This window comes from Tiliqua scincoides, chromosome 2 (genome assembly GCF_035046505.1).
Source record: "Tiliqua scincoides isolate rTilSci1 chromosome 2, rTilSci1.hap2, whole genome shotgun sequence".
Lineage (NCBI taxonomy): Eukaryota > Metazoa > Chordata > Lepidosauria > Squamata > Scincidae > Tiliqua > Tiliqua scincoides.
Genome location: NC_089822.1, coordinates 113,794,527 through 113,915,797, shown reverse-complemented (window position 1 = coordinate 113,915,797; position 121,271 = coordinate 113,794,527). Strand labels below are relative to the sequence as shown.

Here is a 121,271-nt window from a genome sequence, read left to right as displayed (position 1 = left end):
CAGTGCGGGTGAGGCAGAACCACCCCATCGTGGTGCATGGAAAAGCACCACAGCTGCCCTGCCTGCTTACACTTGAGGAGGCTCTCCCTACACCCAAGGAGGTTCTCCTTACACCAGCTTTCTCATGTGTAATGAGTGAGCAGGCAGGGCAGCTGCGGTGCTTTTCCATGGACTATGATGGGGTGGTTCGGTCTCACCTGCCCCACCCGCACTGCACATCCCTCCATCATTGCATAGGCGCACGTGAAGAACAGCGTACCCTTGGCATCCATGGACTCTGCATCCGTGGTTTCCACAACCAACAGGTGCCAAGCCTATGCCTCAGAGGGCCTCCAGGATGCAATCAGAAGCCACTGCAGCGGTGGTACCCACACATACCCCGTGCCCACACACATCCCACACACTGGGACCTGGCAGCATGGCTGCCTGTATGCTGTCCTTCCTCTCCTCCGCAATTGTCTGGTGTGCACCATGGCAGCAAAGAATTGGGGCTCATGATCATAGAGGAGTCATAGAGTGAGGATGCTCCTCCACCCACAAAGACCCACCCTGAGGCCAGCTGAGGTAAGAAGCAATTAGGGTGGGGTTACGGGATCCCTATTTCCTAACGAAGAGACACCAGGTGTGATCAAGTCAATGTTTTTACTGAAGTGTATTAGTGATAGAGTCACATCTGAAAGAGAAACACATAAGTAGTGTTGCCAACCATCTCCCAGCAGAGCTATTGTGCCCTTGCAAGTTATCCAACAGAGAGCCAAATAAAATATGCCAGCAAGGTCTGGTTGCATCATCTGGTTCATTGTCATGGAGTTTGCAAATGACAGGAGACCTGACTGCAACAAGTAGGTCAGCAAACTTGCAGAGCAGCAGTTAGGCTCACACTGGTCACTGTAGGCAGGTTGCGGGCTTCCCTTCTGTGTCTTCACCTGTGGGACAGCTGCCTGTTGGGAACAAGGAGAAAACAGTGAAGAAACAAGGAGAAACAACACAGGAGAAACAAGCATCAGTCACATCTATTCTTTGGACTGAGATGCATACAGTACTTGGTGTTTCCAAGGGAGAGTGGCATCCTACCACCAAAACGAGCATGCAGTTCTGCCCTGTTGAGGGCAAGAGCATGGACTTGGAACATTAACTTTTTCTCTCCTAGGCAACACGGCTTGTAGCAAAGGCACATTTGTCAATCCTGAAGGGTTCGTATCAATGGGTGGGGGGGAAACATGGAACAAACATGCAGCATCAATACATTGTGACATAGGGGTTCGTCCCTTCCCTTGCTTACCTGTGTAGTGTGCATTTTCCTTGCATCCCCTGTTGGGGTGGTCAAGCAGAGGTTCCACTTTTAGTGCTGGTCTGGGGTCCTCCTGGGATAGAATACCTGCAATGAGAATTCTGAGAAGCCAACATCATAACTTATCATACATGTTGTGAGGAAGGTTGTTTGTGCAAAGTGCTCCCTTTGTACACGAAGGGCCACTTCAGAATAGTTGTCATCACCAAAGTTCCCCTTGAGAAACCAGAGAGGTACAGCCCCATGCTGCATGGCTTATCATCTGAGCTGCAGTCTCCCTGGGAAGGGCTTATATACAGGGGTTGGCACACTGTGGTTGCTGCCTAGTCAGTACCCTATGCTCCATTGTGGGAAAGTGGGCAGGGTAGAGGGATAGTGGGAGCTATTATTTTCTAGTGTTTTTCCCTGCTCCATTGTTCCATATGGGTTTGTTCCTACCTATGCCAGTCCTGTCTTTTGTGTAGCATTTTTCTGGCTTTGGGGGTGCAGAATGTTTGTTGTCTGAAGGGGGTTAGGATATGGCATACATTGCAGCCTCCTCATCCCAATGATGTCCTTCCCATGTTACACCTCAATCTCCTCCCAACTTACACTGGCATAGCATTTTTCCAGTGTTGCACCAATGTCTGTGGGTGATTCATCAATGCATGGACTTTTGCGCCATGGGCACCATTGTTGTGCAGGTGTATCTCGAGGATAAGATTGGTCTGCTGATGACTATGCTACACCAGATCCCCAGGAGCCAGCATAGGGAAGGAACTGTGCCCTCCGCGCCTGTTCGTGTTTGCCTGCTTCCTTATTCAGTGAGGAATATGCTGTGAAAACACATGGACAGAACATGAAGCTGGAGTGGGGCAAGGATCTGCAAATGCTGAAAAGTATCCAGATGCCTGGGTTTCTGTGCCTAGTCAAGGATCTCAACAATTAGGAACCATTCTGCTGGAATTAAGAAAGTAAATAAACTGAGCAAATGTGGATCAATTATAGATTTGCACACTTTATTTTGAAGGCAGAATGTTTTCTTGTCAAAGAATTAAATAATGTTTATTGAAAAAGCAAAGAAACAAAGTACGTGGGGGCTATACAGAATAAATATATTCATTTATGGAGTTGCATAATTTATTTAGGATTTGATTTTCTTTAGAACATAATTTTTATTGGAAGGGGGAGCCAGGGTACAGAATATGAACAGCATCAACCATAGAAAGCTCTAGTCAAGGTTATCACCATAAACACCCTTTCAAAAGTCAACCCTGAACATGTGGCTGGTACAGTATATCTGCAAATGAGCCAGCTGCTGACACCAGTAGACACACCCAGTTGCCTCTGTTGAGTTGGCTTAATGGGAGCATGCAAAACCCCACCCTGAAAGAAAGGCTTCTGCCTGTGAAAAGAATGACACGGAGTCATCTCCTTGAGTGTGTCCAAATTAGGACAGGTTGTCAGGGACTGCATGTTTGTAGCATGTACAGAGCCCCAAATATTGCAATGATACCATTTCAGCAGGTAGAATGATTTCCAGTATCTTCTGCTGCTCTAAGGTCTCAGAACTGGTGTGAAGCTGGACAATTGCTCAAGAAGGGAATTCCCCTCCCTACCAGGTTTGCCACAGCAGCTCTGATCATCACTGGTATCTTTAAAAGTAGAAAGCCTTGCTGCAGTGCTGTTTTCTGCCACAGCATGTCGCAGTCCAGTCAGGAGTAACCACTTCCACTATGTGCCTGTCTGTGTGTGTTGGTCGGGGAGAGCACAGATATACCTTAAACCAGGAGCTAATGTGATTTTTTTTTTTTGTCCCACATTGTGAACCAAACCTTCCCCCCTTTTGCACCACAAATGACACATATACCTGTGTCCATACTAAATGTTGATTTCCACTAACCCCTTCCCCATGTTTCAGGTAGACTGGCCACCTCATTTTAAAAAAACTTTTATTGTTTAAGGCACTACTTGTACTTTTATGTGTAAAAGGTCATTGGGTACCTTAAAAAACAACCACCAATCAATGGTTTTAAGTCAGAAAAGTCCTCTGGTTGACTGCACAAGTTCCGACCCATCCTTGCAATACAGAGTCAGTTTCTACCACCGACTGGCAGAATCAGCTTCCTTTGAGGTCAATCTTGGTGAGAACTTTGTGTTTAATGGCAACACGATAAGTGCGCTTTCAGAACTTAGTGATGCCTGTTTTTAAGTACGTGGATGCTCTCCCTTGATGTGTGCCTGTTCATGCTTCCAGGAAAGGAAATTAGGTGCCTGGTTTGGGCCGAATCATCATTGCCACTTTGCGAAGTGAATAAGCACCACCACGATACTCTGCCCAATAGACTCCATCCTGATAGCGGCTACGGTAGTGTCCACCCTTGTACCAGACACCGTTGAGGTTGGAGTGGGCGCACATGTTGTACCACCAGCCACCCTTCTGGTAGTGGGCACAGTTTCCTGTGGAAAGAGAAAAAGGGAGGGAACCAGAGAACTGATTACTAAAAGACGCTTCAAGATTCAGCTTGATATTGCAAGGAAATTTAAAGGCTACCACCATGGTGGTATTCACGTTTTGGTTTTCTCATGCTGTATATCATTTTTGAGTGAGACTCCCAGAGCATTTCTGCATAACAATCTTAACAATCACAGACCTGGAAGGGACCCACAAGGCAATCCAGTCCAAACCCTGCAGGAAACCCTCCTAGATTAGCACATCTCCTGCAGGTGCCTATTGAAGGGGAAGATCTCCAGTGAGGGAGAATTTTCTTTTGCCAAACCAGCTATACTATGAAGAATTTCTTCCTGACAGTAAACAAACTACTTTGATCTAACAAACTACCACACTGTCTCTCTACATGGAACCTGAGGACAATCAGAGGCAACAACTGGGAGCAAAGGAGTGGGGCAGAAAGGGGTAAGGACCAACCAGGGCTACAAAAGGAGTCAGAAGGCTGCCGATGAGGGGACCAGTAAGAAGGTGGCAGCATTGCCCATCAGGTCAGCCCTATACACCTCACCTAATGGAAAACTCCCCACAAGGCAGTGGAGAATGAAGGATGGTGCAAACCCCCCCCCCCACCACTATAGGACTCTGATGCCTTAAACAACAACTTGAAACCCAGTAGAATTTCACGGCCACCCACATGGGCTGGGGGACTCCTGCATGGCAGTGCTTCCCTCCCATGGCAAGGAGTTAAGAGACATAAACAAACCAAGAGGATGTTTATTTATTATTAGTTCTGTTTATATCCAATGTGCTGAGAGTGGCAGGCAATATTTTTTTCTATATGTTAGTAGTCCTATCCCCAAGGGGTTCGTACTCCTGAAGAAAAAAAATGGTTTTGGGGAGTTAAAAGAGGCCAAACGAACTAAAAATAATATTATAAACATGCAAAAAAAAAACTTGGTTAGGAGTGCCCTCCTCACTCAGCAGTAGCACTCCCAGAGGCAACCACTGGAAAAGGCTAACCAATGTCCCAAATACCATTTTTAGTGGGCAGAGTGTTGGGCTCAGAGCAGGGAGACTTTGGGTTCAGATGCCTGTGGAATTGCAGAGCTTACTCAATATACTTGAGCCACGAAACTATCTCAGTTTCTGATGTTCTGTTATGAGCATAAAGAAAGGAAGAACACAGCACACCCACCTGAGCCATTTGAAGGAAAAAGCAGGGCAATTTATATATTTATATGAAAACAAATCATTCCTTCTGCCCATTCCTTGGTGCCCTCTTACCTGAGTAAGCATCATGGTCACGGTCAAAAGTGCTGAACTGTCGGCCATTGTGCCAGGAGAGGGAGTCGCCAGCACTGCCTTGGTAGCGCCCCAGCCGCAGCCGATAGAAATCGCTCTCAGCCTCCAGGGTAAAGGTGTCGTATTCAGCCTGTGCTTGTCGTCCATTCCAGTCTTCCAGCAACACCCGCAGCACGTAGGAGCCCTGTGAAGTAAGCCAGTGGATGGGCTCCAGGCCCAGCCAGTGCTCTCCTTCCAGGTTCCCAAAGCCATGCTGGGGAGACAGCAAGCAAAATGTTAGCAAGTTGACATTGGCTCCAAGGCATCCATGGATGGGTTTCAGGGAGTCTGTGAACTGGATGTGAAATTGTTTTGCGGGTCTTTTGTGCATTTTTTGGGAGAAGGGCTCCAGATTCTCAAAGGGGTCTAAAAAAGGTTAGGAACTGCTGCTCTAAGGGAACAGCAGGAACTAACCCTGGGGGAGAAGAGCAGGAAATTGGTCCTCCCCTTTCCCTGATTGGTTAGGGGCCTGCAGGGCAGCTAAATCTCTTAGGGGGTACGGTGCCCTGCCAGGGCCACTGCGAAGTGAGGTTGGCCAGGACAGCGCTTCAGTGAACAAGTGCTCCGTGATGACACCAGTGCTCAGGAACCAGAAGCACCAGTCGCTCAGCCACTGTAGGCAACATTGTCAGGAAGGAGGGCACAGGGGAAAGCGGAGGGAATATAAAGGGAAGAGCAGCATGGGAGCTGGGAGAGGGGAGGACAAGCGAGAAAGTGAGGGGGTGAAAGGGAGACAGCTAGGAACCAGATTGGGAGGAGGATGAGAAAGAAAGCCAAGAGAAACAAAGGCAAAAGAGCCAGGACTGAGACACACAGAGATGTGAGGAAAAGCTGAGACAAGCAAGAGAGAGGGAGAAAGCCAAGAGCAAGAAGCAGAATGTGATGTGAGAAGAAACCAAGGGAAGCAGGAGCAATGCAAGGAGAAGGCAGCAAAAGGAAGCAAGAGAAAGGGAGCCAGAGGCACAGAGAGAGATGGGAGTGGAAGTAACAGGAGAAGAGAGAAGGAGACCCAAGTAGGGGGCACAAGAAGAAGCCAGGGCTGGGGTTGCCCCCCAAACCCAAAAAGGGACAAAAGAAGGGGCAAAGACAGGAGTGGCACAGGGAAGGGCAAGACAGCAAGCAGAGGCATGGGAAGAACAGGGCTTGTGGGAGGCAGCCATGGGAATAGAGCTTAGGGCCATGAACAAAGGTGGAGGAGGATCTCCCTGTAGAAAGACCATTAAGTACAAGATACCAGGGCTGGATTAACACAGTAGCAAAAGTAGCAAATGCTACAGGCCGAACATTTTTGAGGCATCACTAGCAGAGGGCTTTGCCATTAAAGGGAAGCTTCTGCACCCACAAAATGTCCAAATTCTGCACAAGTTAATGATGAGATGCACCTTCTTTAGTCAGTTTTCCGTGCTTTACCCTTAGTGTGTGTGTGGGGACGGACGGACGACAAATCCACTGAAATCCTCTTCATGCCTGCCCAGAATAAGCATTTGGTGGTGTTTTGCATGTCTCTCCAGCCTTGCTTCCTTCTACATCCGTTAACCTTAGTCTAAACCAGGGGTCTCCAAACCCTGGCCTAGGGGCCAGTTGCGGCCCACAGTGAACCTCTATTTAACCCGCGGCCAGCCTCTTGTCCCCTGAAAGCCTTTTGACCCACTTGACTCTGGCCCACTTGACTGAACATGACCAGAGCTGTGCTCTGATTGCATCTGGAGGGTGTTCTGAGGGCCGGAGAGGCTGAGTGAATGAGCCCACTCACTCATTTATTAATTCATCTAAGTTCCACCTCTAACTTATTAGCCAGTTGTTTGAAGATAGAGGATTGTAGTTCTTGAGCAAAGGAAGTGTATTTTTTAAATTTAGGGCGCCTTTATATGCTACCGGTCCTGCACTAGCTTAATCCGGTCCTGCAAGATACCCATATGTTGTGGGGCTACTGTAGGGAGATATATGGAGTCCTTTTGCAATGGAAACTCTGAAAAGTATATACACAATATGCAATCTTGACACCACTTCTTTTCCTTGCCATTACTCAACTCAAACCTTGAGAACAACCTGCCAGTCTGTGGGCACAAGCCTAAGCAGGTCTACTCAGAAGTAAGTCCTACTGTATTCAATGGGACTTACTCCCAGGAAAGTGAGGTTAGGATTGCAGCCTGTGACACTTGACTGCATGGCTCTGTTTCACCAGCTCTTCATTCCAACTTGGAACTCTATTCTTCTAGTTCCCACTTAAAAAAAAAACCCTTTTGTGTAGGAACTGTTCACTCTACAATATCATGATGTCATAGGAAGTCCATTTAGCTCAGTGTTGTCTTTGCTGGCTGGCAAAAGCACAACAGGAGTTTAGGTATGGGGATCTTTTCCAACTCTATCTGGAGATGCCAGGGATTGAACCGTGGGGGGTGGTCTTGTGGTACGCTACCACTGAGCTATAATCTCATCCTCTGATCTATACCTCAGTTTGGATTTGCCTGTATTCTATTAAACAGACAACAGAATAATGTCGGCAAGTGGGAAGTGGGTGGCTGCTTTTATTTCAAAGCAGGTCTCACATGTTTACCAAACTCTTGCTTTGGCACACCTAGACAGAGTGTTTCTGGTTAATCACCTATGGAAGAAATTTATCAGCCTGCTTCCTAGCACCTCCATTTGTGATTCTTCACCTCTCAACTCCCAGCCCAACCACACATGAATTGGCATTCCTTAGCTCTGCCCACCCCACCCCACCCCATCTCCCATGTTTGGGCTCCTTTCATCTCATAGCTCTTCCCATCATGGGGCATTTAGAGTCACATTTCCACACCTTGTAGTGCTGCCAGGTGACAAAGAAGTTGACCGACCCATCCTGTCGCCGCTGGATGATAGTCCAGCCACCTCCATCATAATCCTGGTCACACCAGGCCTGAATGATGCCCCGGGCACCAGCTGGTTGCAGCATGGTGATGCCACTGGCCTGGTCATCCTGTTGAGCTGCTTGACAGTCACGCCAGGGCCCTGTGCCAGGAAGAAAAACCTGAGTCATTATGGATTGAATGATGCATCAAAGGCCAAGTGTTGGCCTCCAAGCCTAAGTCACCATGGACCAGATTGGAAAATACTACCTGACCAACTGCCCATGAATGTGAAAAGAAGGTGCATGCCTGTCTCTCCCCAACTAGGTATGCCATTCCATTCCTGCTCATGTGGGAAGAAGACCACCGTCACAAGCACTGAGCAGCTGAAGCCGTGTGCCAGCAGCCTACAAAGGAGCTCTGGGGCTGATAAGTCAGCAAAGGGGGGCAGGTAGTGGGCAGGGGTCGGTAAAACACAGTATGGTATGGGGGAGGAACAGGGGGAAAATGGGGAGGGGTGTGTGTCAAGGCTGGGGCAGTGAGGGTGTGAGTGTTGAGACCGGGAAGGGGGAGGTATCGGCAGTAGCAGTACCACCTGCCCCTCTTCCCAGTCTTGACCCACCTTCACAGGTCCAGACTTGAATCAACAAAATTGTTGCCATGCATCTGATCAGATCCAGCAGGGCAGCAAGGGTTTACTCTCAGGCGAGGGAACAAATGTTCCCTTACCTGGAGATGATCTCTGGGACTCCCACCCCCCCCATCACATGCTCCAGTGGAGTGGCTCCACTGGGGGGGGGGAGGTGTTAGATAGGATTGGGCTGAAAGTAGATAAAAAATATTTTTATTGGCCTAATTGAAGTTGATCAAGGATGATGGAAACTTCTGAGTTTCATAGGATTCTTCCTGAATCACACTGACAACACTCTTCCAAATACTAGTGGTAAAATGAAAGCTCCCCTCATAAGAACAGCAAGAGGTGCTTATCCTTTTAAAAAACTATCTCAGCTCAGCATCACCTGCTGTGGCATTTTGTCTGATGGCAGGGATGCCTCTGAACACAGTCAATGGCTACCTCCGTGACTCTGTGCAGGAGTTCAGAGAAAGGGGACTTGTGACCCTTTCACATCAAGTCTTCTCTACATTTGGGAAGAGCTGCACTCTTGCTTTCTGTTCCTTGTCAGCCACAAAAGCATGTCGATAAATCACTGACCTTTCCCCAGCAACTGCTTTGATGTCCAGTCAAATCTCAGCAAGAGGTGGAATGGACTGGATGCTCTAGTATGGGAGGAAACAGTTGTTTGTGTGGGCAGCACTCATTTTATTTGACTCTGAACTACAGATGTCCCAGGGAAGGCGCAGGAGGCCCCCACAGCAAATGCAGGTGGGGAAGGGAGACATAATCACTATGCCACCATATTGTAGGGGCATTTTCTCTCATATTTGACAGAGGAAAACAAGTAATTGGTTTTGTCAAGATGCTGGGAAACCATTCTTTCTTAAGATGCCCAGTTAACGTTTCATCTGTGAGAGCTAATGATAGGAGATTTTCTGCTGATAGTTGGAAATCTCTCTCCAAAATGTAATACCCAGTAGTGTTTGGGAAGCTCTCCTGTTGGGGGGAGAGGTCAAGGAACAGTTTGAAGCAGTTGCTGTTTCAATTTTGGAGAGAAAGGAAGAGGCCAAAAGGCTGTGAACAAGTGTTCCACCAGTGTAAACTGCAGTTGCAAAAAGCACTCTGACAGTACAGGGAGTTGTGTGCTGCTCGAGCGCCAGCAGGGAGGCTTGAGCCACCTCACATGCGCCAGTGGAGAGAAGAAGGTCTGCTGATGGTCTAGGACGGTGGGGGAAGCGGAATGGGGCTGGGGGAGGGAGGAGGGAAGGTGCAAAGGGGATGGGGTGTGGGTGAAACAGGGAGGTAATGGGGCCAGGTGGACTGATCAGGTCTGTAAAGTGGGTAGGTTCAGCATCAGCAGCGGCAACCAAATCCTGAGCCCCTTTCTGAGCTTGATCCATCTCCGTGGGCCAATACGGACTAGTGTCAGTGATATTGCTGGTGCAGGTCCAAGTTGACCCACCAGGCCAGCAGGGGCTTCCCCTGTGGAGGCCTCCCAAGGCCAAAACTCTCCCATGGGATTCAGCAGGTGCTGTGTTGGCACCACTGTATCACTGCGTGGGAGGTTAGGTTGGATTGGGCTGTAAGCCCTATTTAAGTACAGGTTAGGCTCCAGGGGTCTGCACTCAGGTTGAAACATTCACTTCTTCCTGGCCCAGCACTATAGAGCCTGCAAGAAAGCACCACTGAAGGATGTACTGTGTCTGAGCAAAAGCGCCAGTGCAGCCGTCCACTACTCAGACATCTGTAATTCAGGCAGCCAAACAGTACTTCTTGACAGCTACTTTTCTATGTGCAGTGTGGTACAATGTGGTACTTATGAGGTTTAGCACCTCATGTGTCCTGTGTATGAGCTAAGCCCCAGCCACACAGATCCAATCATGGCAGTAGAGATTAGAAGAAAAGAGGACTGGACAAATTTCTGGAGGAAAATCCATTACGGGTTACAAGACATGATGTGTATGTGCAACCACCTGATTGTAGAAATGGGCTATGTCAGATGCAAGGGAGGGCACCAGGATGAGGTCTCTTGTTATCAGGTGAGCTCCATGGAGCATTTGGTGGGCTGCTGTGAGATACAGGAAGCTGGACTAGATGGGCCTATGGCCTGATCCAGTGGGGCTGTTCTTATGGTTATGATGTGCTGCACAACAAACAACACATCAGGTGCAGAATCACAGGCATGGGGGGGGACGAGAAGAGGCACCTTCCCTTGGTGTGCTCCCTGGAGCATGTGGTGGGCCACTGTGAGACACAGGAAGCTGGACTAGGTGGGCCTATGGCTGTTCTTATGTTCTTATGTCAGAGCCTGGTGTATGCACATGCCCAAGCCCTGTCCAACCTCCACTTGTCCGCAGATGGGTTTCCTGGCAGCCATGCCCTCGCTCACCTGTGGATCTGGTGGGCACAGCAGCAGGAGGCTGGATAGTGCCTTCTGGTAGAACTGAAGACTGGTGTGGCCAGGACTGGTCAGGCCCAGTCTGGTCTTGCTGGATGTTGTTGATGACATCCAGATGGGTCCTGCTGTCATTGGTGATGCTCACAGGGATGGGAGGTATGACTGGCACCAAGGGTGGCTGAAGGAGAAAGGAGAATTAGCCTATTCCACAATGACAAATGGTGGTCATATTTCTGCTCCAAAGAGATACGGCCCAAAGGGTCCAAAGGGAATACAGGAATATGAGATTTGGACCATGTCATTTTGGTCCCATCTTGCTTTTGCATTCCATTAAAAATGTTATCCTCAAAAAAGGATGAGTTTTGACTAAGGTGGGCCCAGCACACCCACATGGTTTAATCCAACTGGGAGAAGCAACCTGAATTTTCAGAGTTGTCAGAAGACGGTGAAGGGGGCTGAATGAGATGCCTACTGCATGATTGGGGCCTATCATCCGTCTATCTTGGGGCCTATCATCCTATTCCCATTTTTCCAGCCCAACCTGCCCCCTTCATCAGGCTTACACAAGCAAAACAGCTGGGGTGGGTCTGAGGAAACCCATTGGTGGCTAGGCAGCCTACAGGGAGGTAAACAGAAATTATTTTTACTTACCTCTTGCAGGCTGTATGATCGCTGCCATCCTCCACTGCATGCAGCGCATGGTTCAGTGCAGCTCCATGGCAGGAGATGGGGGGATAGGATTGGGTCATAAAAGAGACTCCAAGCATATACAGAATACCTTTTCTTTATCATTAAGGGTTAGTTTTCACCAAACTGTATCTGGGCTGCACCACTGTAGGCCATACAAACAGGTTTATGTGATTTAATATCCTGCCATAAAAAAAATGCCCTGCATATAGTAAACATCAGCATACCAGTGAGGGGGCTAGACTAGAATGCTTTCCCCTGACATCTAGGTTTCTATATTCAGGGAAATGTCTGAATGAAGAAATGTTTCACCATGTAGTCCCAACCTGTAGTTTGCAGTGGGGCTGGGGATGTGTTCTTTTTATAACTAGAAAATATGTAGAAGTGACATTTCTGGCATGCTGCTAGTGTGCTTCTTGCAAGGTTCTTTTAAAAATGGAAGACAAATTGTGTCCAACATACTTTAGGGTGTTTTTGCAACATTTAATCATTGCCTTTAGTCATTCCAGTTACCTTAACATTATTAACCTCTGTACACTGCTTTTAAAATTTCGATAATGGATGGCTCCTTGTGTTCAAGTTCAAAAACCCTTCCTCCACCGTCTCCCCTACTTGCCACACAGGACGGCTGTGAGCAGTTACTTCCTCAGAGCAGAGTTATTGGATAACATTACTAAATGGAGGCCTGCTATCTTTTCTAGCTCTGAGCAAGCTTTTCAAAATTCTAGTGGAGTTAGTATGCTGGAACCTAAAAATGAACGTGAACTGAGCATGCTAAAAGCTTAAAAAAAGAAAGAAGAAGAAGCTAGAAGCTAAAAAAAAGAATAAGAAGAATGCAGCCAAATACATCTGGAATGCAAGGGATGGGACTTCCTGCAGAGAGGCGAAGGCTTCCAGGAAGGCTTCTTTGGTCTTAAATATCCACTACTGACAACTGCTTTTGCCACATTGCCTGCCCATGCCACTTTTCATGCTGCTGTCCCCCCATCCAGCCCCAGTCTCCTGGTTCCCCTTGACTGGTACCTGTGGGTGCACCCTGCCGCCTGTCCCTTGCTGGCACTCCCTCTCCAAACGGCTGATAAGGGCACTCTGGTTGTTGACCAGGGCAGCCAGGGCCTGGTATTTGCCCTCCAGTTGGCGGTAGTTAGCGGCCACACGGAAGGCCTCCGCAGAGACATTGGCCACCCGCCCTTCAAGCTGGGAGGTCTGTAGAGGGCGCTCTCGTCGCTGGAGGATCTCATGAAGCAGCTGAGTGTAGAGTTGAGTGACGCGGGCATTAACATTGCGACTCTCCTTGCGTAGTGCCTTCACCTCACTCACCACTGCCCCATCCACCTCCACCAGTCGTCGTAACTCGTCCATCTGAGCCTGCTGCCGGCCCAGCTGACTGCGGAGCTCCTCTACCTCACTGCGATTGAGGCCTGGAGGCTCTGGGGGAGGGCGCATGCTGCTCCAGCAAACTGCCCCTGTGAACTTCTGCTGTGGCAAGATGAAGGTGTAGGTGCACCTTGGTCCAGTCATTGGCTCAGGCCCTGACACAACTAGCCTGACAAGGATCAGCAGTGGCGTCATGTACTGAGGCCCCATGCCCTTGAGAATGGTGTAACAGGATGGAACAGCAGCCAGGAGTCTCTCTCTCAGTCTGTAGGACCTACAGAGTACAGTATCAATAGATTCATTTGCATGATGGCCTCAGCACCAAAGAATTCACAGAATATGTCACTGTAGGATAAATAAGGTAAATGCTCAACAGAATTCTGCCGACCCGTGTGAATAAACCCAGCTATGTGGCACAACAAATGTACATCACATCTAAATTCAAGGCCAGGTAGCGTGTACACATGTACCAGAATGAGAAAGAAATGAAGTGGTAAAGTTTTGAGATGGCAGAATGGACTGTACCACTTCAGACTGCTAATGAGTCACACTTGAAACACTTCCTTATGTTTAAAATACCCTGCCCTGCCACATGGCTAGAGTAGAACCCTAATAATGGTGTTACCTAATTACCTGTCTTGGACCCCCTTCTTTCCTCTCAAAGTAACTTGTAACAGCCACCAACACAGGACAGAGGGAGGGGGTGCAGAATAAAGACAGGCCAAGTATGAACTTAGGGGAGATGCTCCAGACTAACTGCCTTGCAAATTCTATAATTAACAGACCCCCTTCCTTTTCGCTGATGAGGTAACCAAAGTGCTTAATGTCACAAAATTCCCCTGCTGACAGCTAACAAAACCTCACACACCAGACGATATGTAACCTCATAGCTGAAAATAGCCATAGCAAAACATGTTTGCACAGAAAGACTGAAACCAGGATACTTCCTTGTTGGAAGGTGGGGGGCAAAAGCCATGAGGAGGGCAGTGAAGAAGGGTGGGGGAGTGAGGACATGAGGAGGTCAGTGGAACGGAAAGTTAATACCCTTTTTGGGGGACTTTGTTTTGAATGACAACTGAAATGTGTAAAAGGAGGGTCCCACCCTTTTGACATTGCCTTCGAATCTGAGTGTGCAAACTCTCAAAGGTCACAGACATGTCTGTTGAACAATAAAAAACCTTCGTTGTCCTCCACCTTCAGTGTCTTGCTCATTGGCCTCAGCGGCACTGGACAGAATCCACCCTGTCTACCAAACTGGCGCTGCCCTTCTGGGCAGGGATACGACAATGGGTTAATTTTTAACTTGCTGGAAATGATAGGGGCATTAAAAACTGCAACCTCCACCTGCAGGCTGAAGTGGTATCATACACACTACCAACTCAGGGCCCAATCCTAAATGGTGCATGGCGGCTTACTGCTAGCGCGAACTGTTGCAAACATACCATAAGGCATGTTTGCAAGGCTTGGGGCAGGCTTTTAGAATTTTAAGCATGCCTCTCTCTCTCTCTCTCTCTCTCTCTGTGAAGGTGTAGACCTTTTTTAAACAGCTTGTTCAGCAAATTTTGGTGTAATTTTTTAGCAAGGGACCTCCAAGCTTTATATTGCTTAGGCCTTATTGAGTCTTAAGTCCAGCACTGGTAGCCAAGCCACAGTAGAGGACAATCACAGGCACAATCCAGGGATGTTTTCTTGTGCATGCCACACTGAAATGAATGAGATCTGACCATTTCCCTTTTCTAAACTCAAGTAAGTGAATATTACAATGGGCTCAGTGACACGGTGGGCCCTAAATCACTGGCTTTTTCCCCCCTCAAGGGTAGGATGGGAAAACTAGATCTGCTCTCGTCCCTCTCTGGCTAGGACAAGCAGGATCCAGACTGCAAGGGGCCTGGGGCCAAGCACTGCACTAACACCCCCCCCCAAGTAGACACAAGTCCCTTGTGGTGGCCCAGGAGTGTCGCAAAAGTGCTGTAAAGCAATTTTGCACCATTTGTTGGGGACATTCGCGTGCCGGTCTCGCCGTGCCAATGCGGGCCCCAGGGAAAGGGTGAGTTGTGTTGGCAGAGCTCAGCTGATGGGGAGGCTGGGGGAGGGCGGGGAGGAGGCAGGAGGGAGGCGTTCTGGGGCGGGAGAGGGTGGGCATTCCCAGGGGCAGCTGGGGAATGGGTGGCGGGGCCAGGATTTGGCAGTTATGCCAGATCCTGATCCTGTTTCCGGGTGGCCCAGTGCAGTCCCGGGCTGCTTGGATCTGCACCACCTCATCAGGTGGTGCAGATCCAAGTAGATCCATTGGGGCCCACTGGCCTGCCTGCTTCCAGTGCAAGTTAGGATTATGCCCTTAGATAGCATTGTGGATTACTGCTGCCACCCAGACTCTCAGCCAAGTTGGGCACTGGGCAGGACCTCAGGGCTAAATTGTGGACATTCTGTTGGTTCTAGTCCCCAGCCAGTGACCAACCCCTGCTGTCCTGCCTGAAGGCAAAACAGCAAATTGAAAGGTAAAGAAGTAAAAGATAACAATTTGGGCAGGGCATTTATCTTGGAATCTCCAGTTGTGAACAGATGAGGAAGGAAAATATCCAGGCTTCTTCTTAATCCACTCTTCCCAACTTGCTCAGTTACTAGCAAGAAAGTAGAGCTGGAGTTTCACTATTTGAGGGCTGGGGTGTTGCTCTAGATCGGTGGTCTCCAAACTTTCTGACCAGAGGGCCGCATGAAATATCTGGTGCAGTGCTGAGGGCCGAAAAAGCTTAAATATAAAATTTAAGTAAATAAATTAGAGATGGAACTTAGATGAATGAATAAATGAATGAGTGGGCTCATTCAATCAGCCTCTTCGGCCCTCAGAACACTCTCCAGATGCAATCAGAGCACAGCTCTGGTCATGTTCAGTCGAGTGGGTCAGAGGCTTTCAGGGGACAAGAGGCTGGCTGCGGGCCGGATAGAGGCTCGCTGCAGGCTGCATCTGGCCCACGGGCCGGGGTTTGGAGACCCCTGCTGTAGATCGGGGTGCCCAAATCCCAGCCCGGGGGCCACTTGTGGCCTTCGAGAACTCCCAATCTGGCCCACTGGGAGCCCCCAGTCTCCAATGAGCTCTGGCCCTCTGGAGACTTGGTGGAGCCCATGCTGGCCTGACGCAACTGCTCTCAACATGAGGACCAACTGTTCGACCTCTCATGTGAGCTGTAGGACGAGGGCTCCCTCCACTGCTTGTTGTTTCATGTCTGTGATTCAGCACTGGCAGCAAAGGAAAGGCCGACCTTGCTTTGTGCAAGGTCTTTTATAGGCCATGAGGTATTGCAAGATCTTCATTCATTCATATAAGTTCCATCTCTAATGTATTCATTTATGTAAATTTATTCAAATTTGGAATATAAATTAATTCTTTTTTTCCTTGGCCCCCAACACAGTATCAGAGTGATGATGTGGCCCTCCTGCCAAAAAGTTTGGACACTCCTGCTCTAGATTTATAGGACAGGCTCTGAAGGCCTTGTGCTTAAGTGCCAAAGAATTACCAGCAGCTCTTGCCAGCTTGTGCAGGGAATTAGATCCAATTTGGCTCAAGGAAAAACCATTAAAGTCTCCAGGACTTAGCGCATTAAATCTTCCCAGCTTCTGGGCTGCTGTCTTGTGGTTCCCATTAAAGGAGTTGGAATTCTAGAGCAGGGACACGCAGACGCTTTGTCTGGAGACAGATGATCATTTTTTAAGAATGCTGAAAGTGGTTTGGAAGCAACTTCACTTCCCATACTGTATATATCATATACACTATTTTTTTGCCACACTGCAACCTCTGGTCAAACAGGTTTGGTAAATTGCTGAAGCAATACATAAATGTGCAAAATCTGTTTACCAGAGAAGGAAGTGGGATGAGTGTATAAAATACCACAAGCAAAAATTTCTCTTTTGAACCACCTAGAATTCAGTGAGAAACCTGACATTTATCTCTAGACTTCAAGGAGCTGGAGGGATGAAGAACCTTAGATCGAGGCAACTCAGTTTGTCCTTGCCTTTGGGACCAATCTGACTTTCTTCAGCTCCACAGAGATTTATCCTCATGATTCTGAGAGAGATCTTTGTCATCCTTCCATAGCCTACATTTGTACAATTCTCCATCTCCGAGCAAATATCATCTGGGATGCTGTTCTTGCCCCATGGCCTTCTAGTACCCACTTCCTTGGTGCTCTGCAGGCATAATTCTATGGAACACTCAGCAGCTAATCTCCATATATTCAGTTTCAGCAACCTTTATTGGCATAGAAATCCCCATATATCATGTGATGTGCTGGACTCATGCCCACTTTAAAGATCCAGGGTGAAATTATAGATGATGATCCTCATCACTGACATTTGCTCAGTTCTGACACATTCTGGGAGAGATCAGGGAGTAGCCTGAACCTTTGGAGAATCACTCCAGAAATGCATTAGGATGGTGTGTGTCTGTGTATGTACTGTATAACCCAAACAGCTACTAAGAATGAAGATAGATGTAACATGTGAACAGTGACCACCATGGATGCTTCATATGTCATGTGATCCTGGCTTTGTAGATTCCTTTACATGCAGGTGTTTCGTCCAACTGCTTTGCCACTCCCCTCCTGCTTCAGGTGGGCTATCATCCTATTTAAAAACATATTCTAAAGAGACATATCTACATTTAAATATATTCGTCTCACTATATTAAACAATTTACAGAAACAACTGCAAAACTGCATTTGGAAGGGCAGGGCCTAGGAGAGGGGGTAAAGGGGGTAATTTGTACCTGGGCCCAGGGTCAGAAAGGGGGCCCAGGAACCAAAGGAGGGGGCCCAGATAGTTCTTGGGATATTATGTTTTCCGATCTCACCCAAACTCACTGCCTGCACATGATGCTGGGCGCACAACCACAGGCATGAGGTGACAACTGCTGCTTCATACACACCAGGCCCAGAAATGCATCCATTACCCTCCCTAACAGAATCAAATCTGGAAGGAAACTGGCCTGCTACAGTAGCTTTTTGGCTTGTGGAACCCATAACCATGAAGGAGTGTATAGGACAGCGATTTTCAGCCTTTTCCATCTCATGGCACACTGTCAAGGCCCTAAAATTGCCAAGGCACAACATCAGGTTTTTTATAATTGCCAAGGCACACCATGCTGCCAATGGGGGGCTCACATCCCCATTGGCCTTACTAATACTTTCCCCCAAATTCCTGTGGCACACCTGTGAACCACTCGCGGCACACCAATATGCCATGGCACAGTGGTTGACAATGGCTGGTACAGGGTTTCAGGGACACTGTTGTGGGGCTATGGCTGCTGCAGAAGTTCATTTTGGTGCACACAGCACACTCTCCATTCTAGTGCAAGCCTAAGGCTCAAAACCTAACCCATTTTCCAGCACTGGCATAGCTGTGCCAATGGGACGTGTGCTGCATCCTGCAGTTGGGGGACACTCATGGAGGCCACCTCAAAGCAAGGGAATGTTTGTTCCCTTACCTAGGAGCTGCATTGCCCTTATGTTGGTGCTGGAACATGGGTTAGGATTGTGCCCTAACTATGATGATGCTAATTTCCTGCAATGGATTCTCTATATTTCAAAGATTTTAGAGAGATTGAGGAGTGTGTTTGGGTTTCCATATTACTTTATCTAGCTGCCAATGAAGCATGGTCGGGTAGACCTGGGCTCTGCATCAAGGAGCCTGGTAGACCTGGGCTCCAAAGACTGTTCTGGCTGTCAGCACCCTCCCCCTAGCTTATCTGGCCCCCTGTTCTGCCTGTCCTCATTGCCCCCCTCCTCCTTTGGAAAGGGTGCCAAAAGAAACTTTGTACCCCCTCATAAAATTCTTCTCAGAGGCCCTGCAGAAGGGACAGTGGTGTAGCTAATGAAAGTGTAGCCAGGTGTCAAGGGCAAAATGATGTCCTGGAAGTGACCTCACAACCAGTGGCGTAGTGAAGACATCTGCTACCTGGGGTCAAAGGAGATTTTGTAGCCCCCCACTCCACAATGAAATCAAATTTAATTTATTCAGTAAATAAATTACGGCTTGGGACCAGCGTATTTGAGAGACCACCTTCTTCAGTATAATCCGGTCCGTTCTCTAAGGTCATCAGAAGGGGCCCTGTTGGTTGTGCCGTCATTGAGAGTGGTGAAGGGAATGGCGGCCAGAAACAGGGCCTTTTCGGTGGTGGCACCTGCACTATGGAATTCCCTCCCCTTTGAATTGAGAGCAACTTCCTCATTATTAACGTTCTGGCGGGGCCTGAAGACTTTTTTTATTCAGGAAAGCCTTCGAGGCACTATAAGGGCTGTTTTTATAAATTTATAAATTATGTCTTTTACTACGTGCTTTCAATCTGCTGCTATGTATTTTATCTTGTTTTAATTGTTTTTAAGTGTTTTGTATTTTTAATGTTTATCTGTTGCCTTGCATTTTCACTTGATTGTTAGCTGCCTTGGGTGCCCTTTAGGGAGAAAGGCAGAATACAAATCTAACAAACAAACAAAAAAACAAACAAACAAACAAACAAACAAACAAATATGGTGTACTTGATGCTGCTGCAATAATTTATCTCATATTGTCTGAAAAGCTAAGGTTGTATTTCTTATTTTGGTTGAAGGCAAGCTTGAGAAACATTAATTATCCCACAGTAGGTTATCAACAGAAGGTAACTCTCAGAATGACAAATGGTTACGTCTCTGGAGCACATGCATGTAAATGCAAACACATGAACACTGTGGCAGTATGCAGTGCACTGCCTTACTGTGATCCAGATTATCAACTTTTGATAACCTGGATCATTGTAAGGCAGTGCACTGCATACTGCCACAATTTGTTGGCATCCTTCAGTCTCGGAAGACTATGGTATCGCGCTCTGAATGGTGGTTCTGGAACAGAGTGTCCTCTCCAGTGCGCAAAGCCTGGGTAAAGTAGATATGGGGGATAGATTGTTACCCATGCAGCAAATCCCCCCTCTCCACGTCGCTGAAATGGTCCAATGGAAAGGCAGAAGCCAATACTGTTGGTTCCAGCAGCGTTGCAGGAGTTGCCAGAATGTTACTGTGTTCAGCCATGAACTGCCTCAGGGACTCTGGCTCCGGATTTTGCCTCGAGGTTGACTCCTGAAGCCTTTTCCATAACTGGATGTAGCCACAAGGCAGTGGAGGTTTGGGATCAGAGTTTTCCTTCTCTCAGATGAGCTGCCTTCCCAGGCTGACGAGTCCCACCTACCCAGTGGCTGTTTAGTCGCCTCTTACGACAAGTACAGCCAAACTGAGGGCCTATTCTTATCCCCAGCCCCCAGGGGACAGTGTTCCATGTGTTTACACATACAGTGTGGCATGAATACTGCCACAGTGTTCATGTGTTTGCATGTACATGCATGTGCTCCAGAGACATAATGTAACCATTTGTCATTCTGAGAGTTAATGTCTGAAAAGTCTGGGAAACTGTAAGCTATGCGGTAGCCTGACAGCACAGTTATAACGGAAGCCTTGCACAGCTGAAAAAGGTTGCTGTGCGCCACAAGAGAACTGTGGCAGCAGGTGCAGGACTCCATGGCTAGTGGCCAATGAGCTCCGGTTTGGCTGAACTGAATCAATGGCAGTGGTGGTGGTGTTTTTGAGCTCCTTTGCCAGCCTCTGTCAGCTTCTCCTGCTCGGCGATGACAATTATGTTGTCATTGCCGGGCGCTCAGGATAGCGACAGCCACGCAGCCACTGTATGGCTGCATACAGAGAACAAAAAAGTAGAGGGTACATTGCTGGGGAGGGTGCTAACTGCTGAAGAATGACAATCACACTAACATTTTAACAAGACAAGCCCAACAGGCAAAACTAGGGACAAAATAGGGATAGTGATTTACTAGGGATAGGTATCAGTAACATGAGCCGTCCCTGGTAAATTGGGGCAGTTGGAAAGTATGCACATGCCACTAAAAGGTATTTCTGAGCTCCTCTTCTGCTGCTGCTCTGTCACCAACATATATGAAGGTTGTTTATGTATAAAAGTCTTCAGAAGAGAAATCCAACATACAATGTAGCCAGTGCAATATTTTTGTTAGGAGTCAACTGAAAACAAAAGGCTGGTTTGGACATGGCTTGTCTTGTCTGTTGGCCCCATGTTTTAAAATGTGTGCATGCTCATGGCGCACATACCCTCACCCTTCCCCTCATGCCCTGTTTCCTTAATTGTGGGGAAAGGGGTGGCAGAGGTTTGTTTAAACCAGGGGTTTCCAAACCCTGGCCCAGGGGGCCAGATGCGGCCCGCAGCAAGCCTCTTTCTGGCCCGCGGCCAACCTCTTGTCCCCTGAAAGCCTCTGGCCCACTCAACTGAACATGACCAGAACTGTGCTCTGATTGTGTCTGGAGGGTGTTCTGAGGGCCAGAGAGGTTGAATGAAGGAGCCCATTCACTCATCTAAGTTTCATCTCTATTTATTTATTTAAATTTTATATTTAAATTTTTTTCCCGGCCCTCCACACCATGCCAGGTATTTGATGCAGCCCTCTGGCCATAAAGTTTGGAGATCCCTGGTTTAAACTCTTAACCCTACAAATGGACTATCCCCCAAGCAATTAAGTGCACAATCCTAGGAATGCCCTGGGCTGGCGCAAGACCCTTGCACTGGCCCAAGAGGGCACAAACATGCCATAAAGTACATTTGCGCCTCCTCAGGAGTCAGCTGGGCTGGCGTAGGGACACGCTCCAGCCCATGAAGGCTGAATCCATGCCAACTTCACAGGGGATCCTTGTGTCGGCTGAGCTCAGCCAACACAAGGCTCTGGGGAGGGCAGAGGCAGGGTGGAGGTGGGGAGAAGACAGGACCAAGGTGTTCTGGAGCAGGGGGAGGGTGGTCCCAGGGGTGGGTGGGCAGAGAGCAGGAGGCGCGGCTGAGACCCGGCAGATATGCCGGATCCTAGACCCTGTTCCCGAGCAACGTGGAGCAGCTACAAGCCACTCTGCTCTCCTTATGCCACCTCAGACTTATGCAAGTCCAAGGAGACCCATTGGGGCTGTGGTGGCTTACCCAGGGGTAAGGGGAAGAATTTCTCCTTACCTCCGGCTGAGCCACTTTGGGCCCCTATCTTGTGCTGGATAGAGCGCAGGCCTTCTGGCCTGCCTGTTCCAGCACAAGGTAGGATTGCACTGTAAGACAAGTAACCCAGACTCACTGGAGCATAAGGGGCTAGACCAGGGGTGTCAAACATAAGGCCCATGGAAAGCAATTTACCTGGTCCCCATTTTATTTGAACTCTCCCAGCATGATAATTGGGCTCTTGAAATTATGAAGTAATTCCTCTATAATTTCTCAGAGAAAATTATGAAATAATATCTTGAAATTGTGAACAAGATTAGCACGTTTTCTCTTCTGTCATTTGTCAGTTTCTGTCAGATAGAAACTCTCACATCGTTTCTATGTGGGGACAAAGTGGTTATTTCTGGCCATCATCTGCTTAATGATGTCACTTCTGGCCCTCAGTAGGCTCCACGAATAGCAGTGCTATTCAGCCCACTATATAAGTTTGACACCCCTGGGCTAAACCATGTGCACACCAGATGTCTTTTAATATGGGGCCCAGTCAAACAATAGGAGTATCATCCAAACCGGTTCAATCAAAATGAGTCTCATGAACAAAAACGTTCCAACTTCCAGACGTTTCTCATTGCCTGCCTTTGTCATGGGAAGCCGGTTGTACAAGCAAGGGTAAACTCCAGGGATGGGGACATGACTCACAGATTTGACTCGAGCCACCAAAACACACGCTTTCCAAGACTTGTGGGGACTCGAGTTACACATGTCAATGACTCGGGCACTGACTTGGAGTTTTTACCCTAAAAGAGTTAGGACTTGTAGATGCATGAGTCACAAAGATTCATCATTTGGGGCCCAAGACTCATGCGTATGTGTGCTTGTTTACTATTTTTTCGTGGCTTCTGTGTTGCCCCGAAAGATCTTATGGGCAATCCAGAAGCTGGCATCCAAACTGGAGCAAGCAACAGACTTGGTAGGAGGAGGGTAGGTTGGCTCCAGGAGGTGGAGGCTGGGATAGAGAGGAGGAGGGAGGCTGCATGAAGCTGGGGGGGGGGGGGGAGGAACCAGCAGAAGGCAAAAGCAGCCAGGACACGGGGGCGGGGGGAGCAGGCTCTCTTGTCCATCTCAGAAGTTGCAGATGATTGATTGGCCAAATGCCTGGCCTGATTTTTGTCTCTGGACAAGGGAGAGGAGAAGGAGGAGCCCAATGGAGGGGGGGGGAGGTTTCCAGCTATAGGAAAATGCTTGGATAGCCCAGAAACAGGGTGACCAGACATCCAGATATTCCCGGTCATGTCCAGGATTTCAGCTTTTTGACCGGAAGTCCAGGAAAATGTCCATCTCTGCCCTCCATTCTGGGACAACTACAGGCTCAGGCAGACGTGCAGGATTGCAGCCTTGTTATTGCTGCTGCTGCGAGTTCCAGCATGACATGGACAGTGGGGCACTGGGACACTGTTCCTCTGGATACTGGGGTGCTTCAGCATGGCTGCGCCCCCCTGGTGTGGTGCACATCACCACCTCCTGTCTACCTGCACAACCTTTGCCTCGCCCCCACGCAGAGGATAGCGCCGTGCAGGGGTGGCAAAGGTGCGCTGGAAAGTGTAATGCCTTAATGGTCTGCGCTCTCCAAGCAACTGCCCCACATGGTCCCTGTTGCCTATCTGCAGAGCAGAGCAAAGTGGGAAGGAGGGTGCCCTCCAAACAGGTGCCCCAAGCTGCCTTGACAAATGCCCCGGCAGGGGCTCCCAGCCTTGCTTGCAAGCTGTGCTCCCTCCCGTGTCTCAGTGGAGTTTGGACCCCCTGACCCCTCAATGCAATGGTCTCCCTTTACACACATGTAAGTTACAGTAAGTAGGGAAATAGAGATTTTTGTCTGGCTGAAACCCTGGATGCACTTTCCTGGGACTAAGCCCCATTGACTGTAAAGGGACTTACTTCTGAGTAAACATGCCTAGGCTTGCGCGGAAAGGCATGGTGCGAAAGGTGGGTTTTAAGAAGGGGTGTTATGGAGTTTCCTGCAGGTGTCCCAAGAGGGGCAGAGGCTGTGGAGGGCAAGGTGACCAGACATCCTCTTAAATGCCCTCCTTTTCCCTGTGAGCCCCTGTAGGTAGCACATAGCCTTCTTATAATTGATACATTATAAGTAATATATGTAATTCAGTTTTGAATTAAATAATAAGTAATATACAGGTGCAGCCTATTTATCAATGGATTTTTTATCTTCGGATTTGTCTCATCGAGAATGGGGTGGGGGTACCGAAAGTCACACACATACCTTTGCCTCCTTTGCCCTGCACTGGCATCTCACTCCTATTCCAGGCAGCCCAAAACACTGCAAAAAGGCTTTGCCTCGCTCAGGCAGGGAAATAGCCCTGGAGCCCTGGAAGAGGAAGAGCCCTTACAAGGAACAGTAACAATCCTGGAGCCCCTGAGCCAGCAAAGAGGCTGAAGAGGGGAAGGGGGGGCCTCTGTAGCCAGAACACGTGCAGCAAGGTGGAGCTCGCTCTCACTCACACACACAGGGGCAGGTGTGGTAGCAACAGAGGGGATTCCTTTAAAAAACCCAGGGAGTGTTTGCCAAATTCCTCCCCCCCAGGTGCAGGCAATCACTGACACAAGCAAGCCTTCCCAGTAAGCAAAGCATGTGATTTAGCCTACAATCCTCTCCACACTTTCCTGGGAATAAGCTCCATTGACTAGAATGGGGCTTACTTCTGAGTAGAAATGCCTAGGGTTGGACTCTTAAAAGCTCAGCCCCCTTGGACTCTTAAAAGCTCAGCTGTCCTCAGCATGGGGACAGCTGGCAATGGGAGGGCTGAGTACAGAGGGGAGGGGATTGATAACAGCTGCCTTAGTTTCCTTCCATCAGGAATTGTCAGGCTGCAGTGTATTTGCGTAACTCTATGGAATTTAGCACAATGCGTTTTTTGTTAATCACGCAGAGTCATGGAACGGAACTAACACAGATAAATAGGCTCCACCTGTAGTGTTTAAATTAACCACATGAAATCAGTACAGCTGTGCACCACTTAATGACATTCCACTTAACAACGGATCACATATACAACAGTGGTCAAAACACAACAAAGAGGTTCTAAATGGAGCAGTCAGGTCCACCATAGTCTGCAATAGAGTGTGTGCTGACACAACAAAAGAATCTCTTAATGCAAAGAAGAGGCAATCTATCTCCATTAGCCTGTGTAGCCAGCTAGTATTTGTCAGGAAGTGCCTGTTTACACAACAAAGGCACTAGATTGGGCTGAATGTTCACATAACACTGTAATCGCATTACAGTGGAGATTGGAGAACATATCCCCATCGTTAAGTGGCACATACCTCTATACAAATGTTTTTGTTTTTATTTTATGTCCTACATTTTTCTTGGATGTCCTACATTTTAGGATGCCTTGTCCTCTTTTGCAGTTATGACATCTGCTCACTTTGCTGAGGGAGGGAGCTAAGGAGGCAGGCAAAGTAGGGGGGAGGTGTTTCCTTGAGGTAAAAGAAGGAAGCCCCATTGACCACAATAGGACTTCTGAGTAGAGCTGCAAAGGATTGGGTTGTAAGCCTCCGTCCTGCTGCTACTTCTGTTCCTTCACGCTACACATCCCCTCCTGCCTTGCAAGCTTGGATGCCTCCCTGTTGGTCTCCATGGTGTGCTGCTCAGTGCTCCTTCTGAGGACAGAATCAGGAGTATGAGTGAATGGGGGGGTCGTCTTTGGGGTTTGTATGGAATTGACTGCCTTCTGCACTGCTGAACTCACTCTAATGACAGCAGAGCTTTCGTTTACATCAAAGAAATGAAAAGGGTGGTTGAAGGATTCACCATGTCACTGACAATAGATGGTATGGGAACATCAGGGCAGTGTTCAACGAGAACTTTGACATAAACACACCTCACCAGCAGCTCCATTTTTTCTGCAGAGTCATTTTTTCTGACTCGAGGCTTGACTTGTGTTTTGGAAAGACTCATACTCAAGTCAAAATGACTCTAAAACGCCTCTGGACAAGTTGTGATGGCTGCCTGTTAGGACTCCTTTGCTACTCAAGTCAAGGGGGACAGAGACTTGGGGCTTGACTCCAGATTAGACACTGTGGGCACAAACCTAACCAACTTTCCAGCACTGGCCTAGCCACAATGCAGCCCCAAGGTAAGGTAACAAACATGCCCTTACCTTGAGGATGTCCCTTTGACTGCCTCCGCACTGCAGGATGCAATGCACACCACATTGGTACAGCTATGTCAGTGCTGGAAAGTTGGTTAGGACTGCGCCCTGTGACTCTGGCATATCCCTGTACACTACTAAACACACTAAGGGTCAAACCAGGCACTATTCAAAATGCAATGGCACTAGGGCCTCTGACTTATTTTTCTTTTCTTTTTATAACAGAAGTCATGGGTGGGGGCAATCAAGAGCAGGGCTGCAGCACACAGCAAGGGGATACTTAACCCCTCACCTCTGCACCATAATCCCAAAGAAAACAAAGCCCTGCCTGCTGCCATTAGCTCTAGGAGGGAGGCTCCTATTTTACAATCTCCAGACATGGGCTTGGGAGGAATTGAGAAGAGCAAATGGTGTGCTCTGGGACAGATGGCTTCTGGTTCTTGTGTAAACAGAGCATCCATTCCCAGGCCCCCGAGGCAAGGCCATATGGGGCGTTTTGTTGATGCTACTGCAACCCCCCTCCCAGCCCCCGACTCTGTTCTCACGCTGGATCTCAAGGAACAGGACAGGGATGAAAATAGTTAAATGCCAAGTTAACAACTGATCTCTGTTAAGGGAAGAAATTACTTCACCCTCTGGAAGTAGCTTTCCTCAGTCATCTTGGTTAAGGAATGAAGGAGTTAGCTATCTTACTTGTAACCATGCTTCTGGGTCAAACTCCCCCAGCCCTCCACAACACTTTCTGAACAAGTTTCAGCAGTACTTACTTCTGATTCCAGGACTGGGTTGTAAGCTATTGAGCTCATGTCCCAAGTTAATGTGTTTAGAAGCTCAGACTTAGTCAGTGGCATCACTTGGGTTCACGTCACCCGGTGCGGGATGCCAGCGCATCACCCCCCATGCAGTGGGCAGGGCAACACCCCAGATGGTGGGCATGGTGATGTACCATCACTCCACCCCCACTGGTTTTTTGGCTGTACCTTTTGATAGAACAAAGATAGAACACAGTCTGCATGAAATGACGCAATGATTGATATATAACATGATGGTATTCCTCCAAACTGTGATTTTAGTGATTTTGGTCACTAGTGGTTTCACACCTCCCACCAGGGTGTCAACTTACTAACACCTTATTGCAGCAGTTCTCAAATTCTTAGCACTGGGACCCACTTCTTAGAATGACAATCTGTCCAAGACCCACCAGAAGTGATGTCATGGTGGAAGTGACATCATCAGGCAAATTAAAATAAATAAGTATAAATAATTAAAGTAAAACAAATAATTAAATGAGCAGAAGCCAGCCCTGTTCCACCAAGTGAATTTCCTCTGTAGCCTGCCTGCAATAAGACCCCCCCCCTCCAAAATCAGTAAGGTTTTCAGTCCCACCCAGTGCCCAGTTCAATTTAAGAACTTCTGTTTAAACCAGATCACTGTCAGGATCCACCTGGCTTTACAAGTCTCAAAAAGGTTCACCTTATCAGCTGAAGCCTCTGTTTTGACCCTTTTTAGTGGGGGGGAGGCTGCCTTCTGGAGCACTTGTTTAGCTCCAGGTGCATAGGATCAGGACCATTCTGGTAGCCTTGCACTCTCCTTCACCTGATCTTTCACACCAGCCAAGGCACGTTTGCTTACTCACGAGTAAACTCGACTGTGACGCTTAGTTTTGCTTTCCATAGGGCTCAATACATTCATCTGCTTGGAGGGAGGGACTTCCTTCTCAGGTGTTTTTGGGGGCTGCATTCATTGGATCAGGACCATTCTGGTGTCATTGGATTCCTCTCGACCTGCCCTTTCTGATGGACTAAGGCAATTTCACATACTCGCGAGTAAATGTGCGATACGGCTCACTTTCACTTTCCATAGGGATCCATGCATTTTTTATTCTCCAGTTTTTTGGCCATAACATTTGATAGAAAGGAGATATTTCGATCCAGTTTTTTGCATTGCATTCCACTTGAAATTCCTCATCCAACAGTATATAACATGATGGGGTTACTCCTAACCACTGCAATTTAGCACGTCACCCCCCCCAGTGTGTGTTGCCAGGTGCGGACTGCATCCCCCGCACCCCCTAGCTACGCCACTGGACTTAGTTGAGATTAATTACATGGAGACTCTCTCTCTCTCTCTCTCTCTCTCTCTCTCTCTCTCACACACACACACACACACACAGATATTACTACAGGTCATCCCTCGTTATCCACTGAGGTTCTGTTCCAGAACCCCTACTGGATAAAAAAAATCCATGAATTAAAAAACTGGAAAAATAGATTTAAAGATTCAGTTCCAGTTTTCTTGCCCCTCCATAGCTCCTAATGGAATAAGGTCATGCCTCGACATCCACAGGGGTTTGATTCTGGGACTCCCTGCTGATACCATAAAATGTGTTAGATAAAAGTAGTTTAAAAAAATTAAAAAGTACATCCCTTTACAGTCATGGTTTAAAAACAGTTTTTCTTGCTGTTGTAGAGAGGCAGTCAGCAATTAGAAATGCAAAGGACCCCCTGCCTTTGCCTGGCTCAGCTGAAGAATGGAATAATTGCTTGCATGCTTTCTCACTACAACAGTAAGAAAAGCCGTTATATAAACTGTGATTTTAAAGAGGTGCATTTTTTCCCCTTCTCCAGGTATCAGCACGTTCTTTCTCATTTGCAGTGGCCATTCGTGTTGAGTAAAATCAGTGTACAAAAAATCCATGTATAACAAAGTTGGACCTGTATTTTGGAAAGCAATGTTACCCATTTTAAGGTTGAACAACCCAATAACACCAAGTTTACTTTTGTTCTTATTTGCAAATTAAAATAAATGTGTTAAACAATAATAAAAATTTTAAAATGCTAAACTAATGGCAAACGGTCTTAAATCAACTTTGCAAAGCTAGAGTTGCTCAATCAAAAAAGTGCATTTTTAAAACCTAAAAAAATGAAAGTAAGCTTTACAAAAGCTGAGCTTCTAGATATAACATTAAAATGTAGCATCCCATAAAGATTTGGACTGTCTTAGTAGAAGTGGTAGAAAACTATTATTTGTCAAGCTGAATTTCTTTGAAGGAAATGTCTTTGCTTCTTTCCAAGATAAGTCTTGCAAGAGGTCAACTGTAATACACAAAGGACACAATCTTAACCAGGTCTTCTCAGAAGTAAGTCCTATTTTGTTCAATGGGGCTTACTCTCAGGAAAGTGTGGTTAGGATTGCAGCCTTATCATCATAATTTATACACTGTTGGCTCAAACCAGGTGTGCCCAAACCCCAGCCTTGGGGCCACTTGCAGCCCTCGATGCCTCTCAATGCGGCCCTCAGGGAACAGTCAACAAAACCTTTATTAGGCATAAAGGAACCCCCAGTCTCCAATGAGCCTCTGGCCCTCTGAAGATTTGTTGGAGCCCACACTGGCCTCACGCAACTGCTCTCAGCGTGAGGGCAACTGTTTGACCTCTCGAATGGGCTGTGGAATGAGGGCTCCCTCCACTGCTTGTTGTTTCACATCTGTGATGCAGTAGCGGCAGCAAAGGAAAGGCCAGCCTTGCTTTGTGCAAGGCCTTTTATAGGCCTTGAGCTATTGCAAGACCTTCATTCATTCATATAAGTTCATCTTTAATATATTCATTTATGTAAACTTATGTAAATTGATTCAAATTTTAAATGTAAATTAATTATTTTCTTCCCCAACACAGTGTCAGAGAGACGATGTGGCCCTCCTGCCACAAACACTTGGCCACCCCTGGCTCAGCCTGGACACCCCTGGCTCAAACCTATCCAGCACAGGAGCAGCGGCGCTAAATGGCTACCACTGAATCTTGTACTGGATCCAAGAAGGCTGGAGGTCTCCTCAGAGTTAGGTTGAGTTTCATCTCCTTACCTGCCTGCTCAATGGGGCTTCTCAACTCTGCGCCAGCTATTTCACTGGTACAGACTCAAGAAGCCCCACGTCAGGCTTCTGAGCCCAACATGGGGGCTAGGATTCAGCAGAGGAGGCCTCCGTCAGTCCCAACTCCCCCTGGTCAGTCTCACACCCCATTCCGCTCTCCTCCCACCCTCCTTACAGCCCTGCACTGTTTGGCACTTATCTGAGCTCTGGCAATGGCCGGAGCTCCTGCTGCGGCATTGACAGGGAGGTGCAGGCCTCCCTGCCAGCATAGCTTGCTCTCCACCAAGCATAGCTTGGTGGTATAAATGGCACATTTATGACATCCCGCACCAGCGCTGCAATCGTGGCGCTGGCACTCGGGCACCAAGCCATGGATCGGGCTGTGAAGAGAACAACATTCCTTGATAGGAAGAACCTATTGTTCTTCATTAAAGCATAGTCTTTGCAGCTGCTGCCTGCTCATTCTCCAGGTCATAACCACAAGGGAATACGAGAGCTGAGATTCTCAGCAATCTGTGCCAGGTACCAGACCAGATTCAGCACAGATATGGATGTAGACTCAGAAAAGACACAAAGCTCTGTCAACATTCCTTGTTTTATATATATATATATATAACCCTGTTCTCTCCTGGAAAATCTCAAATCCATCGACTTATTTTTAAGTATAAACCCAGCAATAAAAACAATGCATTAACTGAAGCATGAGATGTATTACATAGCATGGACTATTATATCTCATGATTTTCAGGGCAATATTTATTTTAGCTCTAAGGTCTTTCTGATGAACTACCACGTCACCCCACAGAGAAATTGCAAGTATTTCCTTTCAGAAAATTCTAATGCGCTGGGCAAAGTGCCCTTGAACATAGGTAGGGTCTTTGGTTCAAAAATGGGGAACAATCTTTTTTCAAATACAATTCTACGGTTACATTGTTTCTGAGCATGTGCAAAGTGCCTTCCCCTTGGATGTGAACCAGCTTCTGTTACAAATTAAAGAATAACTGGCTCAAAAGTCTAGATTAGGCAAGTGGGTATACATACAGAAAAATAAATCAAGCACAACACACCACTAAAAATGCTCACTGCTCCTTTTAACGCAACTGTAAAATTAAATGTAAAATTCTGGCTGGTTGGCAACTGTAGACCAGAACCCAAAACATCTGGCCATTTCTAGAATATTTTATCTTTTTAACACTTTGAAACAGGAAGACTTTCTGCTTCAAATCCACTGGCACCCCAGTCCATTACAGAGCAGACAATACAGCCCAAACATCAAGAAATCGTTGCATATGCACTGTCAGGATCATAGTACCTGTTTATATGGCTAGAATGCTAGATGTAAGAAAACAGTTCTCTGCTCAGCTAGGCTGGTTTTGGCAAGTCATTCACTTTATTCTACCCTATAAGATTGTTGCGAAGATAAAAATACCACTCTGGGATTGTTGTAGGAAGAGTAGGAGGGATATGCATGTTACCATATGTCCTGCCTCAAGGTTGAGGGTCATATTTTGGATCCCTTTCATCTTTGTAATTAATAAGTATTGCCCCCTATCTGCCCCCCCCAACATCCCAAAGTTGGAACAGAATCCAAACTCCTAAAATACATCCTTAGCTCTCTCTCCATGCCTTTCTCTCTCTCTCTCTCACATACACACACACACACACACACAAAACTGAGCAGAAGGAAAGTGGAATAAAAATCTCTACATTAAAAAGTAACTTTGTTCTATATATAGATGAGACTTGGAAACTTTTCCAAATGGTTGGATAAAGACTTCAGTGTAACTTGGAAATGTACAGCCTATTGGTCTAATCAAATATATTACTGGTCTTACCTCGTTGCTTATTACCTCCAGCTGCTCCGGACAGAACCCAAGAGTCCAATCCCTTCCTCCAATAAACCCACTTCCTTCCTAGATCCAGGAAGAGAGCCCCCAAGTCCTGGCTCCCAGCCTTTCCGCTTCACCCGCTTACTAGACCCTCTCACACCATGCATCAATCCACTGCCAGGAAAAAAGTGTTAAATTCCTTGAGCTGCACACTGCAGCACATCAGGATATGATTTCCAGCTTCCTCTTAAGGCATTTCTTAACTGTTTATAATAAAAAAGAATTAAATGCACTGGGTGTGATCCATCCTCTCCCATTACTGTACACAATGATTCCTTATGCTATCATGTAGGATCCATCTGGCATGTCCCAACCACATTTTGGGCAGCTGTTATAACTATTGTGAATATGAATAGTTACAGACCACTTTTCAACCAAAAGAAGTTCAAAAAGCAGTTATCACACAGTACCACAACAATCCAGTACTTATAATTTTCTGTGGTATTTGTAAGCCACCTTGGGCATTTACTTCAGCATGGGAAAGAAATGCTTTAAATAAATAAATAAATATCTTGCTGCTGCTTGACTGCAAGTGAGATAGCATTGGGAGGAGGGAAAGATGACGGTTGCTACTTTGAAAGTACAAGGGGAGATGAGGAGCAAGTAGTTGGCAACAAAGGAAAGAAGGCATGGCTGCAGTCTAGTGGCCATATTAGTAGGCTAGTAACAAACACATGGAAAATCTGTATAAGGCCCTGTTATCTCCAAGGTCATCATAGGAGCCTTCTCTCCATGTTCTGGAGACTGGGCAGCAAAATGGCAGATGCTTCAATGTAAGTAAGTGTAAAGTCATGCACATTGGGGCAAAAAAATCAAAACTTCATATATAGGCTAATGGGTTCTGAGCTGTCTGTGACAGATCAGGAGAGATATCTTGGGGTCCTTGTGGACAGCTCGATGAAAGTGTTGAACCAATGCACAGCGGCAGTAAAGAAGGCTAATTCCATGCTTGGGATCATTAGGAAAGGCATTGAGAACAAGACAGTTAATACTGTAATGCCACTGTACAAATTGATGGTTAGGCCACACCTGGAGTATTGCGTCCAGTTCTGGTCACCACATCTCAAAAAGGATATAGTGGAGATGGAAAAGGTGCAGAAGAGAGCAACAAAAATGATTACTGGGCTGGGGCACCTTCCCTATGAGGAAAGGCTACAGCGTTTGGGCCTCCAGTCTAGAAAAGAGGCAGCTGAGTTGGGACATGATTGAGACATACAAAATCATGCAGGGGATGGACAGAGTGGATAGAGAGACGCTCTTTTCCCTCTCGCATAACACCAGAACCAGGGGACATCCACGAAAGCTGAGTGTTGGGAGGAACAGACAGAAGAAAATATTTCTTTACCCAGAGTGTAATTAGTTTATGGAACTCTTTGCCACAAGAAGTAGTTATGGCATCTTGCCTGAATGCCTTTAAGAGGGGATTGGACAAATTTCTGGAGGAGAAGTTCATTATAGGTTACAAGTCATAGTAGGTATGTGCAAGCTCTTGGTTTTAGAGGCAAGCTGCCTCTGATTGCCAGATGCAGGGAAGGGCACCAGGATGCAGGTTGTGCCTGTTGTCTTGTGTGCTCCCTGGGGCATTTGGTGGGCCACTGTGAGATACAGGAAGCTGGACTAGATGGGCCCTTGGCCTGATCCAGCTGGGCTCTTCTTATGTTCTGGCTTCATCTACTCTTTTTCTTTCAGAGCTATAAGTAATAAGTGAGGGCCCAATCCTATCCAGTTTTCCAGTGCCAGTGCAGCCATGCCAATGGGGCATGCACCCCTTCCTGGGGGGGGGCAATCACAGTGGCCTCCTCAAGGTATGGGAACGTTTGTTCCCTTACCTCAGGGCTGCATTGCACCTGCACCAGTGCTGGAAAGCTGGATAGGATTGGGTCCTAATGCTACTCCTGTCTTCTAGTATTCTGTCTTACCATAAGTAACACTACTACTGTCTTCCAGTATTCTAGTCCAGGGGTGCCCAAACCCCGGCCCTGGGGCCACATGCGGCCCTCGAGGCCTCTCAATGCGGCCCTCAGGGAGCCCCCAGTCTCCAATGAGCCTCTGGCCCTCCGGAGATTTGTTGCAGCCCACACTGGCCCAACACAACTGCTGTAAGCATGAAGGCAACTGTTTGACCTTTTTCCGTGAGCTGTGGGATGAGGGCTCCCTCCACTGCTTGCTGTTTCACGTCTGTGATGCAGCAGAGGCAGCAAAGGAAAGGCCGGCCTTGCTTTGTGCAAGGCCTTTTATAGGCCTTCATTCATTCATATAAGTTCATCTTTAATATATTTATTTATGTAAACTTAAGTAAATTGATTCAAATTTTAAATGTGAATTAATTCTTTCTTTCCCTGGCCCCCGACACAGTGTCAGAGAGATGATGTGGCCCTCCTGCCAAAAACTTTGGACACCCCTGTTCTAGTCAATGAGTTCAAAGGCCCATCAGCCTTTGAGAACAGGACGCAGAGAGAGTCCTATGCAAGTGCTTCAATGCATGCATAGGACAGTGGTGACTGATTTTTCCTTCTGGCAGTAGACCCTTTGATTTTATAGGGTACTGCTCCAGAAGGCCCCAGACTTGGGGGGGGGAGTACAAGGAACTGCAAAACTGTCGTCGTCCCCCATCTTCATGCACATGCAGAATGCTTTGGATCCAACATTGGCAGGGTTTTAAAAAACTAAAATTAAAATGAGCCAGAGAAAGAAAATTAGTCCTTCCAAATTGTCAAAAAAGGAAAGGGTAAACCTGCTGATGGCTGCCGTGTTTACAGTATTCTGAAAGGGCTATATGAATGCTCTTGAGCTTGTTAGATATGACCCAGAAGAACACATAACTTGTTACATGCTAAATAAGGATGAGCAGGAAAGACCTTCCCAGTGGGTTGTAGCCCGTAAGTCAGATCTGTCTCAATATAACACCCATCCTTAGTGACACCCATAATTCATCACTTGATCTTACCTTAGGTAGAACCATATCTGTGTGCCTGTGCGTCTGTGTGCATGTGCATGTTCCCCTGTGTAAACTCAAACCAAGTCTTCTGCAGTCAACCCACAATTCTCCTGGGCAGGCATCTGAACCAGTAGACACCATCCCAGTTGCAGCACAGTTTGCTGGGATTAGATTCGGTGAATTACTGCCTCCCAGTGCCAACAAAAGCAACATGTGCTCATGCCCTCAGACGGGCCAATTCAGGGGCAGGACAAATTTAGCAAGAGGCTGGAAAAACTATTTGGTAAATTAAGTCAGTTCATTCTGGATTCTCCATTACCATCAATCTTCCCAGCCCCACAGTGCCTGGCGCTTATGCTTCAAGACTTCTTACTGCAGGAATGTCATGACTTAGCGACTCATTGTGATGATGAAGGAAACAACTTTGTAATTCTTTAGAACTGTGGTTTTTAAATTAATTAACAGTATTTATATACCGCTTTGCTGGTGTTCCCAGAATGGTGGTCCCAGAATGGTGTTCTGGGAAACCTGGGGTTTCCTCAGAAGCTTATTGGAACTCCACAGGTAAAGATATTGGACTTACCTGAAATGGATAACAGTTTTTTTTAAAGAGAAGTCAGTAAAGACTTTTATGGACAATTGGAAACCATTCAGGGACTTCCTGCTTGTGAAGGGGAAAACTGGTTTAATGAATTGTAGTTTCAACGAATAGATAACTGATACAGAAATGAAATCATTCATTGAAAATAAAATAAAATAAAATAAAGGATGAATAACTGAACAATTGATAGAGAAGAATAGAAAAACGTTTTTTCTAGAACAATTTGAGAAAGTATTTTAGAAATAATAGACACAGTCCTGAGAGGCAGATGGGCAAGAGCAAGTCCCTCGCGCCATCCCAGAGGTGTCGCAAATGTGCCGTAAGCAACATTTGTGAAACCGAGCAGGGAGGAAGGCCAGCCCAAGCACCATCAGCCGGTGCAAACAGTAAGCCCATGCTGGCTGAGTCAGGCCAGTATGGGGACCTAGGGGGCAGGAGGAGGGTGGGAAGGAGGCATTGTGGTGGGGGAAGGATGGGTGACACCGGCAGGTGGGCCTGTGGGCAGGCCACAGGTGAGCAGGAGATGGGGCCAGATCCGGCATTTGTGCTGGATCCTAACCCCAGTTCCAGGCAGCCCAGAGCAGCTCCAGGCTACCTGGATCTGCACCACCACTTGATCCGAGAAGCCCCACTAGGGCTGGTGCAGTGTTACCTGGAGTAAGGGGAAGGAATTTCCCTTGCCCCGGGCTGAGAGGCAACCCCGCGTTGGATACGGGACAGGCCAGCTGGCCTTCCAGTGCAGGTTAGGATTGGGCTATTAATATGTTTTATGATTTTGCAGAACAAAGTAATTTAGGACTCCTTACTTGCTACATAACTCTCAATGCCTGCTTTTATTTTTGTTTGTTTTTTGTCTGTTCTGTGTTTTAGACTTCATAATTGTGTTGCTGTGTCTTCACGGTTTTCTGGGTGTTTGTAGATTTTGATTCTCTTAATGAAGGAAAAAATAAAGAAGATTATTGGGGCTCCTCACTGAGCAGTAGCAGAAGACAAATTTCCCTAAAAGACAATATGTCTGCACTGCTACGTTTTCCTATAATATGCAACCACAAGGGTGTCTGGAGTACTTTCCATTCATGCATAGTCTAGCTCAGGGGTGCCCAAACCCCGGCCTGGGGGCCACTTGCGGCCCTCGGGGGCTCTCAATCAGGCCCTCAGAGAGCCCCCAGTCTCCAATGAGTCTCTGGCCCTTTTTGGAGACCGTGCTGGCCCAACGCAACTGCGGTCAGCAAGAGGACGACTGTTTGACTTCTCACCTGAGCTGTGGGACAATGGCTCCCTCCACTACTTGCTGTTTCACATCTGGAATATTGCAGTGGCAGTGAAGGAAAGGCCTGTCTTGCTTTGTGCAAGGCCTTTTATATGCCTTGAGCTACTGCAAGATCTTCATTCATTCATATAAGTTCCATCTCTGATATATTCATTTATGTAAATTTATTCAAATTTGAAATGTAAATTAATTCGTCCCCCAGACACAGTGTCAGAGAGATGACGTGGCCCTCCTACCAAAAAGTTGGGACACCCCTGGTCTAGCTAACCGGCCCCAATAGAATCCTCTGCAATTCACCAAGGTCCAGTGGATGACAAGACAATGTGAAAAGTCTTCCTCCGAGGCTGGCCCAAGACCGCTCGATGCTTGAGGAGGCATGCCAGATATTGCCTCCATTACCCAACTGTGTGCCAGCCTCTGGTCTTTTCACTCTCCAGTGCTCCAGCTTAGCACCCTCCTTTCTGTCACCTTTCCTCTTCATCCTTTTCCAGGCTGCAGGCTGCCTGGGAGCAACAAGCTGGCTACCTGCCCGCACAGTTGTGCTCCCCATGATCACCTCTTGCAAAAAGTGTGGGGAAAAACGCACTCTTTTTGTACTCTTTGCAAGAGGGGCAAGTGGGGATCACAGTCTCTGGCCGCTTGCTCCCATTGCTCTAAGGGCTTGGAGGTTGACTGGGGAGCTTGGGGGGCAGGAGGGGGCTGGGAGTGGGGGGAGGCATTGGAGCAATGGGAGCGAGTGATCACAGACTGCCATGTTCAGTATAAGTGTAGTGACAAGATTTGTCCTTTCCATGCACTTTGGGTGCATTTCCTGCTAACGCAGCATCATAAGAACATAAGAACAGCCCCACTGGATCAGGCCATAGGCCCATCTAGTCCAGCTTCCTGTATCTCACAGCGGCCCACCAAATGCCCCAGGGAGCACACCAGATAACAAGAGACCTCATCCTGGTGCTCTCCCCTACATCTGGCATTCTGACTTAACCCATTCCTAAAATCAGGAGGGTGCGCATACACATCATGGCTTGTACCCCATAATGGATTTTTCCTCCAGAAACTCGTCCAATCCCCTTTTAAAGGCGTCTAGGCTAGACGCCAGCACCACATCCTGTGGCAAGGAGTTCCACAGACCGACCACGCGCTGAGTAAAGAAATATTTTCTTTTGTCTGTCCTAACCCGCCCAACACTCAATTTTAGTGGATGTCCCCTGGTTCTGGTATTATGTGAGAGTGTAAAGAGCATCTCCCTATCCACTCTGTCCATCCCCTGCATAATTTTGTATGTCTCAATCATGTCCCCCCTCAGGCGTCTCTTTTCTAGGCTGAAGAGGCCCAAACGCCGTAGCCTTTCCTCATAAGGAAGGTGCCCCAGCCCCGTAATCATCTTAGTCGCTCTCTTTTGCACCTTTTCCATTTCCACTATGTCTTTTTTGAGATGCGGCGACCAGAACTGGACACAATACTCCAGGTGTGGCCTTACCATCGATTTGTACAACGGCATTATAATACTAACCGTTTTGTTCTCAATACCCTTCCTAATGATCCCAAGCATAGAATTGGCCTTCTTCACTGCCACCGCACATTGGGTCGACACTTTCATCGACCTGTCCACCACCACCCCAAGATCTCTCTCCTGATCTGTCACAGACAGCTCAGAACCCATCAGCCTATATCTAAAATTTTGATTTTTTGCCCCAATGTGCATGACTTTACACTTACTGACATTGAAGCGCATCTGCCATTTTGCTGCCCATTCTGCCAGTCTGGAGAGATCCTTCTGGAGCTCCTCACAATCACTTCTGGTCTTTACCACTCGGAAAAGTTTGGTGTCGTCTGCAAACTTAGCCACTTCACTGCTCAACCCTGTCTCCAGGTCATTTATGAAAAGGTTGAAAAGCACCGGTCCCAGGACAGATCCTTGGGGCACACCGCTTTTCACCTCTCTCCATTGTGAAAATTGCCCATTGACACCCACTCTCTGCTTCCTGGCCTCCAACCAGTTCTCAATCCACGAGAGGACCTGTCCTCTAATTCCCTGACTGTGGAGTTTTTTCAGTAGCCTTTGGTGAGGGACCGTGTCAAACGCCTTCTGAAAGTCTAGATATATAATGTCCACGGGTTCTCCCGCATCCACATGCCTGTTGACCTTTTCAAAGAATTCTATAAGGTTTGTGAGGCAAGACTTACCTTACAGAAGCCATGCTGACTCTCCCTCAGCAAGGCCTGTTGGTCTATGTGTTTTGAGATCCTATCTTTGATGAGGCATTCCACCATCTTACCCGGTATGGATGTTAGGCTGACCGGCCTATAGTTTCCCGGGTCCCCCCTCTTTCCCTTTTTAAAAATAGGCGTGACATTTGCTATCCTCCAATCTTCTGGCACTGTGGCCGTTTTGAGGGACAAGTTGCATACCTTAGTCAAGAGATCTGCAACTTCATTCTTCAATTCCTTAATAACCCTTGGGTGTATGCCATCAGGGCCCGGTGACTTATTGATCTTTAATTTATCAATGAGGTCTGAAACATCTTCTCTTTTAACCTCTATCTGACTTAACTCCTCGGTCAGGAGGGGCCGTTCGGGCAGCGGTATCTGCCCGAGGTCTTCTGCCGTGAAGACAGATGCAAAGAACTCATTTAATTTCTCTGCCATCTCTCCTTTTATCTCCCCTTTCCCTCCCTCACCATCCAGAGGGCCAACCGCTTCTCTGGCGGGTTTCCTGCTTCTAACATATTTGAAGAAGCTTTTATTATTCCCCTTAGTGTTGCTGGCCATGCGTTCCTCATAGTCTCGCTTGGCCTCCCCTATCACCTTCTTACATTTCTTTTGCCACAGTTTATGTTCCTTTTTATTCTCTTCATTAGGGCAAGACTTCCATTTACGGAAGGAAGCTTCCTTGCCCTTCACAGCCTCTCTAACTTGGCTGGTTAGCCATGCGGGCACTCTCCTGGATTTAGTGGAACCCTTCTTTCTTTGCGGTATACACCTCTGCTGGGCCTCTATTACTGTTGTTTTAAGCAGCCTCCATGCACTCTGGAGAGACTGGACTCTTTTTACCCTCCCTTTCAACCTCCTTCTAACCAGCCTCCTCATTTGAGGGAAGTCCGCCCGTCGGAAGTCAAGGATTTTTGTTAGAGATTTGCCTGGTATTCTTCCCCCAATGTGCACGTCAAAACGGATCGCAGCATGATCACTGTTCCCCAATGGCTCAGTAACGTTTACATCTCTAACCAGGTCCTGCATACCGCACAAAATTAAATCCAGAGTCACCTGTCCTCTGGTGGGCTCTGTGACTAGCTGATCTAAGCCACAGTCATTTAGCACGTCAAGAAATCCGGTTTCCTTATCGTGACCAGAACACAAATTGACCCAGTCAATATGAGGATAATTGAAGTCCCCCATGATTACAACCCTGTCCCTCCTTGTCACCTCCCTGATCTGTTTCCTCATTTCAAGGTCCCCATCAGATTTCTGGTCTGGAGGACGATAGCACGCCCCCAGTATTACATCGCTGCACAAGCCTGGTAATTTAACCCACAGAGATTCTACGGTGGAGTCGGACCCACCTTCAATCTCTACTTTGCTGGATTCTATCCCTTCCTTAACATAAATGGCCACCCCACCTCCAACACGCCCCTGCCTGTCCCTCCTGTAGAGTTTATAGCCCGGGATTGCGGTATCCCACTGATTCTCCGCATTCCACCAGGTTTCCGTTATGCCCACTATGTCAATATTTTCCCTTGTCACCAGACATTCCAGTTCTCCCACCTTTGCTCGTAGACTTCGGGCATTTGCATAAAAGCATTTATACACGGAATGCCCCAGGATGGGCTGCTTATTCGCTCCTTTGTCCCCGCATCCTCTCATTGTGCCAAACCGTCTATCACATCCCATCACCCTACCTTTCCCAATTTCTTCTCCTACCCTGCCTTTGTCTTGTTGTTCTCTAACCTCCCCATCCTCATCCCATAGGGATGAGGAGTCCCGAACCGGATGCCCCTCGGCTCCTGTCGGCCTTCCCCCAGGGATCAGTTTAAAAGCTGCTCTGCCACCTTTTTAATGTTATGCGCCAGCAGTCTGGTTCCATTCTGGTTCAAATGGAGCCCGTCCCTCTTGTACAGGCCCCGCTTGTCCCAAAACCTTCCCCAGTGCCTAACGAATCTAAACCCCTCCTCCCTACACCACCGTCTCATCCACGCATTGAGACCCCTGATCTCCGCCTGCCTAGCTGGCCCTGCGCGTGGAACAGGTAGCACTTCAGAGAACGCTACCTTTGAGGTCCTGGCTTTCAGCTTCCTGCCTAAAAGCCTAAATTTGGCCTCCAGGACCTCCCAGCTACACTTGCCCACATTGTTGGTGCCGACATGCACCACAGCCGCTACCTCTCCCCCAGCACTGTCTACCAGCCTGTCTAGACGAGAAGTGATGTCCGCAACCTTCGCACCAGGCAGGCAAGTCACCATGCGGTCCTCACATCCGTCGCAAACCCCCCTCTCTATGTTTCTAATAATCGAATCCCCCACTACAAGAAGCCCCCGACCCCCCTCCCGCCGAGGAGTATCCCGAGTGCGCTCGGATATGGGCCCATCCCCTGGAGAAGGGATCCCCCCTAGGGGATTGTTTCCCTCCTCTCCAGGATGACGTCCTCCAGTCCCGAGACTTCCCACCCGGGCAGCCGAGGAGCTGCACGCCTGAGGTTGGGACGAAGCCTGATCGTCCCCAGAAGTCTCCCCACGGACCTCCTCTGGCTGCCTGCGCTTCTCCAGGTCGGCCACCAAGGCTTCAAGGGAGCGGATGCGTTCCCTGAGAGCCTGGAGCTCCTTGCATCGAGGACACACCCATGACTTATGCCCCAGAGGCATATAATCATACATGTGACACTCGATGCAGAACACTGGATAGCCCCCACCCTGCTGCTGGCTGTCTGACTGCATAGCTTTTTTGTTGTTGTGGAACAACATGGAACAACAACAACATGTTGTGGAACATCATGGAACTGTGTTGCTCTGTGCTTCTTTACTTGGTTTGAGAGCGTTCCAATGATCCAGAGTCTTCTGACGCTGTTTTTTTGTATCTCACTGGCTACTGTGTTTATCTTGACTTAGCAGGGAAGTTCACACTTCTATGAAAGGGGCCTTTGCAACACCCTGAGCTTTCATTGCTCAATGATTTCTTCAATTCCAGCTAGAATGGGGGGGGGGGGGGTTTAAAGCAAAGATGTGGTAGTAATACATTTTCATGTCACAGAGCCTGCCTTCGATTTACTTCTTCAAGAGGAATCTACAGTTGTGCTCTGGACAGGACAGCCAGATGCAAAAGAGGACAGAGCTCTTGCACCTTTAATAATGCTGGGGAATGAGAGGATTTTGGCAGGTGCAGCCTTTCTCTGCAAGATAAGCTGCATCATGATCTGCCAAAATTCATTCTTCTATGACTTTATGAAAAGTGTAGGAGCATTTAAACTCTCCCCCCATGCCACAGTCCCAACAAAAATCCTTCCCTGAAACTGCCCCAAGAGAAAAGCTTGGCACTGTAATGACTCCATAACTTATACCAGTCCTAAGGATGGGCAGGGGAGATAAATGCTTCTGTTTGGTGGGAATAAAACAAATTGCCTGGGAAACATCTGAGCTCCAAAAATAATCTGCACACACCCTCTCTCATCTGGGGCACTTCCAAGAGTTTGCTTTGCCTAGGACCATAACATAGGCCAAAATGCATTTGCTGTCTTAAAAGTTAGATTTATTCTTAGATATATTTGGGGTACTGATTCAAAAAATGGCATCAGTTTTGCCCTAACATGTTTAGTTTCTGAGATACGGGATAGCCTCCTTAGTGAATGTTCAAGCGGCTAGCTTCCTTGTTAGGAAGCCTATGCCATGATTTTCTCATGAGAAGATGCTTGAACTCCTCACTAAGGAGGCTATGCCTTATCTCTGAAACTGGATGTTTCATATAAAACTGCCATAAATTTTGGGGAAAAAATGACCTTTTGAAGACCTAACTGAGGGTGCAATCCTAGCCCCTTATGTCAGTGACCTAATGTCACTTATGACCTCCAGCACTGATCTAAGGGCAATGCAGCACTGAGCTAAAGGAACAAACATTCCCTTACTTTGAGGAGGCCTCCATGAGTGCCCCCCAACTGCAGGATGCAGCACACGACCCATTGGAACCGCTATGCCCTTGGAAAGCACTGACATGAGGGGTTAGGATTGCACCCTAAATGATTAGCACGCAGAATGGGAATGCCTGACAACCACATTGTGCACGGGGAATCCAGAGGTGATGCGGTAGTTGCTGCAGGTAGTGGATCTTGGGTATCATAAGCTGCCTTGGGCATTGCCTTGACAAGGGAAAGGTGGAGAAGACATTTTTTAAAAAAATGAATCGGTTATGGGCAGCACAGTGGGAAACTCTGATAGATAGGACATCAGCAGACACAACCTACTGGGAAGCTCTGTGCAGAACTGAAGCTGAGTTGAATTCTGCACAGCTCCTCTTTACTTGAAGGGAGGGTTGCAGGAGAATGTCCCAAAGGATTGGGTCTCATGTTAATTTAAAAGAAGTTGGTGCTGATGGAATTTTGTACTTCAGGCCCCAAAATGTGTAGAACCATATCTGGGGGATTTCTATTGACAGACTTGCAGAATCAGCACTGATATATCATAGCAACCTTTAGTATCATTAAGAATATTTATATACAGCTTTTCAACAAGAGTAGCTCAAAAAGCAGTTTACATACTATTTTGTATTTACAGAAACCCACTTTATGAGGCTTCAAAGCACTTCCCACACTATTGCCATAATTTTACAAATAGGGGAGGGTATTATTCCTATTTTACTGATTTAGTGGAATTGAGGCATACTGGAATGCCTCTAAACCAGTCCATGAATTCAAAGCTATAAATAAATAAAAACTGCCCAGGCGTTCATGGCTAAGGATTCAACTGAAGAGATTGCTGACTTGCAGCCCATACTCTGACACACAGTGTCATGTCATGGGTGTCATAAATATGCCAGGCCAGAGCCAGGCAGTGCTGGGCCAAGAGCTGGTAGAAGACAACGTAAGAATGCTGGGTGGTGGTGTGGCCTTTTGGGGCCGGAGGCATTCCAGGGCAGGGGGAGGAAGCAGCCCAGGAGGGAGGTGGGACTGTCAGAGGCCTCCTCTGCCAGTTCGTATCCTCCATGTCAGGTTGCAAAGCCCAATACAGAGGTTCTCAAGTCTGCACTGGCAAAATAGCTGGCACAGACATGACAAGCCCCATTACGGGGCCTGGGGCTTTCATCGGGGGAAGGGGACAAAAGTCTCCTTCCCCGATGGAGACTTCGGGTGACTTCCCAGTGCCCATGGGATATAGTGGTTGCCATTTTGATGCCACAATTCCTCAGGGTGCTGGGATGGATAGGATTGGGATTGGGTTACCCATGAGCCAATTACAAATGATGTCAACGGCCTGCCATACAAATTGGTTCCTCTTCCCATGAAGACTTCTCTGACCCAAAATTTTTAGGGCAGTGTTTCTCAACATTTGTCCTCTGCCATAGCACTTCACATGGTCCACCTATTTGAAGCACCATTGAAAGTAACTGGTATTGACACCATCACCAGTTACTTCTGGGATGGGAGACCAGATACGACGTGACAAACACCAGTAAGAAGCTCAAGGTGGACGGGAGGGCTTTTTTGAGCATGGAAAAGCATGTTTTGGAACTCTGTCTGCTGAGCCAAGCCTCCTAACACTGTTTGTTGTGGTACAGTTCTGGTCTTGCTGCCAGGAGGCAGGTGACCAGGGGTCCAGTGAGTATCTCCAGACCGCACCTCAAGTACTACTCATGGTACCCATACAACTGGTTGAGAAACACTGTTTTAGGGGAACCATAACCCAGTCCTGTGCTTCCCAGCATCCAGGGCTGCAGCAGTGCCAAAATGGCATCCAATGGGGCAGGGAAGCAGTGCCTGGTATCCTCAGGGGTAAGGGAACTTACGTTTCCTTACCCCGTATAGTGGCCAGGTGGTTCCAAAGGGTCCCCTTATATAACGGGTGCAGAATCAAGGAGACCCATGTTGGGATTTTTGGGAGGTTGGTTAGGATATGGCAGCAGGGCCTGCTGCTGTTTCCACCCTGCTCCCACCCCCCACTTCAGAACACCTCCTCCCCACCCCAACTTACTGCTCCGCTGCTTGGCTTTAACTCGGAGCTCTGAGTGGCGTGCAACTGAGCTCCGCCTAGCACTGGCTCAGTGTGGGCTTGCACTGAGCCAATACCCATCTTGAGCCAGCCGTGTGTGTCGCAAGTGTGTCTTATGACACGTTTGCGACACTCAGCACCAATGGAGCGCCCTCAGTTGAAAGAATCTGAGGGCCCCATGGTAAAGTAGGTTCTGTAGCCAAGAACTAATTCCTCAGTATAAATAGAACCAGTTTTTAAAAGCATCCACACACATAAAAATTTTCTTGCGGCTTTAAAATATACATGAGGAGTGTCAAGGCCAGGATTGGGACCCAGCTTATTGGTACTTTGAAAAGGAAACTGTGATTCATATGCAAGGGCTCCATGTTGTCCCCAAAATGCCCAGCTCGAAACATTGAAATACCCACAAGGCCCAATTTTCAGAGCCCAGTTTCTCTGGCTTAAGCCTCTCTCTGACCCTTGCTCAGGAATGCTACCAGTCAGCATCTACCATCCTTCTCAGAAACAAGCTGGCTAAACAAGATAAGCCTAGTATGGGCCTCCAAGGAAGGACAGATGGTAATAACCAACCAGACCAAGGGTTTAAGACCCCGTCCTAACAGAGCATTCCAAACTGATAAGGATGCTGACCATGCTTTCTGCCCAATTACTTGGTAATTTTCCAAGGATGTTTACCCCTCTTTCTTTGTGTTCTTTTTTTGCCCCTCCTCTATTCCAAAAACCCTATAAAAACTGTATCATTGTAGCCCATTCTTTGTCCACCACATCTTTGTGGTGGTCCCGTTTTGCAAAACGTAGTAAAAGCTTTCTCCGAAGCCCTCTGAATTCTCCTGTCTGTAGTTTGCCTCTCTGCCATCCAACGAATACTACGCCCATTCGGGAACAATATGGTAATCAACACCATGTGTGTCCTTTTTTTGTACTCTGGGGATCAATTCCCAAGTACAAAACAATGTTGTGAGTTTGGACATTTGTGTCATTCTGAATAAGTTGCCAATGGCTTTAACAAAATAATCATCATGAATCTTGAAATGACTGGGGGTGGTGGTGGTGCTTTTCCTGAAGTCCTGAAATGCTTCAGAAGGTTGCACCTCTGAAAGCAGGAGAGAGGGGAAGATAAAACAGTGTGGAGCCAGATTTGTAGTTTGAACTGAGACAGAGGCCCAGCTTTCAGGTACATGGTCACTCTGGATTTGGACTGTACCACTTCAGATTGCAGGTGGGGGATCACATGACCAACTGCTCCTCCATACCAGACAAAAAAAATCTCACACAGAAAACTCACAAGGAAATTAGACTAGAACCTTTCTCAATGAGCCTGTTCACACAATACTGCCTGACCAGCCGCTCAACTGCCCACTATGTTTGAATATGAATAATTCACAACCCAATCCCTCAGTAATGCTGTCCTTGTGCCACATAATCCTATGGGTGGGGAAGAACATTTGAACTGACCCTCATGGCACAATTTAAATATTATATTAGGATTTAAATAGTGTGATGAATATGCAATGCAAGTATGCAATGGTGGGAAAGTGCATTGGGTAGCTGGGAGATGAAAGCACACATGCTCTTCCCCACATTCTTTGGCAGGCTGGTTGAGTGGCACTATCCGAATCTTTCCCCTGACATCTCCCTGAGAGAGAATCAGTAAACATAAGCGAGGCTTCCAGTGTTGCAGTGTCCATGTCATTTCTATTGTAGAGACCGACCCTAGTTTGTACAGTCAACTGAGCTTGATGCAATGCTGAAATACTATGGTGGAAGGGTGGCATAAGCCATACAGAGTGTCCAGCGTAAACACTGTAATGTCTTCTGTGTGAACAGCAGATCGTGTAGAGCAGAGGTTCTCCAGCTTTTCGTGCCGGGACCCACCTTTTAGAATGAGAAACTATCCGGACCCTCCATTACCCTCCAAGTGATGTCATGACTGGAAGTGATGTCATCAAGCAGGAAGAGTTTTAACAATCCTACCCACACTTGCCCAGGAGTGAGCCCCATTGACTATCATTGTTAGAAGCATATACATAGTAGTCTGTTCAAAATAGAGATCTGTAATATTTCCCCAAATGCAGTCACATACCGTGGTAGCATCAAGTCTAATATATTAAAACTAAAATATTGAAATGAATGGGGACCCACTTGAAATTGGCTTGCGACCCACCTAGTGGGTCCCAACTCACTGTCTGAGAAGCACTGGTGTAGAGGCCTGATCTGCACAAACTTGCCATACACTTTGGAGGGGGAAGAATCACACACACCAGCACGCCAGGAGATGGAGAGCCTTTGCAAGGAAAGATGAACGGCCCTCCTTGCCTGGGTGGGTGAGCTGGAGCGGAGAGATGACAAACCACTCGCCAAAGGAGGCTTCACATTTCCTTGGAAGGGATCCGTGTCTTGGAAGAGTGTCACCTGCTGACTCCCTGCCATTCAGCTGATCATAGCTCAGGATGGGAACTGCGCCCCCACCTCCCCCTCTGGTGAGCAGTTCCTTCCTGTATCTGGGAATGGGGCGCCCTGCTGTGGGGTCGATGCCTCGTTCCCCGTTCACACGTTACACCAGGAACGCAGAACGCCCTGACCCTGCAGAGCTGCTCCATTCCAGTTCTCCTCTAGGGGGAAGGGACGGACCGAACGGGCTTACCTCTGCGCTCCTGGAGTCCGCGGGGCCTGGAGGCGGGTCAGTGGTGCAGGAGCGCGGGGCGAGGGAGGTGGCGCTTGGTCCCCAGCCCGAGGGCAGATGCCGGCTGCTCCTGCTGCCTGCGCCCCACCATCACACGCTCTGCGCAGAGCTTCCTTCCCCTGCCTCTCCCCAGAGGCAGCCGGTCCTGGGACGTTCCCGACCTCGCAGTGGAAGGCTGTAAATATTTACATCTCGCCCCTGCCAGACGCTCTCGAGGCTCCTGGGAAGGCAAGAGCTGCACGTTCGCGCCCTCCCGCTCCCTCTTCCTTGCAGCTTCTTTGATCGTCTGGAAGCCAGAACTTGGCAGCCCAAACTTTCCACCCAGGCTCCCGAGCGTGCAGTCAGCTGCCCCGCAGCCAGGCCCGGTGTGGGGGGAGGAACCAACCTTGGGGCATCCCCCGCAGAAAGAAAAGAGCGTGGCAAGAACGAAGGGCAGCCAGATCTTCTCAGGGGCAGGATTCTGGCTGTCCCTTGGGTGACAAGGCAGGCTTGGGTGTAGTCCAGGAGGAAGTTGAGGTGGGGTGGGGGGAGGGAACTCGGGAATGCTCCTGCAATAGGAGCCTGGAGCCTTTGAAGCCTTATTTTAAAGAGCCAAGTATGACAAGGATTCATTCACACAGCATCTGAGAAAGCTTTGATGCACCTGAAAGAGCCAAGTAGCAGATCTGTGGCAAAAGGTCTGCTGTAACAGGCCAACCGTACAGGAACTCCAAGACCTGGAAATGAGAGGCAGATTGCTGACACTGGGAGCCATCCACGAGACCCCGTGGATCAATCAATCAGTCAATGACAACCTGGCTTCTGTTTGCATTATCAAGCAGCCTGAAGAAGAAATCTCTCAACTTTGCCCAGCTGGACAGAACCTAAGGAGAGTGACTCCACATATTATGTGAGAGTCTAGTAATGTTTGCTGTAGTGTGCTGGCATTACACTGATGTTTTTTGTTGTGAACACTACAAAAAGGGGGTTTGTTGGGCATTTAACCCTGGGAAATGACAGTAGCTAAGTGGCAGAAGACATACTTTTCATGTAAAAGTGCCAGGTTTAATTCCCCTCTTTTCCACTAAAAGAACTGAGCTATATTCAAAGACTAATTTTGCCTATGCATCCAGCACATAGAAAGGGGTGTGTGTGTGTGTGTGTGTGTGTGTGTTTGAGATATATATATATATATTATCAACAAAAGAGGTACAGTGTTACTCTGGATATAGCTCAGAATGTGGACAAATACTCTGAGAATCTTGAGCTAATATTCATTCTGTTAGGATGCCGGTTGATGAACCTTTTCAGGATGAATGCTTGAGCTGCTATTTCCTCAAAGGTTGTCTGGGATTTTACAAAAAAAGTTAGTGTGCTTTCATAGCTGGAAAATTCTCCATCTTTGGGAATGAAATGACCATCAGAGTTTTGGATGGCAACATCCTCCAGGCAGTGGGAGGCACCAGATTAACAGTTGGAAGCCCATTTGCAATCTAAGGTTTCATTCCAAAGGTGGCTCTCAGGATGACTGAGAAAAAGCATTGAAATCCAAAAAGTTCAATCAGCAGCAACAACAAAGACAAATCAAGCAGTCAAAAGCACTACAATCCATAAATATTGTCAGTTAAAACAAGCTAAGAAATAGAGTAGAAGGTTTGGGTAATTAAAAAATCTTTACCTGGCGCAGAGAAGACATCAGGTTTCATTCATTCATTCATTTCTACACAGGTGGGCCCTCTTTATATACAAGTTTGGAACCAGCAACTTGACTCAGCACAGATTCTGAACTCACACTGGAGGGTCTCACCTGACTTCCCAGAGGTTATCAAAAGCAGCTTCCAGTTGTGTCTGGGAGGCTTTCTGAGGCCCAGGAAGGCAGCATGCAGCCTCTAGAGCCTCAGAACACCTCTGGACACAACCAGAAGATGCTTCTAGTCATGTCTGGAGTTCCTATTGAACCCCACCCATGGATTCCATTATCCGTGGGTTTTGGTATCCGCAGGGGGGTGCAGGAACATATTTATACTGCCAACTGTACTGCCTTTCTCATACATTCAAGGTGGATCTTAAACCCCATTTTTCAAAGGATTTTGTTTTTACAAGTATTGTTCCATGAGAGAGACACATAGAACCTTCCATTTCTCCAGATGTTTCCCATTCATAGTGCAGTCTCATCCTGATTTGCCAGCCATGCACTTAGCTTTCACAGGTCACTGCAAATCAAACCTCAGACTGATTCTGGAGATGTTATCTGTTTCTTTCCAGCTGGCTCCTCTGCATTCCTTCATGCTTCTATACAGATATAAACCAGCACTTTCTCAGTCTGTTGGTCTCCCATCCAAGGCAGCAGATTCTTCTTCAGGCAGGACGACCGCTCAGCTTCTAGACCACAATTCCTGTCCAGTTCAGCACTAAAGAGTCAACTAGTTGGGGAGGGTGTTCCGCATGCCAAGTGCCGCAACTGAAAAGATCCTCTCTTGCGTCACTCCCCCCAAGTTCAGAGAATGGGGATGGTGAGAAGCATTCAAGAGAAGATTATATAACATTTGGGAAGGTTCATTTGGGAGGAAGCAGACCAAAGTGGGGAGGCAGCAAGAGACAAACTGGTGTGAATCAGCTGCTGATGAAGCATCTTGGGGTACAGGAGCTCTCACTGGGAATCTGATGCCGTATTAGCAGATTTGGTGTATGCTGCAGTAAGAATTATGGTTTGTTTCCACTTGTGCTGTGCTTATGTATCAGTAAATAAGGCAGTACTGTCCTAAAGGACCTAAACCCTAGCACTGGTTCCCAAAATGTTAGCTGTGGCTCCCTGGGGAGCTGTGGAAACTGGCCAGGGAAGCCGCAGAATCCTAGCAAAAAAACCACAGTCAAGGACAATACTATAGCGCAGTGGTTCCCAAACTTTTTTGACGGGTTGCTCCCATGGCCAATGACCCAGTAGGTCAAGGGAGCCACCAGTCAAAAAAGTTTGGGAACCACTGCCCTATGGTATTGTCCTTGACTTATCTCACTGATTGGGAGGGGGGAAATATCTGAAAATGTGAAATGCATACTCGTCTTGACATGTCTGCATCTTCCATGTTGCTGATCTTATAGCATAATCCTAGACATGTCTACTCAGAAGTAAGCCCCACAGAGTTCATTGGAATCTACTTCCACTTGTGTGTATATGTGAGAGAGGGAATGCATACAACAGCATGGGAGATTTGCCAAGGGCATTGTGGTGAGTGAGTGGCAGAAAAACACACAGTTTGCTCATTGCTTCAAGCTGGCTGGAGAAGTAGAGAATTGGGCCCAGATGGATTGAGAACCAGCAGGCCACAGGCAGGTTGGCAGGCAGCCTATGGACACATCTCTGTTGTTGCTACTGCAATGGGAAAAACATGGCACTGAAGGCTTTGCACCCCCACCCTTTGTTCCAAAGCTCCAAAGGACAAAATGTGTTTTTAATTTCAACTCTTTTGTAGGGAGGCCAAGGAACAGTTGTTCCACAGTGCAAGATGCAAGCCAAGAGGCAGGGTTGGGTCCCCCATCCTTCCATGGAAGAAGAGTGCCCAGAATGCAGGGTCTTCCTTCAGAAATAAGTGAGTGCTATAACGGTCAGCGTGGCTTTTGAGATGATACAAATTTATTTGTACATAAGGCAGTTTTAACTTATTTTCTGTTTTATACTCTGTGATGCTTGCTCAGTCCATGCCCAATTCTGTGTCCTGTTACAATGTTTGCCCTATATCCAGAACATTATTAAATGCACATCTCATCAAAGAGAAACTCTAGCATGATTTCTCTAACCAAAAGCAGTTCTAATTTTGATAAATGGTATGTAGTCCCTGATAATTTCTGGCCATTTTTGGCCTCCTTTTTTCTGCCTCTTTATCAGGGTATTTTGAGAGAGTGTGCGAGTGAGAGAGTTCGTAGATTTTAAACCTGAAAGTATGCAGCTCTGCATGCTCAACAATCTTCCCTCACAGAAACCTGTTAAAAATGCTTTGGTTTAAGGCAGGGGTCTCCAAACCTTTTGGCCAGAGGGCTGTATCAATTGTCTGGCATGGTTTTGAGGGCCGGAAAAATATTTAAATTTAAAAAGTATATAAATAAATTAGAGATAGATGTGTTAATAAATGAATGAATAGGTTCATTCATTAAACTTCTCTGGCCCTTAGAACACCCTCCAGATGGACCATTCCAAAGTTCCAGTCATGTTCAGCAAAGTGGGCCAGGGGCTTTCAGGGGACAAGAGGCTGGCCATGAGCCGGATAGAGGCTCGCAAGGGATTAACTGCAAGCTACACACCAGTATGTGTAACAAAATCTCATTGTCCACATCTGTAGTACAAAGAAGCTTTGGGAGAGGGAAATTTGAAGTGGAGAATGGGGAAAGTCCTTAAACTGTCCTATTCCCTGCCCTAGCCAATCCCCCTTCCAAGGTATTCTAGAGGTGTATAGAAAAAGACAAAATATATTGTGGCAGAAAAAGCTGCTGGGGAGAGGGCATTTGATGCAGGCAAATGGCATGCCAGGAAAGGGTTAAACTCCCCCTCCCTCCCCTGCCACTTCTGTATTTTAAATTCCCTGAAAAGCAGTTTTTTTTTTTTTTAAAGTATAAGGGCACTGTTACGTATTTTATTGTGTATCAACTTGTTTTATCTTCTAAAGAGAAACAATTTAGCAATCTGTAATAGTGGAGGAGGTGGGGCTTTTGAAGGGTTCTTGGAAAGGCCAACCTGTCTATGAGGCCGACTGAGGCAGTCACATAGATTGTGGCGGCAGCTACCTCTGTTCACACATTTACCTCCACCATTCGTCTCCCCACTCCCCTTCCTTGAAGTGGGAAAGGAAGTGTGGGGAAGAAGAGTGGTGGGCTAACTCTGGCACATCAGCAGCGGCCAGGAGGTCCTGGGACAGCCCTGCTCCTTGATATGAGAATAGTGGGGTCTGAGTTTATTTGTTTTGTTTTTAGTTATTTAAAAAATGTATATCCCCCTTCTAATCAAGGACTCAGGGCAGCTTACAATAAATCTTTAAAACCCAAGTATGATAAAAGCCAAACAAAACATAACAGCTAAAACAATATAGCCAAGAGACAACTGCCAACTAGGAGCCCAATCCTGTGCATCACTACTCAGAACGTAGTCTGAGCCCCATTATAGTCAATGGGGCTTACTTCCTGATAAGTGTGGATAGGATTGCAGCCTAATTCAGATAAAACCATGACAAAATCTGTGAGGGCCTGATGAAAGAAGAAGACCTCCAGCTGGAGAAAGAAAATAAACAAAGGGAGCACTGACCACAATGCCAGAGGAAGGGCGTTCCATAAGATAAGGGCCTCTTACAAGTCACCACTTGCTAGACTTCTGAAGGCAGCAGAACCCACAAGAGAGCCTCCCTTAAAGTGCTTACTGGAAGGCAGATTCTTTTGGGAGAAGGTGGTCTTTCAAAGACCTTGGACTTTAATTAGAGGCAAGAACCAGCACTTTGAATTGTGCCCAGACACAAACTGGTAACTAGTGTAACCTGAAGAACCAAGGTACTGTGTGATCAAGCCTTTTGAACCCTTGAAGCTGCATCCTATACCAACTTAAGGGTGCAATCCTAACCCATTTTCCCGCACTAAGGGCAATGCAACTTCAAGGTAAGGGAACAAACATTGCCATACCTTGAGGAAGCCTCTGTAACTGCCCCCCAACTGCAGGATGCAGCACATGCCCCACTGGCACAGCTATGCCAGTGCTGAAAGTTGGTTAGAATTGCGCCCTAAGTTTCTGAACAGTTGTCAAAGGCATAATGTCTTACAGTTGTCAAACCAAGAGGTGACTAGGGTGCCTGTGGCCAGGTCTGCTTGCCACAGGAATGGGTGAAGTTGGTGTACCTGCCAAGGTTGTGACTGCAGACTACAGCAGTCATTTGAACATGCAAGGACAAAGCTGAATCCAACATTATTCCCATCATATGGACCTGACCCTTCAAGAAGCGTGCAACCCCATCCTGGGCAGGACAATCCACTGTCATCATATCAGCTGGTTTCCTGACCTTCTTTTCTGGTTTTAATTTCATCTTGTTAGCTCCCATTGAACTCTTCACTGATTCTAGACACTGATTCAGAACATTCAGTGTATCTGGCTGGGTTAGGTAATGAGATGTGAACCTGGATGCCTTCAGCATATTGGTAACACCCAACAACAAACCCCCAGACAACCTATTCCAGTGGTTTCACGTAGATGTTAAAAAAATAGTAGGGTTCAGAAGAGTGAAGAGCATTCAGTTTCCTCTCCTGTTGTGAGTGAAGAGTCCATGACTCGCTGCAGTACAGAAGTGTACTCAGGATGCAAGCTCTGTAGACCTGGATCTTGATATGTTCCATCAGCTTCTTGTTGGACCAGACTCTCTTTGTGAGTCTGGAAAACGTGGTAGCTGCTTTACCGATGCGTTTGTTTAGCTCGGTATCGAGAGAAAGAGTGTCGGAGATCATTGAGCCAAGGTACACAAAGTCATGGACAACCTCCAGTTCATGTGCAGAGATTGTAATGCAGGGAGGTGAGTCCACATCCTGAACCATGACCTGTGTTTTCTTCAGGCTGATTGTCAGTCCAAAATCTTGGCAGGCCTTGCTAAAACGATCTATGAGCTGCTGGAGATCTTTGGCAGAGTGGGTAGTGATAGCTGCATCGTCGGCAAAGAGGAAATCACGCAGACATTTCAGCTGGACTTTGGACTTTGCTCTCAGTCTGGAGAGGTTGAAGAGCTTTCCATCTGATCTGGTCCGGAGATAGATGCCTTCTGTTGTAGTTCCAAAGGCCTGCTTCAGCAGGACAGCGAAGAAGATCCCAAACAAGGTTGGTGCAAGAACACAGCCCTGCTTCACGCCGCTTCGGATGTCAAAGGGGTCTGATGTGGAGCCATCAAAGACAACAGTGCCCTTCATGTCCTTGTGGAAGGATCTGATGATGCTGAGGAGCCTGGGTGGACATCCAATCTTGGGGAGAATCTTGAAGAGGCCATCCCTGCTGACCAGGTCGAAAGCCTTCGTGAGATCTATGAAGGCTATAAAGAGTGGCTGTCGTTGTTCCCTGCATTTCTCCTGCAGTTGTCTAAGGGAGAATACCATATCAGTGGTGGACCCACTCACAACACTCTTCACTCACAACACACACACACTCACAACAACACAACACTCACAACACTCACAACAACACACACTCACAACACTCTTCACTCACAACAGGAGAGGAAACTGAATGCTTTCCACATGCGCTGCCTCAGACGTATTCTCGGCATCACCTGGCAGGACAAAGTTCCAAACAACACAGTCCTGGAACGTGCTGGAATCCCTAGCATGTATGCACTACTAAAACAGAGACGCCTGCGTTGGCTCGGTCATGTCGTGAGAATGGATGATGGCCGGATCCCAAAGGATCTCCTCTATGGAGAACTCGTGCAAGGAAAGCGCCCTACAGGTAGACCACAGCTGCGATACAAGGACATCTGCAAGAGGGATCTGAAGGCCTTAGGAGTGGACCTCAACAAGTGGGAAACCCTGGCCTCTGAGCGGCCCGCTTGGAGGCAGGCTGTGCAACATGGCCTTTCCCAGTTTGAAGAGACACTTGGCCAACAGTCTGAGGCTAAGAGGCAAAGAAGGAAGGCCCATAGCCAGGGAGACAGGGCAGGGACAAACTGCACTTGCTCCCAGTGTGGAAGGGATTGTCACTCCCAAATTGGCCTTTTCAGCCACACTAGACGCTGTTCCAGAACCACCTTTCAGAGCGCGATACCATAGTCTTTCGAGACTGAAGGTTGCCAACTACAACTACTAGTAGGGTTCAGGTATCCCCACCACCTTTAGATTATTTGGTTGTTTTTATCTTGCTTTAATTTGTTGTAAAATGCCCTAAATGCTGTCAGGAGGGCAAGGTATAACTCTTTTTTTCATTGTTGTAAAAATTCCCCAAATAAGGGAAATCTGCATGTATTATCCTCACACTCTGTAGGTGTTTGGCAGGCAACAGGGAGTCATTTTCAACCTCTGATATTTGCTGTGGCAGCAGAGACCGTCTCCTATGCTGCCTCCTATGCTCCTATATCCCTCCCTTCCCATCCTCTGTGTCCATATGCTCCCTATTGGGGTCACAAAAGGTTAAATAATGGGTAATGGCAGAACTATGTGACCTATAAATCAATCAGCAGTCAAGCTGGCATTATCATTAAAAGGCAGTTTATTGGGTGTATGTGAAAGGTAATAAGGAATATATCAATGAATACACATGGACAGCTGTTAAATTAGCATATGAATTTCACATAAGCATACCACCACAGTGTGCTAATTCCCAACTTTTTGTTCACCTGCTCCCCCCTAGAGATATTGGTAAGCGTGCAAACTAGAAACCCATATTCTCTCCAGTGCATGTGCATCTTGAAAGGGACTTGAATTTCAAGCTTCCTCTCACAGAATGTGGACAGATTGTCTCAGATGTCATAGTGTGGTCCTTACAAGAGCTTATTCCCTTGTGAATAAGAGAGAAGCAATTTTTGCAGGTTATAGAGGCGGCGGGAAGCGATTGTCCCTCAAAATACACACTGGAGTGCTTTGCAAGACTTTACTAAAGTTTGGTGCAAGAAAAATTTACTTGTCTCTAAGCACAAGTCATAGAAAAAAATAGTGGGATGTGCAACACCATCCTTAGCTTTCTGAGGCAAAGAGAGATGGTTCAGGAAACAAATACTATGTAGAGTCTCAGCCCATTCCATCCCACCTTGCAAGAGATAGCTGGTTGCATCTTTCTCACCTTCAAATGACACCCCATACAGATGACTGAAGCTGGCTCACTGGCAGAATGGTGGGTGAACAGCAAAACAGAATTTTTGCTGGAGATGACCATCAGCATAAGCTTCTGAAGTCCAGTCTCTACCCAAGGTACGTGTGCTGGAGAAGACAGCTTCATCCCCAACCCTCAGCCTTAGTTGCCCATGCTGTGGATTAACAAGGGGGACTGATGGAGTTCTCAGCCATGGTCAGAACCCTCAACTGGCCCTCTGACATTTGAGGGTTCCTCCCAGGTGGCTACCTCCCAGGAGACATTGTCCCACATGCTGGCTCTCCGTGCACAGCATGGATTTTTGCAGCTGATGTTATGTCAACCTTCTAATTCTACAGGTCCTCCAAAGAGCCATTTTCTTTCTAGTCACTCAAAAACTTGGCTTTCTTTATTGAGAAGACCCCCCTCCCCCCAGTAAGTAAGACATTTCACTTTTGAGACTAATAGATTACTCATTGAGGGTCTCCCTTTCTCTCTTCTTTTGTTCTCTAAAGAAATTTCCAAACAGGAACCAGGTGGGATTTAAAGTGAGCAGAGCAATCAGGGCACTAATATAACATCCAGCAGGCTCCAAGGTGTTTTTTTTTAAAGGCTTACCTGATCGTGTAAGAAACTAGGGAGAAAGGCAATGTCTGGGGTGAGCAAAGCTTAAGGCCCACTACTATAAATTCTGAATCCATCTCTTCTGAGTTCAATTTCCTTTCCTGCTGCAGTGTTTAACAATGATTGAGAGTGAAAGGGCAGTATCACTACAAAATGGTGAAGGAACAGAAATGGATAATTGATGAAAGGGTTCTGGCAGCCCCAGTTTGAACATGGAGGGCTGCTCAAAATACAGGACTTTGGGAAGCAGCATTTAATTGCTTTCACTCTCCCCACAAGGGAAAGAATAGCCATGGGTCCCTTTGAAAAGCAGCTGTGGCCACCAACACAAGGGCCAGCGAAGGAGGGCCAGCAGATGTTGACCAGAAAGATGAGCAAGCCAAACACTGCTGACACTAGTCAGAGAGGGTCACCACTGCTCAGGTTGTTCCGGCTTTTCTTGCGTTTTGTCTTGGCTGAAGGAGAGGAAAAGTCCAGGGATTCAAGGCGGAAGGGACGTGGCTGGGGCATCTCCACTGTCTGGGCAGCAGAAATAGGTGCCAAGCTGGATGTCAGCATAGAGGTGGTATTGTTCAGCAAAGGGGGTGAGACATGGGAAGCTGCAGAGAAAAGCAGGAAAAGGTGAATATTGAGATGCTTGATCTACCCTGATTGCCACAACAATAACAAAAATTCCCTACCCAAGCTTCTTTGCAGACACAGAGAATGGGTATAGTGATATTGAGAGCTGACACAAACCCTCTCCACACATTATCCCCATGCCTTTCTGTACACGTGTGCCAGCAACCCCTGCCTCTGCCTTAGAATCATGCACAAAGCCTACTCCCATCATCCCTTGATAAATGTCTGTTGCCGCAGACAAACAACATGGGGAGGGAGGGGGCAGGGCTCCATATGTGTGACAGTGATGGGAAGAGCTTATCAGTACACTTGTCCTGCCCCCACCCCCACATGTACGGAACGGTTAATGTGTGAAGAGGGCTATAGAAAACTTGCATAGTTGCAAGTTGTCCTCCAATCAAAAATCATCTCTGCCATGAACTCACTTGGTGACTGTAGACAAACCAGACTGAAAGAGACTTGGCCCTCTTTGCAATACAACGATAGCACAGGCCTACAAAACGGAGGGTCAGAAAAGTCTTTCCCAAACTTTATGGTGATTTGATATGGATTTGGGATGCCGATTCCAAAAATGGCATCCGTTTTGCCCTATCCCATCTAGTTTTGGAGATATAGTAGAGCCTCATTAGTGAATGGTTCAAGCAGCTTCCTCATGAGGAAGCCATGGTGCAGGCTTCCTCATGAGGAAGCTGCTTGAACCATTCACTAAAGAGGCTATGCCGTGCCTCCAAAACTAGACGTGATAGGGCAAAACGGATACCATTTTTGGAATCAGCACCCCAAATATACCCAGAAATTGGTGTATAAGGAAGCAAAACGTGTGTTGGCCTATGTAATAATAATGCGCCTTGCAAGATTGTTGTAAACATGCTGAGATAATGTATTTAATACACTAAAAGCCATATGCAAATGCTATTATAATGATAAAAGGAACCTGCAACAAAATGTTGCACTTCACCAAATGCCCACTGGGCTCAAGCAGGCCAATTTCCTCTCCCTGCTCCTCCCTCCCTTGGGTTTTGCTGTTGGCTTTTGGCCAACAAAAGGAAGAAGCCCAACTGATACCTAAACATTCTATGGCTCTTGGGAGTCTGCAGAATATTTTGGAGGATGGGTGGGTTTTCTTTTCTTTTGATTTACAAATTTATTTACTTCTGCATACCTAGCAAGTTTCCTGAGTATGCAGACAAATATGCTGACTATCTTATCTGTGGGTTGTCCCGTTTTGTGTACAAACTGACAGGTGCTCAACTACCTGAGTTTGTGATGAGGATGAAAAAGATACACCCTCTGGAGGAAAAGCAATAATAAATGAGAAGATTTACCTAGACTCTTCATGGGGTCAGCGTTAAGAATCTGGCTGGTTCGTTTTGAGCGAAAATAGTTACTGGCAATATTCTCACTATCACTTTTGCTCAGCATCAGCTTGTAGCGATCTTCTTCCTGCTGGGGATACAGGTATGTAGTCACCATTTGATCATCATTTAGCCTGCATTATACAAGAGGATATGGCTTCGTCTAAAGTTTAACTTGAAGATTTTAGCTCTACTTCTTAGGCCCAACTTAACTTAAAGATAAGGTTTTCGTCTAATTTACTGTTGTCCAGAAATAGACTGTTAACAGAGTCATTGCTGGAGAGAGTAAAGGGCATGAACCAATCCTAGTCCCATTGAGGAGGTTAAGTGGGACCAATTCACAGAAGATAAGGCCATGAATGACAATTAGCAGAAGGGCTAGAATGACAAAGACTGTTCACAGTTGGCAGGTTCTGATTTTTGGCACTCTTAATTGGGGGATACATGGGATCAGGGCCAGTCCCTTGCTGCTGCTACTACCACTGCCACACTGCTGTATCTGTCAGAAGAGGGCAGTAAAAGACATAAATAGGTGACAACAGCAATCAGTTCCAAAATTCTCTTCCTCCCTGCCCCATCTGCCAGCCATAAAGACAAACAGTAGGGCGGTGCTGCAATGGGGCATTGGCTCTGCACCTTCTCTTATTACGAGAGTAAAATGTGAATTAATCCTGAGTTGCAGTGAATCTTCTGAAATTCATATTTCATCCTTTAAAAAGAGCAGGTTTCTTGCTTTCATTGATTCCTTACAAAGCATTAAGCCAGAAAAATAAACTTATGCAGATCAAGCACATTGGCCGATTTATTTTGTACATGGAGTAGAATCTGTATAATTTTCAGTTTTTGATAGTACTGCCAAAGTGCTCCTCCTCTCATGGAAGCCACACTTACCATCGTCACAGCCTCCCCATTCTCTGTTGATGAACTCTTCCTGCCAGTTTTGGTCTGAGATAGAGATGAAACAGCTACAAGGAATAAGACCAATAGTGTCTCTTAGAGTTTGCACCAATGACTAGTGTATGGACACAGGATACCTACAACATTCACAGTTTTAGTGAGGAGTGGATGGTTTATGCCTTGTGTAAAGAACAAGTAAAAGCAAGGCTTCACCCTGACTCCCTTGAACCTCCTGCTTCATTTTGTAGCAGCTGTGAGAAATTAGCTCATTAAAGCTAGGATCTTGGAATGCCTTATCGGGACTGCAATTTTAGCCTGCATTAACAGAACCGTAGCCTCCAAGTCACGAGAAGTTGTGGTTCAACCGTAGCCTCCAAGTCACGAGAAGTTGTGGTTCCGCTTTACTCTGCACTGGTTAGACCTCACCTGGAGTGTTGGGTCCAATTCTGGGCACCCCACTTTAAGCCAAACTGGACCAGGTTCAGAGGAGAGCAAAGAGGTTGATCAGAGGGCTGGAGGACAAGCCCTACAAGGAAAGGTGGAGGGAACTTGGCATGTTCAGCCTGGAGAAGAGAAGGCTGAGAGGGGATATGAGAGCTCTCTTCAAATACCTAAAGGGCTGTCATATGGAAAAAGGGAATAATTTATTCCCAGCTGTCTCTGAAAGCAGAACTAGAACCAATGGGTACAAACTGAAAGAGAGGAGATGTCGATTAGACATCAGGAAAAAATTCCTGACGGTCAGGGTAGTTCAGCAGTGGAACAGATTGCAGAGAGAGGTGGTGGACTCTCCCTCACTGGAGATATTCAAGTAGAGGCTTGACAAGCACCTGTTGGAGATGCTCTAAGAGGATTTCCTGCCTAAGGCAGGGGGTTGGACTAGATGACCTATTAAGCCCCTTCCAACTCTATGATTCTGGGTTATGGCCATACCAGGACTACAGTAATGCTTCTAACTAATGATTAGCCCAAGGATATGTTAACTGGGACCTCAGCTATGAGTCTCTATTTGGGAGGGATTTGAGCAAGTGGCCTGACCATAACCTCAAGGTCCAGCAGGTCTGCTTTTTCAATGGGTGAGTTGTAAGTCTAAAGGCAGGCAGGTCCTCCATTTGCCATTCCAGAATGTGTGCCTGCCTTTCTGAATGCAGGATGCCAGGCTGAGAGATCTATCCTTTGCTTATGCTCAGAGGCTGAAAGACCTTGGGTGAGTGTTAGATTCAATAAGCTTTTAAGAAGCCTAGCTTTTCCTGTTTTAGAACTATATGTATTGTGTACATATTCTTATTCTGTCTTGTGCCTTTCCAATTACAAGTAACCTTTAATTATTTAAAATAAACCACATATATATTTCTATGCTGTGTTTCATTTAAGTACAAAGGAACTTTGGTTCAGCTGATCCAGTCTGCCTGGGTGTTCAGGCTGCTACTAAAGTGAGTTCTCTTGCACCAGCATCTTGAGACCTGGGTCCCTGAGGTGGTAGGAGCCCTGAGTCTGTAGGAGTTTGTCAAAGACCATAGGCCTTCAGCTGCCCTGGAGCTGAACTGGCCTGGCTGTTATCCAGGATGGTGGCCGCAACCTTGTTGGTCAGGAGAAATTCTGCATTCAAAGAAACGCAGGACACCTCAGGACAATATTTTCTTTGCACAGCAAAAGGACTGGAGTTTATCAGTTTGGTAGGGGTTGAACTTGGCAGAGCACTGAACTTGATGATCTTGTAGGTCCTGTCTAATTCTATGATTCCAGCTTGCAGAATTTGACTTGAAACTTCATGTATGAGCCTCTTTCTCAGGGTCTCTAGAGAAGAAATTAATCTCTGGGTCACAGGCAACCAGAGCCAAGTGAATAGATTAATTTCACAGGGTCCTTCCCCATTAAAAAATTTATGCCACACTCTTTCCCAGGTATTACCTTCCAGTCCTACAGTTCCCTCCCCCTTTTTATGTGGGTGTGTGACTGCAAAGCAAAACCCATTATAGTCAAAATACAACTGTTTCCATTTTGAAAACATGTGGTGAAAAGGGGTGATAATCTTGCACGGAATATCAGACAGAAGTGGCTTGATATCTCTTTTCAAACATTATCAAATAGTTCCAGGCTCCTGCCCCCTGAGGTTCCAGACACTGCCCTCTTCAGGGTTGGAGTCTCAAGAAACCTGACAACCCTAGGAAGTACATGAGCCCTGAAGTCAGCTTCCAATTTACTGTGCATACACATGAGAGAACGTGTCCTTTTCTGTGAAAAGGACACTAAAACTGTGAATGCAGCACTTTAGACTTCTCTCCCTGTTGTAACCAAGCTTAAGTATGGGTAACTGCAACATTCTTCCCCTACTTATCTGACTTCAGGCGCAATCCTAACCTCAAGTTCAGTCGGCCCAAGTCCCTTGGGGTGGCCTGGGAGGGTCGCAAACATGCCATAAAGCACGTTTGCACCTCCTTGAGGGGAAGCCAGGCCGGCGCTCTGAGAAATGCCAGCCTGAGAAGGCTGACAGACACCTCCATGCCTGCTTCCCCTCAGGCGCTTGTGTCAGCTCACCTGTGCTGAAACAAGTGGAAAAGGTAGGCGTGGGGGGCGGGGAGGAGCAGTGAGGGAGGCGTTCCTGGGCCGGGGGAGGGAGGGTGATGAGCTGCTCCCGGGGGGGGGGGCGGCGGCTGAGGAGATCCCAACCCCCATTCCCGGGGAGAATGGAGCGGCTTCAAGCCACTCTGCTCTCCTCAGACTTGCGCCACCTCAGGAGGTAGCACAAGTCCGAGGAGACCCATTGGGGCCAGCAGCCCTTGCCCACGGGTAGTTTCCCCTTGCCTCTGGCTAAGCTGCTTCTGACCACAATCCTGCACTGGATACAGCACAAGCCTCCTGGCTTGCCTGTTCCAATGCAAGTTAGGATTGTGCCCTTCATTTCCCTCTCCTTCCTTTGCTGCCTCCTCTTGTCCATCTGAATTGTGAGATAAGAAACCATGGACTAGCTAACTACAGATCTTAGTCTCAAGGCCTTCGCACGTGTTCTGCTTTGAAATTCTTTAAGTCAGTGGTTCCTAACCTTTAGGAAACTGTGGACCACTGAGGCCAAAATTGGAATTGTCAGGGACCACATGCACCCTCCCACCCCGCATACAAAAAATACATTTAAATTTGTAATGCAGGCAGTCTTCATTATCCATAGGGGGTCCATTCCCAGAACCCCTACAGATAAGGAAAACAACAGGTATTTGAAACCTGCGATTCTCGAGATCCCCAAACCCAACAGTCTGTCAGGAGGCTTTTCTGAAGGTCGCAGTGGTCATGGGAGGATGTGCATGGCTTCTGCGGGCTTCAGAAGAGCCTCTGAGAGCGAGGAGCGCAGCTCCCCTCACCTCGGGAGGCTCCACTTTGGCCCATGGTTCTGGTACTTGCAGATGAAGAAATCCGCAGGTACTGAACCCATAGATAATGTGGGCTGCCTGTAATTAGAAAATATTTATTAGATATTTATTATTTATAGCGAAGATTTGTGATTTGCTGCTTTTGCTTCCTGCTGCTGGTGAACCGTTCTCCACTCTTGTTGGTGATCCATATGGGACTGCTTGCTCAGAAAGATGCTGAAAGTGATCATAAACAATTTTTTTTCCTGAGACCTTGCGGACCACTTCTAAGGGTCTCATGGACCACCTGTGGTCCCCAGACCACAAGTTGGGAACCAGTGTTTTAATCAAGGAGTGTATTTGTGTGTTCTGGAAAATTCTGCCACATGTTGGGCAGCTGAAACAATGCTGTGCGAGTGGCTATGCGGTAAATTGATTATGGTGTTCTTACCTGCTGGGAGGCTAGTCTTTTGAGTGACAGGCTCTGGAATTTTCCAGCAGCCTAAGTCCTCATCCCAGGTGGACTCCCGTCTGATTTTATCAAAGTTGCTGTAATTGCAGTCCCGCCGTATGAGGGGTTGCACCTGGTCCAGGAGTTGCTGGTGCAGCAGAAGCTCCCGCTCTTGACGCCGGATGATAGCCAGGTAATCAATCTTCTCCAGCTCGAATTCTGACTGGAGGTCTTTGATTTCAGCCTCAGCAGCCCGCAACTGGGAAGAATAAATGAGATAATAATGGGTTAAGTCATCAGAGGGGGTCATCAGAGGGGGCCTTTCTGACTGTGCTGCCACTAGCGGATGCGAGGGGGATGGCGGCAAGAAAGAGGGCCTTCTTGGTGGTGGCTCCCCATCTGTGGAACTCCTTCCCCCTGGAATTGAGAACAGCTCCCTATTTAGAGTCCTTTCGGCAGGGGCTTAAGACCTTTTTATTTAGGGAGGCCTTTTATGCTGACACCAGAGGGCATGGTGCTTTTCGAATGTGTTTTAATTTGGGATCCAGGTTTTTATTGTGTTTTATTGTTTTTAATGTCTTTTATATATATATATATATATATATATATATATATATATATATATATATATATATATATATATATATTTTATGTTTTTAATATGTTTTTAATTGTGAGCTGCCTTGAGTGTCCTTCATTGGATAGAAAGGTGGGATATAAATTTCTTAAATAAAATAAGTAAAATTAACTGTTAACAGACAGCCCTATATTTCATTATCCTAAATAGTATTAACCAGCCTCTTTGAAAGAAATGTTCACTTTCTGACTATGCAGATTCATGAACCTTATTTAAGTTCATGCATTGGGTTGGTTCATATATGCTCTCTTTTTGGCTATCTTTTTCCTCGTGGGTTGACTTTGCTCTTTCATGATTTACTTCTTTTCTCTCTTTTAAAACTAGGCATCCTTGAGGCCACTGATACAGTTTATATTTACAAAACAAGGGCAAATATTAAGGATAAATCAATCTGTTTTAAGTCATCCTGAGGATGCACTCATGCTTATTGAAAGTAGTACCTTGAAGGACTGGACCAAGGCCCACCTGGTATAGCATTCTGTGCAAGAATCCCAGCAACACAGCAGGCAGTGAGTGCTCTGCTAGAAACCGCTCAGGGTCTACCAGTGAACCAAGATGCATCTTTTCTTTGCACAAGTCCCAAGGAGACCAAATGTGAAGCAGAACAAGATTCCTTCACCTTTAATAGTTGTAAAGAAGATCGGTAAGCAAGACTTCTCATGCAGTGGTGGAGGAAGACTCACCTGCTGAAATTCCCTGTTTTGCATAACTGTTAAAAGTGAAGGAGCTCTTTTGCATCTGGCCTCTGTTTTGCTCCTTTTTCTCTCTTCTGCAAAGCAGAAAAAGGACAGAAAATGGTGGTGGGAGCCGCTAGTGTAATGTGCATGAGGTTGGGATGCACCATGTCATGAGTCCCAACCCACAAGCTAAAAGGCAATGCTTTAAAACTCTATCCTTTCCCATTCACTGCATGCCTATGTATTTTAATAAATGACAGATAAAATGTAATGCTAAGGAAACTGTTCTGAGAATGTTTTCTGGTGTTGAAAAAAGGTATTTCACACATGCACTCAGTTTACACAATTAGTTGGGCGAGCAAATATTTTGCACTTGAGTGTCTGTGGAGGGAGAAGCTGCCCTTACCCAGCACTGGACCAGACTAACTTGTTTCAAAGGGGAGAAGAATCACCTTTTCCTTCATCTTCTCCAGCAACCTGCTTTTGGCTCGCACTTCTTCCTGGATGGAGTCGTAGACGTTGAGCAGGACCCAGTCGCTGCTGTCTTCGTCTGATTTCTGCAGAGCTGCTAGCAGCTGCTTCTTCCGCTCATCTGCAATTTTCTTCCGCCGTTTATGTTTTTCCTTCAAATCTTTGTTCTTGGCCTGTTCTCCTCCCACCACCTGTTGCTCCAGCATCTGCAACCTGAGAGGGACATGTCTTAGGTCAAGGTGCTGTTTTGCAAACTTTTTACACTCAGGGACCTCTTTCACCACTGACCTGTCATGAAACCCTGACATCTGGATCTCCTTCTAGGTCACATGCTAAAGATCAGCCTAGATATGATAGAAGCAGTCTGTGAGGAAGTCTTTTCTTTTTTAAAGGCTAAATGCTGCTGTTGGGTGGGCTTTAACCCTTCCCCTGTGCCACCTTTCTGATCTGAATTCTCCTACCCCCATGCTAAGCTTGCCCTGTGAGGCAGAACTGGCAACCCTAAAAGGGGTAGGAAGGGTTTTTAGTTCTTACAATTGTGAATGCAATACACTGTATAAGAAAACATGCAAACAAGCTATGATCCATAGCTCTACACAATGCTCCACATATGCTCCATCATTTTCAGTGCTGGGAATGTACCTCATTCAAAACAGAAGAGTGCAACAAAACATTCAATAACATTAAAGAGAAATGGGGCAGTGCCTGCTTAAACACTAGAGCCCTTGCATGTATTGCTGGAGAAGAGACCCTGCATATCAGAGTAAAGGTCAGTGGAGGGCTCCATTGTACAGTAGAGTGAGCTTCTGTGCCCTGCAGGGTAACTTCTGTCTTCTTCATGACCTCAAATCACATTCTTTACTCACTTTGTTCACATCACCCCACTCCTGGTCAAAAATATCAAATGAAAATACTGAATAACTTCAAGATGAACCATGCAAAGTTAAGTTTAGACTAAGAACACAAATCTGAACAGATCCCACAGATTTGCATAATTTATTTTCAGCCTGGCATTTGCCTTTTCACTTTAACTCTGGACACTTTAAATAAAAATGGGGGCACTGTGTAAGAACGTCTTTGCGTATGTCCTGTGGACGTTCAGTCATAATTCAGTAATCTGATAGGCTGATTCCCTTGCTGCAATTGCTTCATATTTTTCAACTTCATATTCTTCACTGACCTGGCAAGTACTAGTTGCTGACTCACAGTGACAGGAAGTTCCTCAGCCACTTCAGTTCCTGGGGTCCCTGGTCTGATTGCTTTGTCGATGAGCAGGCCCACGGGAGGACCAGGAGGCTCTGTAGCGTCAGGTTCCTGAGTGCAAGAGGAAACCGGAAGCTGGCATTTTGGATACAAACAATGGCTGGATTGAAGGACAGAGGGTGGGATCACAGACAGCTTCCTGAGATATGGAGGCCTGCGTTCTTCCAGTCTCCTAGGAGGGACTGGGAGAAAGACTGGCCCATCCCCTTGACATATAGACATAAATCCAAGATTAAGGTCTGCTGGAGCATTGTGCACCCAGTGGTGGGCCATCTCTGCTGCTGTTGTTTGAGCTGCTGCCATTCTTCAGTCCCTGTCAACCAGCTGTTGTGTAGGTTATGGGAGAGGAAAGGGAGAGAAAACAATTTATAGTTGCCAAGCAACCTCTTGAAGTTGCTAGGCAACCATGAAGTGCTTTCACCCCAAACCAGTAGTTTCTGAGAAAGGAAGGGAAGAGAAAGCTGCTGAACAATCTCAGGACATGCTCCCTAGGCCTGTCCTGAAGTTGCTAGGCATGTGGGAATACAGTTTCTGACCTCACAATGCCCCTTAAAGCTAGGAGAAAATTAAGAGGCTTTTTCAGAAAAGTGGAAGTGCTCTTGTGCACGATACATGCTTTTTTCTGCTGCAGACTAGCTTAGTTCACAAAACAATATTATTTTTGATGACACCATTACATGGGATGCATATTTTGGATGTCCAGCAGGTTCTCAAATACATTTTAACTTGGGAATACTCATAAAGTGCAAAGAAGGTTCTGCAACAATGTATATCTTACAGAGTCAACACCAATGCTTTCAAATATTAGGGCTCATAGCCATTTGCCACATCAGATATAATTCAAGAGCCCCTCTCATTGCCCATTTAATTCAATTATAATTAAGCACTAAGAGCACACTTTAGAAATTAGTCTAGGTTTTGTCTAGGATGGTCTGTTTTCAATAAAAGAACTGCAGAATTCAAAGGCAGCTTCATGGTAATTTACGTTCATGGTAATTTAATGGGTAGTCATGTCTGATCACTTGCAAATGCTACTGCAAATTGATCTTAAATAAAAACCTATGGGATTCTGTGCTTTCCTGGGAGATTTTCCCCAGATATAGCCCCTCTGCCTTGTCTCTTTAGTTAGGGATGGTGGCATCAGATAGATCCACCAGTTTTCCCCCATTCAGTTGCTAGCCCAGTTGAAAGGGAGTGTGGAGACTAGCAAGGGGTATGCTGAGTGCTAATAACTGGACCCGATTTCCCTCAATTAGGTCTATGGCCTCCATTGCCTTCCCTGACAGTCTTGTCATTGCTAATTATGAGGCATGACCCCATCTCATCTTGTTGGAATTGTTTTCAAGGGTACAGCCAATGCTAACTTGATTTATCTGTTAAAGGAAATTTATCCTTCAAGGTACCTTGGCTGACAGGTCTGTTTCTGCAGCAGGGCCTTGAGGAACAGATGCTTCGTCAGTAGTGGCTTCAACTGGCAGGGTGGTTTCTACAGAAAATAAAGGAAATGGTGATAAAACAAGAAGATTTAGCCAGAAGCTCTGGAAGGCTGGAGACAACCATCAGTTTTAAACAGAGTTGAATGTGGTTTCAAACAGAGTTTCCCTTGACTTAAACACATATATCCTCTTATCTTCTGTGTCAGGCTGGAAAGCCCAACATAGAAGTTCTCAAGTCTGTGCAGGCAAAATGGACGATGCAAACATGAGAAGTCCTATTATGGGGCCTGGGACTTTCCTCTCCTGAGGAGACCTCCGGTGGCTTCCTGGTGCCCGCAGGATACAGCGGTCACCAGGGTTGGGAACTCGACTTGGATTCAAGTCACAGAAATGTGCATTTTTCGCTGACTCGTTGACGCATGAGTCACATGCATGGAAGGCTCTGGAAAATACTCCAGTCAGGGCCCCCCTGACTCAGCACTCGTCCCCATGCATGCAGACTCAAGTTTTCATGCGTCTGGGTGTGCTTGCTTTTTGTTCATGCAATGTGAAAAACCTTGTGGGGCCATCATTCTAACTGTGCAAGCAGCAGGGAAGTTCCAGCTGGAAGGCAGGGAAGGGTTAATGTTTGAATTTGCATCTGAATGGAAGGGGGAGGCAGGATCCGGCTCTCTGATAGGAAGGAAGGAATGGATGATCATTGGGCACAGGATGGAAGGTTTGGTATTTTCTTTGGCTAAAGGAGGGCAGAAGGAGGAGCCCAAGGGGGTTCTTGCCTTATGGCTGGCTGCAGAAGCCCAGGGAGGGTGAGGAGGCAGTTCACAGCAATCATGCTTTTCACCACATGCTGCGAGGTGCTCTGTTGTTACTTGGGCGGAGGAAGCCTCATTGAATGACTGGCTGAAGAGGGACTAATTCTGCCCTGTTTACAGATGGGCAGGGACATCAGGGGAGTGTTTAAAGTGAGCTCCCACACACACACAAAGCATGGCAGCAGCCCCGTTTTTTCCACAGTGGACTTTTTAAAGGGGGGGGGTAAGTCCTTTAGAGTCGCAAAAGGGTGACTAGGAGACTCAGAAAGTGCCAGTTATGACTCTTTTTCAAGTTGAGTTGCAGGGGGCTGCAACTCTTGACTAGACTTAAGTCAAGCCACACTGGGTTTTCCCATCCTGGCATTTTGGCCCTGCTGTTCCTCTGGGCACCAGGAAGGATAGGATTGGGTTGCCCATCCCCACCTTTGGACTTCTGGGCATGTTATTCAGCAACTCCTCTGCTGGTTTCACCAGGCATAAGAATCTCAGGAAGTTGAAGTCTACGGCACCTTCAGTGCTTCTTAGTGTACACACAGAATTCTGACACACACAGCCCTCTCTACATGATGAGGCTCAAAGGTTTTTTAGAGTTGCTCCACATAAGAAAAGCTCAACTGGATCAGGCTAAAAGCTCATATAGTCCAGCCTCCTCTGTCTCACAGAGGCCCCCCAGATGCCTCAGGGAGCACACAAGACAACAGGGGACCTGCATCCTGGTGTCGTCCCTTGGCATTCTGCCCATACCTGCTTCCTTCTTGAGGTTCTCTTCCAAAGTAGTGAACTTCTGGTCGTAAGCACTTCTCAAAGCACTGATATCTTCCTCAAGCCGGACACGAGACTCTTGTTCAGCTTCATAATCAGCCTTCAGCCGAGCCAGCCTCTCCTCATACTCCTGAAAAGCCCAAGAAAGTCAGGTAATAACATAACCTAGCCTTCAACATATGAGTGGAAAAGCAGTTTACAAATGTTTTAAATGAATAAATAAAACTGGATTGCTGACAGCCAAATGATGTGCCACATGCAAGTGGGTGTAATAGTGACCCAATGCCACCTTTATTGCTTGGAAAACCACTGCACAAAGAGGCAGCTAGGGGTGCAGAAGTGGTGTAGGGAGAGGCCATTAATCCTTTTCCTGGCCACTGGTTTCTCACTCCTAATTGCCCTCTATGAAAGGGGCTTTTTAAGCAACAAAAAAGGGGAAAGGAGGGCGGTTCATATAACATTTGTTTCACATCCAGAGAGTGTATGCTGAGAATCATATTGAGCTGTCTGCCCTATGTATACAGGCAGTCTAAAATGATTTGCTCATGGATGGCGGTGTTATCCTAAAAAAAGGGGGGGGGCTGAAAGCAGTGTTATGTGTTTTTATTCTAAATTAATAATTTTAATTAATTTTTATCAAGTGTCATATATATTTTATTAACTGCCATATATATGTGGTGGTATATATATATAGAGAGAGAGAGAGACAGACAGACATAGCCACAGGAATAAAGCACATCTCTCACACATAAACCCTCGAAGAGCACAACTACATAGTCAACTACTTAAAATAAACTTATAGGAGCCATGTAAGATTTACATGCTACTTGTATGAACAACTACAATGAACCTAATGTTACAAAACACAAACCAATTAAAACATTGAGAAGATAGCAACTTGAACCAAAAGAAATGAACATAGCATTGAATTGCTATGGAAACAAACTGATTTTAAAGTGCAAGGGGAAATAAACAACATAGAAACAACTCATTAAACATTTTCTTACTCTTGAGTAAATGCAGCTGTGTAGCTCAGTTTCATTTTCCATGGAGTTCAATACATTAATCAGCTAGGAGGGAGAGACTTCCTTTTCGAATGTTTTTGGGGCCTGCGTTCATTGGATTGGAACCATTCTGGCGGTGTTGCATTCCTCTTCAGCCTTCCCTTTCCAATGGACCAAGGCAGGGGTGCCCAAACCCCTGCCCGGGGTCACTTGCGACCTTGAGGACTCACAATCTAGCCCCCAGTCTCCAATGAACCTCTCTCTGGCTCTCTGGAGACTTGCTGGAGCCCGAGCTGGCCTGATGCAACTGCTCTCAGTGTGAGGGCGACTGTTTGACCTCTCTCATGAGCTGTGGGATGAGGGCTCCCTCCACCGCATGCTGTTTCATGTCTGTGATGCAGCAGCGAAAGAAAGGCCGGTCTTGCTTTATGCAAGACCTTCACTCAGTGGCGTGGAGTAGGCAGACGTGCCTTGGCTTGTGATCAGGACACCAGAATGGTCCTGATCCGATGGAACTGGAGTGCAGCAAATGCTCCAGAAGGCAGCCTCCCCCCCCCACTAAAAAGGTCCAAAAAAAGAGGTTTCAGCTGGGAAGGGGGATATTCTCTATTTTGCAGTTGTAAAGGCAGGTGGGTCTTTATCCACTTGATATGCTTGAAATAGAAGAACTTTAAACTGGGCACTGGGGAGGGCACTGGGGCTGAAAATCTCACTGATTCTTTTTTGGGGGGGGTGTTATTGCAGGCAGACTACAGATAAAATTCACTTGATGGAACAGGACTGGCTCCCCCTTATTTAATTATTTCTTTTATTTTAATTTAATTATTTTATTTTATTTACAATTATTTATTTTAATTTGCTTGATGATGCCACTTCTGGCCATGACATCACTTCCAATGGGTCCTAGACAGACTGTCATTCTGAAAAGTGGGTCCCGGTGCTAAAAGTTTGAGGACTGCTGCAATAAGGTGTTAGTAAGTCGACACAGGGTGTGTGTGTGACTCTACAAGTTTTCAAAATCACTAAAATCAGAGTTTGGAGGAATAATACCATCATGTTATATATCAATCAATGCGTAATTTCATGCAGAATGCAATGAAACAAACCACATTGAAATACCTGTGTTCTATCAAAAGGTACAGCCAAAAAACCAGTGGGGGCGGGGCAATGGCACATCACCACGCCCACCACCTTGGGTGTTGCCCGCCCACTGCATGGGGTGACGCGCAGGCCTCCCGCACCGGGTGACGCAAATCCTAGTGATGCCACTGCCTTCATTTATTCATATGCTCCATCTCTAATATATTCATTTATAAATGTATGTAAATTTACTCAAATTCAAAATGTAAATTAACTCTTTTTTATTCCTGGCCCCCAAACACAGTGCCAGAGAGATGATGTGGCCCTCCTGCCAAAAGGTTGGGACACCCCTGGGCCAAGGCATGGTTGCCTACTCACAAGTAAACACACACTGCAGCTCAGTTTCACTTTCCAAAGAGCTCCATGCATTTTCCTTGGCAGCTTCTGAGCATGCTCAGCAGACTCTACAGCCAGTTAAAGCAACAGAGCTCCGAGGGAGTCAGGAGCTTAGAAATGAAGTCAGAAGCGCTCAGGAAGATCCACAGACACTCCGCAACCACTTTAATAGGTACATGTAGGTGTTATTTTGTTAATTTTGCAGGATGTCACATTTTATAAGTACAATGTCACATTAATGCAAAGTTATTTCATTTTCACCATTTTAGACTGCTCCTGCCTATGGATTGTGTCCAAGAAATCAGAACAGGCATTGGGGGAAGCCTCCCAATTCAGCTACACAGTTGTAATATTTTAGTCCCTGTTGAAGCGCAACAGGCAAGTTTGTGCCAGAAAGACTTTATATAGGAAGGCCCACAACCTCCAGAGGATCTGTTCAACTTACTTCTCGGATCAGCTGCTTTTCTTTCTCAACATCTGCCTGGGATTCAGGGGGAAGCTCTGGTTTCATCTCAGGCTGAACAGCTTCAGTAGGAGGCAACAGGTGAGACAACTCCACTAATGAAAAAGAGAGAAGTCTTATAACTTGGAAGACACCAGTGGGGTGTGCACTGTATGTGGGGAGATTCAGGCCCCAAAGTAGAATGGAAAGGATTGGACTGCATGCTTGCAAAGCTTGTGCTCTACCCCAGTGAGCTTTGGTCCCTCACTGAAAAGAACCTGTCTGTATATACAGGATGGCATTTTAGCTTAAGTAAAGCTGACAGAGCATCTCCAGGGTCTCAGAAGGAGGCATTTCCTAGATTCTTAGCTAGAGATGCCCGGGATGGAACCTGAAATCTCGTACATGCAAAGCATGTGCTTTACCACCGACTTATGTATTTTCCCAGAACAGGAAGCTGCCTTATTGCATTGGTATTGGGAAGAATCTTTCCCAGGCTCACTATCTTAGATATTTTAAATCAGGGCATTAACCTCAGACTGTCTCCATGCAAAGCCAATGTTCTGTAATTGAGCTAAGAGAAATGAGTAGAACACACCCTTGACAAATCCCCTTAAATCTTTGTAAGTGAAGAGACAACAGCTAGAAACTTATTTTAACCCTTTCCCCCCCCCCAAAAAAAAGTGAAAGTGACATTTCAGAAAAGTATCTGAAATATTACTGAAGGGGCAGGGCCCTTATAGCCTCCCTATGGCTTGTGTAACTGCAGTTACCACCAGGAGTTTGCATTTCACTTACTTTTTTGGATCGTTTCTATTAGTCTCCCAATTGCTGATTGTGACTTTCCCAATGTCCTCCCTCTTCAAAAAACAAGGGGAATTGGCAGAGCCTTTTCCAGCAATTATATCTCAATGAATGGTAAAGCAGCTGGCAGAAGGGATGCTACCTTGCAAGTTGCTTGAGCTCATCTGCTGAGTCAAGATGGCCCTCAGCTTCTTGATCTCCTCCTGGTACTCCCTCAGCAGAGCATCTTTAGGATCCTCATTGATGCAGGGCTTGTTACGGATGTTCTTGGCTCGGTGGGCATAGCGCAAGGTGCTAAGAGTCTCATCATAGTTGTTGTCCGCAGGAGACAAGCATGCCACCATGAGTGTCTTGGTGTTGCCTCCGAGTGAGTCCTGAAGCACCCGTGTCAGTTTGGAGTCCCGGTAGGGGACATGTCTGCACCTTCCATCTGCCAGGGCTGAGATGACATTGCCCAATGCTGAGAGAGACAGGTTGATTTTGGTGGCTTCCTTGAGGCGCTCCCCAACTGCCCCTGTTTTGGACTGCCTCTCACTTCCAGCCAGGTCCACCAGGTTGAGCTTTGCTGCCCTCAGGTGATCTTGGCCTCTTTCATCTGCAAGGAAAGAGTTTGGACTGAGCAGAGTTTTTAAGTTCCTGAATCAGTTTAGACTAGAATAAACCCATAACAAGTGCTATGCACTTCCCAATCATGAGGTTAGAAGTTCTTTTTCTGTCTATCTTTCCCATTCCCTCTCCTTTGCTCTCTCCAAAAGATGATCTAGTAGCATGACTCCCTATGTACATTGCAACCCTAAGACAAATAATCCAAATGATCAAATTCTTTAACTTTCTAAGACCACCCCTTCCACCGTGTGCACTCTTGAGTCAACGAAAAGGTCAAAAGTAAAAATTCTGCAAAAATTACAGAACCCTCCCACCTGAGCATGTCCATCTATGAGACCAGTTGAAGCAGTTTCCTTGGGCAGCAGAGCAGGGGAGGGAGTGCCCATCTCTGTCCACCTACTTGCTTTTGCTGTCCCTGCTTTTAAATTCAGTCCCTGGATTGGAAAAGGAAGGGGAAGAGAGTGCTGAGCTAGTACATTGGAGAACGGGAGGAGCAGAGACTGGCAGATCATCTGGTAAGGTGGGGCAGCATTTGACATTGGTCTTGGGCCAGCTCTCTCTCTCTCTCTCTCTCTCAATGCTTTCTCTCACTCAGAAGAGAGACTTTCTTGTATTCTCAGTTTTATCATTAAAGCCTTCTGCTTTAGGAGTCTGATACTAAGCAACATTTTGAAATCTAGAGAAGCAAAGTGCATAATCCTTGATCTCACCTCACACATAGGTCTGAGGCCTGGTCTATACAAGCAGCACAATGAAGTGCTAGAATTCTGAGGTTGGCAAAGGGACTGTAGCACTTTAAAATATAGGTGTGTGGGAGAGGTAACCCTTTTGTAACTCTACACCACATAAAAAAGGTTCATTTAAGGAGTCTCTAGCTGCACCAGTATCTCATGCTCCAGAAGAACTGCTTCTTTGAGAATCATGACTGTCATAAATGCTAGAGAAGCATGTTTCCTTCTCTTCAGAAAAGTTTATCAAAAAAGTATAAAAGTTTGCTTTGTGCAAACCTGCCCCGTTCCTACAAGTATTAAATGCCTACCGATGACATAGATCTCCATGTTGATAGTGAAGATTGAATGTGAGCGTGAGGAGTCCTTGTTCATCAGGGTGAAGCCCACAGCACGGTTTCTCCAGCCTGTCTCCATGATGCGCTCACACTGGGCAGTGCTGTGCACTGTGTGCTGAGATAGGCCCTTCACATAGACTCCTTTCTCTGGATGCTCCTTCAGCTGCAAGGAGGGCCATTACAGCAAGAGTTACAGTAAATGCTGCAGAGACTCAGAAACACTTGAACTAGGACAGTACCAAAAATGGAAGTCCTTATATGCAGCCAGTGGCACTTCACTACAAATCTTATGGTCTGCTATTAAGCAGCCTAAATCTCTCTGTTAGCTATTGTCAAGATGGGTCATATTCACTCTGCACATCTGTGGATGGGATGTATACTTGCAGATTTCCCCTGAGAAATCACACGAGCTTCTTCACTAGTGGTCATGGTGGGGTTATTGAAGAAGCAATTGTCTACTCACTGGCTTGTTCTTGAAATTGTCACTAGAAGAGCAACTGCAAGTTTTGCATTCCCCAATAATGCAATAGACATTGTGGGTGTTTGGGGTGTATGCATGAGAGAGAGAAAGAAATGGTAGTCATGCAGTGTACTCCATTACCATGGAGTAGGGGGCTCAGAGCATATTTTGCATTCAATCCCTGGCATCTCTTGGCATCTACCAAGAGCCAGATAGCAGAATTAGGAAAGACCTCTGCTTTGATGCCTCAGAGAGTCACAACCAGCTGGGACAAAACTGAGCTAGGTGGATCAGGTGATTAACTCAGTATGTTCACTTGCATGGCTTTATTGTATTAAGAGTGATTGTAATCCCACCATAGGAGTCTTTTTATTGAAAGTGTACAAATAGACACATTTGTATATATATGTATAAATAAACACATATGTTCTTATCTATGTTCTATGTGTAACAAAACTGCCTTTTTTCTTGGGCATTCTAGAGCCTCATGCTGAATGGGCAATTAGCTGCAACAACCAAACCAATTGCTTAGTCTCTAGTGATTAGTTATGCCTACAAAGGCTTCTAATAGTGAGGAAGAGAGACTTTTTCCAGCTCCACAGACCCCATACTGTTCCATCTCACAGTACTAGTTCTCCTTCATTTCTACTTCTCTGCTATTTGGCAATTAAGACAGAACACCTAATCTACCAGAGGCAGCTCAAAGAGCTGCTATGTTCGGGAGTCTGATCCAAAGTTTCAGAGTTCTGAAGGGTCCTCCTCCTCATGATCTCGAAGAGCAGGAATAAAAATTCAGTGTGAGGAGCCAGAACCACAAGGGGAAGGCAGTTTTCTGCTTGGCTTGATGAGAGCTTTTGCTATCATTAGTTCTGCCTGCCTGTTCATGAAGCATATTCTTCAGGCACAGCCAGGCTCTTGTTCCCTGATCCACCAGATGTGATAGATCTCCCATCCCCACCAAACTCAAACCAGTAAGCTCCCTTCTCTGATCCCTGAGGCACTCCTAGCTCCCACTGGTAGCAGCTGAGTAACAGGATCTGCACCTAGGGGAAAAATACTCCATCACAACAGGTCATGTACCGATGATAATGAGGGATGCAGAGAGGCTGAATTTTGCTTATTGATTTATCCTGTCAAAACTTGGGCTTCAGGTATCAAGTACAGTTTTCTTTAAACCACATGCATTCCCAACCTAGTTCACCTTGTGGGCTGTCAAGAGTTCTAGTTTCTGGGATTTCATTTTTTAACTTACTTCAAACTAAGGTTCTGCCCTGTTAGTCTGGTGTCCTCACCTCCAGTTTTTGTTTGGTGTTTGAACCAAGGAGGTCTCTGATGTCTTCATTATAGATCTCCAGGTAAGATGCCCTCACCAAAAATTTGGTATTTTCTGCACACTGTATGAAACAACAACAAAAGCAGTCTTCTTAAGTTTCTAGGCTGGCTTATAGTTGTTTGGATTGCTTGGATTGTATTTCCTGCATCAGATGTACCGCTGGGCCAAAGAGACCATACAAAAGACAGAGGATCCCTTTACATCAAACGCATACCTGCACACTCTCAAATAAGTGTTCAAAAGCTCTGGGAATGATGCCCTTTTGGGAAGGAGGATCCAGAATCCCTTGCATGGTGAAGGACTTTCCACTGCCAGTCTGCCCATAGGCAAAGATGGTACCATTATAACCTTCTGTAACACCCTGGGAAGAAAAATCAGAAAAATAACCATTGGCTCATTTCCATATATCCTATCTTAAAAAAAAAAACTCTTTCAGGCCCAAACCACAAGCATCCAGATAGAAACCTTCAGCAACTTAAAATCTAACCAAGTATTTCATTACAACATGCAACCTTCATGGTCTTGGATTACAAGAACCAGCATAGGTGCAAATACAAAAGTAGCATGGAAAGAGGAACACCATAGTTCCAAGGGCTGCAGAAATTAGGAGCAGAAAATTCTGCAAGTGAGTATCAGGTTCCATGAAGAATTATGTGTGGGAAAGATGGCAACTCATGTGACCCTATACCTTCCACTGGGTTCCATGGGGCTTATTCCATGGAGAGAGAGAAGGTGAAAACATACAATAAAAAAAATTAAAGTGTGGGTCCTTACTGCACGTCAAATGCCAGCCCTAAGTCTGGAAAGGTTGACTATAACTACATAGATGTTTCTGCCCAAAGCTCTTTGTGTTTTTACAATCACTTGGTTTATATTGCCTGGAAACTGAAGTCGCCTGAGAAGTGCATTCTCCAGGCCACTCTTGTTGACAATAATATTGCTAGTTTATAGATCCCCAATACCTGTCGGTTGCACTCACCTCTACGAGCGGGTAGGCAATTTCATTATAGATCTGCTCTGTGTTGTGACTCATGTAATATGCCCCATCGAAGGTGAACTGTTTTGGTGGGTCCTCTGTGGCTGTAGGGTTCCGGATGAAACACTGGCCACGGGTGCTGTCCATGTTGATGACCAGCTTGCAGCCAAGCTGCTTTTCGCGTTCGTTCAGAGGGCGGCAACGCACAATCACTTTCACAGCTTCTGAGGCCATGACCAAGACCCATGAACTTGAAGTTGGTGCCTGGGGTGGTGATGAGTGCTAAGGCAAGATATTTGCAGCACAGGAAGCAGGGCTCTTGCTCAATTCATCTGAGCATCAGGAAGAAGGTGGCAAAAAACAGCCAGCCTGCGGGGGCAGCAGCTGTGTTCTTAAGGCAACTGGCTTAGGGTGCAGGCTGTGTTTTGGCTGGCAGTATGAGAAGTACAACAATGGATACTTTTTATAAAGATCAGTGCAGGGGATGTGATCCTAACAAAATGTTAGATTAACAGAATCAACTGTTAACTGAGAGAAGGGGGCCCACAAAGATGCCACTAGAGAAAAGTCAGAAATATGAGGGATCTGAGGCAGTGTTGCACAGGAAATTTACACAATAAAGGAAAGCCTGGCAGAAGAGCAGGATGTCCCCCTTGCTTGCTTTGCCAAGGCAGTGATCAGAACTAGTAAAGGATCTAGGATTTTTTCCTTGCACAGCTAGGTGGATTTGGCACAGATAGTGTGTCCTGCACACTAGTTCTAGGAGCAGTTTTTTAAGAAGCTGCGACAAGCCCGGCATGCAGCTATGACCTCATAAAGGCTCTCAGAGCTGAGCCAGGCATAAGAGGCCCAGGTGTCAATTGCCTATAGTTCTGCAGAGTTGTGAATAGATGGGATCAGAGGAAGGGATCCCTGCTTGTTTCAACAAAGGGGTTGGGTGCTGTGGCAGTAAAAAAGGGGTTTGCTCTGTCCATATGCTTCACAGCCAAACCTGGTTTAGAGATGATACAGCTGTGATGAGAAGGTGTTTTATTGCCCAGAACCTACCTGACTAGTTCAAAGCATTGGTGCTAGAGAAAAGAATAAGCTGGGGTTTTCAAGCAGAGATATCATGTAGCTATAATGCCTGTAGAGGCACCAGTAGTACAGGGAACAAGGAATTGTGTCTGCATACAGCTGGCTCAGGGGTTCAACAGGGAGTGCGGGAAGGTGGCAAGATATATTGGGAGGGATTTGGCTTGAAGCTGAGCTCTCCACCCCAGAACCACTAAGGCTACTGCCTGGAAATGAGGGGTACAGGCAGAAGTTTTCAGTAGAGCCACACAACTCAGGTAGAGCCTGACACTGTGGGTTCAGCTCCTCCCTCTCTCCTACAGTTTGGTGGGGTCTCCAAAGTGGTGACAGGGCAGTGACAGGAAAGGATAGAGGGGTCTTTTCTTGTGGCACTAGGTGAGGCTGGCAGGACGTGTGGCAGCAGAGTGAGTGAGTGGGTGGGCAGCGATCCTCACATCAGCCTGAAACAGAGTGCCATAAGCATGAAGGCAGTGGGGAGGTGTGCATGGGGACGCCTCAGTGGTAGAGGAGCACCTGGCAGTGGCTGGATGTGTCGCACGTGACCTTGGTGGGGTGGCAGATGAAAGCAGCTTGCTCTGGCATCAGGAGCCTGGCTTGGTCTGGCAGGGAAAGGGTGGGGGGTACAAACCCCCCCACTCACCCCCCCAGTCGAAAAGGGCGCAAAGCACAATGGAAGGGAAGATCGCAGCCTTGCAAAGAAGAGGAGCCCCTTGCAAAGGGGGGCTGGTGGTGCCCCCAGTCTTCAGAGCCGGGGAGGAACCAGCCCTGCGCGTGGAGGAGCTGGGGAAAGGCCGCGACAGCTGCTGCAGGTGGCGGCCGGGGTGGAGCTGCCCCAGGACCAGCCGCGTGTGCGCCTCTCACCGTCCTCTCGAGGCGGGTCCTGGCCTGCCCGTCGCCACCGATTTGGTGCCTCGCCTTCCAAGCTGCAGCCGCTGCGGGGGGGGGGGTGGTGGCGTCCCCGTTGCCCCGGGATACCGGGGAACGTCGCTCATGTTCGCTGCTGGCCGGAGCAGCAGGCAGGGAGCGTCGCCAACGCTTCGGCTCTCCCGGCAGAGCGCCAGGCGCGCGCTCTTCCCTGCAAAGAAAAGCCCACTGCAGGAGGCAGTCAAACTCATGTGCTGCGTGCCTACTCAGAAGTAAGCCCCACTGCAGTCAATGGGGCTTACTCCCAGGAAAGTGTGGATAGGTTTGGGCGGTGTCTCTCTCCACTCCACGCTCAGAGATAATTGCCAGGATCGGGCCATGCAATGCCATCCTATGGAAATTTATTTGGAAGCAAGTCCCACTACGTTCAGTGGGATTTACTCCTACGTCAAGTGTGGAAATGCACACTTACTTGCGAGTAAACCTTATGGGACTTACTTCTGAGTAAGTAAACCAGTGGGACTTACTTCTGAGTAAACAAGCATAGACTTGCACTGGTAAATTTAAATGTTTGTTATAATTATTTTAATATTTTATTATAATATGTTATATATTATTTTATAATTATAATTATTATTTATCTGCTTTACCACAAACAAGTTCACAAAGCGGTTTACAGACAAAATCAATAATTAGGCTGCAAATCTTATGCTCACTTTCCTGAGAGTAAGCTCCACTGCAGACAATGGGATTCACTTCTGAGTAGACAAGCATAGGGTCGTGCTCTAAATGGCTCCAAATCTAAGAAGACAGAGAAGCAACAGCCACTAGAAAATATTCTGTGCTGGGTGAAGAGGGACAGTTACTCCCTGCTAAATATAAGAGGAGCACCAGTTGAAAAATTCCTCTTTGCCCAGTTAGCAGGAGTAAAACCTTCTGTAGAACTTCCTGAACTTAAAAGAAACTGTTCTCATTTCTCATTGAGCTGCCTATATTGAGCTACACATGCCAAAATTCCCTCTTCTATACAATGCTTAAATGTATAGCCACTCTGCCCCCCTTTGTATCTGGTAACCCTAGCTAAAATACAAATGAGCATGCTGCAAGGGCTACAGAAGTTTCTGTTGGTTACAAAGAAGAAATAACTGATTTTCAATTTATTTCTTTGTTGCCGCATTCTGGATGTGTGTTATACCCATTGCAAAAGAAAGGCTAGCAACAGTCCCATCAGTGGTGGCCACCTTTTGGGAGACCATGGGGCAAAAGCCATGTAGGCCTTCCCAGTGGGACCTCCCTCCAGCAATAAATTAAAAGGTGCATCATCTACCCCTCACAGTGCCTTGGAACAGGGCATCAAATTGAGGTCCCAATCATATCCAATTTTCCAGGGCCAGTGCAGCAACACCAATGGGGCATGTATTGCATCTTGCAGTTGGGGGCAGTCATAGACACCTCCTCAAGGTATGGGGACATTTGTTACTTTGCATTGTGGCTGCACCATTGCTGGAAAATTGGATAGAGGATTGGGCCCAGACAAAGGTGCTCCTTTATGCCACCACCTGCTGCTACAGGACTCTTGCCCTTACATACCACTACTGGTTGCCTAGCCAGGGGTGCTAAGCTGAGCAGGTGATAGGAACGCATAAGCTTACATGACGGGGAGCCTTTTAAAATGGATTATCTAGACCAGTGGTTCTCATGCATTTAGCACCAGGACCAACTTTTTAGAATGAGAATCTGTCAGGGCCCACTGGAAGTGATGTCATGACCTGAAGTGACATCATCAAGCAGGAAAATTTTTAGCAATCCTAGGCTGCAATCCTACCCACATGTACCTATGAGTAAGTCCCATTGACTATCATTGTTAAAAGAATATGCATAGCAGCTTATTAAAAGCACAGGTTTGTAACATTTCCCCAAATGCAGTCACATCCCATGGTAGCATCAAGTCTAATATATTAAAAATAAAATATTGAAATGAATGTGGACCCACCTGAAATTGGCTCACAATCCACCTAGTGGATCCCGACCCACAGATTGAGAAACACTGATCTAGACCACTAAAGCTTATTATGCTACAACGAGTGTCTGCCAGCACAATTCTATTCATATTTCTCCATTTTGTTCAGTGGAACTTACTCTCAGGAAGGGGATTGCAACCTTCGCTTTAAGGTGCCAGGAGACTTTTTGGTTTTGTCTGTGTCCCTGAAGGGTGCTCTGGCTTTGCAGAGAAAAATGCCAGATTCTCCTGCACCCACCTACAAGCACACCCCGCTATCTTGTGTAAGCTACCATTTTGTTTGGCAACCCCATGCCTTGCCATTTGGGGAGTATGCTCCATTGACATCAGATGGACGTACTCTTGACCAAGGGCCCAGTCCTATCCACTTTCCAGCGCTGGTGCAGCCGCAATGCAGCCCCGATGTTCCCATACCCAGACCCCAGTGACTGCCTCCCCACCACAGGATGCAGTGCACGCCCCATTGGCACAACTGCACCGGGACTGGAAAACTGGATAGGACTGGGCCCTTAGCCATTTCTGCTCAACGTTGTATATATGCAACAGGGACCAAATGGGAATACCAGTGGGCAGGGCAGGGCACGGCAGGGCAGAAATGGGTTTTCAGCAGGCAGAGACTTCCAGGCTGCAACCCCAAAATTAGGAAGCAAACAGTGGGATTTACTTCCAGGGAAATCAGGCTGGCAGCCCCATCTTATGCACGTCTACTCAGAAGTAAGCCCCATTAGATTCAATGGGGCTTACTCCCTGGAAAGTGTGGTTGACTCTCTGATCGGGCTGTCAACCACCAAAGGACTGTCCTGTGGACCAAACACCAGCCTCTCACGGTGGGCGGCTTCGTTCTAATAGTCGAAGCAGTGAGTGGCGACTCCTAGAGCGCCCCTCAGGAAGCACCACAGAACGGAACCGGAACTCTTGAGGTGAGGGAGGAGGCCGGAAGCAGTTGTGCTCCGCGTGGTTGCCGCGAGGGGAGCCGCGTGCCATGGGGAAGAGCAGCAAAGTAAGCGCGGGGGGGGGAGGGTCAGTGTGAGGGTGTGGGGTGGCGGCCACGAGGCCTGGCCAGGAGGGAGTGGGCATGAAGCGCCAGGGCTAGTAGTGGTTGGAAGAGCCTGAGAAACGTGCCTGGTGGTTGGAGGAGGCCGCAGGGTTGGCGGGTGGGGGAGAGGGAGTGGTCTTTCCTCGGGTAGGGGACCCAGAAGTGTTCCAGCTCTGGGTGGGAGCTCGTTATGTCTGTGGGGGGGGGTGGAGTGGGTATGGAGGGTGCCTATGGGTCTGTGTGTGTGGGGGTGGAGTGGGTGTGGGGGGTGCCTGTGGGTCTGTGGGGTGCCTGTGGGTCTGTGGGTGTGGAGTGGGTGTGGGGGTTGCCTGTGGGTCTGTGGGGGGGTGGAGTGGGTGTGGGGGGTGCCTGTGGGTCTGTGTGGGGGGGTGGAGTGTGTGGGGGGGTGCTTGTGGGTCTGTGTGTGTGGGGGTGGAGTGGGGGTGGGGCGTGCCTGTGGGGGGGGGCATGCCTGTGGGTCTGTGTGGGGAGGGGGTGATGGTCCAGCTCTCTCTTTCAACTGTGAAAGTGAACAGAATGAAGCCATCGCCTGATGCCTGGGCCTTGTGTCTGATTCTTGGAGTCAAACAAGGAGGTGGTATTGTTCAGCCTTGTTAAGTGGTTGAAAGACTAATGGGCTCACTGTTGCCACACTGCTGTGTTGCAGTGTGTTGTGACCCCCCTCCCTGCTGCCCCAACAACCCACATGACCTTCTTCATGCATTAAAATCTTTATTAAAGGCATCCCTGTGCTAGGACAACCTGCTTAATTAACCCATTTCTGCCCAGCCCACCGGTGTACACATTTGATCCCTGTTGCTTATATGCAACATTGGGCAGGAATGACTTGAAGTATAATAATTCAGGTGGCTGAAGAATCCTTGGTGCCACTGGAAAACAAAAAATGCAAGATTGCAAGCATTCTTATTCTGGAAGGAAGGTCTAATTTTTTGCTCTCAAATATGATAATTAATTAGTTAGGATAATTAGTTAGAATGTATTGCCTTCCCATGAAATAATGTTCTGGGTCTATTGGTGTACTAATTTCATCCAGTGTTCTTTCTCCTATTAGGTTAATTTTTTGAACTTTAGAGCAGCAATTTTCAACCTTTTTCATCTCACAGCACACTGACAAGGTGCTAAAATGATCAAGGCACACAATCAGTCTTTTGACAATTGACAAGGCACACCATGGGTAGTTTACATCCCTCAATGGCCCTAATCGTGTATTTCATAAATAAACTTGCCAAACTCCCACAGAACATCTGTGAACCACTCGCAGCACACCAGTTGAAAATCACTGCCTTAGAGCAGTGTTTCTTGAACTGTGGGTCACGAGCCAGTTTCATCTGGGTCCCCATTCATCTTAGTATTTTATTTTTAATATATTAGACTTGATATACATGGTATGTAACTGCATTTGGGGAAATGTTACAGACCTGTACTTTTAACAAGCTACTATGTACTGTAGATACTCACTTATAGTAATTTTTGCCAAGTAATCAAGCTCCAATTCTCACTTTGCCTGATCTCCCTGGTCAATCAGAGGGCAGAGCCTTTCAACTCTGAACAGTTTGTTGCTCAGCTCAGGCAGGCACCTCATTAGTTGCTATAGTTACTTTCCAGGGACATTCCAGCCAAATTAACCTTTTATTCTCCTTCCTTCTGCTGCAGCCTGGTTCTGCTTTGCAAATGCTTGCAAAGCAGGTCTGTTTTTTGAAACACCAGGATGGGACCCTCCTTCCCAGGCTACAATTCAGTGCACCATTACTTAAGAATAACACCCATGGAAAGCATTGGGTCTACTTCTGAGTAAAAAGGTTGCAAATATCTCATCTCTCTGCTGTGAATTGAATTGCACACTCTCAGTTATGTGTTATGGGTTGTATGTTGTATGTAGCGCTTCTGGCTTAACACACCAGACACCTTAAAGGTGTCTTTGATTCATGGTCCTCCTCATGTGCACCTTAAAGGTGGATTTGATTCATGGATCTCCTGCAACCTTTTTCACTTGCATATCCCTTGGCAATAATAAATTGTACCCTTCATATTAGCAAAATGTTTGTAATACAAGCCCTCATCTCCTCTCTATGAAAACCCAGACTTCATGTGTTCATCACTGTCCTATCCTAATTTTTGACTCCTGCCGACCACGCCAATTTGTCCCGTCCAAACATCCCAACTCCCTTCTAATGCCCGCTTTTTGGCTAATTAACACCCTCTTTATCTCTAGGAACAACAGCTGTGGTGTGCAAAGGAATGAACACAGAACTCCTTATCTATAGCAACTAACCAAATTTATTGTTATAAATACAGACACTCCCTGCAAGTCCTCTTGTCCAGAGGCTTTCCCTCCCCAAAACTTCACTTAACTCCATGGGTGAAGGTCTGTCGCCTCCAGTCAAAGTCCAATCCGGTCTCCAAAGCACAGTCCAGTCTTCTGCAGTAGAGATCCTCCTCTCCAGCAGTGTTCTCTCCAGCAGGGTCCTGGCAGTCCTCTCTTCCTGTAGGTTTGGGTCAGGTAGCCCTCTTGGTCAGCGTCCGGCTCTCCCTCTGGGTCAGGGTCCGGCTCCGTCAGCGTCCTGCTTGGCCAGCCCTTTGTGCCTTCTGAAGCTGCCTTTTATCCTGCAGCCCCTTGTTAAGTCCAAATTCAGCTCAGCTGTGAGCTACCTTGTTAAGTCCAAGTTAGGCTCAGCTGAGCCATCTCTTCAGTCCATGAGTCCACGTCCATTCAAAGTCTCATCAAGGTCAAATGAAGCTCAGGTGACCATCAGAGTCTCCATTGGCCTTGATTGATTACAGCTGTGGAGCCAGCCCTGCCCTTCCCAGAGCTGTCAACCAGCTGTCAAAACATAGAATAGCTGGCAACACCACATCATCCACCTGATGATCTTCTGATCTTCCATTACAATCACAGTGCTTTCTCTTTTTATCTGTATGAGGAACAGAAGACTCTGCCTTTGCACTGTTTTGCACCAGAAGTGTCCTGAGAAATTTTGGGTGATTGATCACTTTCCATATTATGTTTCAGCTTTTCTACTGTGCTAGTTTTCAATCACTGGTTCATAGATGAATTGATAACCAAAAATCAATTGGTGGGGCTTTCACAGCCAACTAGCTACCTCCCTTCCTGCCTTGCAAGGCATTCTGGAGCACAGCCTGCCTTTTTCTGCCATTCTTTTTCAAGTACCCCTAAGGGTCCTGTTGAGTGTCCCTGGGAGTATGTGAATACCAGGTTGGGAACCACTGTTTTACTGTTATGTAGTTTACAGTGCACTTACTCTGATAGTGTTTACAAAAAGGTGGTGAAGATCAGAACTGAAAAAAGAATAAAAATGTATCTTATGATCTTTTACGATGTTTTTAATAAATTAGAGACTACAGTTCTTAGGTAACAATTAGTGGTAGGTTATTTTTTAGGATCTGGCCTCGGGTAAAATCAGACAAAACTATAGTCAGACACCCCCCCTAAGTTTAACCCCTGACTTATCTGAGGGTCATAGAAAATTCCATGATTGTTGGCTCAAACCCTGCCCTTGACTTATCTGTGGGGTCGACTTATAGACGAGTATCTGCAGTATATTCTTTTGGCGATGATAGTCGATGGGGCTTACTCCTGGGTAAGTGAGCAGGATTACAGCCTGGGATTGTTAAAAATTTTCCTGCTTGATGATGTCACTTCCAGTCACGACATCACTTCTGGTGGGTCCTGACAGATTCTCATTCTAAAAAGTGGGTCCTGGCGCTAAATGTGTGAGAACCACTGCGTTAGAGGGTCCCAATAGAGGTACCAAATAATGTCAAAACAACCTTCATTAGTTCTCTCTCTCTCTCTCTCTCTCTCTCTCTCTCTCTCTCTCTCTCTCTCTCTCTCTCACCTTTTGGCTGCTATGACTACTTTAGAGAGTCTTTTCCAGAATTTTATGTTTCTAATAGTTAGTGATAATGAGCTCTAACTGAAACATCAATAGACAGTTAATAGTTTTTGCAGTTGCACTGCAAGCAAAAGAGTTTAGATGTGTTTTATGCAGAATAATATCAAGCTCCTTTGAAATAGCTGAACTAATTTCCCAAACCGCTTTTAAAAGTGGTGTTTGGAGAGTTAAATAGTAATGAATCTGAACCCAGATATTAATTGTTTGATTTATAGGCATCAGTTGGAGGGAGGCTTGGGATGGGTTCTTGCTTTTTGGAGGATGGTGTGGAGATTGTGGATTGCAGGGAATGATTTGTTTCCCTACTTGGTGCCATTACTGATTAAGTTTCTCCCTTGCAGACTAAAAACCAGAAGAAAGAACGGGCAGTTGCTCAGCATCGTTCTCAGGAGGAATATGGCTGTGTGCCTCACTCCTTTGTCTTTCACCGTGGCCGCATTGGCAAGACAGTGCAACAGCTCATTTTGGATGTCCGGCGGGTGATGGAGCCCTACACAGCCACCAGCCTCAAGGTGAAATTAAAGATTTTCAACTGGAGGGTTCCATAAATTTGGAGGTTTTGTTTTCATGTGTTGCAGAAAATGGACCTGCCCTGATCATGGGCTTGTTTCTTTCAGGTGCGGAAGAAGAACTCCCTGAAAGACTTTGTGGCAGTGGCTGGGCCTCTAGGTGTGACTCACTTCCTGGTGTTCACGAAAACTCCCTCAAGTATCAACCTTGTAAGAAATGTAGTGAGATATTGCTCAGTTATCAACCAGTGGTCTTGGGTCTCTGTACAGTTATCAACCAGTGGTCTCTGTACAGCAAGTTTGCACAGCTTCTCTCTGGAATCATGTGTAACTTGATTCCGTTGCTTGCAGATCCATCAGTTCTGGGGCATATACAGCAATACCTTGCACATTCATCTGGTTAGGGACCAAAGAGTGGATGAAAATGGAGGAATGTCAAGCATAGCCTTATTTAGCTTGCAAATTAATTCTGGCTGACGAAAAACATAAATAATTATTACAGTTGTAAATAACTAACTATATTGTAAATCACAGAATACATGTGTGAAACCTAAATATAAGAATGTTGATGAACATTGTGGAAGGTTGGATGAAATAGATTGAACGAGGAAAGGACATGAACAAAATTTGAAATGTGGTTATAATTGAAAACGACGGAAAGAGCAAAGCGATGGAAGTCAAGGTATTACTGTACTAGGGTGCATAGTCAATTAACACAGGCAGCTAGCCAAGCCTACAGGACCTCATTGTTGCTTCATGTGAACACTGAATGCATCCTAGAACACCTTCAGCCACCCCACGTTGTGTAGGGGATGATCAATAGTAGTGGGCACACTGTATGGAGAATGCTTGTCCACCGCTGATCTTTTCATTGAGGAAGCCCCAGTAAGCTTTTAACCTACTTCTGCAGTAGGTTAGTGTGTGTTCTGAAAATCTAGACGTCTGTACTCTTCCAGTATCTACATGGTGAGGTTTGTTGATGTTTTTGCTTGCTTACCTGAAATATCTGCCCACTCTGAATTGGGCAGAACCACCCAACTAAAATCTCTACAGCTTATCTCTGCCCATTGACCTGATGCAAGTGATGACAATGTGTATTGCTGAGTGAAGTCCATGATTTTCACTTCAAAGTAAACGCACTGATGCATCTGGATTAAGATTTGAAGCAAGTTAATATTAGAAGCAAGTGATGACCAATCATCATAGGGTTGGGCTGCAACAACCCATTGAACCTTATGCTGTTGGGCATTCTTTTGACTAGTAACTTCTTCCTTTTTTTTTTTTTTTTTTTTTTAGAAACTCTTCCGTCTCCCTGGTGGACCAACCCTGACCTTTAGGGTCACTCAGGTACCAAATGGGGATGGTGCTGCTGTCTTCTGGGGGAAGGTTAGATGGGGTTGGAGCTACCTTTTGAAGGACCGTATTGGTCTAGGTTAGCAGGGGTTGCAGCTATGGTTCTCGCTGCTTGTGTGTGTGTTAATGGAGATTTAAAAAGCTGCTGATTCCTTGCCCAGGGCTGTGTGTAAACACAATCTGCAGCAAGAAAAATGACAGAACTTGGTCTGCATCAACTGTACGCTGAAAAAACATACATAATTTTTCTTCTATTTTGCATAATTTATTCTCTTTGCTATTGATCATTGGGTGTCTTACTCAGCCATCATCTAAAACTTCAGCAGGAAATGCCTGTATAGTTTCAAGCATGTCTTTGAAACAAGGAAGGCTAGAAACTTTCTATTTTTAAATAAAAACTTAGGTTCTCTGTGATTCTTCTGCGCTTCAGTGGAATCATAGCAGATGTACAGACCTGTCTGTGGCCCCCTCTGAGAAGGGTGGCTATTGCCTGCAGTCTTCTTGGATTTCAGAGTTTATAGTCTGTGGTGTACCTCTAGTGGGAGTGCAGAAGTCCCTTTTCTCTACGGGTGCCTCATTCCTATTCTCTGCTCCTTTTGTTCAGTACTCGCTTATCAAAGATGTTGTGTCATCCCTGAAGCGGCACCGGATGCATGAGCAGCAGTTCACCCACCACCCACTCCTCGTGCTCAACAACTTTGGCCTTCAGGGCATGCACATTAAGGTTATGGCTACCATGTTCCAGAACATGTTTCCATCCATCAATGTCCATAGGGTGAGTGTGGGTGCTAGCGTGGGGTGGTTGGAAGGCTACTTGATCGCCTTGTTACTAGGCCTGTGTCATGTGCCTGCCAGCTCTTCCCTGCTTCTCAAAGAAAAATGCATGTATGTATCACATTTGTGTCGTGCATTCTTCTAAGAAGCTCAGGACACTGAGTCCATCCCATTTACTCCTATGAAATAGGTTAGGTAGAACGTGTGTGGTTCTCATGGAGGTGGGAAACTTTTTGGGTCTGACTTGAACTATTTTGCATTGTAGGTGAGGATTTATATATTTGAACTCCTGATATGTTTTAAAGATTCTTCTGCCTATAGAAAACTAATATGTTGAGAAGAAAGTTAGGATAAAACCCTGCTCCTTAACATGTAGACTTATGAAGATTCATTTTTTTAATGAGAGAAAATTCTTATTGTGGAAGAGCTTTTTGTTCTGTAGATGTACATTATAAGCACTGGTTTACCACCTCAATGAGAACTAGAACAGTGACTAGTCTAGTGTATTATGAGTTGCTTCTTGGGGTGCTTCTGCCTGTATATTGGTGGCAGAGGAAGAGAGGACCAATGCTGATTGGGGCTTCTCTGGCATAGAGTGGTGGATTAACTTTATCTGGTGACTCGATTCTCCTCCCTTGTGGCATATTAGTGCCCAGCTGGCCCACAGTTGCCAGTTTGCCATCTTAGTTCCACTCATGGGCTGGATGCAAATGATGATAGCGTATTTTAGGCTGAATATTCTCTGTGGCTTCTTTTCAAAGTAAACGCACTGATGCATCTATGCTTGGCCTCTTTATTGGGATTCTTCTGTTTTGGGATTGGTGCTTTGTAGCACTAACTCTTGGCAACTGTGATATTTTCTGCCTCTAGAGTGCAATTTTATAAATGGGGAAATGGGACAGAGCTTGTCCAGGGCTGCTCAGTGAATTTGTGACCAAGCAAGGGCTTCTATAGCCATTGTCCAAAGCTGCATACAATGCTCTCTGGGTTGTATTGCACTTGGAGTATATGTAGGAATACCAGCAAGTAAGGGCAGGATGAGGCATAGCTCCCCATTTGTGCTAAATCAGTGTGGAATTCAATGTGCTTTTCCAGAAAGCTGAACTGCGGAGTTGGTGGACTGGGTTAGAGACAATGGGTGTCAGGATTCGATGGAGGTTGCCAGCTGGAGAGTCCTAGCAGCTGCCTGAAATACCTATTGGTGACCTGAAATTCCAATACAGGGTGAGTGACCTGTATTCCATTTTTGGTCTTGATTCTAATGGTGTGTTTTGTTACACTCTCCTTAGGTTAATCTGAATGCCATCAAGCGTTGCGTCCTGATCAACTACGACCCAGACACTCAGATCCTTGAATTTCGTCACTAGTAAGTGACTTCTGGCTTGGGCCATCGCCTTTTCCAGCACTGACATGTTGAAATTTGACCCACAATCCTCTCAGTGTGGTATGAGCAATGCACATGATATCGGAGGCTACCTTCACAAGAGGGGTTTAAATTGACCTCTTATTTATGAATAAAAAATTCATTATTGACATGCCAGCCTGTCTTATGCATTCTGCAGAACGCATGTGTTCACGCTTGTTGAAATGCGTACAGTTTTCCTGAGGGGAGGCACAGTTTGGAAAGAGAGCTTATTTTTATATTAAGGATGGAGTTCAGAGTGGTGTATCTGCTTAACTGTCCTGTTTTATCCTCTGAGTTTGTTGGGGTTTAATGACTGGCCCAGAGTCACCCAGGGAGCTTCAGGGCTGAGTTGTTGTATCCTGTAGTTTAGCTCCCACACTTTTATCTGCTGCACCACCTTGGTACAAAAATGTTTTAAAGATGGGTCCTGTACAGAGAGGCACAGGAGACTTCTCTGTCTTTGAGATGAAATGGATGCACATGATGAGAGTATAGTCTGCTGATGTCTCATGACTTTATTCTCAAGTAAGCGCTCTGATGCATTCAAGTTGATGAGAAATGGGGATGGGGCATTGACAGGACAGTCTAGTGGTCTCTGATTTCTCCAGTTGTATTTTTATCTAGAAAACCTGTCTAAACATCTACCCTTTTTTGTACATCACACCACCTGCCTTATTGGGGGCCCAGACCAACTGGGACACTGACAGACTGCGAGGCACTGCTTTGGATTAAGCAAGGGTATCCCTGAATTTGATCACTAAGTCCTTCTAGAGATTGTATTCCTGCCATTGGCAGGAAGTGAGAGGCATAAGAACATAAGAGCCCTGTTGGATCAGGCCAAAGGCTCATCTAGTCAGCTTCCTGTATCTTACAGTGCCCCCCCCCATGCCTCAGAGAGCACACAAGACAAGAGACCAGCATCCTGGTGCCATTCCCTTGCATCTGGCTTTCTGAGGTAGCTTTATTTCAGGAGATATTGTATACAAAGTCCTGCCTGATGGTATGGGACAGGGATACCACTTGGGAAGGGTCTTCGTAAGCAAAGAGCTGAGAACATCGCCTCCACCCCACTGCCATTTTGTCTTGTGCAATGTTGCTTATCAGATGGTCCAGCTTACCCAGTATTGTCTCCTCTGCTTGGTAATTTGCTTTTCGCACAGACAGCCTTTGATAGGAGTGGAGTGCATTTAAAGCTAGTGTTTCCTTGCTGCACTGTAGCCCCCTCAACCTCTCCCCTGCCAATACAGTAGCAGCAATGTGTCCCTGACCATCTGCATCCCCTCCCACCGCTCACCCCTCTCCTGGTTTCTGTGTTTTGCAGCAGCTTGAAAGTGGTGCCAGTAGGGATAAGCAAAGGACTGAAGAAGCTCCTGCAGGAGAAATTTCCCAACATGAACCGCTTGGAGGATATTAGTGAATTGCTGGTCAGGTGAGAGAGTGACCCCTTCCAGTCAGGGAAGCCTAGCCTAGAGTGCAGCTTCTCAGGTGGCTCTTGGCAAAGACTGGGGGAAGGTTGAGATTTTCTTTGTGAAGGAAGGTGGGATTGGGATGTTGGGATGCATGTCTTGAGACTGTCGCTTTTTCTTGTCTATTGGCCTTCAGATGTCTTAATTCTTTTGTTCCTATTTAGCTATCTGCATTCTCTGTTCATGCCCATTCTTGCTTTCCCCACCACTCCCTTTTCTTTTTGCTTGGCTGAGATAGTAAACGGGGGTGGGGGTGTGTGACGGTTTTTATAGACGGCACCTAATTAGAGAGACACTATATATAATGACGTCTGACTTTCTCCTTGCCATTCAGAGACATTAATCTCTCCGAGAGTGAAGCTGAGCAGGATGGCAGTCACAACATCACAGAGCTGCCTCAGGCCTATGCTGGCCGTGGGAATATGAAGGCCCAACAGAGTGCAGTCCGCCTCACTGAGGTCAGCCATGGAGCAATCCTGTGTTTTTGATGTGATGTGTGAGTGGTGGGGACAGGGTCCCTGACCTAGCCATAATGCAAATGATGTGACTTGTATCAAACTGCGGAGCAGCAGAACCTGCCACCACCATTAGACAGCTGTAGATGGAGCTGCATCTGCTTTCCAATCTTGCTCCTTCCTTACATGGCCCCTTTAAACTTAAAGGGATTATGTGAGGAAAGGATTGGCGCTAGGGAAGCAGCCAGTTCTTTCTCTTTCCTTGTGGTCTCTTCAAATAAAACGAAGTGTGGGATATGCTAGGAGTTCCTGTTTTGTCTAAAAGGATTGTGGGAGAAGGAATAAGATAAGCTGTGTGTGGCTTTTTTTTTTCCTGGGTTTTTTCTGGGGGGGGGGGGGAGGACCCACAGTAGCAGGCAGCAAATGTGGCTGGCCCATTCCTGGGTAGGTACAACGTAGGGGTGGCCAGATATGCTTGGAAACTTAGGGCGCAATCCTAACCCCCTAACTTTCCAGCACTGACATAAGGGCAATGCAACTCCGAGGCAAGGGAACAGACATTTCCTTACTTTGAGGAGGCCTCTGTGAGTGACACCAACTGCAGGATGCAGCACGTGTCCCATTGGCACCACTATGCCAGTGCTGGAAAGCACTGACATAAGGGGTTAGGATTGAGCCCTTAGGCTCTTAGAGCCACTGTAACCGTAAGAATTAAACTTTTTAATTTGTTCAGTTGGAACTGGGCTGGTTGTGACATCTTCCAGGTTTCTGCAACCTGCCTTCGTTTGTACCTAGGGGGAGTATGTTTGGGTTACAATGTCCAAATGTTCTTTTTTTCTCTCTATCCAGATTGGCCCTCGGATGACCCTGCAGCTTATCAAGGTGGAGGAAGGTTTAGGCCAGGGCAATGTTCTCTATCACAGCTTCAGTGAGTATTTTGGATTTTCTCCCATATAATTTCCTTCAGTTGGTGAGTAAGCCAGGTTACAGGTCGCCAGAAAAGGCCAAAGACTGCAGTTGTAAACACTAGCAGGTTTGTTGGGGTGTATTTGGTCGAATTCACAGTATCGCAGGTTAGTAGAAATTATTTGGGTTTGATAAGGGGGTCTGGTTGAACTACACTGGAATTTAATCTTTGTGTTGGCTTAAATTACCCCCTTGGAAACTTGGCTTTGTATAAACCAGCACTCTAACTTTATAGCCCATCTTTGCTGGATTCTTGCTTTTAGAGACTTTATTCCAGTTACTGATTTGGAGCAGTGGGCTTGGGAGCAGAGAGGCAAGAGTGTCTTCCACAGTGCACCCATTGGCCATTCAGCACCCAGCTCCAGGTAAATAGGCCTGTGGAAAACCAAGGACTCGTAACTCAACTTGTCTTTCAGTGATCCTTATTGGTGATTTCAGTCCACACTTTGGCGAGCCCTTGAGCCTTGTTTTATCTATGGTTATTGCCAACGGACATGGCAAAACAGATAACACTCGCTTCTAACAATGCCCCCAATCCATGTAGGGTTTGCATAATTAACCAAGGAACCTGCACATGTGTGTGATTCTTGTCCTGTGGAGCTGCACATCAGCAGCTGTCAATTTACCTTCTTTCTCTTGCCTTTAGTTCACAAGACTGATGAGGAGATCCAGAAGGCCCTGGCAAGGAAAGAAGCAAAGCTGCAGCTCAAGGCAGAACGCCGTCACAAGCAGGAAGTGGATGTGGAGCGTAAGCGGGAGCAGAGAGAGGCTCATAGGTGAGGGAGGGAGAACAGCAGGGTTGAATGTTGGCAAATCTCCCAGCAGACTAAGCCAGAAGCAATACATGCTTGCGTACAAATAATACATATAAAAGCAATGAAACCTCTGACAGTGTTGCTGGTTTGGGGACTGTAGGAAGAAGAGCCTGGAGGGGATAAAGAGGAAGAAGAAACAGGAAGAGGGAAGCGACAGTGATGCGGAGGATCCTGGCATGCAGGAGGACCAGAATGCTGATGAGCCATCAGATGATGACACAGAGTATTACCGACAGGAGGTTGGAGAAGAGCCTGAAGAAGGTTGGTGTCTAATTGGGTAGTGCTTAAAAGTTGTTTAAAATTCATGGCACAACCTGCCTGATGCAGCTGATGAAATCAATTGCACCCCTGAGGAGGAGCTGTGATTGTTCCAAAGTAAACGCTCTGATGCATCCATCCTGGGGGAGAGAGGAGTGCTTGTGCATGCCAACTCCTGACTTGGTTTACACCAGGGGCGGGCAAACATTTTGGCAGGAGCGCCACATCATCTCTTTGACACTGTGTCAGGGGCTGTGAAAACAAAGAATTAATTCACATTTCACATTTGATTAAATTTAATGTTATATAAATGAATACATTAGAGACGGAACTTATATGAATGAATTGATTTTATTTAGCTTATTTATAATACATATGAGAACTATAATACAGGCATGTAGAACCACATGAGAACTATGAACTGTTCATCACACAACTCTTGCACAGTGAAAACATACAGAACAATCCAGAAACATATGGAGACTTGAGTTGTTTAGAGGCAGTTGGGGGTGGGGGGGTAAAATAATGCCCAGGGAAAAGTAGAAAACAGATGGAGACACGAATTGATGAACTTGGGACAATTATGGATGTGCTTTCACCAGACAGGCCAGAGACTCATTGAAGACTGGGGGCTCCCTATTGGCCGAATTGGGGGTCCCAGAGGGTCGCAAATGGCCCGCGGCTTTACAGATCTGACTTGGTTTCTCAGCCAATTGATACATTATTGTAGCTTTGGGCAGTTGCCCTCTGTCTCTATTGCCATCTTGGATAAGTCACAAATGCAGCATGCCAGATTCTGCACGTGTTGGGAAGAGAGAAAATCCCAGAACTGCACACATTTAAGTATGCAAAGTATACATGTGTTTTCCCACTTGCATCATTTGGAATTTCTATTCTTGAGCAACTTTTAGTGTGATGTTAAGGGGTGGTCACTTGATTCTGTTGCTGTCTGAGGGAGAAAAGGCCTTTGAGCAGCTACTCCTGCTACATGTAGGACATCACTTCCACTGTGTGTGTTTTGCGGTCAGGCATTGAACCCCAGAGATGCTCCTATGAAGGGGCTCTGTTCTGTTTGGTTGCAACAAATGCTGCTCTGTCATCTAGGCACTTATCATAGTTGTGTTGTATGGTGCTTGTCTGTGCTAATCCAGTGGCTGTGGAAAAGGCTGCTACAGAAATCTGAGAGGCAGCCTTAGGAAAGGGAGAACAGCATACATTTAAACCCACTGCACACTTATTCTCAAGAATATCCCATGGAACTCAGCACAACTCTAGGACAAATGCACAAGATCAACTATAATAGGAGGAGGAAATGTGTGGGAGGAAGAGAAACACAATATAAAACAAAAGACACATGTGTGAGCACTAAAAATGGGCAAAATTAAGAGGAAGAGATTGAGAAGGTTGCTGCTGAAACAAAGTGAGAACGTACTCCTCTGTACATGTCTCTGGGAGTATGCCCCTCTGAATTTGCTTCAGGGTAAACATGCATGGAGTTCAGCTGCAGCTGTTATAAGAGAAGCAAAGGTGTCTGGCAACAGAGAAATACAGCATTGTATTAAGAGGGAAATGAAAGGAGGGGCAAGGAGGTGCGTGCATTTCCTGGGCATGCTTTTGTTAGGCAGAGGTGGCTATGCTGGGCTGCACTGCAGGGGGGATAGCTGATGGGCAGACAAGTTGGCAGGTGAAAATCAGCTGTCTTGCCTGCCTTCTCATCATGCTAGATGTACAGTGAAACTTCCACCTCAGTCTTCCTACTGCTGCTGCGCTTCAGTTGGAGGCGATCTCTGCTAACATAGCACTGCTCCAGCCAGGCATGGTTGTGGACTCTGCACCACAAATTCCCAGTGTCAGTTCCTGGATGGGGAAGTCTTGCTGGGACAGGAAGTCTTGCTGGAGCTTGCTCAGTTACTCTGGTCCCTGAGCTCCCCAGTTTGAAGGGACACGGAGTGTTGTGCAGCTGTGTGGCTTGGAGGAAATGCTAACTGGTGTGATCTGCTTGAGGGTCCTGTTGAAAACTGATAGGCCAGATAATCCTTTTTAGCATAAGAGACATAGTAGAAATTTTAGAATTGAAGAAAAAGCCCTTTCTTCCCCCTGCTGTAACCTGCTTCTGCTTACCACCTCGTTGTATTCTCATTCCTTAGATCTGTTCCCGCAAAGTGCTAAAAGGAAACGAAGCCCTGGCCGATCCATCAAGCCTGGGAAACGGCAGAAATGCAGCCATCTTGGTCATGTGCAAAGCTCGGAGCCTACAAGAATGAACTCTAAAGCCAAGCGTCAAAAGTCTCCATTGTTCAGGAGGCAGCCACCATCACAAAGAGACTCTTCTCGCCAGTCCAAGAGACGATCAAGCCAGCAGCAGCAGAACACTCAAAACCCCACAAGGCAGCACAGAGGACCACAGAAGATAAAGCGGAAACAACCCTCGCCTGCAGGTCAACAGAAAGTCAAGTGGCAGCCTCGTGGCTCAAAGCTCCTGGGCTCCCGAATGCAGTCCAGGCTTACTATGCCAGGAAAGCAGGCACGCAAGAGGAAAGGAGCCTTCCAGAAGCTGGGACAGTCAAGGAAGAAAAGGCCAGTGTAGTGGCCTGGGCCTCTTTTATGTGGCCCTTGTTTTGTATTGGTTGATTACATAATATACTGACTGTCTCTCTAGCTGCTTTTGTGTGTGTCTCTCTGTGTATTGGGCTTGCATTCTTCCATTGCTTTACGGATCAGAAATTATCCTGACTTTCCATGGGATTGGCTGGTGGTAACTCCCAATTAGAAAAAGCTTGCTGGCGGGAGAGGAGGAAGAGACAAGACAGACATGTTGGCTATAACAAAAATCAGCTATAGATAGAATTAAGCAATTTGAGGGCATGGCTCCTTGACTTATTCTAACTCAGTCCATCCTCCCAGCTCCCTGTCACAAAATTTTAAAGGTTTTTCATGTTCTTAGAGGATGGGAACCATAGAATCATTCTGCTTTGAAGGTTCTGCCACCTCAAAGGTATGGTATTGGCAACCTTCAGTCTCAAAAGACTATGGTATCGCGCTCTGAAAGGTGGTTCTGGCACAGCGTCTAGTGTGGCTGAAAAGGCCAATCCGGGAGTGACAATCCCTTCCACACCGGGAGCAAGTGCAGCCTGTCCCTGGTCTGTCTCCCTGGCTATGGGCCTTCCTTCTTTGCCTCTTAGCCTCAGACTGTTGGCAAAGTGTCTCTTCAAACCTCAAAGGTACCAGCTTGCTTATCTGCAGGCTTTAGTATAATGGGAGGGTTTCTGAGAGAGTGGATTATATCTGAGCATTTATACAAGAGGACAAGCTTCTAGGAACAAGTTCTAGGACGTTGGCCAGTCCCTGTGGACACTACTCATATCCACAAAGGCAAATGCTGCCTACGTGGCAATGTAAGGTTTACATCTGTGGTGTGGTTCAGACATCCTGCCATGGTTTGTCGTGATGTTAGGGTGGAAAAGCCTTGGTTATGGCTGTTGGTCTGCTGCCAGAGGCTTCCACACTTGGAGAGGGCTAAGCTGCTAGGAGCACACAAGCAGTTATACACCATAGTTTGACTGTTTGGCAGATCAAACCACAATATGGGTTCCAGAATATGATTGCACCAACCATGGTTTGGAATTGCATTTAGCTGGTGTTTCCTACCTTGGTTGTGGCAGTGTGCTGCAATTTTTTGAGAGAAGAGAGTTCTGAACTTGTTGGGAAGGGTACACATCTAGTCCAGTAACTTGAACTGATACCAGAGCCTACTTATTGAATCATAGAGTTGGAAGGGGACTAATAGGTCATCTAGTCCAATGCTCTGCCTTAGGCAGGAAATCCTCTTAGAGCAGGGGTGCTCACACTTTTTTGGCTCGAGAGCTACTTTGAAACCCAGCAAGGCCCGGAGATCTACCAGAGTTTTTTTTACAATGTTCACGCCATCATAACATATAACATTTATGTGTACAATGTATGTTGGTGTACCTTGAGCCCCACTGAGTATAACAGGACTTACTCCTGAGTAGACATGCCTAGGATTAGGCTGTGAGGCTGCAATCTTAGCCACACTTACCTGGGAGTAAGCCCCATTGAGTACAATGGGCCTTACTCCCGGCGTTTCTTCCCAGAGGCACCTGAAGGGGGGTGGTCGGCACTCCGCGATCTACTCATTTTGCCTCGCGATCTACCGGTAGATCGCGATCCACCTATTGAGCACCCCTGTCTTAGAGTATCTCCAACAGGTGCTTGCTGAGCCTCTGCTTGAATATCTCTAGTGAGGGAGAGTCCACCGCCTCTCTTGGCAATCTGTTCCACTGTCAAACCACCCTGACCATCAGGAATTTTTTCCTGATGTCTAATCAATTTCTTAATCGAAATCTGCAGTTTGTACCCATTGGTTCTAGTTCTACTAGAAGCTTGAGCTGTAAGGTTGGAAAAAAGTTCATTGAATAATGCAAGGCTCCTGTGAATCCAAGAAATCCATCCCCAAAGCAGGTTGCTTGTTATTCCTCTTCATGGTTCTCAGCTTCTGGCCTGTCTTCCTGTTTCTGTATTGGGTATGATTGGAGCATTCAGTTGCTTGATTGTATTAACATAATAGAATTTTTTTCTGTGTGTCAAATGCAGATAATCAGTTATCCCTAAACTGCTGTCATAGGTTTTGATATTTGACTCTGTTCTTGCTGTGCTTTGCTCAGATACTGTTATCTAGTACCATGTAACCACATCCCTTGTTTCCTTGTGATTGATTTTAACTGGAAACCAAATGCAGAGGGGAAGAAGAGGAACAGATAAATCTAGATAATCTATCTTGATAACTGGGACACAAATAGCCAGTAAGTCAAAATCTAGAGCCTGCTGCCGCGTGACCCTCTGCATGAAGCGGTTTGTGGCCTCCTAGAACAAAGTGCCAAGGTAAGACAGCTAGTTAAGCATCTGTGCGAAGAAAGGGAGGGGGAGAAGGAGAAGGCAAGTGCCAAAGGACTGAAGGATAGCAAATCTCACACATCTAGTCCAGTAACATAGCTGTGCCGATGTGACATGCACTGCATTCTGCAGTGGGGAGGCAGTCAAGGAGCCCTCCTCAAGGTAAGGATAGGTTTGTTACCTTATCTTGGGGCTGCATTGCGACTAGGTCAGTGCTGGAAAGTTGGTTAGGATTGCGCCCATAGACGAACAAGCCTTGCTGAGGGAGAATCAGCATGGCTTCTGTAAAGGTAAGTCTTGCCTCACAAACCTTTTAGAATTCTTTGTAAAGGTCAACAGACTTGTGGATGCGGGAGAACCTGTGGATATTCTATACCTAGATTGTCGGAAGGCGTTTGACATGGTCCCTCACGGCTGCTGAACTCCACAGGAAATTAGAGGGCATGACCTCTCATGGATTAGGTTGAGGACCAGGAAACAGTTCTCCAAACTGGCAGAATGGGCAGCGAAATGACTGATGCATTTCAATGTAAGTAAGTGTAAAGTCATTCACATTGGGGCAAAAAAAATCAAAACTTCACAAATAGGTTAATAATGGGTTCTGAGCTGTTTGTGACGGATGAGGAGAGAGATCTTGGAGCGCTGGTGGACAGCTTGATGAAAGTGTCAATCCAATATGCTGCAGCAGTGAAGAAGGCTGATTCTATTGGAAAAGGTAGAAAATAAAAGCAGAAAATAAAACTGCTAATATGATGTCATTGTACAAATTGATAAGGCCACAGCTGGAATATTGAGTCTTTTTAGCAGGAGGGCTACATCATCTCTCTGACACTGTTGGGGAGGGGGGCTGGAAAAAAGAATTAATTTACATTTCAAATTTGAATATATTTACATAATTTACACAAATGAATATATTATATGAATAAATGAATTCCAACTAGTTCCTAAACACTTTCACACAAAGAGGGGGAGATCTTAAAGCCAGTTCACAAGGACTTTCACACACAGAAAGGGTGGCTTGAGCGCTCACTCGCCTGCCTCACGCAGGTGGCATGTGCTGCCGCTGCCACCCACCCACCCTCCATCCTCACATGGACTGCATGTGCTGCTGCCCACTTGCCTGCCCTCCATTCCTCACGCGGGCGTGCTCTCTCTCTCTGCTGTGCTCTCCCCCTTCCCACTGCCTGGTCTTCCCCTGCTGCCTCTGGCTCCATGAGCGTGTTGCCTGTGGGCCAGGCAGGGAAAGACAGGCCCAGCGTGCGCACAGGGCCTTTATGGTGGGATGGTTACACGAGGCTTGAACTAATGCGAGACCTGCAAGCCTCGTGTTACCTTCCCACTATATAAAAGGCCCTGCATGCATGCTGGGCTTGTCTTTGCTGCTGCTGAGTTTTGCAGGTGTGAAGCTCAAGGCAGCGAGGGAAAGCCAGACCCGGAGCTCCCGCCTTGGGTCATCGTAGGCTGTGGTGAGGGTCGAGTGCCCATTGGAGATGGGGGTCACCCCTGCGGCCAGATGGGGAGCCCGCGCAGGCTGGAAGTGGCCCGCGAGCCACACGTTTCAGCAGCCCTGCTCTAGTGTTAAGCCTCATTGCAAAATTGAGTCTGAGCTGAGTGTGGTCAAGTCCTGTCGTTTTAGGTTTTTTTAAAATGGGAAAAGTACATGCTTGATTTCCACTGAAAACAATGAAACTAAGGGCCTAATCCTACCGGCCCACAGCACCTGTACTGGGCTCCAGCGCTAGCGCTAGTTGTCACAAATGTGCTGTAAAGTACATTTATGGCACTCTTGGAGTGGGGAGTGCTGGCGCTGGGCAGGAGGATGATGTGCAAGGCTGGGGTAACACCCCTGGCTAAAAACACCCCTGGCTACACCCTTTTGCCCACACCAAAAAGCCCAGTGTGGCTTTTTGGGGTGGGACAGGGGGAGGGACCAGCCCGGGAGGTCATCCTCTTCCCCTGAGGAGACTTCCAGTAGCCTTGGGGCCGCTGGATGCAGCAGTAGCCTTTTTGGCTCCACTGCACCTGGCACTGCTTTGGTGGTTAGGATTGGGCCGACCATTAACTTGAGCTGGATTGGGTCCAACTAATTCTCCAGCCTGTAGAAAGCATACAATCTAAGACATTTTACATACACTTCTTCATTTCCATCACCATAATAAGTCGAAAAGCGGTATATAAATACTGTTAATAATAATAATAATAATAATAATAATATTCTTGAGGAACAAGGAGCAATTCAGGGCCTTGAAGTGCTGGAAATAATTTTAGATAATCTGTGGACACTCTTACGTTTCAAGCTTATAGGCCAAAACCCTTGTTTTCCCCCTCTAATCAAAATGAGAACTGGATTTTGTGCCTGTGCCTGGATTTTGTGCCTGTGTACTACTTCTGTAGCTGCGCGAAATCATAATTTAGCTCTGTCTAAATTTCTGTAAGTGCAATCATGCGTGCATTTTCATTAAACTTGTGTTTAATCCAGTGGGATGTACTCCTGGTGTGCAGCACAATCCTTGCATGTCTATTTAGAAGGTCAATTCAATGGAACTTACTTCCATGTAAATGTATTTAGGATTGCACCTAAATGTAGCTAGCAGTATATTGTTTGAGCAGCCTTGGCTTTAAGGAAGCTGATTTTAACAGAGGGCTGGTTTTCAAACATTCAGGAAGTGGTGGAAAAGCTAACTTCCCTCTTCTGGTGGTGCAGCGTGGTACTTTATGCTGTGTGCTTGTCATCTACGCTTGTTCTAGTGGCCTCTTGGAATAGTCAGGTAAGGTGGTAGCACTGGGTGGGTTGGTGGGAGTGGGGCAGGTGAGTGCAAGCGGCAGAACAGGAGGAGTGGTACCAAAAGACACCATAGCAGGAGCAGTGCTGAAGGGTGCGAGGCTTACATTTAAAAATCAGCAGAGAAGAGGAAGGAGAGGCACAGCCTGGTACTCGGAAATTAAAATGTTCTAGGACAATGTTTCTCAAACTGTGGGTCGGGACCCACTAAGTGGGTCGCAAGCCAACTTCAGGTGGGTCCCTATTCATTTTAATATTTTTGTTTTAATATATTGATGCTACTATGGGATGTGACTGCATTTGGGGAAATGTTACAGACCTGTACTTTTAACAGGCTACTACAGTGTTTCTCAAACTGTGCGTTGGGACCCACCAGGTGGGTCGCGAGACAATTTCAGGTGGGTCCCCATTCATTTCAATATTTTATTTTTAATGTTTTAGACTTGATGCTACCATGGTACGTGACTGCATTGGGGGAAATGTTATGGACTTGTATTTTTAACAAGCTACTATGTATCTTTAACAATGATAGTAAAGGAAACTTACTCCTGGGTAAGTGTGGGTAGGATTGCAGCCTAGGATAGTTAAAAATTTTCCCTGCTTGATGATGTCACTTCCCATCATGACATCACTCTCGGTGGGTCCCGATAGATTCTCATTCTGTCCTGGTGGGTCCCGGTGCTAAATGTGTGAGAACCACTGGGCTACTACATATATACTTCTAACAATGATAACTCAGGCCAACACACATTTTGCCTCCTTAAACGTTACACAAATTCCTGGGTATATTTGGGGTGCTGATTCCAAAAATGGCATCTGTTTTGCCCTATCGCGTCTGGATAAGGGTGGGTAGGATTGCAGCCTAGGATTGTTAAAACTCTTCCTGCTTGATGATGTCACTTCTGGTCATGACATCACTTCCAGTGGGACTTGACAGATTCTTATTCTAAGAAGTGGGTTCCGGTGCTAAAGGTTTGAGAATGATTGTTCTTGGATTATTTCTTGCTCTAGGAGGATTTCTTGCTACAGGCAGGGGGTTGGACTAGATGACCTATTAGTTCCCTTCCAACTCTATGTTTCTATGCCGTCTCCTTTGTGAATCAAGTCATAGCATGCCTTTGATTTCTAAAATTACCAAGGCTGAGTTCTTAGGGAGCTTGGAAAAACCATCCTGCTGGTTCAGGATCTAGCTGCTCCATCATCCTGTTTCCAACAGTGGTCAGCCAGGTGCTTTCAGGAAACACAGAAGCAGGGAATGAACAGTCTATATTATTTGCCCTTCAGCAACATGTTTGGAAGTATACTGCCTCTGGCCATGGAGGCTCAGGGCTATGGTGACGGGGAACTAATAATGGTTGTAACTTTGGTGGCACTTCATTCAGATCAGTTTCTTATTTTTGTATAATTTTTTTCCCTTCCACCAACATTGGTTGCAGGTCTCAAAGAGCTCTTGGTGATATCCTCTTTAGAGGCTGCTGCTTCTACCCAGGTGCCTCTCTGCCCGCTGGTCTGTGGTGGGACTTAAATTGGCAAGATGGGGGGGGAGGGCATGATGACAGAGCAGCTCTTTTGCCCAACAGAGTTGCTCCATCACTGCAAGGCTCTTTGCACAGACATCTTAGACTGGCTGGCGAGTGCCAGGCCTGACTGCTGACCCCGCTTCCCACCCACTCATTCGTGCATTTTTGTTCCTCAAAAGGAGGTTTCAGCAGTGGGTAAATGAGTGCAAAGAAAAAAGCTCAGTTTGTGCTAATGCTCAGCAGCAGCCCAGATATGGTCCCGGCAAGCCGCTCCATGACTCTCTCACATCTTTTTCCTCTGTTGGTTGCGGTGGTTGCCACCACCCTGCCATCATGAATCTGTGTTGATATGAGAACTATTGTAGCCTGGCCAGCACTTTCAGTGTAGTAACCTCTAGTGCCATCATCATGCATAACAGGGGAAAATTCCATTTGCTCAGTAGCCGAAAACTCAGCTAGCACTCTGTGCTACATACTGAATATATAGAGATCTGTATACAGTACCATAATTCTCATTACAGAATTTAAAGAACACTTACTTAAGAAGTGAGCTTAAGCTGGAGCCAGCCACCTTCAGGAATGGTAGAGGCCGTGTTTCTTCCCTGACATACCCAATTATTGTGCCAGTCACCAACTCTGATCAAAATAAATGTTGCAGGGGCTTGTAATGCATTAACCCCTCCTGCAAAATCTCTATGATCAGAGAGAGACTGCAGGTTGAGTTATCATAGTCTCCGGGATTTTGGTGAGCCGTAGGTGTAAGGGATACAGAAACACAGCACATGGTGATAGAAAGTCTCCAAGTTTTGTATGCGCTCACACTGTGGAATCAGCATGTCCTTGGCTGGTAGGGGGATTTCGTGTCAGGTGCAGAGAAGGCTTACTACATTTTGGAGTACACAAAAACCGTCCATTATCGTTGTTCAGCAGCACTTTTGTGTTTGATTTCCACTGACGCTACATTAAGAACAAGGGGTTTGTGCTGCCCCTGCCCCCAATTTAACGGATTTGAAATAATGCATTACCACAGCTCTCACTCAGGCAGACCAGGTAATGCTGGTGCGAGTAGGGGTGAAATTGTGTTACAGGATAGACATGCCGTGTCATGAAGGGCAGACGCATCCAGCATTTGTAAGGTCTGTAAAGAACTTTGGACATTTCTCTTTCCATTACCATTAACTATGTTACTTTCCATTAAGATATAGTGGTACACTAAAATGCCAGGGACCAATCAACTCACCCTGTATAATGGTGATGTGAGACCACACTACGGGCAAGAATTGTATAGCATAGAGTTGATAGTCAGAGAGAAAAAACAAGTCAATCTTGTTGGAAATCTGATGAAATTAGGCCTTTTGTAAATGTATTTGCTGATTTCATTAACGGTTTCAAGCGATGCCTAGTATTTAAGGTCTAAAAATGCTGGTATGTGCTAATCTCAATTTTCCTGCTTCCCCAGCATGAGTCCACAGAGGTTTTTAGAGCATGAAAATATGTCTGAGTCCTTCCAAAACCAAATATGGTTCATCCCAATTCTGCAGTTCATTTTGGCCGTGGCTGGAAATGTCTTTGCCATCTATCGCTTTGTGGCTTATGAACGCACCTGGCACAGTGGCATCATCTATACCTTCAACCTGACCATCAGCAACCTGCTCTATGCCCTCTCCTTGGTGCCACTGGCACTTTATTACAAACAACCCAAGACTTGGACGTTTGGCCTTCCTCTCTGCAAACTGGACCGTTTCCTCTTCTTCTGCAATCTTTATGGCAGCACCTTTTTTGTTGCCTGCATCAGTCTGAATCGCTACGTAGCCATTGTCCACCCCTTCTTCTCTCATGGATACATGGAACCCCGCCATGCCAAGCTTCTAAGTGGGCTGGTATGGCTACTGGTCGTGGCAATCTCAACACCGGTCTTAAAATTTTCCACCCTGGACTATGACCGCAGCACCAACACCACGGTACAGCTGTGTGTAGGGAGTGCTGTTAAAGAGCAACTGGCCAACTACTGGCCCTACAGCTTGTTCCTGATGGGTTTTGGGTGTGGACTGCCATTCATCCTTACTAGTGTCTCCTGTGGGGCCATCCTCCACACAGTCCTCCGCAACTGCAACATCACAAAGGTGGAAAAGCGCAAGGTGAAAACACTAATTGGAGTGGTGGTGACCCTCTACGCTATTTTCTATTTTCCGTACCACATCCTGCGCAATCTGAATCTCCACTACCGTATGCAAAGTACCAACAAGATGAATGAAAGTGAGAGCAGCAGAGTTGTACCAGTCTTGTACCAACTAGCCAAGCTCTTGGTCCAGTTCCACATTTGCATCCACCCATTTGTTTATGCTGCCCTGGCTGACAGTATACAGGAAACTTGCCACTGTCAATGCCGGCAGGGGAAAGATCGGCAAGAGAGGGATGTGGAGTTAAAATTGCATAAGGACTCCAGCAGAACTGGTACTAATGCCACCTCGGCCTAGCCACGCTTATTTGTGGAAACTACGAGGAGGCAGCATCCTTTGTTGAAGGCCAGTTGGGGACAGAGTTGCGACCATGAATGGTCTCACCAGGTGGCCTTAGGCAAGCTCAGCTCCCAACTTCAATACAGGCATACAGCAGGCTAATGGGGGCAAGGGTTGTCTTTTAATACTGAAAATCCCACTAAATCCAAACACATTTAAGTCAAAGGAGACACACGTGCACAAAACATAGGACTAGTTTTTAACTGAAGCAGAAACATCCATTGTTTCTGAAGTTCACTGTAATACTATTTCCTTAAGTTACAGGAGTTGTAAGGACATCAAGCTATGTGAAGTGTCATCCGTGTTTAGAAAACGTTATATAAGTAGGGTTAAGCAATCCCTTCTTACTGCTGTTTCTCTAATATAAACGTGCTTACAGTTTGGCTGCTTCCTTTCTTTTTTTCCCTTTTCCAACAAAAATTTCTACCAGATACATCCAGGAGGCTTGAGCAGAGGTTTTCTATCTTTCTAATACATACACATCCAATTTCCTGTCATTTTGGATGGCGGTGCTACCACACAAGGGTGTCTGACTTTAGGGATACCATCCTCAGGCCCTATGCTACCACCACCCCTATTTGTTTGGGGAACATGGGCAGCACCTTGCCAAGGAAACCACCAGCTAATGAAAGAATTCTTTCCTGGCAGCCATGTAAATTGTCATCGGCTGCCCATATTTGCACTCTGGCAAGATCCGGTTGATGCTCTTTTCTATCTGTGTGGGTTTTTATCAGCCTGACTACTCTCTTCTGACAACAAGCCATCATGCATATTATTTCTGATGATACCACAGCACATTTGGCCACCAACCCTTGCCCCTCTGTCCTTCAATTATTTCAGTTTAGGAACAATTTACAAGCTCTGGGAACCTGCCTGACCCTGCAGTATGCCAATGTCCAGCTGACTTGGAGCAATGCTTCCTCAACTCCTGTCCTAAGCCTTTCATCCATATGGGATACATTAATGAAAATCATCACTTGGGAAGGCTCTTGAAAAATCTAGCAGGCCTCTGACAACTTCCACCGCATCATCAACTGGAATCTGGATTAGTTTGTGCAGGAGATTCAAATGTTGGATTGTTGCTGAGGTTTATAGAACCAGAGAGGATTTGTGTGTGTGTGTGTGTGTGACTTTTGTATGTCTTAATCGTGTCTCCCCTCAGGTGCCGCTTTTCTAGACTGAAGAGGCCCAAACGCTGTAGCCTTTGCTCATATGTGAGGTGCCGCAGCCCAGTAAACATTCTGGTCACTCTTTCCTGCACCTTTTCCATTTCCACTATATCCTTTTTGAGATGTGGCAACCAGAACTGGATGCAATACTCCAGGTGTGGCCTTACCATTGAGTTGTTTAATGACATTATGCTATTAGCCATTTTATTCTCAATGCCTTTTCTAATGATCCCCAGCATGGAATTAGCCTTCTACACTGCCGCCGCACACTGGATTGATACTTTCATTGAGCTGTCCACAAGGACCCCAAGATCTCTCTCCTGATCTGTCACAGACAGCTCTGAACCCATCAGCCTATAAGTTTTGATTCTTTGCCCCAACGTGCACGACTTTACATTTACTTACATTGAAATATATCTGCCATTTTGCTGCCCATTCTCCCAGTTTGGAGACATCCTTCTGGAGCTCTTCACAATCTCTTCTGGTCTTCACCCCTCGGAAAACTTTGCCAAGTTTGTCCGCAAACTTGGCCACCTCACTGCTTAACCCTGTCTCTAGGTCATTTATGAACAGGTTGAAAAGCACCGGTCCCAGGACAGATCCTTGAGGTACACTGCTTCTCAACTCTCTCCATTGTGAAAATTGCCCATTGACACCCACTCTCTGCTACCTGGTCCTCAACCAGTTCCTAATCCATGAGGGGACTTCCCCTGAATTTGTGTTGCTAATTTCCGCACCTATTAGCATTTAATTTGGCAGGTAGTATTTTGATGCGCTCTCCTAATAAGAAATTTGCACTTTAGTCAGCTTCCCTGTCCACTGAGTCAAAAGCCCCTGTAAAGAATAAGACGACTGAATAATTTAAGTTTGGTCCCCTTGGAATATTTCTCAATAAGATATGACAGAGTAATACAATGATCCAAAGTAGATTTGCCCTGTTGGAACCCCACTTGTTCTGATCCCTGAATAGCAAAGGAATTGACTGACTCAGATCTTACATGGTCTTTTTCTTTCTTTCTTTTTTTAAACACAATTAAAATTTCCTTGGTCCAGTTAATGCATCTAAGGCTGTAAAAGCAAAAGTGCATTGCTAGGCTCTTAATCAACTAACACTGAACTTTTTAATCATATGGCAAAATGCAACATTATATAAAATCCACAATATATCACAAATAAAGTTACACATGTTGTATATGAGCAGTTATGAAGTGACTAGACCTACAGCCAACTAATCATTTAACAGTAGTACCTTCAAGTTGAATTCCTGCAGGGAGCCAGAATACCTTCTAAGGAGGTATTCTGTTGCAATGTGTTTGCGGAACATTCCCACAGTCACAATTAGGATTATCAACCAAGCCCCATTTGTGTTTTCAATATTGGTACCTACCATGGTTAGTACGCATTTGGTTAAGCACTGTCCAGTTCCTCCTTGGAAGATAAAAGCCATACGGATGTTGTGCTGGATCAGACACTAGATTAAGGCTGCAATCCTAACCACACTTTCCTGAGAGTAAGCCCCACTGAACAAAACTTACTTCTGAGTAGCCCTGGTTAGGATTGTGCCCTAAACAGGTCAGGGTTGGAGGCTGCCTATTCCTTACGCCATTGTGTCCCAATATCAATCTTCTCTGACAATTGCCATCCAAATTTCCACAATGGGTTCCAGGATTTAAATCTAAATATTTGATCATGGCAATCCTTATGTATAGTTAACAGCCGGTTTGCCTCGCATTTCTGTCACTCTCTTTTTAAGGCTAGTCTTCTGAGGGTGTTGATTTGATGGTTCCTGATATTAACCTCATAGTGTGATTAAGTTGGACATCCACTACTTTCATATGAGCACTCTTTAGCCATACAGGGCTATAAGTATTCAGCCGCTGAGTATACCTAGGGCAAGAGCTGATGTCCTGAGAACTGAGGCACTTGCTCCCCAGCTGGTACTGGAAAGTTTATGTAAAATATTGTTCCTAGTTTTTATTTTGTCCATAGTTTTCCTTAAATGTTCCCTATAACACTGAACTGAGTGACTCTGAATATGCAATACTCTTGTTTAAGAAGATGCTTCTAGTCCAGGATTCTTTGTAAAAATAAGCAATAATGGCAAGAAATGGGTCAATGACTTATCAAGTTGATCGCAGTTTACCTTGTGCCTGCCCCTGCTCTACAAGGAATGCAAACCAGTACACCAAAATTAAAGGAAGTTGTATGTGGAGTGTCGAGTCAAAGGAAAGAAAAAATCAAGATGCATAAAATAATGGGGTGGGGGGAGCTAGCTAAGCATCAGCATGTGTGAAAATGTGAGAGTGAACAACTCCCCCCACCAGTTATCTGGCAATCACCACAGTTCCAGACACTCAGTTTCCAACATCCAGTCACTGCAGCAATCTATATAGCATCAATGAGACCTCCCCTAAAGTACTATGCTCTGTTTCAGGCACCACAGCTGAGGATGTTTCAACAGTGTGAAAGGCTAATGAGAACAGAAACCAAGGTCTTTCAAGTTAAACATTCAAAAATTGAGCACAAAGTGGCTGACTTTTTTAAAGAAGTACCACCCACACACCAAAAGTGTCCATTTCCTGTCCTGCAGCAGACCTGATGGAGAACAGCAACAGAATTGCACAAGACTATCTCACAAGGGGGAGGGAGAAAGGCAGTGTGGAACTGAAGCCACACCAGAGAGCATGATCCATATAAGGGGAAGAGTGAGCAGAACTCATTGCATTAATCCAGTCACCTTTCCATCTCACCGCAAAAACTGCATTGTAGGAAGCAGTGTCTCTAAAGGACTAGCCTTCAGTTGAGCTCCAGGGTGGGCAGCATCATCACTGTCTTTGTCAACCTTTTAAAAAAACCTTTAAAAAACCCAGAAGTGAAGAGAGCAAATACAATGTACTGTATGTGCTTTTGGTGTATCTCCAACTGGAGCGGGGGATATTTTACACCAGGAGTGACCAACTTTTCAATTTTAGGGCTCCTGGCTGTTTAACAATTGTGTAGAAGAGAGAATTCCAACAGGGAATTTCTTTGAGATGCCAAGTTGCACTGCTGAAATTCCCCGTTCTACACAACTGTTAAAGGTCCACAAGTCCAAAAGCTGGTATTTTTTAATCCCAGCCTGCAACATTTAGGATTCAGTGCTTCTCACACATTTACCCACTTTTTAGAATGACAATCTGTCAGGACCCACCAGAAGTGATGTCATGACTGGAAGTGACAACAGGCAGGGAAAATTTTTAACAATCCTGGGCTGCAATCCTACCCACACTTACCCAGGAGTAAGTCCCATTGACTATCTTTGCTAAAAAAATATACATAGTAGCTTGTTAAAAGTACAGGTCTGTAACATTTTCCCAAATGCAGTCGCATATCATGGTAGCATCGTCTAATACAGGGGTGCCCAAACCCTGGCCCGGGGGCCACTTGCGGCCCTCGAGGCCTCTCAATGCGGCCCTCAGAGAGCCCCCAGTCTCCAATGAGCCTCTGGCCCTCTGGAGATTTGTTGAAGCCCACACTGGCCCAACGCAACTTCTCTCAGCGTGAGGGCGACTGTTTGACCTCTCATGTGAGCTGTGGGATGAGAGCTCCCTCCAGTGCTTGCTTTTTCACATCTGTGATGCAGCAGCGGCAGAAAAGGAAAGGCCAGCCTTGCTTTGTGCAAGGCCTTTTATAGACCTTCATTTGTTCATATAAGTTCATCTTTAATATATTCATTTATGTAAGCTTATGTAAATTTATTCAAATTTTAAATGTAAATTAATTCTTTTTTTCCCCTGGCCCCCGACACAGTGTCAGAGAGCTGATGTGGCCCTCCTGCCAAAAACTTTGGACACCCCTGGTCTAATATATTAAAAATAAAATATTGAAATGAATGGGGATCCACCCACTGGCTTGAGACTCATCTAATGGGTCCTGACCCAGTTTGAGAAACACTGAGGGCACAATCCTAATCAGGTCTACTCAGAAGTCCAATTTTGTTTGATGGGGCTTACTCTCAGGAAAGTGTGGTCAGGATTGCAGCCTGATATAGATAGCTGAATCCTAAATGTTGCAGGCTGGGATTAAAAATGATTATCTTACACATCGTAGGAACTGGCTGCCTGAGGAGGGCCCCTCTTTTTTTCTGCACAGCAGAGAAAGACGACAAAGGACCCAGGGGGTTAATAAAAAATAAAATTGATTGCAAGATCCAAATGAACAACTCGTGTAGGATACGTTCTCATCACTTCCCTTCAGAGTAGGCCCAGCCCAATGGTTCAACATTACTTCAAAGGCCTGGATCCTCTGCTCCAATTGGAGACACAGCAAAAGCATATACAGTACTTTGCAATGGAAGGCTCTCGGTCCTGAGGTAGATAAAATAAATCAGCCAGTAACGGAAGGAAAGCATCTTTCAAAATAAGCCTGGGTAATCTGGTCAGTGACAGGAACGCCCTGATAACATTAGACAGATCACATAAGATATTCTGATGATGTGATGAGCCTTTATTAGTGACCATAATTTCCAATTAAAACATCCAAATGATTTCCAAAGATGAATGCAGAGCAGCGTGTTTCAATTAGTAGAAGGTCTGTGGAGGAAAGAGAGAAGCTGTCAGCATGCTAACAGGGAAGGGGATGTAGTAACCTGCATAGCTGAAGACTCTTTATCCAATGCAGAATGTAGAAGATCCATTTTCAAGTGCAAGGAGCAAAGTAGGTTTTTTTTTAGGTCTTATGGTAAAAAAAAGTAGCCTTAAGTAGGCAGAAGCAACTTCTACCACAAACTATCCTCTCTTCCCATTCCCTAAATGTTTCTTTCTCTTTATGTTCTAACATGGCGACTACTAGGCAAATAGTGTATTAGGTATTATTTAAGAACCAAAGTACAACCATGATGGATCAAACTACCTATTTTGCAGGCACAGGTAGCCCTCAACATGACAGGGTTTTGTTTCTGAAGGAACCTCTCAAAATTGACAATCAGTATTATTATATTTAAAGCTCTGAAAGGACTGCTATGAATGCTTCCCACCCAGACACCCTGCACTCAGCCTGAGATGGAAGGCCCTCTCCTGCCACTGAGTTTTCATGCTTGGGGCTCTTATGTGGTGCTATCTCTCCCCTCCTTCCCTGTCTGGTGACTGTGGTGAGGTCAATGCAAAGGTGTATCTCTCCTCAGCATGGGTTGCCCCAACCAGTCCCTGATCTCCCCAGTCTTTCCTCCATTTGCACCGTATCTCTTGCACTGTGGGGCAGCTTCTGCTTGGCCCCAAACAAGAGTGCCTTCAAGGCACACTCCTGGTGTGTTTTCATTTCCCAAAGGATCACTCCTGCCCTCTCTCACTGGCAATGCTGGAGATATCTCCCATCTCTGATTAACTGTGCTGTTTCTCTACATTATATCCAGTGTACATTTTTGAATTTTTGATATTTTTGGCCTTCTGGTTTCAAAAACAAAACAAGCGGTTGTAAACTTAGGGCTGCCTATATATTGTTCTGTTTTGTTGTCTGCACATGAGTGTGCCAGAGATGAGCACAGAACAAAATACAGGTCATAAGACAAAGATTAACAAGTGGGCTGCGCACTCCAAGGCTGAAGATAAATGTATGAGACCCCCTAGAAACTAAGCTGATGTCAACAGCAATTGCTACCTAACAGGATATACCATGATTAACTGCGGGACAACTGGAATGTGGAAATAAAGCATGGCCAAGGACTGAAAGTTGAAGGGTAACAGACAAACATAAGGAAAAAGAGGATAAAAGTCAAGTCATCCAAGACTTGAGTGGAGATTCTACAACATTGTTGTAGCTTCCAAATGCCTGAACAGCTTTGTCTCCAATTGCAATGACTAGCCATCAGCAGCAAGTGGATAATCCTTGGTAATTACAAGAGAGTTGGATGTGCATAACAATAAACATGGCACTATGGCATATTCCCTAGGCTCTATCCCAGTTCCATTCTTTTTTTGGTAACACTAATCAGAGCTGGCTCCAGAGAGTAGCTGGCACCAAAACCCATTCCCACTTTGCATGGAGCACCCAATGAGGTTAGAGACAGTGTGAGAATCACTCAATGGTTGCATGCCCCACTCCTGCCACATCATGGGAGCCTACTGAGGTGCCTTATCTAAGGGGCCAATCTTTCTTACCACATCATCAACAAAAAACTATTTCAAATTCAGATAAAGCTGAATAAAACAAAACATCTGAGGCAATAAGCCAGTGAAGTGCAGCACTTTAGACTGCAGGCACACACACACTGAAAATGTTGTCAGTCACTGACAAAACTCAGTTACAGGTTTGCTAAGGGATAAGACCATTCTTATGGTCATGCAGAGCCTCTGCATATACTGCAAGGGAGAAGTTTCTTTTAGAAACATCTCATGCCTGCACATAGGTCTCCAGTGCCCTAAGTAATCCTACTTACTTGGCCCATTCCACATTTAGGATCAGATGATCATAGCCAAAACCAGACACCCCTGCAATGGCCCTTGCAGCATCCTCTCGGCGGTGGAAGCTGATGAAGGCAAAACCCTAAAGGGAAGTAACAAGCAGGGTGAAACATTAGCACAGGAAGGGAGAAAATGTTGCTTGAAGTCCTGGACCAGTGTCTTCCGGGACTTACTCCAGCATCCACTGGCCCAATACAGTCCACCCACCTGATGATCAGTCTCTTTCCTCACCTTAGATTGACCGGTGGTTTTGTCCTTGGCCAAGTAGATACGGGATATGGATCCAAAAGGACGGAAGAGCTCCTGCAGGTCAGTCTCTCGAGTATCCTCAGAAAGATTGGTGACACGGATGGTGGCATTGTCATCAGCTAAGGACAGGAAAAAAAGGAAAAAAAGGATCAAGGTGGCAGAAACTGAGGGACTGGAAGGCACTGGCCAGCTGTGATCACTTTTAAAGTGGCCAAGACTTGCACCCAAGGAGAATGCACCTCTGCGGTTGGGCTGCATGGATTCCCCTCTACGGCTAGCTCCATCTCTCAGGCTAGGTGGAACATACTTCCCAGTCTTGCTCTGCTGGGCCTGCACAGGCTCTGGTTCTGTGAAAACAAGAGGCACAGTTTTAGCAAGAGTCGGAATCCAACCCTCCTTCCCATATCCAGGATGGTGTGAGGAAGCCAACCAACAAAGGGTGAGGAAGGCACTTTTTCATGTCTTCTGCCTTTTCAGTCCTCACCTCCTGGCAGTTTGGTAGTCTCGCCTGTGGAAAGCCCCAGTTGCTCAGCCAGCTCTTTCTGCATGGGCCCCAGGGTGTCCTTGTAGGGGCAGCGTGTGGTCCAGTGGTCACCTTTGCAGATACGGCATGACACAATTTTCTGCCCTTTCAACTTGTTCATGGGGTCCTCCTCCTCTTGGCAGTTCAAGTCCTGGCAAAGGGGATGATGAAACAAGTGACAATACCGAAAGTCTGGTTGTCCTGTTCTTTTCAAGAATCCACACAACCCTCAGGCTCCAGGCAAAACTGCTATTAGCCAGGTCCAGAGGGAGCATGTCTGCAATTTGAGGGGGCATGGCCAGCAAAACTTGCCCTCTGTACCATAATGTAAAAATGAAACCTATTAGTCTTCTCATCAGCCTTGAGACCTCTGTCACTCACCTCTTTGCTGGTGATGAACGTCATGAAGACATCATCGCTCACAGTGGTGGTGGCCACATTTGGGCCTGGAGCATCAAATTCTGAGTTGCCAAACTTCTTCCAGTTCTAAAGAAAAAATAATAATTGGGGCCACTGACATCATCCAGAAAAGTGGGGAGGGAAATGCAGTGGGGAAATGCATGAATAGTTGAATTCTATGGTACGAAGTATCATAGGCGTATGTCAGAGCAGCAGGTAGGATGCAATGAGGCAAACACTACATATTTCAAGTAGTGGTCTCTAAATTTCCATTCACTTGGTTCATTTAGCTTTCTTCTTTCAGCACCCAGACCTCACTAATTCCCAAGAGAACAATTAATTGTTTTTAAAAGCATGAAGAACACGTTCGTTATTTTCAAATGAATTGTTTCCATTTGAAAACAACGCTAGGCCCACATGGTGCAGATCAGAAAATGATTTGGTGAAAGTGAAAATAAAAGGAAAAGACACTTTAGCACTATGTATTGATCATAGTGGGGGAAAGTAACTGTCCCTCTTCACCCCAGCATGGCATTATTTTCCAGCAGCTGTTCCTGGTGTTTCTTCTGCATCCATTTTTAGCTTGTGAGCCCTTTGGGGACAGGGAACCATTTAACTAAGGATTTATTTTGTTCTGTAAACCACTTCATTAATACTTTCATTGAAAAGTGGCATATAAGTATTCTTAATAATAATTATAGTTCCGGCTTTCTAACAATGCTTGCTACATACCATTGGTTTAGACTTGAAGATGGGAGTTCACCACCACCAAACAGAATCTTTGCCCGTCTAATGGTCCAGGAAATTAGATGCAAGAGAACAGTCTTTCAGAATACTCACTTTTCGCCTTGCTACAGCCTTGGAGGCCTTCCGGGTCTCAATCCGAAAGGTGCGGATGATCTGCCAAAAGACAGCAACATGTCACCCTATGTTCAGGGCAGGAATGAGAACTTAATGATACATCCCAGGAGCATGTTTAAAACTCTGCTACAACACCCATAGTCCTGCTGTGCTCAAGACTCCTCCCAACTCCATCAAAACCCTACCTCCTAGAGCTATAGAGTGTGAACGCCAGGGAAAAAACTTAACAGAGCCAAGTTCTTCACATTAGAGTTCTAACCTGGCACAAGCTAAATACAGCCTTCATAAAGAGTACTCTGTTTTGTGGTATGGAAGCATTCTTGCGTTCATGTCCATGCCAAGCCGAGCACAATGACAGGCAACTGTAAGCGAGGATGGGTTGCAACTTATCAACACAATGTGAGACCCACCAAGAAGCTATAATGGTTGAGGGAGATAAGACAGTCAGAACCCAGGTTTCCACTCACCTTCACCTTGCGGCCATCCTCTTCCTCTCTGTACTCAGTCACTGTTTTGATATTTCCATTAACAAGTTCTTTGGGGGATGGGAGGGGTTCTGTGAAAGAAGCAGAACCAACTATGGATATCTTTGTGTCTGAAACATCCAGTGCTCAGTTTCTTCCTTAGCTACAAACCCAGCTCTTACCTCCTTTCACAAGCTCAGGCACAGGCACGGGCACGGGCACAGGCTCAGGCTCAACAGTCACGCCTCCACTCAGCACCCCACTCAGAGGAATGTCTTTGAGCAGTTCACTGGTGATGCATTTATCTGTGTTAGGGAAAAAGAGGGAAGTCAGTTGCCGTGCTCCCAGATAGGAGATTAAGGGCACAATCCTATCCTGTGCTGGAACAGGCAAGCCAGGAGGGTTGCACTGTATGCAGCGCAGGATAGTGGCCATAAGTAGCTCAGCCAGAGGCAAGGGGAAGCTTTTCCCCTTACCCCTGGGTAAGGGCTGCTGGCCCCTATGGGTCTCCTCAGACTTGCGCCACCTCTTGAGGTGGCACAAGCCCGAGGAGAGCAGAGCCGCTCCAAGCCACTCCGCTCTCTCTGGGAACAGGGGTTGGGATCCGGCATAACTGCTGGATCCCAGCCCCACCTCCTGCTGCTCACCCGCCCCCCACCCAGGAACGTGTCCCTCCTGCCTACCCTTCTCCTTACATTGGCCCAGCCGGGCCAACGCAAGACTCGAGGAGGAAACCAGTGCAGAGGTTTCCTTCAGCCTCCACAGGCCAGCGCTTCTCAGTGCGCTGGCCCAGTTTCCTCTTGAGGAGGTGCAAACGTGCCTTATAGCATTTTTGTGATCCTCCTGGGCTGGCACAAGGGATTTGTGTTGGCCCAAGGCCACTTTTGGATTGTGCCCTATAGCTTATACAAGACTCAACTTTCCTGACAACCTTGGGAAATATGTATCTAATATTGGGAAATCGGTAGAAAAGTGGGATATAAAATATTTCATTACAAAGAACTAAAGCTGAGTGGCTGTGGACAAAATGGCCAGAACTGGGTTTTGAGCTTTAGACTTCTAAGTTCAAATCCAGCTCTATCATTGGAACTAGACTGCCTCTTAAAATTTAAGAGGCAATGTCACTGCTCAACTACTGACAAAGTAATAACTTTATTTCAGCCAGGTGTTCCCACTTATGTCCAAATCTTTAGTATTTCTACTTCTCCCCACCTTTTCCAACCCTTTGTCAACAGGAAGGGATGAAGGCTGTGCCCAGTTTGAGACACACTGCATCTGCTTGTACTTTATACTAGTACTACAAAGCGTGTCTGAAAGGATTTGGATAGGACAGTTAAGTGAGAAGTCTTTAAGGCATGGTACCAAAAGATGAGGCTAGCTGAGGAAGCAGAATGCATTCCAAAATGCACAACTGCAAATGTCTGAACTCCTGTAATAGAAAACAAAAGGGGGGAGGCCAACAGGGAACTAAAAGCTGAAATAAAGGTTGGAAAAAAAATGTTCTGGAATCCACACTCCTGGAGGCAGAAACAAAGCTCTCCCTAAGACAAATTTCATGCCTATGGACTTTCCTTGGCATCTTGAAAGGTGATCTTTAGAGAGTTTTTGTTAAGACTAAGCCCACTCCAAATGAGATGGGAGTCAGTCCTGGGGAATGACATTAATCCAGACTTAGAATGTGCATGATTTCTCACCATCATCACCTCCTTCTTCTTCCACTTGATCTGCCCAACTGGGCTTAGAGCTGAAACAGAGACAAGGACAACAGATAAATGTGTGCTCTTCACTGCCTCAAACATTCTGTGTCCTGCCATGTTCCTAGCAGCTGATAATTCCATTTCCATTCCCAATGCCAGCACACTCCTATACAATTCATCTGTAGTACAGTTGACCCTTACACTTCACCTTCTCCCTTCCAACTCAGTTAACCCCATTAAAGTGCACATGCTCCTTTAGATTGCCTAATAACCAATATTTTCTATCTTCTTTCTCACTCCCCCCTCAAACATTTTAATAGCTGTATCCAGTTGCACTATTCCAGGTAATCCAACATGCAAGTACCTCTTGCAAATGTAGGAGCATATGCATTTTAGCTCCTGTTTTGTTTGTGCTACAATGGGAAGCTTATTCACTTGTTCACTAGACATCACATCCAAAGGACCAAAGCTCTGGTCCACTGCCACAATCTTTCCGGTCAAGGCCCAGGAATCCTGCACCCAAGAATCAACCCTTTTTGGTGTCTCTTTCATATCTACCACACTCACTTCTTCCCAAAGTTACTGTATCCACCATGTTCTTCAACTTCCTTCCCTTTTTCCTGCCTTCTATTTCTTAAGACATCTTCCTAGATCCCCCAACCAAGAAGCTCCTCACTCTTTTCACCCTTTAAGAGAGGATTGTCATTTTTCCTTCTCAACTCTGCTGCACAAGAGAAAGGTTTCATTGACACATCTCCTGGTTTTCCTACCCCTCCCACATGATCTAATCTGCCTCCTACACAACCCTTAACAAAGGTACTTCTTGTGAGCCTTCTTTCTGTCAACTTTGCTCATCCATCCAAAACCCCTCCCACTCTGGAGGAAATCTTATGACCTCCAGTTCACCCCCCCCCCCACCATCACTACCACCTTCTCTTCCCTTTCTGGCCCTTCACCCTCCATTCCAGCAACTTCCTTTCCTCCATAGGAAAAAGAAGAATTATAATTGCACCGTGCTAAAATGAGATTTTTATGAGAGATGACCAAGCACTGTCATCACAAGGAAGGTGTTGGCAAGCTGAGGCTGAAGCTTGTGTCAGAGCTTAGTGTGTGTGTGTGCACGCATCTGAAATAGCCTGAATGCCATTATTAGAACAAACGAAATAAAATACTTCTTTACTCAGCATGTGATTAATCTGTGGAACTCCTTGCCACAGGATGTGGTGACGGCATCTGGCCTAGATGCCAACAAGCCGTGTGGGGTGAGTGCAGCCTCCTGGTTTGAGAGGCGGACTGCCTCTGACAGGCAGGCGCAAGTGAGTGGCACCAGGATGCAGGCTTCTTGACGTCTTGTGTGCCCCCTGGCACCTGGCGGGCCACGTGAGACCCAGGAAGCCGGACCAGATGGGCCTTTGGCCTGCCCCAGAGGGCTCTTCTTCTGCTCCTACTCCACCCTGGAGAGCACCACACGCTTCAGCCCCCTCTGACGCCTGTGCCGGGCTTCCCCACCTCAGACGGGGGGGGGGGCTGATCGCATGACCGAAGGGGCCTCCAGACCACAGAGCTCCCCGCGGGGGGGAGGGGGCAGGCCGCAGCCCTCCTCCCCGACACGCCAGGCCCGTGGAGGGATTCCCTCGACCGGAGGAGCCGCGTGAGGCAGCCCCAGCAGCCGGGCCCAGCGCCGCTCCCGCCCTCCACTTCCAGGCCAGAACGTTCTCTCCGCCGATTCCCTTCCCGGCCGCTCCTCCCGCCGCCCCCCCCCCAACCTAGCGCCTCGGCCTAGGTCGCATTACGCACTCATAATCGCCGGTCGGCATCGCTGCCCGTGGACACCAACTGCGCCAGCAGGAAAACGCAGGCCGCAGAGTCCCACGCCTGCTCAGCGACGCAAACCAGAAGGCCTCAACCGGCGCCCGGCATCCTGGGAGATGTAGTTTTGTTTACCAAGGCGGAAGCTACGGGGTGGCCGAGGGTACTTGCGCCTCGCTGCCTGCTGGGAAATGTAGTTTTCGATAGACTTAGCCAACTTTCTTAAATTGTGGGTCGGGACCCATGAGTCGATTTCAGGTGGGCCCCCATTCATATCAATATTTTATTTTTAATCCATGAGGCTTGATGCTACCATGGCAAGTGACTGCATTTGGGGAAACATTACCGACCTGTGGTTTTAATAAGCTGCAATGTATATTCTTTTAACAATGATAGTAAATGGGACTTTTGGACTGACAATCAGTTTGGGACTTTTGGACTGATGGTCACTTTTGGACTGACGATCAGCCTGAAGAAAACACAGGTCATGGTTCAGGATGTGGACTCCCCTCCCTGCATTACAATCTCTGCACATGAACTGGAGGTTGTCCATGACTTTGTGTACTTTGGCTCAACGATCTCCGACACTCTTTCTCTCATATAGAGCTAAACAAACGCATCAGTAAAGCAGCTACCACGTTTTCCAGACTCACAAAGAGAGTCTGGTCCAACAAGAAGCTGACAGAACATACCAAGATCCAGGTCTACAGAGCTTTCGTCCTGAGTACACTCTGTACTGCAGCGAGTCATGGACAACCTCCATGAGGACAACCTCTCACAACAGGAGAGGAAACTGAATGCTTTCCACATGTGCTGCCTCCGACGCATTCTCAGCATCACCTGGCAGGACAAAGTTCCAAACAATACAGTCCTGGAACATGCTGAAATCCCTAGCATGTATGCACTGCTGAAACAAAGATGCCTGTGTTGGCTCGGTCATGTTGTGAGAATGGATGATGGCCGGATCCCAAAGGATCTGCTCTATGGAGAACTTGTGCAGGGAAAGTGCCCTACGGGTAGGCCACAGCTGCAATACAAGGACATCTGCAAGAGGGATCTGAAGGCCTTAGGAGCGGACCTCAACAAGTGGGAAACCCTGGCCTCTGAGCGGCCCACTTGG

The 121,271-nt window shown here is 46.5% G+C and overlaps 5 protein-coding genes and 1 non-coding gene across 6 annotated transcripts; 3 read left to right on the top strand and 3 right to left on the bottom strand.

Annotated features, from left to right (window-relative positions):
- Positions 1-2,353: 2,353 nt before the first annotated feature.
- On the bottom strand, positions 2,354-47,988 carry ANGPTL6 (angiopoietin like 6). Its single transcript, XM_066615151.1, has 6 exons — positions 47,556-47,988; positions 12,616-13,243; positions 10,897-11,083; positions 7,864-8,054; positions 5,007-5,277; positions 2,354-3,730 (listed from the first exon to the last, which is right to left on the bottom strand). The coding sequence occupies exons 2-6, from the start codon at positions 13,177-13,179 to the stop codon at positions 3,537-3,539; spliced, it is 1,407 nt and encodes a 468-aa protein (XP_066471248.1). The 5' UTR covers positions 13,180-13,243; positions 47,556-47,988; the 3' UTR covers positions 2,354-3,536.
- Positions 47,989-55,793: 7,805 nt separating this feature from the next.
- Positions 55,794-78,530, bottom strand: KIF17 (kinesin family member 17). Its single transcript, XM_066614434.1, has 14 exons — positions 77,885-78,530; positions 77,120-77,266; positions 76,865-76,966; positions 75,086-75,275; positions 73,583-74,035; positions 72,640-72,752; positions 69,697-69,844; positions 68,108-68,190; positions 66,622-66,755; positions 65,423-65,654; positions 63,657-63,915; positions 59,856-59,929; positions 58,935-59,052; positions 55,794-57,587 (listed from the first exon to the last, which is right to left on the bottom strand). Exons 1-14 carry the CDS (start codon positions 78,113-78,115, stop codon positions 57,388-57,390), a joined length of 2,484 nt encoding a protein of 827 aa, XP_066470531.1. The 5' UTR covers positions 78,116-78,530; the 3' UTR covers positions 55,794-57,387.
- Positions 78,531-82,768: 4,238 nt separating this feature from the next.
- Positions 82,769-97,469, top strand: PPAN (peter pan homolog). The gene is made up of 12 exons (XM_066614433.1): positions 82,769-82,839; positions 87,152-87,322; positions 87,428-87,529; positions 88,616-88,666; positions 89,277-89,447; positions 90,736-90,812; positions 92,173-92,280; positions 92,652-92,775; positions 93,622-93,700; positions 94,385-94,514; positions 94,654-94,814; positions 96,959-97,469. The coding sequence occupies exons 1-12, from the start codon at positions 82,822-82,824 to the stop codon at positions 97,396-97,398; spliced, it is 1,632 nt and encodes a 543-aa protein (XP_066470530.1). The 5' UTR covers positions 82,769-82,821; the 3' UTR covers positions 97,399-97,469.
- LOC136643426 (small nucleolar RNA U105B) lies at positions 88,391-88,472 on the top strand. Its single transcript, XR_010794026.1, has one exon. It is a non-coding gene; the product is annotated as a small nucleolar RNA U105B (small nucleolar RNA).
- An 8,015-nt stretch (positions 97,470-105,484) lies between the features above and the next one.
- On the top strand, positions 105,485-106,501 carry P2RY11 (purinergic receptor P2Y11). Its single transcript, XM_066612700.1, has one exon. It carries the CDS (start codon positions 105,485-105,487, stop codon positions 106,499-106,501), a length of 1,017 nt encoding a protein of 338 aa, XP_066468797.1.
- A 5,675-nt stretch (positions 106,502-112,176) lies between these two features.
- Positions 112,177-120,275, bottom strand: EIF3G (eukaryotic translation initiation factor 3 subunit G). The gene is made up of 11 exons (XM_066614899.1): positions 120,140-120,275; positions 118,340-118,389; positions 116,828-116,950; positions 116,649-116,737; positions 116,161-116,220; positions 115,303-115,407; positions 114,883-115,072; positions 114,638-114,745; positions 114,381-114,517; positions 114,125-114,231; positions 112,177-112,283 (listed from the first exon to the last, which is right to left on the bottom strand). The coding sequence occupies exons 1-11, from the start codon at positions 120,157-120,159 to the stop codon at positions 112,268-112,270; spliced, it is 1,005 nt and encodes a 334-aa protein (XP_066470996.1). The 5' UTR covers positions 120,160-120,275; the 3' UTR covers positions 112,177-112,267.
- Positions 120,276-121,271: the final 996 nt, after the last annotated feature.

What these genes read in the sequence shown, in the direction of transcription:
- ANGPTL6 (XM_066615151.1), bottom strand. Translation starts at nt 13,179, where the DNA reads ATGGGGCCTCAGTACATGACGCCACTGCTGATCCTTGTCAGGCTAGTT. An exon ending in GCGGCAGGGTGCACCCACAG is followed by an intron (nt 11,084 to 12,615) that starts GTACCAGTCAAG and finishes TTTCTCCTTCAG; the next exon opens with CCACCCTTGGTGCCAGTCAT. An exon ending in TGACCATGATGCTTACTCAG is followed by an intron (nt 3,731 to 5,006) that starts GTAAGAGGGCAC and finishes CTCTTTCCACAG; the next exon opens with GAAACTGTGCCCACTACCAG.
- KIF17 (XM_066614434.1), bottom strand. Translation starts at nt 78,115, where the DNA reads ATGGCCTCAGAAGCTGTGAAAGTGATTGTGCGTTGCCGCCCTCTGAAC. An exon ending in GAACCTCAAGAAGGAAGCAG is followed by an intron (nt 68,191 to 69,696) that starts GTATGGGCAGAA and finishes TATTTTCTGTAG; the next exon opens with AAACCACCCTGCCAGTTGAA. An exon ending in CAGCAACTAGTACTTGCCAG is followed by an intron (nt 65,655 to 66,621) that starts GTCAGTGAAGAA and finishes TGTCCCTCTCAG; the next exon opens with GTTGCAGATGCTGGAGCAAC.
- PPAN (XM_066614433.1), top strand. An exon ending in ATTAGTGAATTGCTGGTCAG is followed by an intron (nt 92,281 to 92,651) that starts GTGAGAGAGTGA and finishes CTTGCCATTCAG; the next exon opens with AGACATTAATCTCTCCGAGA. An exon ending in GAGCAGAGAGAGGCTCATAG is followed by an intron (nt 94,515 to 94,653) that starts GTGAGGGAGGGA and finishes TGGGGACTGTAG; the next exon opens with GAAGAAGAGCCTGGAGGGGA.
- P2RY11 (XM_066612700.1), top strand. Translation starts at nt 105,485, where the DNA reads ATGAGTCCACAGAGGTTTTTAGAGCATGAAAATATGTCTGAGTCCTTC.
- EIF3G (XM_066614899.1), bottom strand. Translation starts at nt 120,159, where the DNA reads ATGCCGACCGGCGATTATGA. An exon ending in AGAAGAAGGAGGTGATGATG is followed by an intron (nt 116,951 to 118,339) that starts GTGAGAAATCAT and finishes TCCCTAACACAG; the next exon opens with ATAAATGCATCACCAGTGAA. An exon ending in CGTTCATCACCAGCAAAGAG is followed by an intron (nt 115,073 to 115,302) that starts GTGAGTGACAGA and finishes CCCCTTTGCCAG; the next exon opens with GACTTGAACTGCCAAGAGGA.